This window comes from Eubalaena glacialis, chromosome 1 (assembly GCF_028564815.1).
Source record: "Eubalaena glacialis isolate mEubGla1 chromosome 1, mEubGla1.1.hap2.+ XY, whole genome shotgun sequence".
Taxonomy (NCBI): Eukaryota; Metazoa; Chordata; class Mammalia; order Artiodactyla; family Balaenidae; genus Eubalaena; species Eubalaena glacialis.
Window position 1 is genome coordinate 64,800,925 of NC_083716.1, and position 141,733 is coordinate 64,942,657.

Consider the following 141,733-nt stretch of genomic DNA (forward strand, 5'->3'; position numbering starts at 1 on the left):
TCATCAATGGGTCTGATTGCTCCAGTGAGACCCTGAAAGGGAATGAGGTGGTGGGTCTAGAAAAACCAGGTTACATTCTGATTCCTCAGGACCTCAGATGAGGGGGTGGAGGTGAGGAAGCAAAAGAAAACGGTGCGGAGGGAGGCATTGCAGGAGGCATAAGTCAGTGGAGCCAGGGCAAGAGCACATTTCCAGGAGCAGAGGCTGGGCAGAGCTGTGCTACGACTTTCAGGGGCTCTGGGCACTTTTGCCTGTGTGGACTCCTTCCTCCAGAAAAATAAAAAAAATTATATTTTATGACTGCCCTGGTAGAAAGATAAATATAACCCTGGCTGGATTCATGATTATATATTCATTTTTTTCTTTTGAGTTTAAAAGAAATTAAAGTTAAAATATTGTCTTATCCCCTGAAAGGGCCAGGCTTGCCCTCACTGTGCCTGGTGGAGCTTCTGGGGAGCAGGCTCGGGACGAGGAACATCCCTGGGCTCAGGGTTATCGGGGGAGTGCGGCATCCTGGAATGCTCCCTCAGTAGGAAGAGCAACGGGTACCAGCTGGTGGCTGGGGCCTGCGTCCCTCATGCTTCTGCCACCAGTGGAGGGGACAGATGACCAGAGACAGCATCTCTAATTCAACTGCTTCACTTTTCAAACAAGGACGCCAAGACTCGGGGGAGGAAGGTGTCTGATTTCCAAAATATCTGAGTGGATATTTGGTAAGCATGCTGGTAAGGTCCCTGGGGTCTGGGCAGCATGTGCTGGTCCCATGAAGACAAGAGTCTGTGAGTGCGACCTCACCCCACAATGTGGCAGGGGTCCCACGAATGTGAAGCTCATTAATTTAGAGTTTGTGTTACCATGCGTGGACAGGGTCTCCGTTTCAGTGTGACTTTGTACTGTCTATGATGAAAGGATATACATATAAAGACAAACTAAAGTGCAAACAAAATGGGGGGGTGTTTAAATTACCCAAGTACTTCATTATTTTCAAGCCCTCTAGAAGCACCAATTATGTTGTAACACCTAACAGCAAACCTGTGTGCTGCCCCATACTTACCTAGTCTTTAAAATAGGTTTATTTTATTTATAAGCAGCAAGACCTTTATAAGCACTATACTAAGAACAGTACAGAAAACCGTAAAACTCTACTTCTTAAAAAATAAAAACAGCTTCAGATTGCCAATATCTTGCCCAGATTCCTGTTTTCTGAGCGTTCTTTCTTGGAGCAGGATGGCTGTGAGGCAAACTTTTCAACTGCTAGTTGTGAGTAGACCTTGCAAATCTATAGCAAATGAATGGCCATCATCAGCAATAGCTGCTACTAGTGATTGCAGCTCAAAAGAAAGAAAAACAAACCAAAAAACCACCAAAAAACAAAAGCAGTAGCAAGTAGCCCTTTGTAACCCTGGGGGCTTCGAGGGTTTCAGCACAACTGAACTTTACACACTCGTGTGGCAGTGTAATGAACTTGGGGTACATTAGAATAGACGTTGCTTAATATAGTCCCGGCTCTCCCTCTGTTGGACTTAATGGTTCAAACCATTAAACTTCTGAGGACCCCCGCTTCTGGGACTTCCTGATTTCACAAGAAAAGAATGTATTTAATTTAGTGATGAATCAGGATCAAGAATTGCCATGTTTAATTTTTTTAATAATGAAAATCCATAAGAGTTTAAAATATGCTGAGACACACCTAGCTTAGCAAACACCATGGAACTCCACGTATCTCTGAAGTCACACATAAACGAGCCAGCACCTGAGTGCTGGTTGGCCCCCTTTGGCACTGGAACACAATAATTTATTAAGCTTCAATACTTAATAAGTGTGCACAAATATCATGCAAACGTACAGCCGTACTCACTAACGAAAAGTGTATTAGAGTCTTAGACGTATACAAAACATCTTGTAAACAAAAGGGAAGAGGTTGGTATTTTCTGTACAAAATATGCAGGCTTTCCTTTTTTTTAATAATCTGTAAGATGCATCATACTTCAGGCATTTTCAAAAAGTGAAAACTGTATAAAAATAAATATTCTATTTACAAACACACACACAGGCCAATCCCAGGTTAGAGGCATCACTGCAAAACAAAAACAAACACAAAACAACATGGAGTTAGTGTCAGTTGGTCTGTGAGTGTTTATTTCCCTTGTGGGAAACGAGGTGGGTCTTGTCCTGGGTTGGATGGGAGCTTTGGGTAGGGGAACCGGGGGAGCCAGGAACCCCCTTCGTTCCAAGACTCTGGTGCTGACTCTCAGCATCCTGAGGGTGGGAAACCACTTTCTCTTTCCAGTCATTCCCCGTCCTGGCCACTAGAGGGCACTTTTCCCCTATGCTGCCTTTGGAGGCCTGGCTGTTGAATTAACTGCATCTTCCCAAAATGAACTTATGGTGTGAACCAACAGACACCAGGCTCTCTAGTTGCTTCTCCCAGACATTGTAGCTCTCGAGAGTAGGCTGTTCTTCCCCTGCTAAGCCCAACCATTTCTATCTCCTAACCATCCACAGCAACCTTGAAGAAGAAAATCTTTTTTCTTAGGGGACACACCCCTTTCCTTCTTCTTGGAGCTAACTAGGTCTACAGGAACTCACCGAGAGGGCGAGGCACGGCGAGAGAGACAGATTCTTGGGGAGGCATCTCCCTTGAGGGCTGAGCTTTCCCTTTCTCTGGTTAGGGGTGCTTTAGGTACCTGGGTGGTTTCGTTGCTTTTACTGAGTCCCGTGAACTAATGAGATTGTGGGCCCTTAGCCGGAGGATTGTATTCATCTCACTGTAAGTGTGACTGCTGTCACTGGGCAGGACTGGATTAACTAAGCGCACACTCTCAGGCAGGTAGTGGTCTCCAGCCCTTTAAGGAGGATGAACCCACACCTTGAGACCTCAGTGATAAAGGGCTGGCAAGAAGTCTCTGAGCGGGAGGCAAGGTGGAGGGAGGCCGTGGGCGGGACTGCGTGGCAGCTGCTACCTTTGCCAGGACCAGGCTGGGCTTCTGGATTAGCAAACCAGTGGCCCTGGTCATGCCGGGGAGCCTTGCACTTTGGAGGCCCTGGAGGAGTGGGGTGATTGCATGCAAGGGCACAGCCCAGTGCTGTCAGATGGCTTTAATGATGGCAAATGCAGGGGCAAGTGTGAACAAATGAAACCTCGTTGTTTGTAGGAATTCTGGGAACCCAAGAGAGGTTGGGCTGCAGGTCTCATGTGCAGAAGCATGGAGCTCTGACAGCTTAAGTTCAAAGGGCAAGGTAAAGTGGTGAGCTGGCCAATCTCTAGGAGGAGGTATAGAATCTATGTGACTTTATAGTTTAAACAACTTAGATTTCCTATATCTGGATAAGGGCTTAAATGGCCTCCTATGAACACTATGAGACTAGCTAAAAATAACTAATTTTAAAACATGGTTTAGAACTCCTTGCAGGAGAAGTATTGTATAATTTAACCACACAAAGCATAAAGACGTCATCTGTCTGGCTACATGGAAATTCCATACACTCAGGTTTGCGGATGCCTTAAAAATCATTTTTAAATGTTCTCAATTTTGTGCAGTGAGTGGGATGTTTAATGGGCACCCTGCCTGTGGGATCGTTCCTTTTTTGACCCATGTCTTGCTACCTCATCTGCAGAAAGGCCCAGAATGGAAATTGTGCATGCTTTATCCCACCGTAGAGAAAGGAGCCCAAGGACACCTCTGCTCCAAGGCACGAGAACCCTGGGAAACCTTACCTTATTCCAGCAGCCCTGGACTGGCAGGCCGTCTTCACCCTGCAGTGAGGAAGGAAGGCAGACGGCTCAGCCTCTGTGGGACGGCCCACCAAACAGCGGACAGGGGGAGCAAGGGCCACAAACATCGCGGCAGCTGATCAGGGTGCGGCCCCCCTGATATAGTCTGTTTCTTTTCTCTACGCCAGGGCCGAGCCGAAAGGAGGCAGGAAGCAAGCCCGCCTGTCTGCCCACTGGCCAAGCTCACATGTAGTTACAGTGCAAGGCCAAGACGGGCTGTCCTAGCCCGTGGGCTCAGCAAGCAGAGGTGACCTGAATGCTGTGGAGAGGACAGACCAGAGGCCTGCTGGTGTCCCCTCGGGCTGTACTGAGTGCAGGGTGCCCGTGGGCGTCACTCAGCGCTTGGGGGCCTCAGTTTCCTCCTCCGTAAAACCTGGGGAAGGTGCGGCTCTATGAAACGACCGCCCCCCACTTCTCCCATTCTCTGATTTTTTCTCTCTTCCTTAGCAGCTGGGGGAGGACATCTAGGCAATTCCCATCTGGTGATCAGTAAGGAGGAGGAGGGGTGATGTCACAGGCATTGCAACGTGGGCCTGAGGTGCCTTCAGCAAGGAGGCAGGGCTCCTGGCACAGCCATTCCTGGGGACTTGGGGGGAAGAGGCAGTGGTGGCATGGGAATCCACCGGGTGCCGCTTGTCCCCTTTGCCGGTGCACCTCCGGAGCTCCTGCAGCCTCAGGACGTCCCGAGTCTCCTGGGCCCTGCTATCCTGGCTGCTCTGGCACTCCCTGCGGGAACCTAGAAACCACTGAGAGGCAGGTCGGGTGGGTGAGGTTGAACCAGGGCAAAGATCTGGTTCTCAGTCCGGGTCTGTTAGAATTGCAGCCCAGATTCTAGAACTCCAGGCTCCAGGGCAGAGAAAGAGATGCACACGGGGTTTCAGGGGACTGGAGCAAGTGGTCAGCCCCCACGAAGCCGGAATGGGAGCACCCTGTGCCCTGGGCCTACTCATCCACCCATGACAGGTGCCGAAGCCACTCACCTGGCATCCAGCAGACAGCCGGCCCTGCACGGGGGCCGCAGAAGTCTAGTTACCTTGTACTAAAATTCCTGATCAACAGCCCCCCTGCCCCGCCCCACGTCCACAGTAACACAGCGCAGGAGACGGCGAACAGCAACAATGAGAAACAAGAAAGGCAAGGCATGTACACTTCCACAGCGAAAGTTAACACACAAATGTTATTGGAGAAAATGCCAGTTTGCATTAAAGGTCAAATCAAGATAACTTTCATTGTCCCTTTTGGGTTGGGGAGGGTCTGCAGGGCGAGGTGGTGCATCCCAGGGTTCCATGAAGCCCTCTGTCCCTTTCCCCAGCCCGCCACAATGCGACACTTCACACCGTCTCTGGAAGGGAGAGGAGACTCCGTGGACCACAGGGGCATTCCCATTGGCACGTGGATGGTGGCCGGGGGGACAGAGGAGGGCTGGGCAGGCAGAGGGGAGTGACGGTGTGTGGGTGAGAAGCAGGGAGGCCAGGGCTGCAGCCGGCAGAACTCAAGTGTTCAGATCGTGGGAAGGGTCACGGCAGAGGGGACGCCTGGCTGCGCGGGAGATTCCACGGCTGAGAAAGGCGCCTGTGCGGTGCGCGCTGCATGCTGGGGGTTCGGGGTGGGGGGGAAGGTGGGGAGCGGGGGGTGGGGGGGCGTGGGAAGGTGGGGAGTGCGGCGGGAATGGGAAGCTTGCGACGCTGCGTGCTCTGCCGTCCTTTGTGTAGCCTGTGTGGTCCTAAAAAGTCCCTTCAAGGGGCTCTGTGGTCACCTGTCAGGGTCACACAGCATCTTTTTTTTAAATAACTTTTTCTCTTCTGTTCAAAGATAATTCCTGTGTGACCCTGGGGTGGGGATGGGAGGCTGGGAATGCTCATCTGACAATTACTGGTATGAAACTAGATCCATGAGCTCCAAACCTCCTCCAGAAATTTAAGAGAGCAGGAAGTTTTCGAGCCAGTTGCCTTGGAGTGAAGTGCCATCTCCTGCTTTCCCCTGCAGTATGCTGAAAGGATTGCTGTAGGAGCCTCGGGTGTCCCTGCTTGGAGAGGGAGTGGGCCCAGCGGGACCAGAACTGCCACCACTTAGGTGGGACATGCTTGGGAGCGGGTCCTAAATGTCTCCCCTCCCTCCCTGTCTCTCCCTTCCCTTCCTTAACTACATTCTCAACCTTTCCAGGTTCTTCCAGACCTTTCGGTTGTGAACCACCTAAAGATGAAAAAAAAAGGGAAACTAAGGGAGGGTCTTGTAGTGTCTTCTGGGATTTAAGCAAAAAGGATGAACCCTACAGGATCTAGAATCCTAATTTTGGACCATCCCCTGGTTCTGGGGGTGTCACCGGGGCAGTGATCCCAGATCTATGCTGGAAGAACAGTCAGGGTACCCCCTCCTCTACTTTGGTTCTAGAACTCCTCATTCTGCCCCGTGTTTATAAGGTGCCCATCTTTCCTCTGCTAAATCGTGCGATGCTGGAGTGGAGAGGGACATGGGGCCAACTCAGGCATCTCACTGAAATGTTTTGCCGACGCTTTTCCAACTAACTGCAGTGTGTGACGGAAGAGAAGTCACGATCCTAATAACTTGTCCTGAGAATCCACTTCCCTGCCTTTCTTTCTGGTGGCAGGTTTGTCTAGAAGCAGTTCTGAAAGGAGGGTCTGATGCAGCTAAGGTTGGCATTGGGTGGGGAGGGCCGCTCACATTAAGGTGATGGGCTTTTGAAGCAGCTGCAGGAGGAAGCCAAGAAAGCATCCTGGCAGACTCTGCATGCAAGAGGGGAACGTGGCGGGAGCCCCCTGAGGACCAGCTAAGGCAGGGTGACCCTTGGTGTCTACAGAGTGAAGAGTGACAAGCGGGAGTGTGCAGGGCAGCGGGAGAGGTATGCAGGCACAAACCGCACACATGGGGAAGCCCACACTGGCCATGCAGGCAAGGGAGGGTGATGCCATACCAGTGGGCACGGGGCATCCAGTCCGTCCAGCCCTGGTAACCCCGGCTCCCCTTTCTCTCCTTTAAAACCTCGGTGTCCCTGTTCACAAAACCAACCACGATGATTATTTAGGTCAAGGCTGGCCAGCTCCGACTGTGGCGTGGAGAGGCCCAGTCCTACCCTGGCCAGGATGCAGGACCCTCGAGGCATCTACAAGTAAACCCCAGATCCCAGCTGATTCCCGTCTCCCCAGTTCAGCTTTTGTGCTCTCTCTGGCTCCTGGGAGAGTTGAGCTTTGGAACGTGTACATCCAGCCCCCTCTCCATCTAGACTCACTTGGAGTAAATACAGGTGAACTTCAACTTTAGCGCATCATAATTTCAGGACCTTCAAATGGGTTGAGGGACACTTGAGAAGCCCGGCGTATGTGCCACGAATCATTCCTCGTTGGCTGGTTTGGGAAGGCTTCGTGGGGTTCTGTCTACAGATTTTGGTCTGCAGCTTTACAGGTTTTAGCCGGATGGCTGGTGAGCAATGGGAGGCTGTGTATAAAAGCCCCTTTCTGGCCTCATTCTGCCCAGTTTGGGGCATAGATGGCCCTCAGGAAATGCTAACCCCCCGTGTCCTGCATCCTGACCAAGTGGGGATTCAGACAGCTTGAACTGCTGGCCACAGAGGTGGCCGTGAAACGAAGAAGGCAAATGGGGGGTGGGTTTCACAATTGCTACACTGGCTTCCAAAGCCAGCCTGGAGCTAAGAGCCGAGGCCTGCTCCCAAATCCCTTTCCTCGTGGTGTCTCCGTTTCCACACATCAATTGTTCGGCATCTTCAAAGGAAAGGGCTTTAGCGGGAATTACTTGCAGCTGTGGTTTTAGGGCAACACCAACAGCAGGCAGAATTTCATCAGTCACATGAACAGGTTGGTTTTGGTAGCATCAGTGGAGTCATTTGGTTTTCATCTTTTTATTTGCCTTCTTTGTTTCCAGCTTGCAAACCTCAAGGAAAAACCCAGAACAACCAAGTGATAGATGGAAACATACCAATGGACAGGGGGCATCTAATCCAGGCGCTCCTTGGTCTCCCTTATCCCCCTTAGGCCCTCTAGAGCCTTTCTTCCCCCTCTCCCCCTGTAAATAATGGTTTAGTCCAAGAAAAAAAAATAACATCAAAACTTTAGGATCAATTCATGTGTTAACATTAGAGACAGAAAAAAAAAAAATGAAAGAGGGAAAAATAGATTCTCTCAATTAGGATATTCTCCCCAGTAGGATTAGGGGTCAGTCCCTTAGCCCACCCCTCGAAGAACCTGAGAATTTGGCTAAGGCAGGTGTGGAGGGGGTGGGGAGCAATAGGGCTGAGAGCCAGAGGTGGGAGGAAATGCAGATGGATGATACTGCTTGCCAGTTTTGCTAATTCTGAGCCCAGAGTGCATCTATAATGAACAGGGGGCCCCACTTCCTTCTCTTTGAGGGTTCATTTTTGAAAGGGTCTGGCCTGACAGCTTTTGTCCCAACTGGTTTTCGTCCCTTTGATATTCTATGAGGAGGCAAGGTGATTTTGTTTAGAGCCCTGGGGTGTGTGTCTGCATGCGGATGTGAATGCGGCGTGTAGGCGTGTGCACATACATGGTTGTGCATGTGTGTATATGAGCTTGCGCATGTGTACACAAGTGTGTGCGTGTACTAGTGTGTGCTCGCACGTGTGTGTACAAGTGCACGTGTGTATGTGTGTGTCCAGGGCTCATAGGTGGCACCTGGTTCTCAGCTGGGTCCTCCCGTTTTATGTGTGTCTCTGGTCTGAAGTCATAGGCAGCTATTTGTATATGGGTATGTTGGTTCAAGAAATTCATTTGTCTCCGAAAAGCTTCAGTAAACATCGTCTTTCTAAACTGAACCCTATTTTGTATGTGTCAGGGTCACTCTCCATTTAAAGCAGGGCTATGGGAAATTCTTTGTAATGAATTTGAGTTTGGATTTTTATATGTTGGGTTTCTCTATAAAGGGGCCAAGTGTGCCCTTGGAGAGTCTTCCTGGGAACTCTCCTCCTCTACAGAAGGCCAGTTGTCTAATGCTTGGGGGCTTCCACAGTGTCCCTTGGGGTGGGCGGCCAAGTGGTCAGAGCAAAGGCTTGGAGCCAGAATAGGGTTTGCCTCTTACCAGCCACGTGACTTTGGGAACTTACTTAACCTCTCTGAGCCTCAGTTTCTTCATCTGTAAAATGGGGATAATAACACCTCCCTCAAAACTTTGTTGTGATATGTATAGCTGATTCACTTTGTTATACAGCAGAAACTAACACACCATTGTAAAGCAGTTATACTCCAATAAAGATGTTAAAAAAAAAAAACTTTGTTGCGAGGTCTTTGTGCACATTCAGTGCTTAATACTAAATGTGCATTAATACAGTAGGTGCTCAGTAAATGACAGTGGCTTCATAAAGATAGCAGTAACGATCGCTACTTCTTGTCAGCCAGTATAGGAGCCAAGGCTGCTGCCAGTGGCACGGTCTCATGTCTACCGTGTTCCCGCAGTGGAAGGCTGCAGGGTTCCTTAGAGGGAGGCAATGGATAAGAATACTTTTGACATTTCTCCAGGTCTTTGGAAATTACCCACATTTCTTGATTCCAGAGGTTGCCTGCAATTGCCAACACATCTTTCTAAGTGAGTTTTCTAAAATGCAGATGCTTACTTAGAAAATGAGATGTGTTCAAGAGGAAACATGTATATGCATCTTAGGGGTCATCTCATTGGCTCTAAGATACGCCCACCAAGGAGGAAGTCATGGCACGATTAATCTGCAGACAGTGGACAAGCAAAACCACTAGCTGTTTGGAGGGGGAAGCCCCATGGGAAACTTTCTCAGGAATGTGGCCCCTTATTCTCTTTGGGTCAGGCCAGTGCAAAAGTGAGCAAAGTTCCCTAAATTCAGAGGGTGAGAGAAGCTCCCGGGGAGTGGGGGACGGTGATGATGTGCCTGTGGGTAACAGAGGGTCAGCGGTGGTCCCTTCAGGATGGGAAACTTGCACTGTGGGCCGTCATGTTCTAAGGGCACAGGAAATAGCCTTAATTGGGTGCCCCTTGAAGACAGCAGAGTAGTAACTTCACCTCCATCCTCCCTGCTCCCCTCTCCCGAAGAGGACACGAAAAGGGCCCTGGTGCAGAGGGGATTCTAGCTGGTACGGGAGAGGGGCAAAGAGAGTCAAGCAGCAGGGGTTTCTTAAAAAAATAAACAAATGTACAAAACTGCGTTTAGGGGAAATAAATTGAAGTTGGGGGAGTGGAAGGGAAAGGATGCAGGCTATGGGATTATTATAATGGGGTGGACATATCTAGAGGGAGAAATAGTGAAGGAGTAAAGGAAAGAAGAAGCAGGCCCAGGCCGATAGAGAGAGCAGAGGAGGGAGAGCTAGGAGGTAAGGGGGCCTGGGGAAGCAAGACACACACACACACACAAGTGTGCACACACATACGTGCACACACATGCACGCACAGTGTACACCCAGGCACACACGTGCACTCTCCCACACTCACACACATGTACACACACACACACACACACACACACACACCCCCAGATGGCACCTTTCGCAGAGTGGCAGGAGCCTCACCGCACGCTCTCGGACCTTTCAGTTGGCTGGCTTGCAGGCAGCTCCACGGTTACACCCAATTTTCCTGGTACCCAAATTGCCAAATTCACACCACCCTTTATCCTCTGATGGATTGTTTCATCCTAAAAGTGGCTCCTGGGCCAAATTCACAGAGCTGTTAAGGGACAGGAGAATGCCCCTAGTGACAAGGACAGAATCTTTCCCCTGGCACGTGTGTCCCCTTGGAAAACTGCCTATCTTGGGCTCTGGGCCTTGGCCACCACTACAAGGACCGTCCTCCTTCCATGAGCAGAAAGGAGACTCCAAGACCATCCTCTGGCAGGACTTGGAGAAGCATGGCTTTAAGGCTGTGAGATAGGATAACAGACGCTGGGGTGCCCGCCCGAGCCTCTCTGATGGAGACCCCCGGTGTGATGGGGGCAAAGTTTGGGAGCCCCCTTCCACACTCGGTGGGCACGGGGGTTTTGAACATCTCCAGCTTCACCTCCACAAGAAACAGTGAAGCTTCCAACCAGAATGTCACTGGTTGACACTCCTGGCCTTTTACTTTGACAAAAGTGTCAGCATTCTGAGCTTCCAGGCAGCAGAAAACACTGGTCAGGGCACAGCGCTGACTCTGCCTGGACCTTTCTTCATTCTGGAGGCTTTTATTACCAAGCCCTCATCTCTCCCCTCAGAAGTCCCGTTAGGGCCGGTGGTATAAAGAGGTCTGGAAGAGAAGGTGAGATGTAGGTGGGACTCTTCTAGGACGTTCTGGCATCCAGAGAGTCAGATGTCTTGGATGGAAGAATAAGCTGGTCCTTGATTTGGAAACCTGCCCTTCAGAAGAAGTTGACTGGTTCTTTATGGTGCACTCAGAGGAAGGTTCAGGTACCTTGCCTGTTTTCTGGACTTGACTTTTACTAAGTGACATATTGCTGATTTATATGTGGGGCTGGGGGGAAGTGTATAAAACCTTGGACACGGCAAGTGGAGAAGAAATATTTCCCCACTGGATCGTGGGGACTCAGCGGCTTATTCAATGACCTCGGTTCCTTGAGCATCAGAGCCACCAGCCTCCCGCCCCCTTTCCACCTGCCTGCCCTCTAGAGCACACAGTCACCACCACTGGGAGGACTAGCTTTGCAGCCTTCAAATGCCCAGTGCCTCAAGCCAACTGAAAAAGTCATAAGAGATAGGTTTAACAAGTGTTAATCAAATTAACAAAGAACACCAGAACACTTTAGACATAAATTAGAAAGGAGGTTAGTATGTCAACTGAGAGGTGCAATGATCAATTATTTTAGTGGCCTAAATTCTTGGATGCCACAGTAACGAAGGTGGGCTTCCCAGCCTGCCTGAATAGGCTGGCCCATTTCTGGAAGTAGGTCTGTTTATTCCAGGGGTTTCTAGACTTGGGCTCCCCATGGATGGTCTGGGAGGGGTCGCTCTGCCTCTTCCTTCTTGTTCATAGAATATATGGGACAAATTGATTGCTTTTGACCAGCTGCCAGAAAGGAAAATTTAGGAATATGGAAGCGTTCAATAAATCGATCTTAAATGGAAGAGACTTGCATTGATGCCAGATATAAACGTACAGATTCCGGCATGTTCTAGCCATAAACACGGCTATCGGTGTTCAAAGATCAGCGGAAGGCCTGGGTTCTGGAAGCCACCTGCTCTGTCTCTAACACTCCTGGGAACTCAGAACATGTTATAATAGTTCAGGGCCTCGTTTCTCCATCGGTTCGTCCCACTCCTCTTTTACCTCTAAGATCCTTGGGTATTATTCCCACTAGAAGATACTCTTGGGCTTCTAGGGGACGTGCATCCCACTGAGAACCCCTGTGATGAGGCAGCCAATGAGACATTCTAGAAGGGAACCCAAAAGTCATCCCTCGGTCAGATGTAGTGAGATGATCTCTCCTGGGCACAAATGTGCCACGTGTCATGTGCCATCAGGCGGCTGTGGGTGCTGTGGACACTCAGTAACTGCGTCCTGGTGAACACGGCAGAAACCAAAGGGACAGCTGGGGGCCTCGAAAGGCACGATTTGTTTCATAGTCCTGCCGATTCTTCCCAAGAGAAATAATGGCTGGGATAGTTTTTTAAAGGATTGGCTGTGTACAACAGCTGTCTGCTTGTTCTTGGAACTGGGATTTATTTTCTCTCTCACCAGTGGCCTGGGATGCCTGGTAAAACTAAGTGTCAGAAGACTAGGACTCAGCAACGATGGATATAAAAATATCATTTAGGGGCCCATTATCAGGGCAACCTAGAGAGAGCCGGGCACGTGACTCCTGTTACTGGATGGCAATGCTAATCTGATGGCTGCCCTGGGATTCAGCCTCCCTTTTCCATGCGGAAAAATACATGCTTCAATTTCAAGATTAGGTCCCGGGCTCCCTGTATGCTATGGATGAAGCCCCTCACTATAAAGCCTTTTAATTTAGGATGATTTATCAGGAAAAACTGTATTTCCATGTTGGGTCAGGAATCCCCAGTTGGTCATTCCACCTCACCACGATGACATTAGTAACCAGAGCCAAAGTACGAGGACTCAGACTCACCCGGTTTCCTTTGTCCCCGGGTGGTCCGTGTAAACCCTGCAATAAATCAGAGAAACGAAGACACGTTAATGAGGAAGCATAGGATGGCCGTACAGTCCTTCCTTCCAGGCTCATGAAGCTCTTTACCGGTGCCTAATTCATCGGAGACAGGCTTAATTATCCCCATTTTACAGAAGGGGGACAAAGGAGAAAACTGCTCAAGGAAATTGACCTAGAGACAGATAACGAGTTATGGGTCAAGTCAAACACAGTTCTGGTTTTCTCACTGTGCACCAATGCCCTGGCCTGCGGCCGAGTTCTCCTAGATGGTTCATGCTGAGGACACGGTCTGGGCGCAGAGACCTCTCCTGGAAGGGCAGGTATTCGCATGGCTCTCCCACCACCCTCTTGCTAGAAAAATGACTCCAAAGCTCCTGAGCCCCTCTTTTCAAGGTGCCAGCTGCTCCCCTTGTCTTTAGCTGGGGAGTGGGCACAAGGCAAAGACTGGCCGGAGGTGCCTACTTAGCCAAAGCACAGCCGAGCATGGAACCCACGAACAAGTGTATGACCTTCAAGCGGGTGGGAAACCAAAGTCCTGGCTCTCGTAGGCAGCCGACTTCTATAAGCCAGCAAGGAGACGTCGGCTGCAAATGGAAAGCCAGTCTCCCGTCTCAGGAGACGTCCCCTTGCCTGATGGTGATCTGGACCTGGTTCGGTCCCTCCTCGAGGGTAGGGGCTGTGGCACATTCACCTGTGAGACCCCCGCTGCCTTGAGCACAGAGCCCTGCCGCGGAAGGTGCTCATCTGTGTTTGCTACAGCCAGTCAGACGGCGCACACGGCTGAGGACATGGCTCCCTAACGGGGGCCGTGTGCGCCAGGGTTCGCCTCTAGCGGTGCCCGGCGGGGACGTTCTAGAGCGTGGGCTAGTGGCTGTTGGCTGCTTCCACTGCCACAGAACTGAGAACTGTCGCTTGGCCCTGGATTTTTTGCCCCAGGCTCTGGGTATTCTGTTTTGACAGTGCTTCTGTGCGGGACCAGGGCAGGTGGAGAGCAACCTCTGATCCCACGAGACTTACAGGAAGCCCAGCTGCTCCCGTTGGTCCTGTCATCCCAGGGTCGCCTTTGCTGCCCTGAAACCGGAGAAAGAACACATAAGCCTTCTCTGACATGGTAACAACCTCCCGTCAGCCATTTTCTGTTTTCATACAAAACTTGGGAAACCTTTCCAGTCTCTTCAAAGAGACCCCCCCCCCCCGCCCCACAAGGAAGCAAAGGCGGGGTGAAGGTGGGGTGACTGCTGAGAACTCTGCCCCGAGGAGGGGGCTGGGAAGCCTCTCTCACCCTCCCTCCACGGAGCCTGGCCCCCCAAGGCCCTTAGGAAGGACTGGACAGTGTCTAGCAGGGGTGCTAGTTGGCCAGAGGCAGAAGCAGGGGAGGAGAACACGGGGCAGGAAACGGACAAGGGAGACGGGGGGGAACGGGGAGAGGAAGAGAGCTCTGAGTTCTCTTTGAAGCTGTGTCACCCCTCGGAGCAGCCACCCTGGTTCCCCAAGTGGCTGGTGATCTCAGGGAAGCCCACGCGTCTCTCCAGAAGCTCCCCACCCTCTCCTCCCTCCCCTCCGCCAGCTGTGGGATCCGAGAGCACAGCGATAGAGCCCCCGGCGGCAGACAGTAAGAGGGAGAGCTGCTCCCGCAGGCGGAGAGCCCAGCAGACGGCCACTCAGAGGTCCAGCACCCGAGCTGGCCCCCCAGCGACCCCGGGCCCCGCGGTGCGGAAACCGGGCCTGGCTGGGAGGAGCTGATGCCCGGAACTCCTGCCTCCGCCCGCCGCCCGGGCTGCGGGAGACGTGACCCACGGAAGCCGGCCTGAGGCCCAGGTCTCCTGGCTTCTTGATGTCTCCCAGGTTTTCTAACACCACCTGGCCCTCTGTTTCATGCCGTATCCCTAAGTCACTGCAGAATTGAGGCGTGTCCGGTGACAGCAGGGCCTGGGGCCTTGTGTGGCGCCTGGGACCGATGCCAGGTGACCGGAAGCTGAGTGAAGGAAGCTCTCCAAGTCTCGGTCCACTTGTAGCTACAAAATGAGCACCTCAGGCCTGCCTGCCACCCCACGGGCTGGGAGGATCATCAAGAGAAGACATGGATGAGGTGCTTGCCGGGTCAAGGAGGAACGGATGGGGGCCGAGATGGCTGGGCTGACGCGGTGGCCCTGGGGGCTGCAGGCGCAGGGGTTGAGGACCCGAGGCTGAGAGGGGCAGCGGGGCCCCTTGTCCTGGTGGTCCAGGCTCCCGGCTCGCTGAGCACTCACCCTCTCTCCCTTTGGTCCCGCTGGGCCTGGAACTCCAATTGGTCCTGGAGTACCCTGGGGAGGTGAAAGAGCGCAGAGGTGAGGGTCCTGACGCCGAGGGGAGCCCCGGGAGCCCCGCGCGACACCTGGAGATGAGCAAGGTCCAGAGGCCCAGTTTTCAGGGTTGGCGAGGCCAGGCTTGTTCAGGGCGGTCATTGGACTGGGCCGCGTTCCTGTTTGGGTTTGGGGGCCTCGGGGAGAGAGCGCCTCCCCCCTGCCTCAGAGCCAGATTTGAGAAAGGTACCCCTTTGGTTTCACAACCAAGCTTGCCAAGGCTGAAAACGGCAGAACAGTTGCTTAGTTTGCTCCCAAGCGCTCGGGAGGGAGTCGACGCCATCCCAGGGGTGGGGAGGCCGGGGGCTGGCACCCCTTTGCTGACGCAGCTCCACATGCAGCGGGAGGGTCTTCATGCCACAGAGACCGATGCAGACGCACACACAGAGGCAGGCGTGGGAGGGTCATTCAGCCACCGCCCACTCCACCCGCCCCCACTGTGGGCCCTGGCCCTGGCCTTCAGCCTCCGGCCAGGCCTTCCATCCCCATCCCAGGCCCTAGGGAACAGGCTGGATTGGAGAGTGGATTAGTATGCTTCGGATGTCTGCTGACACTGGCCCGGCAGGGAGGTGTGTCCTAAGCACTCCTGACTCGGGGCTGCAGCCCAGGGCGGCAGCTGGAGCATCAGAGCTGTGTTGATTAGAGACACAGCAGGGCTTGCTAAGGCATAATTAAATATCTTCTCCAGGTTCCTAATTTACGGCCCGCCTAGACGAAGTCTATATTTCCAAGCTTCCTATTGCTCTGCCTCGGTGATTATATTTCTTGCTCAGGACATGAGGACTGGGCCTGGGCCTGTGGGCGGTTCCCGGTGGTGCTCCGAATGTAGCTGCGATAGGCAGGGCAGGAGCAAGGTGGGGAAAGGCTGATTTACTTTACATGAAAATAAAAAAGAGGATAAGATGTTCTCGGTGGCCCCTCTGAGGGAAGAAGGAAAGCTGTGGACATCTGTGACAGAGTGTCAGAATAGCACTCTGGAGTCACTGGCCAGCTTCAAGTCCTGCCTCAAAGGCCTATAACTGTGATATTGGAGAAGTTTCTTGGCTTCTCTAAGGATCAGTTTTCCCACCTGTAAAATGGGAATAATAGCATGAGTGTCTGCTTCCTAGGTTGCGGCCAGGTTAGAATGGATGAATACATGTCACACATTTGGTGCTGGGCCTGACACCTAGGAAGTGTCCAGTAAATGTCCTGGCAGGGTAGGATCACTCTTCCCATAAACATTTTCCTTTAAGGTTGTGTTATTGATTTTATAAGAACAAAACCCTTCAGGTCCAAAAGGGACAGAATATATGAATGTGCACTGCTCCCCTCTGTCCAATATGAATGAAATTAGTAGTTGAGAGGAAAGTCATGGTTTCTCTGATTCCAGCCACAGATAATGCCCCGAGCCCAGACTGGCCACCTGGGAAAGGTGTGCTAGGTGCAAGGAGGATGGAAAGAAAGGGACTGTGGTGGGGGGCAGCTGTGGTGCCACAGGAAGTGAAAGGTGTGGTTGTGACATGCCGTCAGAACACTGAGCTGGGACCCGCCTGCGTGCTCCTAAGTGCTACACCTGCCCTCACCCATCAGTGTGGTCCCCACCCACATACACACCAGACTGGTGGCTGCACAGGACTAGAAAGCCCTTGTGGGCAGACAGGAGATGGACAGAGCTCACAGCATGAAGACAACACAGCATGACGGGCACATACAGACACTTGTGTTTGGTGGGGATGAGTCACGGCCCAAACCCCTGGGGCTGGGGTCCCAGGCTGAAGTCAGCACTCCTTTAGGAACAGAGTCTTTGCTGCTGGAGCAGCCTCCCACCCCACATCCAGTGTTCTGGAAATTCAGATTTGAGGACCCTGGGTGCATTCTACAGACAGGGAAATTTAGATGAAGGCCAGCTGTCTTTGGTCAAGAGGCCTAAATAAGCACTTCTGAACTGAGCACAGATGGCACTTTCTGGTGTTGGTGGTGGGATAAAGCATGACTCACTGAAAAAATGAGGCCACAGCAGGACAGACGAAAGGGATTACAGGCCAGGGGTGGGGTGGGGGCGGGTGGGTTGAGGGGTAATGGAGAAGTGACACTCACCGGTGGCCCAGGCCTGCCGTCCAAACCTGAAGCTCCCTGGACAAAGGGAACAGTTTGACCAAAAGAAGGGGAAGGGAGGAATGGGAGGGAGAAAAAGGGACCAGGGAGGGAAGAGGTGAGTGAAGCAGTGACTCTGGACAGACATAAATGCTGGTAATTAAACAAAATGGGAGAAATAAGCTTGGGAGGACAGGTAATGTATTCACATGAAAACCAACAAAAACATGGAGACACTGAGTGCAGTGTGGCCAACTGCTGAGCAAGCTGGGTGGAGATCAGTGCAGGTGGCCGTTCCGATCCTCTGTGCCCCCTGCTCCCCTCTCTCCTTTCATCCTCTCTCAGAAACCTCTCTTCCAAGGGATTGCAGTGTTCCAGGGAAAGAGATATAGAAAGTAAATTCATGGAGAGGTGTCTGGAACCAGAGCTAGTGCATCCTTCCCGGGACCAGTCTTACTTGGGGAAGACACGCCTACATGGCAGGTGGGGCCCAGGTGAGGGTGGTCTTCCCAGCCTTTTTTGCATACCTGTTGAGGCGAGGCCACACTGGGGGACCCCAGGAGGCTCAGCATTGAATTACAGCATCCAGCTTTGAAATCTGGGTAGAAGCTGGCCTACTTCAACTTCAGCTAGGTGGGAGGAGTTGGGGCCTTGAATGATAATACTAACGATGCCTGACATTTCTCTGGCATTTTACAGTTTGCAAAGCTTAACACAAACTCAATCCATTCATATTATCCCAGACAAGGCCTCTTTTATAGAAAAAGCCTTTAGGGGCAGCTGACTGGGACAGAGGTCTAAGGCCATGTATCCCTTGGAATAAACTGTCTGGCAGGTGGGATGCTATTAAGACCCACTCACTATGCAGCATCCAGTGATATATACAGTGGGAATTAGAGTTCTTGTTCCAATGCTGGGCTATGATGCTGCCCCTACAACCCACCTAGGAGAACAGGGGTACAATTATCTGATGATGCCAATAAGACAAAGCAGGGAGAGAGCAACTGGGACACTCTAGGCCAATAAGGACTGAGTTCTTGAAATCTGCTTCCAACTGAGCCTCAGAAACGAGCCTAGGCCTCAGGATTTTAAAGGTGGGGGAATACCCCCAGGTAAGGGAGGGCAGGGAGCTGCTTCCTCCCCGGGGAAGGGTGTTAGGTAGCAGGATCCTACAGGGCCTCACTTCTCAGTCTTAGGACCACATAATTCTGGGACCAATCTTGCTTATGGCCTAGAGAGTTGTGGTTCTCAAACCCAGGTACAATGTCAGAATCTCCTGGGGTGATGTTAAATAATACAGATGCCTGGGCCCTACCCCAGCCCAATTCAAACAGAATACAGCTCCAGGGGATTCCAATGTGCAGCCAGCACTGAGAACCACTTCTGTAGGGCAAATAAGAGGAATGCAATAGAATGTGCCTGGAAACACAGGCTGCTGCTATATGAAGTAAAACACTGAGGGGAAGCCTAAAAACAGAACTTTAGCTAAACATCCATATACTTTGTCTATGCAGCGTTAATACTGAGTTATCTTGAGAGGTCTGGCGCAGAGGGCATGAACTGGAGTTTTTGGGGCCATACGTGGGCCACTAACATATTTTGTATGGGTTGCAGTATTGCAGATAATTTTGATTTAATATTAGAAAATGAGGAGATATTCCATCAAATGCCAGATGTGTAGCTTCCTTAGAAAAATTAGAATATGCAGAAATACCGGACCCTCATTCCCCCAAAGCAACAGTCAGCTGGACTGAGTAGGGCTGTTACACAGTCCCCACCACTCCTTATCGTCCCTCTGACGTCCACGTTAGTTGTCCTTTATGAACACTGCTTGCTCTGTTGTTTTCTTAAGCTAGCCAAAGCACTTCTCTGTACCCATGTCTCTATCAAAAGTTGAAAAATTAAAGATAGACTGGGTACTTTTTCTTTCGTCTGGCGCTTTCTTTGTTTATATTACCTGTATGGTCTTCATTTCAACCCCTGACTGAATTCCCCAATGTTCACTAGGGTTATTGGAGCCATGAAGGTGAACAAGGAGAGGTTTGTGGTTGAGTGGGGGTGGGCAGGAAGGCGCTTTAATAGTAAAAAGTACTTAGTCATTTTGGACACAGCTTAAGACATGGGAAAGTGTCTGCTAAAGTCATCAGTTTACTGTAGTCTGTCAAGCGAATCAGCTCCTTAAATATTCCCACATTTGATGCACTAATGAGGTGTAATCATACCTTTTGTTCTTGCTGTTTGGTTGCTGTGATTACATTAACCAGACCTTCAAACCCTGCCAAGCTGGGGCATCTGGGCTTCCCATCATTCCTCTGCTTTTTACAGCTTCCTGGGGGTGGGAACTGGCCTTGTGCCCAGCACAGAGGAAGCCTTAGTGGCTGGAAAGAGCCCTTTGCAAGGCTGTGGCCTCAACGAAGGAGCAGTCTCTGGTGTAGCCAGGCCATCGACTTCATATGTGACCTCAAGTGACTCACTTTTTTCTCCGGACCCACCAATAAAATGATTATAGGGAATCCTAAAGTCCCTTCCAGATCTTGAAAAACAAACAAGAAAAGAGTGCCAACCTCACTAGGGTGTGAGGGAGGATGGAGCCTAGGGCTCTGGGATGGGTGGTGGGATGAGCTCACCTGGAGACAGGTGAGGCAGTGATGAGACCATCAATCACTGGAGCTTGGGGCAGAGGAATTCGCCCAGTCCAGGGGAGATGCAGGTGCCTTCTAAGCAGGCCCCGCCCTGACCCACAGGGCCTTTAGCTGAGATCAGAGATCTCAGGGAACCAAGACGTGTGCGGCCTTAGCCTGCTGGCACCGGAGGATCTGACTTTTTGCAAGCTTTTCTGCTGTGGCCAGTGCTTAAGAGCAGAGAGCAGGGGCTCTCTTGGGGTCTGCCTGGGAAAGTAGGAGAGACGTGAATACTCTACTGTCCTAATGCTCCCAAGTCCTCTAAGCTTGGCCCCATTAAGGGCAGAGTTTTATTGCCTCAAACAAGCACAAGTAGGGCCTAAGGCTGTTCTCGGGCCCCTTCTGGCTCCCAGCTGGGTCCTCCTTGGGGTGGGGGGCTTTGTCGTATTCAGATTCATATTCCTCCAGAACCTAGGCCAGGGCCAGCCCAGAGGAGGCCCTCAGTAAGAGAGTTAGAGCCTACGGTCTCATCTGGGTGGGAAAGCAAAACCCCATGGAGCTCTGGCATGCTCAGAACTTTAGAACCTCGAGTTTTCCAGTGGCCTTCTCCCAAGGCCCTGCCCAGCACCTAGTCAGGACCACCCGGCCAGGCTCCTCACACCAGTTTGCTGGGTGCACGATACTTACGGGTAATCCCAGAGGACCTCGGTCTCCTTTTTCTCCCTGGACGCCCTTTTCTCCTTTTCCTCCATCTAGTCCTGCTTCCCCCTGAAGGAAAGGGAGATGGGCGAGATCACAGAAGGGCATGGCCCAGACAACTCATTCTTGCATGCTGGGGTCCTGCAGATGGGGATGGGTGGTGGGGAGGGATGGTAGATAGAGGAAGGAGGAGGTGGAGGTGCCTGACCCAGGGGTGGCAGGCTGGGGACTCCAAGAATTGCTGAATTCTTAGCCTGGCTCTGCCTCAGTTACAGTCAGTTACTACAGAGTATCTCTGTGGTAACTTTGAGGTCCCCAAAGGGAAAAGGGATGGCAGGAGTAGAGACAGACCCATAGGTCAGTTCCAGGTCAGGCTTTGGCATAGATGACCATTTGCATAGCAGAAAAACTGGGACCCTGCCGATACTGGATGGCGAATGCCTGAAATGCCACCACTGGAGCTCTGAGGCTCCCACACTAACCAGGAGAGGAAACTGCCTAATAGTCCCCTGGAGAACGCCAGTGTAGGAGACAAGGGCTGTTGTCATGCCAGCAGCCTCCAGCCCCTCTTATCCATTTGAAATGCTGGGGGTGGGAGCTGGGAGAGTCCCAGGCCAGAGTCCAGTGGGCTTGGTCCTGGGAAGGGGTCCCTTGCTATGCCACCCTCTGTCTGCCACCTATACTTCAGGGTGAGTGAAGGGTCTGGGGCAGGTTACATGGAAAAAGGATTTCATCACTGGCTAAGAATCTAACCTGTCAGTCTGTAGGGTTGATTGATGGATGGGAAAATTCTGAATCCAAAGCCTGCCCAGTGTCAATGATGGACGTTAACGGGACCATAGGACTTTATTCTGTCCTAATGGTACCCCACTGGCTGAAGTGTCACATGATTTCGTTTAGGGAAGGGGTCAGCTGGGTCCCCTGTCTCTGAAGCATTTTCTCTTTTCTGCCTTCACTGACACAGCGCCTTCCCCCACCCCCTTCACCCAGCACCTGTCACGTGATCTCTTCTTACCTTTGGTCCAGGAACGCCTTGGAGCCCCTGCATTTGGAATCAAAACAAAGCACCTCTGGTTAAGTTGACTTCCTTGTCCACAAGTTGGACCACAAAAAAGCAAGGGCTTAGGGTACAGAGCCTGGCCTGGGGCCCCTGCCCAGGAGAGGTAGAAGGGAATGCTAAGGGGGGTCCAGCTTAGAACTTCCTGGGGTGGGGTCTGAGCCAGGCTTCCCCAGCCAGGGACTGAGAATCTCTCTGTGGCCCTCACAGCTGACTCATGAGAGAAGATTCAGAGTCTCATGAAGGCAAAATTCAGAGGGAACACAGCAAAAATTAAATAATATGTGCAAAGTGCTTAGAGTAGCATCTGGCACATAGTAAGTTTCAATATACCTTGGCTACTGTCATTACTACTACTACTACTACTACTACTACTACTACTACTACTACTACTTGTACCAGTGACAATGGGTGGCCCATCACCACGGGGACTGTGAACCCGGCAGAGGCAAGGACCAGCATCTGTTGGTTTAGGATGCTTGGGGACCCTCGAGGCACAATGCATAGGGGTCCCTTTAAAGGTGCCTTATCATCTCTAACCACGGAAAGGCCAATCCAGTGGGCCTGGTTTTAAATGGGTCACTTTCTATTTTAATCCTGGTCTTCTTGCTGGCTGGTTAGCAGGAATAAAAGAGGGAGAGGAGCAGATGTCTGATGGCAAAGGGCAGAACCGAGTGACAGCATGTCTCCTACTCCTGCAAGGAGGGACCAGACCCTGGGACCAGACCTCGGGGCTGCCATGCCAGTCAACTGTTTCCAGGAAACCAGGCGATGCCCAGGCTCCTTGGTGTCGCAGAGATGATGCCTGTTTAAGGTGGGAGGGAAGAGGAGCAGGGAGGGGCTTGTGGATGTGAAAATCCCACCGTGGAAGCAGGAGGTGATAGTGATCTAAGGTTGAGGTTAAGCCCAGTGATTGCCATGGGGAGGGGATGTTAGGGACCTAATCACAGTGGACTGAAACACAGACAAGCCCTCCAAACTTACCGGAGGTCCGGGAGGTCCCTCTGGCCCTGGTGGCCCAGGAACCTAGAAGCCAAAGGGAGACAGTTAGCCCACTTCCTGTTATACTCTAAGGGGTCCTGCCTTCTGCCATAGCCTGGGGTCCGGCTAGGGACTGCAAGGCTGAAGGACAGAACTACCAGCACACAGTCTCCCAAATAAAGGCTTAGAACAGGTCAGAAACTCATAGCAACTCATCAGCCTGCACAGTGTTTTGAACAAACAAACAAACAAACAAACATTGCCATGAAATACCCTCAAAATGTCTATTCTTCTGGATATTTTTGAAAAACCAGAAAATCTGGCTGCCTCAGGCTCTTGTTCTTGCATGGCAACAGTTGCCTGGAGCTCAATGAGAGCTTTCCCTTCCGGGTGGGGCTTGAGTTCTTCGGTTTACCTCAGTCCTCACCACTCCCTATTCTTTTTAACCCAGACTTCTTGCATTCATTTGTTGCATGCCTGGTCCTGGTTGGCATTTGGGTTTGAGACCTTTAGCTTAAAGGAAGAGAGACTGGTTGTCTGGAATGGGGGGAGACTGAGATGCTTCTGAAGAATATTCCTCAAGCTCCCCAGGTTTGTAACAGACAGGATGGGGACTGTGGGTCTCCGTTGCTCTTGAGGGCAGGTTAAAGTCAAAGAGATTCGGACTGGACAGAGAACACGAAGGAACCCAGGGCGGTCTTCCTCTCTACGGAGGATGCTGTGCAGGGTAGATTCTGTCTCTGGTGAAGATGGACATCCATTTGTCCACAGTCAGCCATCCAAGAGGCAGGAAGGAGACCTGCCTGCTGGCCCCCCCACTTCGGCTTCTGGACTCTCCTTGGGCACCTCACCTTCCCAGGGACAGAATCCCCTGGAGGGTGGCCAGCATGGGGACCCTCTGCCAGGTGACTATAAAGGGAGCCTCTGCACTGGGCAGACAGGGGATCCCTGTTGTCGCTTGGGACATGTGGACTTTTTAACTCCATAATACTATAGTCTCCTTGCAGGGAACTCAATCTTTGGAAACTCTACCTTCTTAAAAAAAAAAGTTTACTGCTTTTTTTCTTATTATTAACAAGTAATTCATATATCTTGATTGGGGTAGAGGTTATATAAATCTATGCATGTATTAAAATTCATAGAACTGTCAAAAAGTCAATTTTACCGTATTATCATTTTACTATATGATAATTTAAAAAATAAAAAAATGTAAAGGAATACAAATTCATTAACATATTAGTAAATTAAAGAGAACTGAGAGAAGAAAAAAGAATAAATATCTCTGAGTAATGCTAATATTTTGCTTTATTTCCTTCTACTCTTTTTTGATGTATAAAATGTATTTGAATGTATGGCTATACTTATGATGATATCATATATATATAAAATTTGGTTCTCTTCTCTTTTTCACTTAACACAAAACCCATTTTTCCATTTTTTGTATGGTCCCCACAAGCCTGGTTTCAATGTTGATGTGTTACTCGTTGACTGGAACAAAAATGAGTTCCTACCTAGCCAGGGCTTGGAGCAGGGCTTGGCATAAGGAAAGCTCTCCAGCATGGGGACTATTATTACCATTAGTATTTTGTGGTAAGTTATTTAATCATTTCCTTCTTGTTAGAAATGCAGGCTGTTCCCAATTTTTAGTTTAAATACATCTGGAAGGAACATTTTTGCATATTATGCTTTTCCTGAATTTCAGAGCATTTCTTTAGGAGCCTATCCAAATAAATAACATATATGTTATACAATCAGTTCTGTGTTACTAAATGCAGATGGGGTTTGGAGATACTGAAGGGTGACCGAGGGTTTGGTGGTCTCTCTCTGAGGTGGTGTCTGGGTGGCCCAGGCCCTACCACCAAATAGCCTCTCCCTCACGTATCCTCGACCTCTGTTGCTTTCCTGGCTCTTACCCTGAGCCTGATTCCCTCCCATGTTATGAGAAGCTGGCTTCCATCCTGACTACCTCTCACTCCACTCTTCTCCCCTTTTCCCTTAACCACCACACTTCTCAAAAGAATAATGCCTCTCTCTGGAAACCCTACCTCTGGAGCTTCTAGGCAAACTCCTACAGAGTCTTCAAGACCCTGCTCCAATGACCCATCTTCTGGGGTGCTCACCCGACTCCCTGAGCTGCTGCCATTCTAGTGCCCAAGACTGGGCACTGTTTGCTGCACAGGGATGGTCTTATTTTCCTGTCTCCAGGCTCTAGCACTGGAATGGAACATGGCAGGTGCTGTGTGAATACTGCTGAGGGACTTGATTAATGGGAAGACCGTGGAGCAGACCTGTGGGTCCTTGCTGACCCCTGAGGTGCTCAAGAAATGTTCAGCTTCCTGCACTCTTCCTGTGCCAGGCAGTTGTGAGTTTCTTTCTAGAGCACGGAAGTGATGTGCACACTGGAGAGACTGTGGTGTGACAAGGTCCCTGTCAAATAATCCCTGTGACACAAGCCGCAGAGCAGGCACAACCTACCTCCACTCCTGGGTCACCTTTCTCCCCGGGTTCTCCTTTCTCTCCCTGTGGGCACAAAACAACATGGCGTGGATGCCAGCACTCGGGGGATCCTCGGACAGACACACTCAAATCTGTGACAAACCTGACCAGTACTAGACTAGGCCTAGATATCAGCAAGGACCACCTGGGAGGCTGCAGAGGTAGCTGGCCTGAAGGACGAAGGCCAGGGCAGGGGACTTGTGATCACTGACTTCCTGAATCTGAGGTTCTAGCACGTGGGAGGAGAGGCTGATATTCTGTATGGATCCTGCAGGGCAGAGGCCCTAGGATGGACCTGGGACTTGTTTCTAACCAGTAGAATATGGTCTATTGGCAAAGATGATGGGATGTCGCTCTTGTGATTATGTTACAAGCTTATGTTACAAATTATACATGTTATACAAATGATAGGTTAAGACTGTGTTACAAGTATGTTACACACACACACACTCACACACCTGTCTTGCTAGGATGCACTGAGAGACGCCTGCTGGCCTTGGTCTTGAAGAAGCAAGCTGCTATAATATGATCTGCCTACTAGGGGGAAGGCCGAGTGGCCGGGAACTGTAGTGGCCTCTAGGAGCTGAGGGACTCATTGCTACTATAGAAGGAACTGAAAATTATGCCAGTACCAGCGAGCTTGGAAGAGGACCCCAGCTCTAGATGGGGCTGCAGCTGGATGGCACCCTGACTGGGCAGAGGCCCCAGCTGTGACGGGCCTGGACTCCTGACCCATGGAAGCTGTGCCATAATACGTGTGTGTTGTTTTAAGCCACTGAATTTGTGGTGACTTGTTATGCAGCTACAGAAAGTGAATACGGCTCTAGAAGCGGAGCCAGGGCCGTGGGGGTGGAGGGAGGTTGATGAGGGTACCTCACACCACATCGGAAGCATTCCCTCCAGCTTGGAGGGGACATGTCAGGAGGCTACCAGCTGCCTGCCTGTCCCAGCTGAGTGGGGCAGCCACAGTCAGTGGCCTTCGAGGGATCCTGCACTGGGTCAGAGGTGGGACTGGTTGACCTCTGAGGTTCTTTCTACTTCTAAGAGGAGAATTCCGAGTCCAAGATTCTAGCACCTTGGAACTATGTTGGCCCCTGGAGATGAAGGCCACCATGCTGTGAGCGGAGGGGGCTACCCCTGTTGACACCCAACTGCCCCTCAGGGAGTAGCTGCTCATCCAGAGGACCCTCCCATCCCCAGGCTGGGCAGGCAGGCTGGTGGCCAGTGCAGCTTCATCACAGCACCAGGCACCTGCCAGGCAGGTGACCTCAGTGAGGGCGCCCCGCTTGCTTGCCCTCATCAGCAGAGGCCTGCTGACCACCCTGATGCTCGGCCCCCTCGCCTTACCGTGAATCCTGGGAGCCCGATTGGGCCTGGCAATCCGGTCACTCCAGGTCTCCCTTGGTCACCTGGTTCTCCTTTCTCCCCAGTTGGGCCGTCTAGACCCTAGAGATCGAACAAGATCGCTGTTAGTCAAGAGCAAGGTCATCACACTGAGGTCTGGGACCTGCCGTGGCATGCACGTGGGGCCGCCTTCCTCCAAGGGCAGGTGTCTAGGGTGCTGCCTGGAAACCATGAAGCCCAGAGAAGCCTCCCAAGTCAAGCCAGAGGCCTAGCTGGCCTGGGCTAAGGTCACTTGTTTGTACCTCTCCTGGGTCTAGGGCTGTCCCTATACTCTCCTGGGTATAGGTATGCTGTCCCAAGAGGCAGTTTTACACTCCCAACAACTCAGTGACGTATCCAGGGAAGGCATTATCATCCCCATTTTAATTTTATTCTTTTTTGTTAAGTCAAATTTATCAATTTTTTTCCTTAATGAATTATGCATTTGGTGTTGTAGCTAAGAAATCTCTCTTTTTTTTTTTCCCCTCCCTTGACCACACGGCTTGTGGGATCTCAGCTCCCTAACCAGGGATTGAACCTGGGCCACGGCAGTGAAAGTCTGGAATCCTAACCACTAGGCCACCAGCGAATTTCCAATCATCCCCATTTTAGAGATGAGAAAACCGAGGCTCTGCCAGGCTCAGTGACTTTCCCGCGGACACAGATAGGAGATGACAGAACAAGACCCAGGTCTCTTGAGGCGGGAAACTGGGCTTTATAAAGTAAAGCTTGAGGGGAAAACAGGTGAGCGCCCTGTCCCCAGCTCCCGGCTCTGGTTTCCAGCTGCAGCTGGCACAGAACACAGCCACATCATGCTGGGTGGGCCCCGGCACTCACCGGTGGGCCTGGCTGCCCCATCTCCCCTTTCTCCCCCTTCTCTCCTGGGTTCCCCGGAAGGCCATCTTCTCCCTTCAGTCCTGTAGGCCCAGCCTTTCCTGGGGGGCCTTGGGGACCAGGAGGGCCCACATCTCCTGGTTTGCCTCGAGGTCCCTGGAGAAAAGATCAACAACATGTATTAGATACACTGATGGAGAAACGAGGGGCAAGAACAAGAAAGAATGGCCGGGTGGGGGTTGCTGAGGGTACAAAGGACTCGGCTCTTTGGCGCTTGATTGGACCAGCCAGAGAGCCTGTCCAGCTCCCGGTGGGAATCTGAGGGGCCGCAGCCCATCCCAGCGTGGGTCGGCCTGGCTCCTCCTGGGGCCAGCAGTGGGGCTCGGCTGGGCTTCCAGAGGCGGGCCTCCCCTCCCCTCTCCCTTCCCCACAAGGCTCCCTTCCAGAGCCTTCTGTACCCTCACCCCCCAGGGCAAAGATTATCTTCAGAGGTTTGTCTGGGAGTGTCCTTACCTTTTCCCCATCGTGTCCGGGAGGGCCGGGCAGTCCAATCTCCCCCTGTAGCCAGAACAACTAAAGGTCACTCTCAGGCCAGAGAAGAACAATAACTGTTATTTATACAGCACTTCCTATGTCAGGTATCCTCAGCACTCACACAGAAGGTATGTACTTTCACCGACTCCGTTTTGGAGGTGAGGACCCCAGTGCAGAGTTGTGAGCCCAAGGCCTGGAGTTAGTGAAGACTGGATCCCAGTCCGGGCGTTCTGGCTCCACAGTCCACGTTTTAGCCACAACCTTGCACCTCTGACGGAGCAGGCGCTCCCCGGGAGGGGTGCTTGCCTCCCTGTTCTCCCTCCCCCCAAACTCAGCCTTCCAGTCCTGGCCCCCACACGGGGAGCTCCCTTCACTTCACATCAACCCGAGTCCCTTCTTTAAGTCAGGGAGGGAGATAAAGGAGGTGTGGCCTCTGCTTTGAGGCCAGGTAAACAACCAGCTGCGGCACCAAGGTAAGCTGAGAGGAAAGAGCAGTGAATTCCTCCTGATAGATCAGGGAAGGCTTCAGGGAGGAGGTGGCCTTCAAGTTGGGCTTGGAATACGAAGACTTTGAAAGGTAGGGAAAACGGGAAGGGACTTCAGGGCAGAGGACCTCATGAGCAGAGGACAGAGGGGCAAATGTGTTGGCCTTCTGGGAAAAATCACAGGGGTGGGGGGCAGAGGATAAAAGGGAGCAAAGGCAGGAATCGAGGAAGGGGTGAGATTGGGGAGGGGCTCAAGCGCCACGTGCCCTGATGGCGGGTTGGGTCCCTGCTGTGGCTCTGGCTGGGGCGGGGGCTCGTCTAGACCCGGCCCCACCACATCAGAGGGGTCTGTGAATTACAGGAGCCCGAGACAGACAGCCAGGGAAGAAAGGCAGAGCTGAGGATGGGGGTAGTGAAGCAGCAGTGATGTCAGTGGGCAGGCGGTGCCTTGGAGCTTTGGGGAGAATTGAAGGCTGGAGTGAGGTGGTGGCTCTGGGAACATGAGAAGGACACAGATGAGGGGCAGCCGTGGGGTCCCGTGCTCAGAGACACACGCAGGGCTTCTGCAGGGTCTGCACCCCCCTTGTCAAGATGGTGTTACCTTCTGGCCTGGGATCCCTGGAGCTCCGGGTGGGCCAATCTGCCCAGGAAGACCAGGGGGCCCCTAGGAAAGGAAAGAAAGACACGTGGGAGAACCTTCCAACTGAGGAGGGGTGGCCTGTCTCCAGAGAAGTGTATGTGGAGGCTGGTTTATAGAGACTGGTCATTTCCAAACATTTCATCAGGGGCAGGAACCCTTTTTTTGCAAAGGAAATATGGAGACCCCACGGTGTAAGGCAGATAAGTACTGAGTGTGTCTGGATTAAAGTGGGGGGCGGAGACCCTACGGCCATGCTTATCAGCCTCTCCCTCCCTGTCCGTCTACACCCTGGGGGCTCCTTGGGCTCCAAGAAGATAAATCTGACCTTCCCCGACAGTGACTTAAAAATGTCTCCAGGAAGCAACCCAAATGTCCATCAACAGCTGAACATCTGGCATATTCACACAATGGAATACTATGCAGCAGTGAAAAAAGAACCGAGCACTGCACAGGCCATGCCATAGAAGAAAGAAACCCTGACACATTATGCGGAGCAAAAGAAGCCAGATGCAGACACCTACATACTGTGTGATTCCATTCATAAGAAACTCTAGAACTAAAGACAAATCTAAGCTATGGTGAGAGAAAGCAGATCAGTGGTGGCTCGGGGTTGGGCATAAGTGTGGGACTGACTCCTGAGATGCATGAAGGAACTTTCTGAAGTGATTGGGGTGGTGGGTACATGGGTATATATATTTGTCAAAACTCAGCCAATTCTACACCTAAAATGGGTGCATTTTATTGTATGTAAATGGTTAATTCAAGGTTGATTTTTAAAATTAAAAAAAAATGTTTCGGAAAGTTTTGCTTCAAAGAGCTATTTCAAATAATCTATTTTAATGTTTCCAAATGAAGCTCACTGATTCCAGAATCATGTGGTTAATACCAGTTTCTGGGATTGGGGCACTGTACGACTGGTGCTTAATTCTGGCTTTGCATCATCCCTAAGTGTGTTCTGTGGCACATGGCCACTAAAAATATTAAATGACATAAAATGTGAGTTAGTTTGAGAACGTTGTGATCTCCCCTCTCTTCTCTGCCTTGGAAGTTAAACCTGGTGGCAATCATTTTAGCTACAAATATTTACTGAAAGCCTGTCACTGGTAGGTACACGTGCAAAATCCAGGCTTGGAATTCACTGGTTTTCCAGCTGCAGAGAATGAAATTGATTTCTAGGAAAGAGGGAAAGGTAGAGGGTCGCTACTGAGTTTTTTTAGGATTATGCACTTTATTAGCAAAAGATTGGGTAAAAGGAGAACATAAAAACACCCTCCTCTATACCACTATTTCCTTGACACAGCTGCAACGAGAACCAGTATTTGTCCTGTGACAGGAGTGCACCACCGGGTCGGTGAAGAGCTACTCCAGACGACAGCCATGACCCTGCTCAGGCTCAGGTCAGCCCCTGCCCCAGCACTGCAGGGTCAACCCTAACCTTCTGGAGGCGAGACCTCCAGTCCTGGCTTCCAGGCTGCCCTCCACCAGCCCTCAGCCCAGTGCCCGGGGAAATCAGGAAGGAGGACTCACCATCAAGGCCAGGGTCCGGATCTCCTAAAAACCAACACCATGCGATCAGTTGAAGGGCAAATAAGAGCCACATGGAGGGTCCCCTCGGCCCAGTCCTGGAAACGTGGGCGCTGGGCCCCTCGAAGGAGCACAGTAGAGGTAGACCCTCTCGGGGGGCCTGTGCCTTCCAGGCCCACCCCACCCTCACCTCTCCCCTCCCCGAGGCTTGTAGTCACTGGGCAGGGAGCACCCCGCGAGCACCAGATGCTATCCTACAACAGATTCCTACGTGCCCTAAAATGGACTGCAAATTGTCTCTTTACAAGAGCGGGAGGGAAGCAGCATCTCCTGTTCCTTCTGTTTGTTTTTTTTTTTTTTTTGGCCTCTCAGCATGGGGGATCTTAGGTCCCTGACCAGGGATCGAATGCATGCCCCCTGCAGTGGAAGGGCGGAGTCTGAACCATCGGACTGTCAGGGAAGTCCCTCCCATTCTTTCTAATCTTTCACTGGGACCCTTTCTTGATCTTCCCTCTTCTCCTAGAACCCAGATTTAAGGCTCTGATGTACCTCCCTTTAAACAGACAGACACAATGGAACAAAACACGGCACCACTGGAAAAATAAATTAGAGGGACAACTCTTGGCATTAAAAAAAATAACTGTACAGCTTGTAAATGGATTCACATAGGTACAAAGATTCCTTTAAAGGAGTGGTTCTCAATCTGGGGTGATTTTGTCCCCCTGGAGACATTTGGCAATGTGCAGAGGCATATTTTGGTTGCCATAGCTGGGAGTGGGGAGGCATCTATGGGCATCTAGTGGGTAGAGACCAGGCACGCTGTTGAACATCCTCCAGCACACGGGACAGGCTTCCCTACAACCAACGTTACCCAGCTCCAAATGTCAGTGGCGCCCAGTTTGAGAAGCCCCGCTTTTAAACGAGGGTACCTTATGAACCTGAAATATGATTACATTGACACAAAGGTAGATGTGTTCCAGAAAGACAGATTCTACCATGTGAAGGAGGAGGGTGTGTGCTGGAGAAATGGAGTCCTAGAACCCCAAGTGGGCCAGCACCCCGCAGGCGCCAGGATGCCCCAGTTATGGCTCTTGGTGACCCAGAGCCAGGGTACCTGGCCAGCTGGGCCCAGACCCAAAGCCAGGCCAACTGGCTTTCAAATGAGGGGGCCGTGTGCATGGGGGCTGTATGGGGGAGGCCGAAGGGGAGAAGGCAAGGGGATGAATCCCCGGAAGCTCTGTCCAGTGGCCTGGCCTCAGGGACATGAGTCAGGGTGTTGGGATGCTCAGCTCTCTCATCACACAGCCCGGAGGCCCATGAGCACCTCCAGGTCTCCCGTCTCTGGGTAGGCCCCGCTCACCTGGAGAGCCTCGTTGATGTTTCCGTTGTAGTCCACCATCTCTCCTTTCCCAGGTTCGCCCTTGGAGCCCTACGAGACAAAGGAGACCTGCACCCAGGGCCTGGGCCAGCGGGGACCTCAGGACAAGCGCCTCTGCTCTCTACCATCACTGGCTGCACAGGGGATGCAGAGCAGCTGGGGCGGCTACTGGGGGCTCCAAACACTCTCAGAGGATGCCCAGGGGCTCCAGAACCAAAGAGAAGACTCCGTGTGAGAACCCTGGACTAGACAGACCTGGGGGAGACTGAGCCCGATCGTGGCTGCAATGTCAGACCTCCTATCTGGGGCCAGAAAGCTCTTCCCTGCTCCCCCCCACCCCACCCCCCGCAAGGCCCCGGGGACAAGCCACTTCACCCTGTGACCCCAGGGAGGTGAGATGTGGTGCTATGACTCTGGGTGAGAGATGCACGTACCTTGGGGCCAGCAGGTCCCTGCTCTCCAGCTGCTCCAGGCTCTCCCTGTTGCACGACAAAATTGGAGTGAAATAGGCACAAAGTCGGGTACAGAGAGTCTGGTGTCCCCAGATGGGCCATGTGTTAGGGAGCTCAGAGGGGGCCAGGAGGCTCAGCTCAGCTCAGGCTGAGAGGCGCAGGGCTCCCTGTGCATCCCGTGCAGGCTCCACCCCTTGGGAAGCACCTCCACTGGCCAGCAAGCCCCTCTCCCTCCCAGCTCCCTCCAGCTTCTTGCTGGAAGATCTTCTTTCTGTCCCACGTTAGTTGTTGGTGATTCCACCCATGTCCGTCTGGCCACCTCCCCCCGGTCCCCTAAGTCAGCCACCTCCTCGGGAGCAGGGACCAGACCCTCTGCCCCTCTTTATTTCTATCCTGCTCAAGGAGCAAGGGCTCAGAAAGTTTTTGCCAATTGCCTGGGTGGTTGACAATTGCCGTGGACAGCCCAGGCGGTTCCTGTCTGCTGGTGAAAGACCCAAACTGTGGGAGGAAACATGGGGGCCAGGGCGAGGCATTAGAACACCCAGCCTCCTGGAGCAGGTCGGGATGGGGGGATTTGTTCCTGTTGGAAACAGGGCAGAACTGTGGGGAATAAATGAAACGTGGTGTAAATTGTGAAAAGCAAACCATAGTTCCAATTGTTCTGGGATAATGCGAACACTGAACACATTTTAGAAAATCAAGACAGAAAGTAAAAATAAAGGGAAAACAAACCCTTTAATATAACTCAACTGCTGCCGACCCTGTCGCTGGCCAGCTCATGGAGCCTCGCCTCCAGGTAACCTACCCTGCACCTCCCCAAGCCCACAGCCTTTCAGTCACGGGGCACCTGCGAAGGACACAGCAGCACCAGGCTGACCCATCCACAGGGAGTAGCTGGAGGGAAGTGGGGCCCCGTCGTTACCAGTGGTGTGGGAGCTAGCAGAAGCAGGGGCTCCGGGTCTCTCCCCAGCCCCAGCGTCCCACCCCTGGGCCTGCCTTTGCCTGGCCGCCGTGTCAGTGGAAGTTCTCCAAAGCCCGAGGCGACCAGGAGAGACGGTAGGCATGAGTCATGGCCGTCAGCCCTGTGCCTGGAGGCCCAGCGGCAGGACGGCCAAGACTCTCTCTCTGTCTCTCTCTCTGAACTCCCAAGCTGACCCTCATCCTGCAGCTCTTAGATCTGGGGGCTCCTGTACCTTGTCTCCTTGCCGTCCTGGGGCGCCTGCCTGGCCATCAGCTCCAGCTTCCCCCTGGGCAAGAGGAGAGAGATGGGTGAGGGCACACGGGTCTTGCTATTGGTCTTGCTATTGATGTTCTAGTTAAGTGTCTCTGGGTCTCTGTCTCTTTCCCTGCTGGCTTCTACTAACTCACTCCATTCCACCTGTCTGACTCCTTCCCACCCTTGGGCCCCACCCAGGTCTCACCACCTCCTAGCAGCCCTCCCTGACTACTCCCTTCCTCCTCTGGGCTCTGCGCTGCCAGGCCCTCCTCAGGTCTCGGTTAACACACGCGTGCCCAGTTCTGTCGAGGCCCCTAACTGTGGACTGCCATCAGCCTCCAGGGGCAGGAGGCAGGTCATTTTGGAGCCTGGAACTCTTACACACCTCATCAGGTCCTGCCTGGGGGACAGAGGAGAGCAGGAGGGGCCTGGGCACATGGGGACAGGGTGTCCAGGAGGCCTAGGACAGGAGGAGCAGGGAGAGGTAGGAGGCAGCCCACCCCAAATACTTCATTTATTCAAGATTTTGCCTGGTCCTGGAAAGAGGACATGAGTCTGGGGACAGTCTTCTAGCTTTCCCTTCCTTTTGTCCTAGGATACAGGAACAAGAGTGACCAGATTTCCCCAACCCCAAATCGAGACCCAAGACGTGCCTGGTATCCATGCCCTTCAGGGTCAGCGGGACAGACTCAGCATCGGGCATGCCCTGGAGCCTGGGTGCTCGTGCCAGGGAAGCTCTATTCTCACCACAGTCACGTGGGAACGTGGTGCTGAGCCCGAGACCCTTCCTGCCACTTCATCTTGCCTGTCTGTGGGGTTCCCTGTGGCTCCCTACACTATATTCCTGTGAATTGTGGGTTTGCTTTTCCTGCTAGATGGTGGGCAAGCCAAGGTCAGGTTCTCGGCAGCTTCACAGCCCATAGCAGGCCCTTGATAAACATCGGTGGAATGAATGAGGGTATTGCCTCAAATCATGCAGAGTAATTAATCCTTTCCTTATAAGCTAAGGAAGAGACCCCCTTATTTCCCTGGGCTGCTAAAATAAACCGAGCAATGCAGGAGGCATCTGCTTGGCAGAACTCAAGTCTTACCACTGCAGCTTCCACCCTCTGCAAGGAAAAGTGTGGGCAGCCCCATTTGCAGCTGTCCCACTGCTGCAACCTTACCTCCCCCCAGTGTGCCACACCAGGTGGGCCCAGCTGATCGCTGACCTGCAACTGATTTAGAGCCTAAGCTAGGGGTCTTTTTGCAGCCATTGGTCCTTGACTCAGTTACATCATAGCCATTTCAATCAATGGGACCATCCATCTGCCCTAGAGATGCTTGGAAGCAGAAGCTTGGTCCAAAGGTCGAACCAGGACCTTTCTAGAATCCACTGGAAAAACCACACAGAGCAGGAAAGAAGGCAAGGTGCCCGGGACACGGAGTCCCCAAAATGGACTAAGGATAAAGGCCACAGGCAAACATTTGCTTTGAGCACTGATCCCAGGGAAAGACTCACCTTTGGCCCTGGGGGCCCAGGGAGCCCTGGGGGACCAGGCTCCCCTCTGCCCCCTCCAATGGAGTTGCCGGCATCACCTTTTTCTCCCTGGGGGTGGAAGGTAGAATTACCATCACTAACTCTGGAGGAAGGTGGTTGATCCCTGTCTTTTCTCCCCTCACAGTTCGAAGGAGTGAAGGCAGCAGACTGCCTCTCAGTCTATGCTGAATGTTGGGGGACATTAAGGGACTGTGGGCTCCAGGATGGCTGGGGACCAGAGGCCTTCAGAAACCTGGCTGTGGGATTTGAGGAGAGAATGGAGTTACTGAAGGAGAACCGGTGTAGAGCTAGAACAAGACACCCATCAGGACCAGGATCTAGAGCAGTGTTTCTCAAAGTGTGTTCCCTGGAACACTCCTTCCGCAGGTTGGGAATATTCAAAAAAAGGGGTCTGGTGGCCAAACAATGTTGGAAAGGCAAAGTGAAATGAAGCTTTGCAGGCTCTTTCACTGCAGGGTGCTAGGAGCCTCTTAGGCCAAGATGCCCATGACTCTCTGAGGAGCCTGCTTTATTTATTTAAATTTTTACTGGAGTGTCGTTGATTTACAATGTTGTGTTAGTTTCAGGTACACAGCAAAGTGAATCAGTTATACGTGTACATATGTCTAATCTTTTTTAGATTCTTTTCCCATATAGGCCATTACAGAGTACTGAGTAGAGTTCTGAGGGACCTGTTTTATATAGCTTTCCCCAAACTTATTTGACCCAAGTCTTTTTTTTTTTTTTAAGTGGAATATCTTACGGAGCTCACATACGGTGGAACACACTTTCAGAGGTGGTGCAAAGAAATCAGACCAGGTCATAGCTACTAAATTCTTTGAATTTGGGCATTTTTTTTGGCCAATCAGGGCCTCCCATGTGGAACCCCATGCCTCTGTCCCCCGAAGCACAATCTGGCTGTGTTCCAGCTGCTTTCCCCCAATCTGGGAGGGACACCTCCAGTGCTGGGGCCCATATGAATGTGCAGGGCTAGGAATGTGGGTGGGGATGGACACTGGGGCCTTTACACAGAACCCACCATTCAGAGCTGGTTGCTACCCACCTTCTGCCCTAGGAGGCCGAGTAGCCCAGGGTGGCCCGCAGCCCCCTTCTCACCCTGTGGAGGAAATGCAGACAATTTGGGTTAGGAACTGTTTCTCCAGGATGTTGGCGAAGGCACCAGCCCTCCAGCGTCGGGCCTTGGCTTTCCTCTCTCATCTCCCTGCCCCTGCATGGGCTCTTCTCGGAAGGACTCCATTTCCTGCTGGACCCCATCAGGGACCTGACTCCTTCCTCGGGACACTTCACACTGGTATCGTTATCTTCCCAGTCCTGTGTGGGCGGGGCCCTCAGCACTTAAGCAGGGAGAGGGGCCAGGAGCATTTAGTCACTTTTGGGGGTCTCCTGGGGACAGGCGAGCAGTTCAGAATGCCAGTATTTGGGAAAGGCTTTTTAAAACCGCTTGGCTCTTTTTTATGTTTGTAATGTCTAGCAATTAGATACCCCTGGTCTCTAGGGAGAGCTTTCCGTCTACCTCCCCCCTACCTCTAGGGAGGACAAAAACCGTCGAACCAGAACTTCTCCTTTGGAGGAATATTTTGAGAAGTTTGCCTCCTATTATGGGTTGAATTGTGTCCCATGAAAATTCATATGTTGAAGTCCTAACTCCAAGTATCTCAGAATGTGACCTTATTTGGAAATTGGGCCATTGGAGATGTAATTAGCTAAATTATGAGGTGGGCCCCTAATCCAATATGATTGGTGTCCTTATAAAAAGGGGAAATTTGGACACAGACATGCATATCGGGAGAACACCATGTGAAGATGAAGGCAGAGATTGGGGTGATGCTTCTACAAGCCAAGGTACATCAAGAATGCCAGCAAACTACCAGAAACTGAAAGAGAAGCACGGAACAGATTTTTCTTCACACCCCGCAGAAGGAACTAACCCTGTCAACACCTTGATCTCAGACTTCTGTCCTCAGAACTGTGGGACAATAAATTTCTGTTGTAGAAGCCACACAGTTTGTGGTCCTGTGTTAGGGCAGCCCTAGTAAACGAGTACCCCTCCCTAACTAGCTTCTTCCTGAAGAACACTTTTTCTCCCTTATGACACAAGTCCCAGAGCCCTGCTCTCATTGCAGAAATGAAGGGGCTCCGAGACTGTGGATGACCCCTCACTGCAGCAGTGACAGAACCAGGTCCAGTACCCAGGTCCGCCTTCTATGCCACAAAGACTTCACTTTGATTCAGAGTGTCCAGTATCAAGAAGGCCCCTGCCTGGTCAGCATGAGAAGCCCCACTCTCCATAGCCTGAAGGCTAGTGGTTCTCATAGGTAATAATATAAATTGAGGACCCTGGGGTTGTAATGTGCTCACATGTCTCAATGAACTTTTCAGCTGGAGCCACAAAAGATGCCACACCAAGTCTTTAGCTGTCTTCCCCTTGCCACCTGCCCTTGGGTAGAAGCTGAATGACAAAATGGCCTGAAGCAGGCTAAGGGAGGAGAGGAGGGGCAGATAAGGGCCCAGGTGACGAGAGGGATGTGAATCCTGAGGCCCCAGCTGGCCCTGTTGTGCCTGGGCTGTGCCTTTGCCTTTAGCTGGGGCACCCCCTGAAACAGGCCAGGTCTAAGGGAAAGGGTGCGGTCCTGCCCTACAGAGGTCCTGGGGGATGGGGGTGGGGGGAGGGAAAGCTTCCCTTCCTTCTAGGCTTTCCTCCTGGGTACCCAATGGCTTTCAAGGAGAAAGGCTGTGATCTTGAGTGTGAATTTTCTGAAGCTTTGCCAGGCCATCGAGGCACTCCCTTTTTCCTGGAGACACATGCACCCACCGCACACTGCAAGCAGCACGCCAGCCATAGGGGTGGGGCAGGCAGTGGGGGACCAGCAGAGGCCAGGATGAAGGGAGCACACACTCAAGGACACAGGATCCTACCCTCTGCCCCATCTTTCCCGGCAAACCTGGGGGCCCCGGCTTCCCTGTTGCTCCTGGGTCTCCCTTTGGGGTAAGAAGAGAAAGTCACTGATAAGAGGATGGGGTATGGGTGGTGAGGGATACGAGGGGCAGTAATCATAGACCAGTGTTTCCAGAATACTTGCCTCGTAAGACGCTCCTCTTAAAAAAAGAATGTCCTGGTCAGAAAGTTTGAAAATGCTGCACAAGACCCTGCATTTTTTTTTTTTAGAGTTTCCCAATGTATATTTAGCATAGTAAAGGCTCTGAGAAGGCCTGCCGTAAAGACACCTGCGTAATACTTTTAACCCTGCATTTCTCAAACGTATTTGACCATGGAAACTTTTTCTCATGTTACATCTCTTATTGTCCTGGATGAGAGAGACAGAGCCCTGTGGGTGCAGGGGGCAACAGTCACCACTGGAGCTGGTGTGAATGCAAACCAGACTGCTGCCCAGGCCAGGATCCAGGGAAGGGGGAGGCATCCGCAGAGCATTCATGAGGAGCAAGCCCCTCCCGGCAGGCTCTCCTCTGCTCAGTCAGGTCCCCAGCCCCAGGCTAGCCTTCGGGGGGACCAGGAGCAAAACAACAGCAGCCCCTCCCACCTCCACCCTACGCCTGATGCTCGGTGCAGCCCAGAACGTTGCCTCTGTATCAGTACCTTGGCTCCTGGGATCCCAGGCTCACCCTGTGTGGGAAAAAAACAAGACTCAGGCAAAGAAATGAGAGAGCGAGAGTGAGTGAACGCAGGAGCAGAGGAGTGAAGGCATCTGAGGGTAGGGGAAGCGTCTGGCCAGCCCAGGGCTTTCCTCTGCCTAGGACTCGGGCCCCTCCTGGACTGTCCCTTATTGTTCCCCCAGGTGAGAGGGGTGGCAGGTGTGAGGCAGCCCAGGAGGAGGGAGAGGAAGGAAGGGGCATTTGCTTCGGACGCGGTGTCCCTGTAAGTGACCTGCTGGGAGATCCACATCGAGCATTTGTGCTTCCGGGGTGTCCCCGCCCATCTGCTGAAGTTTGGAGTGTGAAGGAAAGTGCTAGGTTCCTTTCACATTGGCAGGCTGGCAAGACCTTTAGTTGAGGCTGGTAAACCTTTGCCACTTACTTGCAAGGCTTAGTTAAACATGTGTTGTTCAATCTGTGCATCTGGCATAAATGTTGCTTTAAGAGAAGTTGTTCTGAATCCTGTCTGCTCCCTCCTTGGTCCAGTGGCCACCCAATGAGCCCCTGAAGCCCAACTCTCTCCTCTCTCCATCCCTCCCATCCTGCCCCTCAGGTGTTGAGTTACAAGGTCCACTGACCTTCATCCCGGCCACAGCGATTCCAGGAGCCCCCTGGCAGAGAGAAGGAAAGGCATGGGGACTTTCTCACCCAGTGGGAAGCACAGAGGAGGTGGCCAGCCTCCTCTCCCAGCCTCTTCTTGGAGAGATGTGAGATGTGGAGGCTTCTGCCTGCCCCCAGGCCCACAGGGAAGGGGGTTGCTGAGCTTGGCACAGAGGGAGTGGGCCTGAGGAAGAGGCTCTGCACAGCTCAGCTGGGCTCCCTGGGCTTCCCACCCACCTGCTCTGCCCGTAGACCCTCCTGGGGGACTCACAGGGCACTGTGTCAGGCAGCCCATGGCTGGGCTAGACAGGGACATCCCTGGGTGGAATGTGGGGAGGGCTTCTTGGCATAGGAAAGGAGGAGGAGGGGATGGAGGAGAAAGGGGAGAAAGGGAGAGCCACAGGGAAGGGGACAACAGTAGATGGCTGAGTTCACCAAGCTCATGGACCCTGAGGGTGCCCGTGGGACTCTCCTCAAGGGAGCTCTCTGGCCCTAAGCCCTGATGGACTGGGGAGCGTCTGGGAGTGAATCCCATTTCCTTATCAGCCCAAGACCACCAACTTTGAAGTAAATAGGCTGCCAAGCACACCACTTAGTAAATTCCAAGTGAAGGTGATTTTTAGGGGGTCCCGACTCCCACATGGGTCTCAGAACTGCAGCCAGAGCTGGGGGTACCTGAGAGGCCTTTTATGACCCACAGATGCCCACAAGGAGGCCTGGCCATGTCGGGAGGGCACTGCTGAGTGACGGCGCATGGGCCAAAAAGGAGCACCCCTGCCTGGAAGACAGGCCAGGCAGCAAAGGGGAGAGGACGGGAAGAAATGTGCACCCCGTCTCCTGTCTTTACAGCAAGACAGGATGTGGGAAGGAGGAGGAGCTGGGAGAGAGGGCTGGGGCTAGGGGAGCTGCCTGGGGGTGGCGTACCTTTGCTCCGTGTTTGCCCGGCATCCCTGGCATGCCCCGTTCTCCCTGAAGGAAGAAACAAGAGAAACAGTGAGAAGAGGACCAGACTCAGGGCCCAAGGTCTTGGCCCTGGAAGCATGGCCTGCAAGGATGTCAGTGAGAGTGGTTGCTGTGGAAGCTTGGGATGACTGTCCAGCCCATGAGGAGCTTTGAGGTCCCCACCATTGTCGGCAGCCACGGTGGGCCACTCTCCTCAGCAAGGTGGACCTGCACAAGGTCCCAAGTCACAGACCACAGAGCAGGAAAGAGCCCCAGAGAGAGGCCCACCAGGAGCCTGCGTCCAGGGAGGGGGAAAGCGGACTTGCACAAGGTTTCCTGCCTGACAGGGGCCTGGGCTAGGGCCGTGGGCCTGAGCCGCCCACTTAGCCCCTTGCCTACTGCATACCTTCCCTCCCTCCCTGGCCTGCTGCTGCCTCCTGCCCATTTTCACTCTGCACGTTTGCATGGGTGGTACTGCTGGCTGAGCCAGACGGGGCTCCGGCCTCTCCTCTTCCCTGGGGTCCTTTTCTTTCCAGGTTCCTTGGGTCTAACTCTTCCCGAGGACATGAGGGTTTTGGCCCCAGGTCGGGGAGGGCCCACCTGCGCTTTGGGCGGTGGGGGACTGTGGATGGAGGCAGGGCGCAGCCCGGAGCTCCCGAGCCCACCCACTTCTCTGCATTCCTGGCCCTGCCTGGCCAGAGGCACCAGTCACGGGGCTGCTTCTCCAGGATATCACGCTTGGGCTTTGCTCTACCATCTCGGCAGTGTCCTGTCTTTTTGTGTAACCTCTTTACTTCCTGGCGAAAATGCCAAATCTAAGGGGAGGAGTGAGCTCTGGAAGAACAGGGAGTGTCCTGCCCTCCTTGGAAGGACACACCAGGAGGAGATGAGGCTGGAGGTGACAGCCAGCGACAATTGGGGGCCGAGAGTAGGTGAGTCAAGACTTACCTGTTGTGTCAGAGAGGGAGGGGTGCAGGGGAGGAAGGAGGCCTTTGTCTCCACGAGTGGAACCCCAAAAGAAGTCCCAGTGTAAGCCCCAGCCAGGGCTCAGGATGCTGTGCAGCATGCGTGGTAGCAGCTCAGACCCTGTGGCCTGGAGGCCACGCTGCATATCCCACAGGCAGAGGGGGAACATGGCCCCACCTGGCCTCCATCTTTTCAGCTAACCTCATCCCTTCCCTGACATCTTACAGGAAGCCCTGGTCCACCCTTCTCCTTGCAGAGGCTGGAGCTACTTCCAACCTTTCCCCTCCATGATTGGGCCTCCACGCTGGTATCCAGAAAAGCGTCCAACACACAGACTGGGCAGTAACACTCCTGTACTTTGAAACTGCCACCGCCCGGCAATGACTGTGGAAAAGGGGCCAGGCTCCTGAGCATGGCATTCCACCCCTGCTCCTTCCTGGCCTCATCGCCTCACATCCTGACACCTACACTGTTTCTCTGAAAACATCACCCATTTTCAGAATTCTCCGCCTTTCTGCTATTTCCTCTGCTCAAAACCCTATTCATCCTTGGGGTGCTGGTCAAATGCCATCTCCCCTTGAAGCTTTTTGCTCTGCCTCATAGCCCAGTGCTGGTTCCTCAGTGCAGCGGGAACCACTGTGTGTTCCCGCATACACAAATCATGTCTGCTGGAGATGGCTTCACCTCCATCCTCTTTGGGCCAAGTCTCTGAATTCTGCAAAAGGCTTCACCTCCATCCTCTTTGGGCCAAGTCTCTGAATTCTGCAAAAGGCCCAGAAACTTTAGCTCCAAATGCAGGAGCCCTCCCTCACCTGACCCCACCAGGACCCCTGAGCCACAGGCAGGGGTGGTGGAGCTGGACTCAGAAGTGACCACAGCAGACAAGCTTGTGCCCCAGGTCTGCCCCAGGCACTAAATTCTGGTAAATCCCTCTTGTGGGAAAGAGTGGAGAAAGGCACAGTCATTTACTGTGTCTGTTATGTGTCTGGCACTGAGTTAAGCCTTTACATCCTTCTTCTATTCAATCTTTAAGAATCCCCTCTAATCAATGAGGGAGTGGATGTTATTCCTGTTTCACAGGTGAGCAAACTGTGCCTCTGGAAGGCCAGGTATGATTGCCAATGTCACACAGAGCAGGGATTTGGACACAGGTCTTTTGTCTGCCAAGTGCAGGTACCCATTTCTCTCGGCCAACCCCAAGCATCAGATGGACTGGTGTTCCGTCGCTTCCGTTAAACACCCTCTGCAGGCCAAAAGCAGGGCAAAGCCCTCTCTTTTGGATGGCCCTCAGGTCTGTGCCCCATAGGGGTGAAAAGTCAGTGCTCAGACCAGGGCTGTGTCTTTAACCACAGGCACCAGGGAAAAGAGCTGAGCCGGGGCAGGCCTGTGAGCACAGTTCTGCTCTACGGCCAGCAGAGGGCGCCACAGGACTTCATCAGAAGTCTGGCAACAGTGGCTGTAGAGCGCCAGCCAAGGGCCCCATCACTCTTTCCTTTGGAGGACCCCTGCTCACATTCCAAACAACCCAAACTGGGTTGACTCAGCCCCGAGGACACCAGGCAGAGTTCCCTGGGGTGGGGGCGTACAGGTGGGAGGTCAGCTTGGGCGTCCCTGACTATTCAAGGACCTCCTGTTTGCCCCATTCTTCCTCTTCCCATCTCTCCCTCAGCTTTCCCCCAATACATCTGCCCTCACCTTCCCACCTCCACCGAGGGAGCTGAGCGGGGAGTCAAGAACGGCTGTCTGTGTGGCCCTGCATAAGTCACTTTCTCTCTCTGGGTCTGCAAAGTGGGATTGGACTAGACACTTCCTACCCACCCCTGCTCCTGAGAGGCCAAAGCTGAGGAGCTGACACTGGGTGTGTTGGCAGTTCCAGAACAAGGCTCCGTGGGGGAGGGAACGTTAGCTCTGGGTAAAACTGCGGCTCTACGAGGGGCTCAGTGGGTCTCCTCCTGCTCCGGAGGACAGCCTGGGATGCCTCAGCAGGGGAGGAGGCTGGGGTCCGCCCACGCTCTCCAATCTCCCCGTGAGCTGTGCAGAGTAGAACCCTGGGAGTGAGGGTTTCCGGGCTAATCGGGGTTGTCTTCAGCCCATGTTGGTTTGTATATAAAGATACAACCGCACACTCCGGGGAAATCTGGGCCCCTTGGAGCCTGGAAGGAGGCAAGCCTCCTCGTTAGGGTGGCTGACCTTTGCCCCTTCCCTCCCCTCTGGGTCAAGTCTCTTAATTCTCTAGGTGACCCAGGCTCCCTTGATCCCCATCTTGGGGCCTCCCTCACTTCCCACCCCTCTGCTGGGCAGGAAGCAGGGGTGGCCCCGGCTGACCCCACCCTGCGGGCTCATTCCACTCTCATCAGTCTCCTTCTCCAGGGCTTGTCTCCAGGGGCTTGTCCCAGCCTGACCTCTGAACCGGCGGCTGGGCTCATTCTGCACCAGAAAACATTGATTCTGGACGGTGGGAGAGGTGAGAGCGGGCTGAGAGTCATGATCAAGGACTCCAGGGTGGCTGAGGGCAGGGCATTCGTTTGCAGGGGTGGTGGGATTGGCGATGGGGAGCATTTCCGGGGCCATTGCTAAAGGGAGGACATTGACACAGCATGTGCACAGAGCTTTTCCTCGTGGCATGGCTTCGCGAGAGCACATCTAGAGGCTCCTTCTTTCCCGTTTCACTTCGTAAAAGTTATTTTGTTTAAAAGGTTTAAGTTTGGAATTGTCCTAAATTTAGATCCACTCACTCACTAACATCTTAGTTGGGGAGGGAGCGCTCATAGTCTGCCAAAACGCGAGGGCCCCAATTTATCTCCTGTACCTCCTGTCCTCCCAGCAGGGAGCTCGGCCACCGGATCTGGGCCATCCAGCAGCTGGGAAAGTGGGTGCTCCAAGCATTACAAAGGGTCTTGCCCCAGATGCACGGAGCATGGGCAGTGGTCGCTGCTGTGGAACCCGGCCTGCGACCCCCAGGCCAGCCCTGCCCTGCCTACCACCTGGGAGACTGGCTCTTTAACCTTGGTGCCAAGAACCAAGGACACCGGCTGGCTGGCCTGGAAGGGGTGGACTCCAGTCTTTGTGGCCAAGAAAGTGCTGGGGTGAGCACAGGTGGCTGCCCTGAATGACCTTGAAGGCCATCCAAGCCCCCACTTTTACGATGCCACTGACTCCAGCTGCCCCTGCGCAGAGTTCGCACCAGCATCAATAGGTTCTCTATTCTGGTCCCGCTTCCCGGTGGGAGGACCCATCCTTTACCCAGATGACAGGATGGAAGCGAGCTCCTTGGAGCACAAACCGGTCGTGCTCTGCTCTCTTAATTGGTGATTTACTGTTTGTTGAACAAGCGGGGCAGGGACTTGGCAAGAAGACATTGTCTCGAAAGAGGTGGGGGGCTTCCAGGTCAGCTCCCCAGCTGAGCAAAGGTCAGGCCAGAGAAGCAGGGGGAGACGCGTAGACCTCCCTAACGTGAGGCTCCTGCTGCAACCCAGCTGCGGGTGAGGAGGGCCCTGGGCCCGAGCAGCTCCGCACGGACTCTTTGTTCTCTGCAGGGGAGAAGTGTGGGGAGTGGAGGGCTGGGGGGAGGCCAGCAGGTGACTCAGGCCTTAAGTCTGGACCAGGGCCCTTTCCTGGGTTGGAAAAGATGGGCGAGGAGGGCTAATGTCTTTCTCTCCCCTAAAGAGTTCCCAGGACTCCCTTCTGGGAGAAAGGCAGCTCGGCTCCCTCTTCTCTGCCCTAGCCAGCTCCAGACTGGAGAGGCCTGGGACCGCGGAAACGCCAGGTCTTCTGGTAATTAGGGCCGGCAGGAAGTGATCCGGGGAATTACCGGGGTCAGGCACCCCATCGAAGGCCAGGGCTTTGGAAGGGCGGCTGGCTTGTAATCTCGATTTGAGATCAGTTGATTTTGTAGTTAGTTCCAAAAAGAAAAGTCAGCTCTAATTAATCTGGGGACTTTGGAGTGCAGGAGAAACAGGGCCCAGAGAGCACAGGCTGGGGGCTGGAGACTGGCGGAGCAGGAGTCCCATCAGCCCCCACGAGGCCTCAGATCTGGGGCCCGTGTCTCAGCTCCCTGATCTGCTTTAATTGAAATGGTCTGGATGCCCCCGCTGGGAATTCATGGCTTTGAAAGCAAGCGCTGTCCCCACTCCAGAAGGCTCCTGCGTCTACAGTTTCCATCTGCATGGAGTGCTCTGATGCACTTGAGTGTGGCAGGGAGCCTGGGGTTGCCCAGGTCCTCTGGGAACCAGGGGGTGCAGGGAGGTTTCAGGAGGTTTCTCCACTGGGGTGCAGGGCTGAGACAGCTGCCTTCTCCTGGCTTTACTGGAGGTCCTGGGACCATGCCAGCTCCCTGGGGAAGCATTCGGGTGGAATCAGTGCCAATGGGCAAAGCACTCCCCTTCCTCGGTTCTTTGACTAAAACACACCAAGTACCCCAAGTTCTCTGCCTTAGATGTTCCACGTCCTGCTCATACAGAGCCTGGGAGGCTCGGAGGAGGGCCTGAATCCAGCCACAACCTTCTCACAAGAAGGAAAGCAGCCCAACTCCCTCTTTCTTTCCTTCTAGTAGAGGAAGTGGGGGTCTGGGAGGGGAGGTGTTTGGAAATCATGGGTCCCCCCAGGTTCATAAGACCCAGGTAGTAAAGTCATTTAGAACAAGGCTTTGGGGCCAGACAGATCTGGCCTCACTGCTTTGTAGTTGTGGCCCTTTGGGGATTCACCTCCATGAACCTTAGTTTGCTCATCTGTAAATTGGGGCTAAGAATAAAACCTACCTCACAGGGTGGTTATAAGGATCCAATGAGATGAGGTAAGCCAAGTGCCCCGTACAGCTTGGCACGAAGAGGCCCAGTAAGGTAGATATAATAATACTAGTTATCATTCGACAGAAGCGTGTCCACCCACGTGACACCTTGCTCTGACTAGCAGGTCAGAATGATCCTGCCCTTTCGCAGAAGGATTGAGGAGGGGTGAGGAGGTGGGCGGGGTGGGCGTGCTTCTGCTCCTCACACCCTTGCTCCAGTGCCCTAGCCAGCCGACCATAGGGCCCATCGGATCTCCTCCCCGGGACTCCCTGTTTCTGGGGAGCCCCGCAGCCTCCAGGGGGAGCACCCACAGTTACAGCCTGAGTGAGCACAAGGCTCTCGCAACCTGCCTCCTCTGGTCTGAAGACGCATCGCCTGCAGCCTGCAGGAGAGCTCTGGTCCTTCATGCAACCCCCAAGGCTTAACACCCAGACCACCACGTGCGTCAAACTCACCCCCCACTGCCAAGACGGGCGGACCAGCTCTGAAGTGCTTAGATATAAGCTCTCACCAGGTTTTGTGATCCACACACAGTCTGACAATACTCGTAGATCCTCTTGAAAGAGAGCCAAGGTTGTAATGTTTTAAACACACTTTGCGTCTTGCAACATATTTAAAGTAGATTGGCGTCATAAATTTGGATCAAATAGGTACCACATGGGCACACAACAATACTCACAGTGTCCAGGCCGCGGGGCTGGGGCAGCACAGGGCCCACGGGCGACCCCGGGCTGTGATCTCAAGGAGCTGGTGCAGATGCTGCCCTACTGGCCTGGCTGGCCTTTGAGAGGATGCCAGGCTGGGACCGGCTGCCAGGGTGGTGGTGGTGGTGGTGGATGGAACTAATCATCAGCAGACCTCACAGTATGAGAAACGTCTTTGCTGAGAGTTAAATTCCACCCCTTACTGAAAGAAGGGCCCCGCGTGTGTGTCAAGCTGCCGGGACAGAGCAATGGAAGCAGATGTGGAGGGTCCATCAGTTACCCTGCAGGTCCCCTCATGCCCTGAACGCAAGGGGCGTCTTGGGGCCTCTGTCCCAGCTTGGTGTCCCCACCCACCAGTATGGAGTGGTGGGTGGGAGCAAACTCATTTTCTCAGCATCCGTGACCAAGCTGCCCTTCGTGTTGGTACCTCCTCCCCAGGCCTCATTCCAGGCAGAGAGCAGAGGGCGAGGAGGAGAGAGAAAAAGAGATCTGATGGACGCCCCAGGAAAGAGCCTGGGGGCTAACTCTCCACATCCCAGAGAAACCACAGGGGAGGGTGGTCTGTGCACAGATGGCTTAGCCTGGGGTGAGACCCCCTGAGCAGACATTCACTTCTGCACGGGAGCGAGATGACTGGCTTCTGGGTTCGGACTCATGAGACCTAGCTTCCAATTCCAGCATGACTGTTCACCAGCTGTGCAACCTTGGGCAAAGTATTAACCTCTCTGAGCTTCTCATCTAGACAGTGGGGATAATGCGCTCAAACTACTGGGCCATGGTGAGGATGAGTCAGAGAGGGAGTGAATGGACTTTGGCTAAACCAGAGATGTGAAGTATTGCTGCCCTTGTCCTTGGGCACCAGACTCTTCATCTCAGAATTCTGACAGGAAGCAAACTGCTGCCTGGGCATGGTGATCACTGGGGCTGGGGCAGTGGGACGGGCACTCATAGCCTCCTGAGTATTGTGTGACCTTGAGGAATGACCCCCAAGTCCTCGGGGGCAGACTCTTTGCTGCTGGCCATCGGTCTCCAGTGCACGCCCTCTGGCCTCTGTTGGACTAGGAGGCTGTGGCTTTGGGGATGACAGGACAAGGGTCCCAGCAGAGTGAGGGCCAGCATAGAGACAAGGGCGCTGAGACCACCCAGTGGCTCCAGGAGCGCCTACTGAAAAGTCTCAAGGACAGGCTGGGAGAAGAGGAGGCAGCAGGAGCCTTCCAGAAACCCAGAGAGGCTAGCAGCCTCACAGCCCCTCCGGATTCCAGGAGAAGAGGCCGTTGTGGAAGGGCAGGGGGTGGGCTGGCAGAGAAAGAAAGAGTGGGGAGCATGAGTTGAGCATGAAGGAGAAGGGCCTTCTCAGTTCCTCGAGAGCCCTAAGAGCACTGATGCTTCTGACAAGCCCTGGATGCGGATGAAGAAAGGCCTGGACTGGAGGGGCCTGATCATCAAGCCAGGGTGGGGTGGCGGGCTGCCCCTCTCTAGGGGGTATGGAGCCAACTCTGTTCTTAGGAAGCTGTAGCTTCCCTGAGCTGGAAGGGATTTTAGTCCAGTCTCCCATTTGATACAGAAGCTTCTCTTAACACATCCCAGACCCATAGTTATCCAGCCTCTCCTTGAATACCTCGGGTGACAGGGAGCTCCCTCCTTCTCAAGGTAGCCATCTGTACTGCTCTACCCTTAGTCATGCACTCTTCCATGCTCGAGCCTTCTCTAGCAGCCCTGAGCCTTTTCTCCCCAGAGCAGGCTTCCCAGGGGTCAGAAGCTGCCCCTCCATCAGCAGGCCCACACTAGTTTTCTCTGCAAATTCAGTGCAGCCAGGGCTGAATGATTCCTCCCACAATCTGAGCCCAGAATTGCCAAAATCATGGAACCAGGCCCTCTATCACCATGACACCCCAGCCCCAAGCTGACGCCTCTCCATCCTCAGGGCAGCAGACCCCCAACCTCCTTTCTGGATGAACTAGACTTCCCGTTGGCAGGAGAGTGCAGACGCCTACCATAGTATGGATGCCAGCTGCGGGCATCCCCTTGATCCCATGGGAAACTGCCGCCCTGAAGTTTCTTCATAGTTTGAAAGAGCTAGTCTGGCTGCTAATGGGAAAGCCGACCCTGTGCTGCATCAGGAGAGGCAGTAAATGCTGTGAGTCTGCGTGAGTGGGTGGAGGCAACCTCGGGGGCTGTAATTTCCACTTCCTGACACAGAACAAACTTTGCAGTTTATGCAGAACTAATGAAAGATCTCTTGGGTCTTGCCATTTCACCCACCAAGCACCCGTAAAACAATGCGGTGACAGCAGCCGCCCGATCACAGAGCTACAGGGCGTGTGGAATGTGCTTCTCCAGAGTGATTCTTGCCTTTCCAGAATCCCTCCCCCTCCTTGTCCTGCCTTTCCTTCCTGTCTCTTTTCTTCTCCTGGAAGGCGCCAGAGCCTCCCAGCTGGGGCCTGGAGGGCGGGATGGGCTCCTTATGGCAGGTGGCACCCTGTGAAGGACCCGGACCTGGACTTGAATTCCTGCTCTGCCACTTATGACACTTTGGGCGTGCCTCATTTTCCTCATCCGTTAAATAGGAGAAGAATAGTATCAGCCTCCTAAGGTGGTCTTAGGATTAGATATGATGCAAGTCGCGTTGAAAGACAGCTTGGTACACAGTAGGCATTTAGTAAGTGGTGCCTAGTATTAAAATGATTTTTATGTTATATAGTTACTGTAATGACCACCTCTGGGCCTCTGCTCAAATTGTTTTCTTGTCTAAAATGCCGTTTCCCTTGAAATTTGCTGCTTGAAGGACCACAGTGGTGGTTTAAAAATGGCCACAAAGGCTTTGCCACCCTTGTACAAGAAGAAGCGGAGGCTGAGTCCCCCAGCCTCACTGACTTGCATGCTTTGGCTGTGTGACTTGCTTTGGCCAACAGGACTTCAGAAAATGTGATGCAAGGGATGTTTTTGAAAAGCACTTGAGCACTGGGACCCACATGTTTTGAAAGCTGATCTAGGCCTGCCATGCTATGAGGAAACCTCTCTGCCCTACCGGGGCTGAGAGGCCACGTGGAGGAGAACAGAGGTACCCAGCCCACAGCCAGCGCCAACCCCAGGCATGTGGATGAGGCCATCTTGCCCCCTCCCCACCCAGCCTTTCCACCCAACATCCCATGTGACTGCATCAGTGAGCCCAGAGGAGACGCAGAACTCCCACGTGGCCAAGCCACAGAATCCTGAGAAAGAATTAATTGTTTTAAGACAGTAAGTTTGAGTTGGTTTGTTATACAGCAATAGATAACCGATACAATTACCCATTCACCAGCATTGAGCTCAGAGGCTGTCCCTTCTCAGAAGACTTCCCAAACTCCTCCCAACCTAGAATTAATCTCCCTGCACGCACACCCCCCCCCACCCCATATTGACACAGCACTTTGCAATGGTAGCACTTAGCACAGTCTGCCTTCAGCAAGGTTATTTGTACAGGAATCCTGTCTCTCTGGCCTGTGAGCTGCCAGAGAGCAGGGTTGGGACCCTTTCATATCTCCCACCATGCTCAGAAGCTCTGCCTGGTTCCCATGTACTAGGTCCTCAGGGGGGCCAGTGAGAACCTGGCCTGCCTCTGTGCAGACACAGCCACCCAGGCTGGCGGGGGACACACTCCTGGGTCTGAGGTCCAGCGGGGCCACTGACTTGCCCAAGGCCCTTCCCCTTCTGAGCCTCTTCCTCCCCCAGGTGGAGACATGAACCCCTGTTCAGCCCACCTCAAGGGTTTCGAGGCTCCTGCTGGTATGTGTGCAAAAGTGTGTGTGCACGACCAAGTCCGGACCCTGTGTGCACTGTGGTGAAGCCCCACTTGGGTTGTCACTGGGGGGTGGGGTCTTCCGCTCCCCCAACTCCTTCTTACCTTCCGGCCGTGGTAGCCCTGGATCCCCGGGTCTCCCTGGGGGAACCAAGAGAAGACCATTAGAGGGGTTTTCTTGCCACCCCCTTCACATTACCATCCCCCCTCCTCCCAATGACTCCAAATCCTCTGACCTCCGCCTCCAGCCATCCCTGGAACAATAACAGGGACTGTTCTACCCTTCAGAATGAGTCCTTGCCTTGCAGAGGCAGAGGGAGGTGGGAAAGGTCAACTCGGCAGGGGCCCAGGACACCTGAGGGTCAGTTTTTGTTCTACCACGGACCCTCTGTGGCACCTGGACAAGTCACTTTTCCCCAGGGCTCTAGCTTCTGCATTTGTGAAATGGTTGGCTGGGATCAGTGCTTTGCTACTTCTCATCCCTAGAGCCGCAGGGACTCCAGCTTCAAAGGGAGGTTCTGTTTGACATCGTGGGCTTCCAGATAAGGTTTCCAAAGAAATCGGATGACCCTGAAGGTCCTTTCCAGTTCTGGCCGCTTATGAAATGCTGTTTTACTGGGATGTTGTGACAGCATCCTGGGCATCAACTTTGAGTTTCCAACTAGACCATAGCCTCCTTGGAGGGCAGGGCCGCATCTTCCATACCAGCCATAGCACTTGCTTGGCCTGAGCCCACAAAAATGCAATCCTGGCGGGACCCAATCAATTCCCGAGTGGCGTTTTGGAAATGAGCCACTCGTGATCCTTCTCTCAGCTGAGATCCCTCTCAGCTCCCTTCAATGCTGCCTCCCCCTCCCTCCTGCAGGGAACTCTCCCGCCCATTTGATGCATCACCCAGAGGGCCCTCACCTTTGGTCCAGGAGGCCCAGGTAAGCCCTGCGGAAGCAAGAAAAAAGGTGAGTGGAGATGGATTCCTCTGGCAAACGGTGGGGGCTCGTTACGTTTCCAGTGGAGGCTGTAATGGGTTCTGGACGTGTTGAAGAACAGATCCAGAGGGTCCTGGAAGGGTATCTGAAACCTGCTGAGGGCGCGTGGGGACAACAGGCTCATGTCCCTCTTTGGAGCCACATGGGCGCCGTGGGCATCTCCGCTGTGCTCGCCCACTGGAAAGTAGATCAGTGGCATCATGTGAAATTGGCAGTGCGGTTTGGTCCAGATTCCCACCCACCCACCTCCTAATTGGAACCGCTCCCTGGAAAGCCGACCTTGCCCAGCAGAGCCTGGGTTTTGCCTCTGGCCCTGCCAGCCTGCAGGGGAGCCCTCTGTCTCCTTCCCCCACCCCTGGGGCACAGTGAGCACAGCAGCCAGCGCGGGGGAGGTGGCATGGGCCCCGCGGGAGCCCGAGGGAGAAACAAGGGAAGGCGGGCTCCGGGTGGTCTCGGGTGTGGGTCTGGACGGCAAACACTGGCTGGAGAAAACCATGATGCTCGAGTCTGGCCTCTTTCAGTTGGTTTAAAAACATGCTTTCTGGTTTTTTCTTTATAAACAACCTAACAAAGAAAACCACCTGGCTTGGGTTCAGTGATCGGGAGCCCACTGTGTTTGGGCAAGGGCCGTCAGTAAAGAAGTGAATTTTGAGCCTTGTTTTTTGGTTTTCTTGGCTTGGTTTGTTTGGTTCAATTCCCTAAATTTCACTTCCTTTCAGGTTTTCTGTTTTTGCATCTAGAAACCCGTGGAAGTGAGACTAACTTCCCTCCCCAGGGTTCTGGGGAGAAATCATGGAAATATTTAAAATTTGTTACGGGTATTAAGCTGAGCAGGAGAGCTGGCTCCCAGCAAGTTAGGTTTTCACTCTGCTGTGCCGCCTTCTGGCCAAGATGGCTACCCTGGTCTGCCAGAGCTGCCGCCCAGCCTAGGGGGACCCTACGCTGAACCTCAGCTTTGGCAGCTGGGGTAGCTGAGGGCCCAGATGTGAAGTCAAGTGACATGGAATGTGGCTGTACTCATCGAGGGCTATTTGGCAGGGACACCCTGACCCAGCAATTCCACCTTTGGGTATCTATCACCATGAAAGCATCAGAGATGTGCACATTTATGTTCAAGAGTATACAGAAGGGAACTCATTAACTACCTTGTAGATAGACCCAGCAGTCCTAAAAGCCACATCACAGGAGACTCCTGACTTAGGAAGGGGCATGGTTTACGATATTAAGGGAAAAAAGTAACAGGATACAAACTGTTATATTATTCAGAACTTCATCAACCTGGAAAACGTTTATGTGCAGATCTAAGGAGAAAAATGGAAAGTACTCGCCACAATGTTAATGATGGGGAACTCTGGATATGAGAAAGCATGCAATTTAAGACTTTGTCTATGTTCCAAATTTTTCACAATGAATGTATGATGCCTTTGTCATAAGAGAGAAAAACACTTTTTTAAAAAAAGCCACGTGGAAAAAACATTATCAAACAGACTATGTCCTTAACCCCTGTCCCTCCAATAACTGCTGACGTTAGTCTTAGCTCTGGGTGGAGAACCCATTTTCTCCAAAGAAGTCCAAGGGCCTGCTAAGTTATTCTGCCCTGGTTCTTTCTTGCACTAAATTGGGCTGAGAAAGAGTCGGGGCTTGGCCAGGGCTTACAAACAGATGACTGGTGGACACTGGGACTGACCTATTGCCTGAGTGTGGTCTTGCCTGGAGGGGTGTCTGTTGGCCCGCCTGGGCCCTCCCGGCAGTGGTCCAATCCCCAGGCTCGATGCAGGGCCCTCCTGGCCAACCAGACGTGTAACTTGGCTGGAAGGTGGCCCAGGAGTGGAAGCCCACACACACCAGCAAAAGCATGTCTGTTAGGGGTGCCAGGCAGTCGGATGCCCCCTTGCTACCTCCTTAGAACACACTGTGCCCAACTCAGGTTTTCCTAAGCCCGGGGGTCAGGAGACAGCCATGAAAATGGCCCTGGGAACTTTCTTTGCAAGCTCCTGTCTGCTGAACCTGGGAGGGGGCGCCTGTTCATGGTGTCCTCCCTGGCAGGCAATGACTGGAGTGGAACACATGGTCCCAGGATGTGTGCTCAGAACCAGAGTGCAGCAGCTGAGTGTGACAGGGACAGGCAGCTCCTGCAGTGGCCAGCCACATCCAGCGGCCTCGCCAAGTGTTTCTGCCTGTTCAGTGGGCACCCAGGTTCCCATTGGTTATGAAAGGTTGGGAAGCTTCCAGGGAATTCTTGGGACAAATCTCGAAGGAGAGGAAGCAGTGGAGAGCGGGAGAGTTACTTACGGGTGGCCCCATGGGCCCTGGCAGTCCTGGGTGCCCCGGAGTTCCACTCGGTCCAGGAGGGCCTGGTGGCCCTGGCGGGCCTTGGATGCCAGCCTGGCCCTGTTCACCCTGAGGTTCGTGGAAACAAGTGTTAGAGAGAGAGCCCCAGGCTGCAGAGCGGTCCCGCCCCAGTGCCATGCACCCGGTGAGGCCCCGCCGTGGGTTCTGGGGGAGGCGGTGGTGGCGTGATGGTGATGGTGCTGTGGTGGTGACTACATGCATGGGCTGGTGGCAGTGAGGAGACGGCCAAGACATTAGCCCCCAGAGGAAGGGCTTCCAGAGAGGACTTGCTGCATGAGTTGCTGGTCCCCAGGGCAGAGCTCTGCTGCGGTGGCAGAGGAGCGGGTGAGATGCCCCCCGGCCGAACCGAATGCCTGTTCCCAGGCTGGTCAGATGGCCAGGGTACAGCCCAGGTGGCGGGCAGCCTGGGCATGTCTCGGCCCCTCCCTCTGTGTGGCGAGTCCACCATCGCTGCGCGCTGGCCTCCTAACTATCAAATGAGAGCAGCTGCTCCTTGTTTCCTGTCACTGCTTTTTGCTGTCTTTGATTATCTGGCCCAGAGGATCAACTGAGATCCTTAGGTCAGAGGCCACAGAATTTTGTTCGGCTCACCAAATAACTGGGCAAGAGATTTTATGTAAAAAATTTGGCTTGGTGGCTTCTGATGAAAAACTGGGAGCCCTGGCCAGCTAGGCCCACATTCCTGGGGGGCTGCCATCAACTGGGCTCTCCAGCTGCCTCAGACCCGCCCCCATCCTTTCTGCCTGCAGCCTGCTTCTGTTACTTATGTGATTTGTACCTGACCTCAGGGGACAGTTGAGTTTTGAAAGTGTAAAGTGCTTTGTGCCTCTCTGGAGTCGCTATTATTATTCCTTTGCCTTATCCCCCAGCCTTTGTCACCCACCGTGCATGTGCCCAGGGTGGACCCAGGGCCCAGGGAGGTAGGGGTGGGATCATGTTCCCTCAGGAGGAGGAGAGAGCCTGGTCCACGTGACCCAGATCTTGGGGCTGAGGGCCAGCCCGAGTCATCCTAGATATACGCAGACCAATGTCTTTATGTTATTTTCTACGTAACCTCTCCAGGGAGGTTCTGGGCTCAGCTCTTGATGGGGGGTCCAGCCCTGCAGACAGACTAAGGCAGAACAGCTTGGCAGGTGTGAGCACTCCAGGCTGGGATGCAGGGAGACCCAGGCGGCCAGACTCCAGGCCAGCCCACCCTTCTCAGTGTGATCTCAGTAATCCTCTATGACACTGCTGCTTCCCTATATGAAAAAGGGAGCTGACAATGCTTGCTGCAAACTCCATAGAGGAAAATGATGATTACAAATATGGAGTGTACAACCTCACAATGAGAACTAAGATTTTAGCAGCATCTGCTTGAATCATCTCTCAGATGGGACATCCTAGGGCAGATGCCACCAGCAGTGCCACTCTGGGGCCTGGGCTGCAACCTGCCACACCCTCTGAGAAGCCACTTAAGGGCTCAGAGTGTCCATGGTGGAGAAGGCAGGTGCAGAAATGGGTCACAAGTCCCATTTTACAGAAGAGAAAACTGAGGCTCAGAGAAGTTGAGCTCCCTAACCAAGGTCACAAGAAGAATCTGGGGGGAGCCAGGACCCAAACTCAGAACTCCAGACTATTCCTATTCATTCCAAATAAGCCCCCAGCAAAAACTGCTTGCAGTCCAACTTCCTGCACTTTGGCAATGATTTCCAACACCGTCTGCTAAGCACATCATATCTCATATAAAGTTTCCTTTTCAACTAATGTTAGACCCAATGTTTAAGCATCTTATAGAGCCTGTGAAATCAATATTGGTTTATTGATAGGAAACGGACAAGCCTTTTTATGTCCCACCATGGCTGACAGCATAAAAACCTTATTCTCTAGGCAGAATCTGCAGCAGGCAGGACGGGGGCCCCTATTCTTCTCTCTACTTCGCAAATCAGGTCAGGGCAACGCAAAAAGTTCTGGCTTATCCACCTCTTGCTCTTGAAAAGGGAGGCAGCAACATGCCTCGGCCCCTCCTAATTTCTTCGTCTGTGAGGTGGCGATGATGCCACCTCCACTGCCGGGTGGCCCATGTGGGATTACATGAGATAATCCATAGAGAATTCTTACAACAGTGCTTGGGACCCAGCAAGGGCTCAACACATAGCAGCGAATGCAGCTAAGGCCAGGAGGTGGCTGCTGGGGCTTGAGGCGAATGGCCACTCTGAGAGCAAGGACTCGGCTCTCCTGAAATGGGGTCTGACACGGGTAGGGGTGGCTGAGGGCGGGATGGGCCTGGTGCTTCTCTGAGCTGCCAGCGGGCCCCCTGAATAGCCAGGCTTGGGGTAAGCGCTCGGAGCACATGGAGGCTCTCAAAGATTTGGCTGGTGTAACGGGATATGTAGGCTTGGGTAGCACGTGTGTCACGTGTCCCTCTGTATTTTTAGCTGTAAATTGGAGTGATTTTTCAGCCTTGTTCAATCAGGTGCCTGAACATGCAGGCCCCTGGGCTCCTGGCTCCTGAGTCAGGCCAGATGGTGGCTCCAGGCCCTGCTGTCAGGTTTTCAGAGAGCATCTCGGAGCCCTGCCACTTCCAGCACCCCTGTGGCCTTGGGGGTAACCCCTGACCCCCAGTGTAAGGAAGGCTAGGGGCATGGGTGGCAGCCATGGAATTCCTGGCCTGGCATCAAGCTGCAATGCCTATGCATGGATCCCTGGGTCTGTGGTCTCTTGTTCTTTGTGATCTGGTCCTATCCCAGCCTCCTTGGCTTAGTTAGGCAGGAAGAAGGAAGCAGTTGCTCACAATGATTACACCTGTCAGTTGTGGGCTACATTTCCTCTGCAAATTCCCTCGCTTCTCAAACTCAGGTTACAAGTGATCAGATGCTAAGCAATCTCCATTTCTAAATATAAAGGGTGTAGGTCCAACTGAGAGAGCTCTGGATGTGGGGTCTGAAGACCTGGCTGCCAGTTCCCGTTCTGCCTCTTGTTGTTTGTGCGACCTTAGGTACAAATTCACCTCTCTGAGCCTCAATTTAATTATAGCACTATGCCAGGAATTATTCCCAGTGCTCTGCATACACAATAACCCTATGCAGTAGGAACCGTTATTATCCTCATTTTACAAATGAGAAAGCTGAGGTGCAGAGAGGTTAAGTAACTTGCCCCAAATCACACAGCTAATAAGAGAAGGAGAATCTGGGTGCTCTGCAATTTATTGGCTGTGTGACCTCAGGCAACTTACTTAATGTCTCTGAGCCTTACTTCCTCATCTGTGAAATAAGGATGATCATGCCTAATTCATACAACCACTGAGAGAATTAAATGAAATGAGGCCTGTAAAATGCATAGCCCAGTGGCCGGCAGCCAGTGATGGCTGTCGTGAGTAGTAATGGTGGGGTAGTAGTTGTGGCTTCTGGGCCTGGGAGTTGTGTATTTCCATGTCTACGGCATTCATGAGTCCATTTTTGTCTAAATTAATGTAATGGGAGTGCAGTGAGATTCTCGCTTCACCTATAGCCCCAGCTGGCCAGTCAGGGACCAGAGACTCGCCAGCCCCTGGGAAGCCCCACGTGGTCTGGGAAAGGGAGGTGTCTACCTGGAAGGTCCGCCTTTTAATGACTGGGGGTGGAGCCAGCCGCACTGAATTGAGGAGAGGCAGCAGCTGAGGAGAAAGATGAGTTGGAAGGCCAGAGGGCAAAGGCCAAAGATCGCAGGGGTTCAGGAGGGTTGAAAGTCCACCAGGATGGCAGGGCGGCCAAGAAGGAGGGAGGAGAGGAAAGAGAGAAGAGAGATTAGCGAGCGCGAGGCACAGGAGGGAGGGCGTGGACGGGGCGCTTGATGCTTGTGGGTGCAGCGCTGAGCTTGCCCTTGGATGGCACCCCATCCCTGGAAGGAGGCGGGCCCTCGGGGTATTGGCCAGAAGCACTCCCCGACTGGGAGAGTGGCCCCCCTGGCCAGACCTGCCTTCCATGGCCAAGCTGGGTCGCAGAGGCCTCCTAACATGTGGCCCAACATTGCACTGCCAGCCCCGCCGGTCCCTGGTCATGGACAGAGGCTGCTGGGCTGAGGGTAGCAGACTCCGAGGCTCTGGCTTGGGAGCCACAGGACCACCCTAAATTGGTACTTGAAGCCAGGCTGGTGTGTGGCGACCTCTGGGTTCTTTTTTTGGCTAAACGAGAAGGGCTGGTGTCAGCAGATCTGGGGAGGGTGGTCAAGAGCAGAGCCAAGCCCGGATCCCGAGGGCGTGGCCAGTGTGGGCACCAGCTAAGTGCTACTGAGGTCTCACCCTGGGGCTAGTGGGCTTGGAAAATAGACACTGGACAAAGACGTCTCTTGCATGTTCAACCACTTTTTTGGGGGGAGGCAACTTGCAATCATGTTATCTAATGTAATTTTCATTTCTGGAAATTCGTGCTGTTTCCAGTCTCTCAACCCATGGGTGCTGAGCACTCCGCTTTCGGAAGAGGTTAGAACCCATGTAAAATGAAAGATGGCATATAATCCACCTCTCGTTTTTGAAAGCATTGTGACTCACGTGAGGCCACTGGGATGAGCATTAGGAAGCAGGGGCCGCCTGGGCTGAGGATGCACCCAGCTAGGGACCTGGGAGCCCAATCGTGGCCTTTCCAGGTCATTGCTGCCTTCATGGGTGGCCCCATCCCTCCCACTGTGGGGCCTGGGGACGTGCAATGTTGGGGTCTGCATCTAGGGAGCCTCTAGGCAGAGGGGCCTGGAGACCTTCCAGAACCTACAAACCTTCAGGCTAATTATCTGGTTGGAGTGCAGAGCTGCTAGAGACCTGCTTAGGTGCTGCTGGTGTGGGGTAGGGGTGGAGGTGGAGACAGGGCAATGGGGAGAGTGAGTGCCAGGCCCAGACACCAGCTCCCCGTCCCAGGGCACCCCTCCTCCCCCTCCCTCCCTGGGGATGCTACAGCCTGGATCTTGTATCTTGCGGGCCAGGAGGTCTGCCACCCCCATCAGGTCTGCAGTCCCCTCAGAAAGCCAACAGACGCCTTGCCCTAGAAGGACCCTGATTTCCTACCCACTTCCAGATAAACAGAAGGTGCCAGCTGCCTTGCCCTGCCCATCGGCTGGATCCCCAAATCCACTCTCACCTGGCCTGACTCGTTACCCACACTGGCGCAGTCATACCCTGGGCTTCTCTGCACCCTGTGGCCCTGTGGAGCCTTCTCTCCCTGCCAGCTCCCTCTTCTTGGGTTGCGCTGAAGGGCAGAGAGCCCTCTCCTAATCAGCCCCCATGCGTTCTCTCGGGGCTGATGACACACTGTCAAAGCGTCTACAGTTGTGTTGTCTTTTGTGCTGGGGGATGCTGTCTTTCTTTTGGGTAACATAACAATCCTGTGAGCCCATCGTTTCAAATAAACACAGCTGACCTTCTATTATTGTATCAGGATCAGGCTGGCCGGAACACCAGGGCCCCTGCTTCCCTGCAGCACATGCCGCTGACAGGCTGGCTCTGTCTGTGCTGCTGCCGGGCTGTGCCCCCTGCCCAGTCTTGGCCTCGCCCCCACCCCAGCCACTGACGTTCAAGGCTGTCCCCGCCTTGGCCTCCCCCTGGCCTGGGAACCAGGGGTCAGAGTCTGAGTGGCCGGACCCTGCCACCAAGGCCCTCCCAGTGGTCTTCTGGAGCCAAGTTGGCTGACTCTGAGTCTGGCTTGTGCTTCTCTCCACTCCTTCAAGACCACTCCCTGGCAGGGGTGGGCGCCCAGGGCGGCCACACTGTGTGTGTGTTTGTGGGCACGATGCAGCCTATGACAGGGGGATGGACACCTAAAGATGCTCCACTGAGAGAGGCAAGGCCGATTCACAAAACGAGGGGCATTTCTCTGGTCCCAGCTCACTGGGGCTCCTGCACACCTTCACTCCCGCCCCATCCCCAAGAATGGCTCTCTGATGTTGGCACACACATCTGAGGGCTCCCGATAGCACGACAGCAGACTTTGGGCTCTGTATCCTGGGCTGAAGCAAGGGAAAGGAAGGAGCTGGGCGAAGGCCATGGGGGAGTGGGAGACCATCCCAGCCCTGAAATCCCCCACTCCACTTGGAGGGGCTTCCTTGATTCTTAAAGAAGCAAAACAGAGACTTTACCCTTGAATTGATTCAGTCAGCCTCCAATTATCTCCCACCATGGAGGTTTGGGTCCTCTGAAACAATGACTAACCCAAAAGTCCCTCTGATTCCGCCAGGGCAGGCAGATGGACACACACAGGCTGTCTCATGCACACACACACACACACACACACGCTGGGTAGGGAGCCAGACCGAGACTCGCACAAGCCGCACGGCCTTACGTTGAAGGCCATGTGCAGAGGAGCACACAGCCAGGCGTGCAGAGTTCCAGATACACACACGCTGGGGGCTCGCAGGCCCAGCCAGCACAGGGGCAGACATACAAAGACACGCAGCTCTGCACAAACACACACACACTGACTACCAGGCACACCCCCGGGGGCTGGCCAAACACACCACCACCGTCACGGCACCACTCTGGCTGCTGAGTGCAGAGGGGGCTGCGTGCTCCTGGTCCCCAAGCTCTGTAGGGAAGAAGATGAGGCTAAACTGGAGGCTGTGCCCCAGGGGTGGATCAGTATTTGGGGTTCACTTACCCGGTGTGGGTACTCTCCACACTGACCCTGGGGAAGAGAAGGAAGGAGAGGAGGAATTAGACCCTTGTTGGGGGGCTGTACCTTGGGGGCAACCTCAGGACTTGGGGACGCACCATGCATGTGCGTCACCCGCCTGCCCCGCTCTGTCTTGGGCTGAGCTCTCTCAGACAGCAGAACTGATTCCCTCCCTCGAGCCTGGCTGGCAGCAGGGAGGTAACCTCTAGGGCCTGCCTGGACGTGGCCCTACAGAGCCAAGGGCAGGACTCTGCCACCATACATCACATGCCATGACGGCAGAGTCAGGAGGTATGCTCCGTGCCTGGCTGGAAGTATCTTCCGGAAAGGCTGACATTCTGGGTGTGTCCACCCAATGGCTCTGAACAGGAGCCCCTGGATGGGAACAGTAGACACCAAGGCAGGCTATGGGCAATGGGGCCCTCGGAGAGGTCTTCTTGGAGCCGGGAGTGCCAGGTCCCTGCACCATCCGCCTGGGGGCAAGCCCAGAAGAGCCCCCAGCAGAAACTCAAGGAGGCAGAGAAGGTAGGAGGCTGGGAAGAGGGCCAGGCCAGTGGTTTACAAACTGACACCTCAAAATCCTAGAGGCTCATGGAGGTGTTCAGGAAATACCATGGGGGTGGCAGGCAGGATGGGCAGAGAAAGAGGCTGAGAAGGACCAGGCTCCAGGCCGTGCCTTCCCCCCAAAAGAAGAACCCCACGCAGGGCAGCTTCCCTTCTCTCTCTCATATACCATGTACCACAGGGTACAGGGGATTCCCCTGGTTCTGTCGATAAAAACTGAAGTTTGAAAATAATCCTTTCTACCTGTTGGAAGGCTGCTTCTTGAGATGAAAATTCTAGAAAACCTCCATCAGCTTACCTTTTCTCCTTTTTGTCCTGGAGGTCCCTAAGAAGAGAAATGAGACAGTTAGAAACTGAGGCTAAGGACTCAGGGCCCAAAGCCTCTCTGCTGGGAAACATTGGGGCGAGGTACCAACTGGCTATCCTGGGGGACCCGCCAAGCCCTGTGGGGGGGAGGAACACACACACAGGTGAGTGGCACACAGAAGGCGGGCAGAATCAGAGATGCAGGCCTGCGTGGGATTGTGCAAGAAACTTTTTGGAAAGCCTGGTGTCCCGAAGGCTGGGCTTGGCCACCCACGCCAGGTCTTCCTGTGCCCGAGGTGTTCCAGCTGGTGTGGCCCAGCTCCTTCATCCACCCGTGGACGTGACTAGGTGTGCCCTGCCCCCCGCACGCGGCCGCGATGAAGAACAGGTGCCATCCTTCATTCATTCCCGCAACCGCCAGCATCTTGTGGGCCAGCCACGGAGGAGGCTGCATGGCCACGTCAGGCAGGGCTCTACTACTGCGCACTCACGCCACATCCTCACGGAGCCAAAAGCACCTTCTAACTCCTACCCTCCGAGGCCTCAGCATCAACCCCAATGAACCAGAAGGGCTTCTGGGGACATGGGGGCTGGGCAGCGCTGCAGACTTTGGGGGTTTTGGAGAAACCTTTGGCCAAAGAGAGGAAGCAGGAAGTGGGCGACTTAAGCCATATTCTGGGCTCCTCGGAGGAACGTAAGGGACCACGGGGTTTCCTTCCAGGGTGTCTTGTCAAGCTCGCAGAGCTGAGGAAGGAGCCCGGGTGCAGGGTGGACCTCCTCAGTTCTCTGAGGAGGACATGCGTCCAGCTGGGTCTCTCAGGAGCCTGACCCGAGGCCAGTGCTGAGGAGGCTTCACGCTTGGCCAGTGTGGAGGGGAGGGGGGAGGATGGCGCACCTTGTTTTGAGGACCTCCTCGGAGGCAAGGCTTTCAGGATGTGCTGAGCTCACACCCGCGCTGGCCCGAGAGGAAGGCGCTGGCGTCACTCCATCTCCCGGACGAGGTGACGGAGACAAGGCCCTGCGGCTCAGTGAGTGGTGGCACTGGGACCGTGAAGGTCCAGCTGTGTCCACTCTGCCACGCGCTCTGAACTGGGCTGGACCTCAGGGGGCAGGGCTTCTAAACTTGGCTGGAGCCACAGGCAGGGTCCCAGCCTCTGGGGCCCTGAGCTCCCTTCCATCCTGCAGGCCTTCCTGAGGGCCTGTGAGGACCCACCTGCCAGGCCAGTCTCTTTGGGGTTTGAAGACCTCAGGATCCCCACGGACAGATCCATCTGGGTGGGAGGAAAGCTTTCTTTTGTCCCCGACTTGACAACTGGACCAACCACCAAACTGGGAAATTCCCAGGAGGTTCGTGGGAAGGGACAAGTGGTCTTTGGGACAATCCATGTGGCACCCCAGCCTATGCGGTTGACTAAGTGTCTAGCATCAAATTTAGCAGAATATGATGCATCTGGCAGGGAACCAGACTGCAGGGGACCAGACCACCCTCTCTTGGGACAGACAGAGGAGTATGATGAGAGAAGGAGGGCCAGGGGCCCAGAGAAAGAACCCAAAGGCTTGGGACTGCAGAGACTTGGAGGACTGAGTCCAGACGTCCCAAATGGTGGCCCATGGGACAGTCGTGGTCCCCAAGGTATTTTGTTGATCCCACACAGTTTTATTTCAATAAACTGAAATATTGAAGAGCAAGGAGAGTACAACAAAAATCTGAATTTCAAGTTTCTTTTAAGTATTTCAAGGTCCAACAACACATGGCACCAATTAGCTCTTGAGGCTGCCCCTTTAGGACAGGTCAGGGTGATGTGCCAGCTTGGCACCTGTCGTGCTTCCTCTGTGCCAGGCACTGTTCTAAGCACTTGGTGTGGATTAACTCCTCTCATCCTTAGGACAGCCCTGTGAGTTGTGGGACAAGCCGTGAATTCAGAGTCCTGGTTCTCCTTTACGCCACTTGGGGGACCCCGATCCTGTCTACGCCTTACATCAGATTCTCGGGGCTACTGTGAGGTGGGTGGGGCAGAGGTGACCCCCTTTTGACAGGTGAGGACACAGGATAAGCATGTGAGGGTGAGCCCCAGCCCCCCACGTTGTATGCCCAGCAGCAGGTAAACCATCCAGGAAGGGAGGGGAGTGGGAGACGGACAGATGATAAGCGGGCCAAGATAATTACACTAGACAGCGTGTTGAATTAATAGCTTGGGGTCCCCGTGCCAAGCCAAACAGAAGCCTAATGGCTCTGTGGCCTGTCGGATTTTGACGGATGACTATGAGGTGGACGGGGGACCTATGACACTGACGTGAGCTCATGGGAGAAGGGGTGGCCCTACCCTTCCCTGCTCAAGTTAGTTCTGACCCCGGAACAGATGGGGAAGACTCACGGGGGGTAAAGTGGGGTGGGGCAGAGGGATGGCAGAAAGAGGAGTCCCCTAGAAGGGTCCCTTTCTTTCTAAACAAAGGGCCCTGGCAGCAGAAGGAGACACGGTGGAGGGTAAGAGCCTACCACGTGGGTCTCACTCCCTGTTCTGTTATTTAGGAGTTGTGTAACCTCAGGCAATACACACGACCATTCTGAGCCTTGATCTGCCCTTTCATAGAGTGGGGATGATAAGCTGTTAGGAGGATTACAGAGCAGTGCCCTGCTGATGGCCATCACTATTCCTTCCGGGGTGGCACGGACTGTGTTAAGGCTCTCCAGAAGGTGGGAAGGGGCCAGGAGGAAGGTGGGGACAGAGGTCTGCTTCTCCAGGTCTGCCTTGTGCCCGGCTGGGGCAGGAGCGCCTGGAGCCCTGGGCAGCCCAGAGCAGTGAGCATGAGGAAATCAGGCTCAGGACGAAGTGCTGGGTGGGTACCCCTCGGCACCCCCGTGAGTGCTGGATGAGAGTGGCGGTTTGGGAACACTAGCTGCTAATTCCGTGCGACACTGGCCAAGCGCAGACGCTCTCTGGACCTCCCTTTCCTCATTCTTCAGGTGGAGAAGCCCCCTGCCGCCTCTCCTCCCTGCGCTGAGCGAGGACCTAGGGGGATGTGTCGCACCCAGCCGGGGAGTGACCGTGGGGCGGCCACTCCCGCTGCCGGGCAGTGCTTCTGTGGCCCGTGAGGGCCAGGCTGACCCCCCACCCCTCGAGGGAAGGCAGGAAAGCTGGGTCTTACCATCTCCCCTTTTGGTCCGGGGCGGCCCTGGAAGGAGAGGAGCATGAGTGCTGGGTGAGTCGTTTGCACCCCAGAAGTACCCCAGCCCCACCCCCCAGTCACACAGGGCTCCTCCCGTGAACGTGTGCGTCTGGGGCCCAGTGAAAAGGATTGAGATGAGCAGAGGGGAGCTCTGGACGGGAAGCAGCCTCCCTGTGGACTTGGGCACGTGTCGGGGCTCGACGGAGATGGAGACTCCGAGGAGCACACAGGAGGCGCCCTGCGGGACTGGGGGCGAGGGCGCGAACTAGAGCCCAGGCTCCTTTCAGCACGAGCAGGCTGAGCTCTCCAGCCCTCTCCTCTCCCGAGGCCTCCTTGCCTCACTACCTTCCAGCCCCTTCCAGGAGGCCCCAGAATCAGCAAATTCTAGGATGGCTCTTGTTCCAGATAGAGTGCAGCTTGGAGGCTGTGGACTTGTGCCCAGGGGAGGCTCATGGGGGACAGGGCAACTCATTCAAATGGCCTCTCCTCCCCTTCCCACTGGCAACGACTTTCCGCCCCAAGAACGTTCATTTTATCTGAAGCGTCTTCCAAGGAGTCAGGGTCTCGCAGAAGGACTAGGAGACCCCGGGTGAGTGACCTGGACTAAGTGAGTGGGGGGAGCCCACAGCCCGAGAGGGTCCACTCACCGGTTTGCCGTCAAGCCCAATGGGACCCTGAAAGAGAAAGAGGCCAGATGTAAAGACCGAGCATCACAGCTGTCCTGGCAGAGAGGCAGCCTGGGAGGTAGTTAAGGGCATAGGCTCTGCACCGTAACAAGTTAGGGGTCACATCTCTGCCTCACCACTTGCTGTTATGAGACCATGGGTAAGCTTAAACCTCGGTTTCCCATTCTAAAGTGGGGAGTAAAAGAATCTCCCATGAGGCGTCTTTGCGAGTGAACGAAATGCCACCTGCCCTGTGCTGGCATGAGGGAGAACCTGACGGGTGGCAGTCGCCATGGTATCAAAGTCCTTTTCACCTCGAGTGGAAAGTGGAGGGCGTGTTCCTGGAAAGCAGGGCTGGCCAGCACCCAGGCCTGCGGGAAAGGGGGAGCTGGCTGCTCCCTGCCCTCCTCTCATAATCTGTCTTAGGCCTCAGGCAGGGCTCCCAGGACATCCAGAAGGCCACATGACTGCCCCCAGCAGGCGGATCTGCTCTCAAAGCCAGGTCAGAGGTGGCCTCCGAGTGGTGCATCATCTGCCCCACAGCCCAGGGTCCTGCAGGGCTGGCCAGCCTGTGACTTCACAGCCTGTGCTGTCTGCCACCCCTCTAGTTCCGTGTTGACGTCCCTGTCCCCTCCTGCACTAAGAGCCGAGCGCTGGGCCACTCTCCTCAGTTACTCTCCACGAAAGGCTGCAGGACAGGGTCTTTACCCATGGGAATGTGGAATGGCAAAAGCAGTTTGAGGGCTGGCCCTGCCTGAAGTTTAACACAGCCAGGCCCAGGAGTCACCAGGGACACAGCTGACCAGTCCTCTCCACTTACCGGAAATCCAGGAAAACCTCGAGTGCCCGGCTGACCCTGAAAAGAGCAGGAGATGAGTGAGTGTGGGCGAGGAGGAGAGGAAGCCACACCTTAGTCCCCGGGTCACCTTGGCTCCCAGAGGATCAGTGGTTTCCCTCCCACTCCTCTGTGATCATCCGTGAGAGACACAGGCTGGGAGGCAGGATGGAGGAAGAAGGAGATGGACCATCCTAGGAAATCTCCTCCAGGGAGTGGGGTGGGGAAGGGAAAAGCAGGTGGCCAGCATCCTTTGGGTCTTTCTGGGAAGTAGCCTCCCAGAGCTCCTCACTGCCCGCCCGGATGCTCTGAACCTCGGCATGGGCATGGGATGGAGAGCAAGGACAGTGGGGACGCAGCCTACAGCACGCTGAACGCCTGGACTGGGCTCGTCTAAGTCCTCTTCATTTACACAGTCATTGTTCATGGCCACCTACCTAAGGATGGTTTGGATATTGGAAATTGGCCTTTGGAATGTGTTTTCAGACCAGAACAGGTCAGATTGCCCACTGTCCTCTCACCCTGGCTAATAGGGCTCTCCTGGTTGGGCAATCTCTGGGTCCCCCAATCTTTGTGGGATGCAGAGCAATCATGTCCATTTTTCTGGAGGTACAGAGTGCACAGATCGGTATTCAGGTTGGAGATTAGAAGCAGGTTCACTGGCCAGATTCAGGACAAAAGAGAAGTGCGGAGGTGAGAAGAAGCCTGAGGCTGTGCAGACCCAGGGCTGGAACGGGCTGACCAGGAGGTCCAGAGTGATGGAGAGCTAAGAAGCCTGGGTCCTGTCACTCCCCTTCTCAAGAACCAGCAAGGGTTCTCTTCTGCTCACATATCATTCAAGGTCAGCCTCAATCTCATCCTGATGCACCATTTTAGCTCCTTTCCTGCCTCATCTTCCTACCTACTCTCTGCTTGGGCACCCTGGCTCACCTGCCTTTCAGTGGACACACCACATCTCTCACACGATTAGCTTTCAGCTTGAAGTCTCCCCTTGACTGAGATGGCCTCAGTCTCTTCCCAAGCTTGGGGTTTTGACTCTGGCAGACTGAGTTCTAATCGTGTCTCCACTGCCACCAATGGCTATGTGACTCTGAGCCAATGGCTTAACCTCGCTGTGCATCAGTTTCCTCATCTATAGAATGGGGGTAACTGTATAAACTCATAGGGTCGTTCAGCTATATTTGTAAAGCCTATTGAAATGGTAGCTGCCATCATCAGATGTTTGTTAAACTGAACTGAACCTAGGAGCACCAGAATAAAGCAAGGTTGTCTTTGATCCATTGTCTTAGGATCAATGGAGGTTTGTCCTTGCCAAGCAGTAGTTTCAGAATTGGACCTTATCCAGAGGAAGATTCCTCTGGGTCCAACTGCTGTAAACCTGAAACACCTCCAGGCTGCTTGGGTCTTCCTTGAAGCTGTGGACATGCATGCCTAGAGGCCTCTGTTCGGGGGATATGCTCAGGGGACAAGGCTGGGTGGGATGGGGTCCCTGCTGTCAGGGTCCAGGCAGGGAGCCAGCTGGAGCATGCTGTGGGCCCGGGATGGGCTTGTGGGAAGCATCCCAAAGGGCAAGAGCGTGGAGATGCCACTCATGTACCAGAAGGGCCCCAGGCCTCTCCTCCCTCAAGGATAAGTGATGCTAAGAATAGCACTAAGGAGAAAACCCGGAAACCACCCAGTGTAAACTTTCAGCCAGGCTGAATGCTGAGAGGCCTGAAGAAAAGGTCAGGAGGAGAGGATTCCAAGAAACATCTTCAAGTTCCACTCTGGGTAATGTTTACATGACAGGGATAATCACATGATTTGCTAATTACAGAGCTGTCCCTGGTAGCAGGACGCATCTCTCCAACCCAGAGCCAAATCCAGGGCTAACCAAAGCTTTTTCAGGGATCTTGGGAAGAATGTTGTCATTGACCAAATGGAAACTGGGACTCTACTTCCTGGAGAGGTTGGGCCTTGGTGAGGCACTTGGAGAGGCTTGGAAATGGATTTTAGTTTCCATGTCTTCATATCTATACTGAAGATGGACATCTCTTCCAATGTTTATTGACCCATCCTATTTATTTGTGAACTGCCTGTTTGTATTCTTTACCAATAATTCCTACTACGTTTATCTTTTTCCTACTGATTTGAGTAAAGCTCTTTGTCAAGAATAGTAACTGAGAGTCATACGTTTTGCAAATATTCTTTCCAATTTGGCATTTGTCTTTTTTATAGTATATTTTCTGCCATATGGAAGTTCTACATTTATGCTGACAAATATATCAATCTTTTCCTATGGCTTCTGGGTTTTAGGTCATGGTTTTTTAAAAAATTAATTAATTAATTAATTAATTAATTTTTGGTTGTGTTGGGTCTTCATTGCTGCTTCATTCTCCAGTTGAGGCAAGCGGGGGCTACTCTTCGTTGTGGTGAGCGGGCTTCTCATTGCGGTGGCTTCTCTTGTTGCAGAGCACAGGCTCTAGGCGTGTGGGCTTTGGTAGTTGTGGCACACAGGCTCAGTAGTTGTGGCTCGCGGGTTCTAGAGCACAGGCTCAGTAGTTGTGGTGCATGGGCTTAGCTGCTCCGTGGCATGTGGGATCTTCCCGGACCAGGGCTCGAACCCGTGTCCCCTGCATTGGCAGGCGGATTCTTAACCACTGCACCACGAGGGAAGTCTTTAGGTCATTTTTTTTTTTTTTTTTTTTTTAGTTTTTTTTTTTTTAGGTCATGTTTTGAAGGGACTTCCTCAGTTCAGAATTATAAATGTTTGCTCGTGCTTTGTCCTTATATTTTATGGCTGCATGTTTTACATCTGAGTATTTTGTTCATTTGAAATTTACTCTGATTTCTAAACTGTTTGTCAGTTGTCTCAGCATCATTTCCTGAACAATCTATCTTCTCTTTCTATTGTGAAATGAAGCCTTTACCATGGACCAAATTCCCAGATGCGTTTGACTTTACTTCTGTTCTATTTGTTGTTTTAATTGCTCTGTTTCTATAATACGTTTTGATGGCTGGTAGAACAACTAAACCCCTCCTCCCCTACCCCCCTTACTCTATGTTTCAAAAAGTTTCTGAAATTCTCATAACTTTTTTTTTCCAAATGAAATTGAATGTTATTTTGTTGGACTCCTAACTCCACCCCCCAGATTCATGGGTATTAGGATCATGTTAAAATTATGGATAGATTTATTTGTAGATTAATTTACAGATTAATGTTATATCCTTCTATACAAGAACAAGGGAAATAAGCTTTACATTGTTCTCTAAAATCTCTTCCTTTAATTCAAGGCCAGGGAAGAGAGGGAGCCAAGTGCATCCCTGTTTTTTGGAAGTAGACCCCTACGTCTACTCCTCCCTCCCTCCCTTCCTCCTGCCTGCATTTGTGTGGGGTAAAGCAACACAGACAACTGAAGTTTCTGGTAGGAAAGACGCTACCAGGAGCTCTCCCTTCCCTCTTATCTAACCCCTGAAAGAGGGCCAGTCGTGGATCTGTCCAGAGCCTGCCTTATTCTACCTCCGCTACCCCAAGTCAGTGCTGGCTATCTTTTAAACAAGACTCTGCTGGTAAATGCTTAATCATGTTGGGGAGAGTTGGGGAGGAGAGCCCTGCTTTGTACAGCATTTGCCAATTTCTGTAAATCTGTGATTCTGTAAATACTCCCACCACAGCCCATTTTAAGCTTGAAAAGTGATGTCACTGAATGCAGAGTTGGGAGGGGGTGTGTATGACCCACCCTCGTGAGCTGCGTCCACTCACTCTGACCTCCGGCAGCAAACAGAGGGCCAAACATTACAAGGACATCCCAAATCTATCACCTTCAGATTGAACTCATCTCCCCCCGCAAAATCTGCTTCTCCCTTTGGGGAAGGGCACTGCCAAGCACTCCGTTACTCAAGTCCAAAAGGTGGGGTCACCTTGAACTCCTCTTTCTCTGTCAATCCCCATTTTTATCATCACTAAATTCCGTCAATTCCCCCTCCAACATATCTCGCCAGTCCAGCCCTCGCACCAGCCCCACTGACTATGCTCTAGTCCAGGCCTTGATGATTACAAGTCCCTTCCAGCCAGCCCCGTACCTGCAGCCTCTTCTAAGCATGCTCCGTGCTGGAGCAGGAAGGATCAGGGGAGCCTTTTAAACTGCAAATCTGATCGTGTCCCTCCTCAGCAGAACACAACCCAAGGGGTCTGCACAGCCCTCGGGGTAAAATCCTGACTCCTGAACATTGTGTCCTTCATGATCGGGCCCTTGCTCACCTCGCCAACCTCCCTCTCACCATCCTTGCTCTTGGTTTGCTCTGGAAAGAACTTTCCCCATTTCTCCGGTAGTTTACAGGAACCGCTCCTGCCTTGGAGTCTCAGCGCTCCTCCTCAGCCTTGTTACCTGGGACCTCTGTTCCTCCTTGATCACAGTTTAGTTACCTCTTCCTCCCGGAAGCCTTCCCTGCCTGCCCTCACCCCAAGTCAGGTGCCTCCTCCATATCCTCCACAGCTCCCTAACCGTCCCCAGCTCAGCGCTGACTGTCTGTACTATAATCACTATGGGATGGCTTCTCTCTGCAAAGGGGCAAGCGGGCTGCAGTCAGGTTTTCATCGTCTACCCAGCACCTAGGATGTCGTAGGTGCCTGACAAATATTAATGGAACGAATAAACGAAGAAACACTCAACGGGTGTATTGACCTGGTGTCTCCTTGTGAATGAGGGCTGGAAGTTCAGACAGCTCCTCCTGGCCCCTGAAGAGAACCTGGGGTCTCCGGGAAAGAATGAGCTCCCTTTGAGATGGGGGGCATTTCCTAGCCTGGCAGCTGACCTCCCCAGTGCCTGTGGGGCCAGCCAGCATCTCGGGGTCCCAGCCTCCCGCTCAGTTTAATGGGGCCCGCTGCTCCGGCATCTTGCCTCACTGGAATGTGAACCATCCTTCTCCAAAGTGCCCGGATGGTGCCCCCTTTGCACGGACCGTTTACGAAGCTGCAAGACAGGAGGCAGGAGGCCCCTGAGAGTGGCAAGGCTGGTTCTCATTAGCAGCATGTGTCCTAGGCCCTTCCTGGCTGAGTGGAAAGCCACATGTTCCCCATCATCCCAGGCTGCAGAGGGCTTGCCCACTTGACCTCTACCCCTTAATTGCAATCGGTCCCATGGTCTTCTGCGGTCCCCTGCTCTCACCAGCTCCGGGTGGCTTCCTAGAAGGAGCTAAGGGGGTTGCCCTGGTGTCTAGCGAGGACTCAGCAGGGGTGGCCCCAGCCATCTGGGTGAAGGTCACACACACAGGCCAAAATCCGAGGTCACTGGGCTTGATCAAGCCTCCTGGTGCCATAAAGCCTCTCCTAACATCAACACAACACTCACAGGGAGGATTGTTTTTTCAAGGTAAATATCCTTTTTAAACAGTAGAGCTTAAAACGTGGAAGGCGGTGTTGCGGAAAGAATGCTGGCTTTGGAATGAGGCCGACCGGGCCCAAACCAAGCTCCAGCACTGAGGAGCCGTGTGACCACAGGCCAGTTATGGACCTCTGTTTCCCGCTCTGTGAAATGGGCTGGCAGCTTTCCTGGGGGCCGGAGGGACTGAAGGAGGCTGGCACATACACAGGCTTTCAGCGTAGGACCTAGCATGTCTCCTAGGTGTCCAGGAGAGGGAAGCTATTGCTATTACTGGAACAGAAGGTACTTTTCACCCCTGGAACCATGTCCAGAGCAGTGGGTATATTTATACACGCTGGGCTGGAAGCAGGGGGAGCTGAGGCAGACCCTGCCCCCGGAGCATATTCTCCAGAAGTGGGGCCTTTCCAACCACTTCTAGGTATCCTGCTGACGTGACACTGCTGAAAGATGCTGCTAAGAGGGTGTGAGAGGACCAGCCTGATCCACACGAGGGAACATCTGTGGTCAGACCAGGAGGCAGACAGAGATGGTGGCCAAAGGGTAGGGCCTGTATTCTGTGTTACTGCCCTGTCCTCGTAACAGGTCCACCCCAGACTCAGTCCTTGCCGTTGGAACCTTGGGGACTGTCTTTCTCTGTGACCTTCCCATCTCCTAGTCGCCCCCTGGCTGGGTACCCCACCTGGGCTCAGGTCATCCACATTGTGGCTCCCCCAGTACATGAGGGGGCTTACAGCCCTTCGGGACGGTGGCCACGTGAGCCAGAAGCACAGGTGATGGGAACCCCGTGGCTGGGTAGCAGCAGGGGTCAGAGTGTAGACTCTGAGCACACGGCCCGGGCTGAGTGTCAAATCCCAGCACCATGGCCACACTCTCATGTATGACCTTCGGCAAGTCACTCAGCCTCTCTGTGCCCTGCTTTTCTCATCTATAAAATGGAGGTGCTAATAGTACCTACCTGTGGAGTTCTCGTGAGGATTAAGTGAGCTACTATGTGTAAAGGTCTTAGGATACTGCCTGCCACTGAGTAAGTGCAAAGTGTCAGCCCTCAGCACTGTCGCGTGGTCTGAGCTGGTAGAAACCTTGCAAGGAAGGCCTGTCCACGCAGCCCAGGACCCTTCAAGCCCTGCCTCCAGCCCAGGCCCCCGACCTGCCCACCAGCCCTGCTCCCCAGCTCCATCCTTCGGCTACCCTCCCTCTCTGACCTTCTCGGCTCTCCCTCTCTGCTCCCAGCTCTCACCATAGCCCCTTCCTGGCTGCATAGCAGTCAGGGCCTTGGACGTAGCTTAGCAATTTGCTCTCTGACCCCTCTCCTCTCCCTAGTCAGTGGGTAAGAGCCTCCTGCTTCCCATTGAAGGCAGGGGAATGGGTAGGGGGGCTTCATCACCCATTGGGCTAGGCTCTGGGAGCAAGAGGCTAGGCCTCTGTGTCCCTACCCCCCTCAACCATGCACGGCAGGTCAGGAAAAGAGTACAGCAGAGCATGGAGACTGCAGCCTGTTGCTGTGGGGGGAGCCCTGGGCGCCCGGGGTCCTGGGTTCTAATGCTGCTTCGGCCTCTATGTGTGGGACCCTGGCCAAGCCCCTTCCTCTCCCCAGGCCTCAGTTTCCCCTTCTGAGAAGGCTGTGTTAGACCATCCTTGAGGTCCTTTCCACCCCGACATTTGGCGATTTTATCGAAGTCCCTTGGGTCGGACGCTCTTTGAGAAAAACAGCCATTCCTCCTTCCCATAGTCACACTATCTTCCCGCAGCATCGCCCACGCCCCCCTTTTGGTCCCTAAGGAAGCATATCTGAGGGGAAGGCTCTCTGCTTTTCCCAAGCCCCCAGCCACTGGGTGGAGGGGATTGGGGCCCAGCAATGAGCACAGAAACAGGGCCTTTGAGGGCGAGAGGCAGGTTGGGCTCTGGCAAGAGCAGGGGTGGGTGCTTGGCTCCGGAGACCTGGGCTCTGGGGTAACTGCTTCCTGGGCTTCTGGAACGTGTCCCCGGGAGAGCTGGAGCACGGCCACCACCGCCCTCCCGGGAGAGGAGCCAGCACTTTCTCCCTCTGCCTGTGAACAGCAGGCCGCCTCACAGCTGCTGTCGTTTCACGGCTAGAGGCTAGGGCCTTGTGAACCCTCCCGAGAGGCTGTAACTGAGGTAGTTTTCGTCAGGCCGCTTTCTTTAACATCAACAGCAGCACTGAGGCCTGGCCCAGTGGACCGCGTCCCCCGTGGCGGCCGTCACACCCAGAGGCGTGGCCAGGACCCGCGCTGCCCCCCCACAGGCCTCCTCACTAACTCACCCATCCCTCCACCCCGAAGAAGGGCAAAAGCCACTTACAGGGGGGCCGCGGGGACCGATGATGGACATCCCGGCATCTCCTGGGGCGCCCTGTGGGGGAGAGAAAGAGGGAGGAGGGGGAGAGGGAGGGGGACAGGGGTGGGAGGGGAAGAGTAGAAGGGAGCAGCTGGCAGGTGGGGAAGGCGGAGCGGGTGAGGGTGGGCCCCAAGAGCCAGACGCCAGAGGACAAAGCGGGCCAGAGGATATGGAGGAAGACGAGGGACCCAGAGGAGAGGAGATGAAAAGGGGATGGACGGAACATTCGAGAAGGATTGAGAAGGGCAGTGGGGAAGCAGGAGGAACGAAGAGAGAAGAGACGTGAGCAAGAGCACGTGATGTGGGGACCAGGGAAAGAGGGCGGTGGGACCCCAGGCCGGGAAGCGGGAGAAGAGGATTCAGTGCAGTGATGGGCAGGAGGGGGCACAGGGAGGGGGGAGGGGGAGGGAGGGAGAGAGGCCTCAGCTCAGCCATGGCTGCTCAGGCCCCAGAGGCATCCCCACAGGGCCCCGCTCAGGATGTTCCCAACCTGCCCCAGCCCCAGCCAAGTTTCACACCCCCTGAGGTCTTCTTCCCCAGCCCCAAATGGCCACACGGCTTCACATCCTGTAACTGCTGAACAGCAGCCCGCCCCGGGCTGGAGCTGCTGTAAAGAGAGGGTGGGGAGAAGACACACATTTGCTGTGTGGGCCCAGCAGCCCTGAGCCTGAAGGTTGGAGCTGCCTTGGCTCCTAGTCCTGGGGTGAGAGTGACACAGAGAGGTTAAGTCTGGGGCAGAGTTTTCAACGTAGAGAGGATGGTGGATGCTGGGCTGGGGGCTCAAAGTACCATGTGGTCCAGCTGCCTAGATAAACCTCTGTGTGTGTGTGTGTGTGTGTGTGTGTGTGTTTCTGCTGGGGGCTGGGGAAGGGTGACAGGAGGAGGATGAAGGGTGTATGGAACACAGGTGGGGGTGAGAGGTGATGCTCTGGCAGAAGGATCCAGACTGTGCCCGGCTGGAGGAGGGCAGGATGCTGCTTCCCACCAGGAGTCCACCCCTCCTGGCAGAGGAGACACCCAGGCCTCACTTCCAGGTCTTGCTCTGCCATCATGGAACCTCTCTGAGCCCACATACCTCCTCTGTGAAGGGATGCTGAGAGCGGCTCTGCTGCACTTACAGGGCAAAGGACGGAAATGGATTTGTAAAATGTCATGCCTCACACACAGGTGAGGAGTGATTTCAAATTAGTAACTGTTTATGTCATTGTAATTACACGAGGATTTTTATACAAGGTGGTGTAGTGTGATGGTTAGGAGCCAGAACACTTGGGTTTGAAGCCCGGCTCTGCTCCCTGACAGCTGACCTTGGGCTACTTAACTTCTCTCTGCCTCAGTTTCCTTATCTGTACCGCAGGGATAATAGCACTTGTCTCATAGGGTGGATGTGACAATCTCATGAGATAATGGTGTAAAGTGCTTAAAAGAACACCTGGTCTGCGAAGGGGCTAGCAAGTGTCTGCTATTGTCCTTATACAGTGATTGTGTCCCCCATCTTTCTCCTGGGTGGTTTAGCCCCCCCTGTGAGGGTGAGACCCACAGTCTTCATTTCATTTGGAGGACAGCATAGCACAGTGGTTAGGGACCCCAGCCTTGGAGTCAGACACCATGGGGCTCCTCGCCAGCTCTCTCACTTTCTGCTGTGTGACTTTGGGTATGTGACCTTGCCTCTCTGTGCTTCAGTTCCCTCTCATGTAAATGAGACTACTAAAGCCTCCCTGGAAGGGCTATATCAGTGTTACTTGGGAGAACAGAGCAAAACACTTCAAACTGCACCTGACACAGTTTATGCTTAATACATGGTAGTTGCTATTGTTACTGTTGTCATTGTTATTTTGGAGACGGAGACTATTGCAGAAATACACGCTGCAATGTCTAGGCAAGGAAATACAGAGCTGGGTAACAGGAGGTCTGCTTCTGGCCCCCAATCATCACTATGGCTGTGGGATCTTGGGCAAGCCCCACCGGCTCTCTGGGCCTCATCTGTAGAGCGAGCTGGTTAGCAGCATTGCTCTGTAAACCCTCAGAACCCACCTGGGCTGATGCTCCAGGACTGACTCTTGGGTTTCTAGCTTCCTGGGAGACTCCACTCTATAACCTCGGGAGTCTGTCTGGGCATTTCCCTGGGGACTCTCTTAGACACTTAGAGTGTCTAAGTCTGAGGGGCCAGTGGAGGGCTAGGGAGGGGCTAGAACCAGCTACACAAAACAGCAGTTGCTGCTCTCCTTGCCTCTGGGAAGGGTGACTGCCTAAGGCTGAAATCAGTGCGAAGAGGCCTCGTGCAGCATCTGTGGGCAGGGGAGACCCCCTCAGCCAGGGAAGCTGGGACCTTAGTCCAGGAATCCCAAGACTCCTGCCCGATGGTGTGGAAGCTGTTAGGAAACTGGGCCGTGAGAGGCTGCGAGGGCAGAGTAGGCCGGGCTGGCATGCTCCGCTGGGGCCTGTGTGCCAGGAGGAGGGGATGGGGGCCTCTGGAAGCCCCCCCAAGAGTCCAGGAGGTGGAGGCAGAGGCTGGGGTGCCAGTGCGGAGGGGAAAGTGTGGACTCACCTTCTCGCCTGGTTGGCCCTTTCCTCCCTGTGGCGGCCACATGCAACATGGGGTGCAGGGAAGAGACAGGGAGGGAGAGAAAAAAGAAAGGATGAGAGAGAGGCACATACACAAGAATTCGTGTTAATGGCACAACGACCCAACACAGGAAGTCACCGTGAAATAAGAAACAAAACAAAACACAGATGCTGACACATGACAGGTCCCAAGTCCAACGAGCACAGCACGTGGACGGCTGGTGTCTCAGCCTGAGCGCCAGCCCCAGCCAGATAACTAAGAAGGAAACAGTGGCAGGGGCCTTACAAGGCCCCCTTGCCAGCTGTGTGTGTGTGTGCGTGGGTGTGTGTGTGTGGGGGGGTGTGTGTGGGTGTGTGTGTGACAGACAGAGAGAGACAAAGAGAAAGGAGAACACACCCAGGTCAGAAAATCGCCTCAGGAGCTGTGGCCCCAGCTGCCGGGGTCATTTGAGGAGGGGGTGGCCACGGGAGAGACTTTCCCAAGGACTGTGTGGTGAGGTGGAGTCTAGTTGTTCTGAAGGTCCAACCGAATACCAAGCACAAAACTGCCAATAGATGCGACAGGAGTCGTTAGGGGTGGCCAGGCAAGATGCGAGGAGGGACACGGGAAGACAGATAGAAGGACACACACATCTGGCGGATGGAGGATGTGGCTGGGATGCAAAGGAAAGTGGGTCATGGCCAAGGACCCCTGTACGCACAGTGACCAGTGGATAGATGGCCCCAACCCACCCTCATTCGTGGCAGCCCGTGGAGCCACCTCTGGTGGATCATGGGAACAACTCAGGCATTTCACACCCACTGGCCACCCCAGTTCTTATCAGGGGGTCCATGCCAGGACCCCTACTGGGCAGCCAAATGGGTCCATTGTCACATTTAAAATAGCACAAGCAGCATGAAAGCACCAAAGTGGTTTGAAAATAGCTTTGTGTAGAAGGAAATGGGGAGACCTCCTGTGGCTCTCCTTCCTGCTCCACCGGAGGCTCAGGTGGAACTTCCCCCGGGGGGACACATCCACAGGGCCCAAGAAGGAGGGCAGGAGGGGGCAGGCCTGGAGGGATTGCTTTGCACTTTGCAGGCTTCCCTGCAGGCTGGCAGCTGCAGGCCGGGTAGAGACTCCTGAAGCTTACCTGTCAGGAGCAAGGACTTTGGTGTCTTGGGTACAAGACCCAATTCTACCCCAATCCTGGGCAAACTGAGTCTCAACATGCTCATTGATAAACGGGATCTCGGAGGGCTACGGTGAAGAACGTGCCTGGCCCAGGCCCACCCACAGCTAGCCCCTGAGAAAGGCGGCTGAATGTGGTCTCCCTAATCTACACAGGGAAGGACCCAGTGACAGCCTGGGGGACTCAGGGTTTGGAGTTAGAGAACTGAAGCCTAGAGACAGGGTCAGGCAGGAATTGCACGGTGCTGTGATCTGGGACGTGGTTGGACAGTTGCACGCGGGGGTGGCCCAGGGCTCCCAGCCTCCATGTCTTGACAGACAGTTCTTGGGTAGCCCTGGGGAGCTCAAAGCTCTGTGACATGGAACACTTGTTCTGAACTTCTGAAATGTCCCAGGTCCTAGGTCTAGGACTGTGGCTTCTTCCTAAGGATCAGACCCTTCTTAGAGCTGTGATGCCAGTGGGGGGGCCTGGGCAGGGTGAGTTCCATTATCAGGGTCAAGAGCACAGGTCTGGAGTCAGATTGCCTGGATTAAAGTCCCTGATCAGCCACTTCCTAGACCTGTGACCTTGGGACAGACACTTAACATCTGAGCCTCAGTTTTCTCATCTGAACAATGGGGTAGAAACTGGGCCCGGGAGGTCAGGGAGTGGAGTGGGTGGGAGTCCTCAGTAGTGATTGGCGATGAGCTTTATTCATGCCATTTTTGAATTTTTCCTTTGCCATGGCAGTTCTCTGGAGAGTAAAGCCATATTGCAAGATCGGAAGGATTGGAATAAAACTTTTCCCTCCTCCTTGAAGCAGACTTGGGTGGGGGAAGGGAGAGGTCCGACCCCTCCTTGGGGTGGGGTAGGCAACGCCTTGCCATGGCCTGCAGGACAGGCCAGCACGGGGAAGCAAGCAATGGCCACCCAAGCAGGCACAGATGCTCCAACTCACCACACGTCCAGGCATCCCAATGGCACCTTTGTCCCCCTGATGGAGGCAGAAACATATAGATGTGACTGGAGCCAGGCCAGCACGTGAAGGACCCCATGGCTAGCTACACACCCAAGACCTGGTTTGCGTGGGCACTTGGGATGATTCCCAGGCGTCATGTGGGTGAACTCGCCCCTTTCAGTCCCACAGACTGTCTGGTCGCATCCTCGTCACGCGGAACTTGAAGGCACAGAGCAGGGTGAGTGGCAACTCCCGTTAGATGGGTGAATCACTTCCCTTGGTCTATCTCTGCCGGAGCTGGGGAGCAGAGCCCACGTCCCCCAGCTCCTCCCCAGGCCCTCTGTCTGCGAAGGCCACTAACAGAGCCCTGCCCCTCCTCACCGCCACACCCAGCCTCCACCCCGTCCTGTGCCAATAGTGCGCCCTGTGGATTCAGCCGCAACAGGAGTTGCAGCTGCTGAGAGGGAACTGCTTTGTTTTGCAGCCAGGGGTTACATCTTCTCACTCTGGAAATCTGCTTATTAAGTTTTGTTCCTCCCTCTTTTGGTAGAGAATATTTTTTTGCAATCATATATGTGCAGACTCATAAAACCTGGGGTGGGGCTTGGGGTTTGCCAGGGGCCTGGAAGGATGGAAAACAACAGGGGCTGAAAATCAGACGGTGTTTGTCCCGGCAGGAGTGAGCTGGATTTGTGGGTTCCCCTGAAGGGTGGGCATTTCTGGGGTGATTCTGTGTCTGCTGACCTCACTTAGGCAAAATGCCCCGAGGGATGGTTAGCATCCCAAGATGTATGTGGACGCACCAGGGAATAGCAACCAGCTCTGAATTAAGCTCCTGTTACATGTACACTGTCAAGACTGAAGGTGTCTTTAGTCAAGCGTTCAGACTTTGGGAAAGAGTGGCAGGGTTGCAGCGATGGTTATACACATGGATCTGTTTCTTGAACCTCCCTGAACATCTGGATCTCTCTCCCGGGACTGCTGGGAGGATGCCAAGAGACAGTGGTTCTGGAACGCTAACTCCAGGTGCCTGGCACCTGGTGAGTGCTGTGTAAACTGGATCTATAGGTAGTGAGCCCAGTACGGCCACAGGCAAGTGATTTTTATAAGCACGTGTGTACTTCACACTTTCGTATTTCACAAGAGACCAGCATCAGCAAATCTTTTTGTGGGTCACTCCCAGGTCCCTTTGCTCGGAAGCACGAGCAGGACTGTGACCCTTCCTGCTGAGGACGACAGGCCTGCTGGTCGTCGGCTCTGACATCCCAACAACCCACTCACTTTTGGGCTTCTGAATGATATTGCAGGATGTGTGTTTTGGTTTCTTTTCATTTCTTTTTTAAAACTAATGTTCTTTGCAGTCCTGGCCATAAAATGCTCGGGTTAGGGACTGGCATGGAATGGCCAGAGGCTGGAAACTCTGTGCGGCAGCCCCTGCTCTGAGAATTGCCCCCAAATGCTTTTTAAAGGTGGACGTTGTCAGAAAAAAACAAAGTCTGCCCACATTCTCCCAGTCATCTGATTTTTCCCCTCCTTGGATTTCATGGGACAGAGTCCCCCGTCCTCCTTTGCTCCAGGGCTCGTACTTGCTGGGAGAGTTTTCATTTTCAAGCACCAAACATTCGCCCACATGCATTTCATTAAAAAAGTCACTGCTGGACATGAATTCTAGAAGCTGCTGGTTTAGTCAAGAGGTTACAGTATAATTCATGTCTAAAAGAGGAGTAACTGGGATAAAGAGGGATGCACAGAAGGCTCTGGAATCCAATCGGTGTGGCCTTCAATGCAGGGAGAGAGGGCAGCCTGGTGCCAGCCCTCCACGCCCACCTTGGCCCTCTGGCTGGCTACAGCATCTCGCCTGAGCCACTACCCATCCAAGGGCCCACGGTATCCGGTACTCAATGCATCTATGCCCCAGGCTACACCCCACAGGGCAATGCCTTTGAAGACTTTAAAGATGGTCCTCAAATGTCGAGTACGGACCGCAGGAAACAGTAGTATGGGATGGTGTGTGGTAACACGGGACCTCAAACAGGTCTACAACTGAAGCTTGGACAATCGGACAAGCTATTTTACCTCTCTCTGTTTCCTCATCTATAAAATGGGCATAATAATACCCATTTCATTGAGTTGGTAAACAAATCAAATGTATAAAGAGGGATTAGGAGAGTGTCTGGCACCTATGAAGGTCTCAGTGAGACATGGCTATTAGTACTATTGATACTTTTGTCCCAGAGTCCCCATGGTTACTTGACCCAGCCTCTCTAGCACTCAGAAATGGTAACTGGGGGGAAAACAAAGTTTTTGAGTCTACTCTTACCAGAGGACATAGGACAAAGCAGGGACAGTGGCCTTCAACTAAGCTGGTGCATACCAGTAAGGAGGACACCCAGTAAGTCAGGGGACTGCCTCCCCATCCAGCCCCCCATTATAGGGCCACCAGTATGGAAGTCAGGTGCGGCCCTGGATAGGCCTGCATGCAGTTATTTGCCTGCCTGGGCCCCAGGAAAGGTGCCAAGGAGCTTCACCCTCAGCTGTAGGTTAGAGACGCTGGAGAGAGGCCTCCCACCCAGACACACCTGGAGGAAAGCAGCCACCCAACCTCTCCTGTCCTTGGATTGAGAAAGAGCCCATGAGAGAGATGCAAAGGAAAAAAGAAATGAAAGCTACTTACCGGAAGGCCGGGTCTTCCAGCAGGACCCTGAAATAAAGGGGGAAAGAGTGAAGTTTAGGAAGGTCAGGGTATTGTTCCACACAGCCCAACCAGCTGTGTGACCTTGGAGTCACTTGTACTCTATGAGTCTCTGTTATTTTATGAACAAAATGAAGAGAGGGCCATAATCACTAAGCTTCCTTTCAGTTCTAGCATGCATTCACTCACTCATTCATTCATTCAGAAAAGCAGTTAGCAGCGGTCTCCTCCATGCCAGGCTCAGGGCAGGCGCAGGGAACAGAAAGACAAGAATGTCCCTTCATATCTCTGTCCCTCAAGGATCATCAGGGCTCTAGGACTCACCGGCATGTCCCCTGTCTCTGAGCCTCTGTGCCTCAGTGCCCCCCACTCATGTCTGTTGGTCCTGGCCTGGGAAAGGGCCCAAGGGGCTGGAGCTTGGTCTTCCCTGTCCTACAACACAGGGGAAGCCAGATGCCAGCTCTGATGGAGCCGGTCTGCCTGGGACACTTCTGCTGGGCCTGCCCCATCTGAGCCAATGGACCATGACCAGGGAGCAGGAGGTGGGAAGGGTGTGGGCCTCTCTAGGGGGCCTCTTCCCCTCTATTGGGATGGTGAAGGGGGCAATGGGACTTCCCTCCTTTAATGCCTCTAACTAGCTTCAGGCCACCCTCTCTACAATGAGCTGGCGCTGGCAGTGAAGCGGGAGGCTGGACCCCACCCTGTGTGGCTCCAGGAGTCTGTCTTCACTGACCACAGCCATGTCTTTCTCAAACTCTTTTTTATAACCCTAGGACTGCTGCCTGGCACAGTTCTGGGTATAGACTAAAGACTCCATATGATGGATCTGAAATCCCACTGAAAAGAGGAAAACATTCAAAAACATGTTGATCATAATAGATATTCGCATAGTAATATGCACAGGAGGGGGCTCAGGAACAAAGCAACTTCTGAGAAAGTCATGTGTTTTTCACTCTGGCCCCCAACTTCCAAATGGATCTGATACAAGAGGGTGGCGGAGAAACTGCTCTAGGAGCTGCCTGGTGAGGTGTCATGGGGCGCCATGCAGAGCGGGAGGACCACCTGCAGACAGCTTCTGGAGCTGAGCGCCCCCCCAGCATGGCCGGGGCCTGGGGTCGGGAGAGATGCGGTCTTGGTAAGGGAGAAAGAAGTAGGCTTTAGTTAAGCGCAGGGCTCTGGAGTCAGCCTGCCTGGCTGTCACTCACTAGTCGGTGACTTCGGGCAAGTCGCTTGGCCTCCCTGTATCTCGGTTTCCTCATCTTGTAAATGGGAGAACAATTATATCTACCTCTTGGGACTGAATGAGATAATTTGTGTAGAGCCCTCAGCACAGGGGCCGGCATGGAGCAAGCGCTGAATGCTGCGATCATTAGAAAAGAAGAGGACTGGCCGGGAGGTGCGTGGAGCTGGCCCCCGGTCTCTCCCTCCAGAGGCTCTGCCATCAGGTGAGTTTCTCTCCTTCCAGACGTCCTGCTCTTCCCATACACCCACAGCGGCGCCAGGAGTGGGTCTCAGGGTGCCCACCCAGAGACAAGTCCATCTGCCTCAGGGCTGCTGAGGCAACGCAGGCAGCACCAGGAGTAATGCCCCTAGCACCACCCCACCCGCCCGGTCCCTTGCTCCTGAGGACATCCCAGAGGCGGGGGCGGGGGGTGGAGTGATGCTCCCACAGAGAACCAAGCTCGGGGGATGCTGGTTAGCGGCCCCGTGGGCACAGAGCCCATGCCCACCCTCTTACTCTGCTTTGCCCCCAGGCACTAAAACGTAAGCTCCCAAGGCAGGCAGGGCACTTTCTGTTTTGTTCACGGATGTGTCCCCAGTGCCTTAAGGAGTGCTGAGCTCTTAGTAGCTCCTTAATTCATGTTTGTGAATGAATGAAACTGAGGGCGGGTACCACGAACCTGGGGACTCAGCCCCTTCTTTCCCAGCTCCGCAAAGACAGCTGGGGCACCCAATGTCCTCCTCAAACCAGAGCTGTAGCACTGAGCCAATCCCCCTTCCTGTCATTTCTAAATGCTATCAGGGAGTGGGCCAACAAGGGGCCGCCACCTCCCTCCCGTCCCAGGAGGCAGATGGGCCTGTGGGGAATTCCCAACCTCACACACGGGGTCTAACCCCGATAGGGACAGAGGGGCAGTTTCCCCACTGCTCCTGTGTACTGAACACCGACATCACCTGTACATGGGAGGAACTTCTCTAGGGTCTCAGCACCAGGGAAAGCTATGCTTCACCCAACAGCCAGGGGTGTTCCCACCTTACTGCCCCCTGACTCTTGTAACAGCTCTGCTTCCCTCTTTGCTCTGACCAAGAAGCTCAAAGCTGCGTCTGTGGCTCATCTGCACAGGATGTTGTGGTGTCATCAGCTCTGGATTCTCCTTGTTTTCTTGCCTCTGCTCTCCACACTCCCCTCCACTGTTTCCTTATCTAGTTTGTAAACCACCCCGAAATGTTTCTTGGAATAAGGTGGGGTAGAAATAAAATGAAATAGTAAATTAATTTATAAAAATACAAAGAATAATAATTTCTTCCTGAAAATTAAAGACTTGTCAGACTCTTTGGGGATCATCTAGGGAAGTCTTCTGTTTTTAGAATTTAAATGAGTTAATACATTCTAAATGGAAAAAAATATACATACATACACACATATATATGTATGCATAATATATATACATATACACATATACATATATACATATACATATTTATAATTATATATATTCCTTACAACACCTGGATGAGGCAGGTACTATTACTATTCCCATTTTATAGATGAGGAAACTGAGGCACAGAGAGGTAAAGTAATTTGTCCAAGGTCACACAGCTAGAAGTGGCAGAGCCAGGATTCGGACCCTGGCGGCTTGCCTCCAGAGTCCATGCTTGTAATCACTCAGTTACACTGCTTCCATAAAAGCACAAGAGCTCCTAACACATAGTAAGTGTTAGCTAGTATTTCAGCAAGGATCATTTTCAACCAGGGCTGGCAGCTGGACATCATACATTTCCTTATATTCCTTCAGAGAAAGAGACATGCATACTTCCCCTGGTCATCTGCTTCAGTCTCACAATTCCCGTCATTAAGAAATTCTCTCTTAAATCTAGTGCAGGGATGGCCAGCAACTGTCAGCTTGAGTGCGGACTCCAGTGGATTGGTAGTGACTGAGTAAAGCATTCTGTTAAGAAGCCTCTTAATTGATTAGCAATGTCTGCCATGGACAGGAGCGGTGGGGTAGTGGTGGGCTCCACCGCTCAGATGATTCCTGCTGTTACTTAAATCTATCCTCCATGGTTGTGTTATCTAGGCACTGACCACAGTAACCAGTGTCACCCCAGAAGTGCCCCTGAAAAACACCCAGAGGGTGGCAGACAGGCATTGTGACCAGCTGCCATCTCCCTCTCCCTGTCTCTGGCTGGCGCCATTCTTCCTTTGCGGGAAGCAGAGAGAACGGGCTAGGGGGTGATTTCCACCCCGGCCAGCTTCCCATTTCTTGCTCATCCTGCCTTGCGGTTTCAGCCAGAGTTGGGTGAAGACTCAGGCCTCTTCTGCGTCAGGCTGAGAATTCAGGGAAGCTACCTGGGCTCGTCTCCCTCAGTCCATGGGAGTGGTGGCTGGGCGGGCAGGGATTGTGAGGAGAGGCTCATATCCCACCCCCCCCACCCCACCCCCAATCTGCTCTGCACTGCAGAGCCGCCAGCAGTGACAGCACCCTCCCTGGCTGGGGAAAGTTGTGGGGTGAGGCCAGCAGAAGCTCTCAGGATGCTGCATTCCTGGTGAGGGCAGCCCTCAAGTCAGGCAGGGACCCAGACTTGGGACTTGGGTTAGCCCCGCAGCCTGGCTGTGGGAACGAGGTATATGGGGGAGGTCCCTGGAATGGGGGGAGGTGAGGACTCTTTTTGGCTTTGTCACAAAGAAGGGGAAAAGCAGCCCATTTCCAGCAGGTGGTCTGTCGAAGTTTCCTATGGCAGAGTTTATTTTGGAAGACTGATGACAGGAATTGAGATCTGACATCCAAAACATGCATGATAAATCATCCCTCCTCTTTTCAGGGAATGACAGGATTTTCCTCTCTCTCTGTAACTGAGCAGTGAGTGAGCTGGGCGGGATCGTCAGCCCGGGTTCAATGTGCCTTTCAGGACACCGATGGAATGGAACATCATGGTCTTATTACAACTTAGGCGGCTGTTCTTGTTGGTTCAGATCAAGAGAACAGCTATGGAAATGACTTCTCCGAGGAAGGGATGATGATAGGGCTGCTTTCAGTATCCTTGAGAAAGATCTGATGTGGAGGGCTCGGCCCTTTCAACTCCAATACCCAGCTCCCCCGGCGACCTCTGGGCCTTTTGTTGGGATATCAAATGCTGTCCTCAGAAGACATGCCCCTGTTCTCTGGATCCATTACTTCAAGGAGACGGTCTCCTCGGGCTCTTCTCAGGTTCTCTGGAAATGGCTCAGCTCCCCCGCCCTGCCTCTGGCTTTAGGGTGATGCCAGGGGAAGGAGCCCGACAGGCTGCCTCTAATTTGTGTTGTTTCCCAATCTAACCCGCTGACATCATTCTCTTACATAAAACCCCTGCCACGACCACCAACCACCACCTGCCCGAAGTGACTTGGCCAGATGGAGCTGCCCACTCAGCGATGCGGACACCGCGTCCTCAGGAGCAGTCCACACTTAGAGCCGCTCACCGACCTGTTTACTGAAAGGGCAGGGGACTTTCAAGGACCAGACCTGACCAGAGATGATCTCTTTCTTCTTTCTAATACCCGGTGCTTCTTTGACTCCACTTGCCTCTTTGGGGGACAAAGGAGCAGGCTAATAATGGGGCAAACCAGCCTTTCAGATTGCAACTGGGATGTGTTCTGCCCGGGGCACAACTATGGTCTGGCCCTGGAGGCTGCAGAGATGGGTGGAAAGCAAAATAACAGCCGTGTCAACCTTCTGGAGGGACCCTGCAGACTTCAGTGGAGGGTGTAGGGGGCTCAATCCCCCCACCCAGGGCCCGGTTACCAGTAGGGAGCAAGGCCTTTCAGATGCGTGAGACCAGGCTTCGAGGGAGTACTTACAGGAGGTCCTGAAAGAGAGAGAGAAAATGCCAGGGTCAGTGTCACTGCCATAAGGGCTGCTTAGAAGCAGCGTCCAAGAATTCTTCAGCTGAGGGGTTTCCATCTGGTCTTCGAAGTTTGTATTTTCCTGGCCCACTGTCACCAATATAATCTCTTCCCCCTTTATTTCATCTCTGTATTTTTATCACTGGATGAGAAATCCAGAGATCTGGGCCCCAGGTGCAGCCAGGCTGGGGCCCTAACTTCCTGAACTGTCCTTTCCACACCTCAGCTTCCGACCCCACAAAACGGGCTCCCTGGGACCCGCCCCAGCTTGGGCACACGGTGGCTTTGCCAAACACAGGGCGCTGGGCACCAAGGCTTTTTGCCAAGGGTCAGAGTGTTACAGAACCTGGAGGCTGTGATTATCAGCATGCCCGTTGTCTCTCCACGCTCACACGAAATGCAACAGAAAACAGGCAGGAACAGCAGGGGCCAAAGGAGGTTTCTCGCTGGGTTCCCCACCTGATGTCTATCGGGCCTGTCCTGGTTTCTGTGAAGCTCTGAGTCAGGCTTTCTGCCCTCCTGGGTCCACTGCCCACTCCCTCTTTCTCACCGCCCGCCTCTGTGCCCTGGCCCTACCCTCCCTCCAGGCTCTCTCCTTTCTTTCCTCCTCCTTGTGGCCACTCTCCCTCCTCCCTCCCACAGGCCTCAGCAAGAGCCCTATCTCATTACGGACAGCCGAGAATTACAAATTCAAATGTTCAGCAAAAGGGGCAGGAGGATGGGTGGGGAGGTAAGGGAGAGAAAAAGCAGCAGCCGAAAGATAGCAAACTGAAAGGCATTTCTGCAAACATGAGTCACCAAAGCCCCAGGGCCCGTGGGATTCCCAGCTGGGCCCGGTGTGTCTGCCCAGCCCCTGGTGACCTGGCCACGTTAAGACAGCTGCTACTCCCGGCGCTTCTTTTATGCTAAGCCAATAAAGACTGCTTATGTTTCCCCTTGCTCCTCACGTTCCCAAAGCCAGCTTCCTTCTCCGCCTTCATCTGCCTGTTTCTCCATCCTGATCCCCTTCCAGGAGGAAACAGCCTCTTTCATGCTGGCCTCTGTCAAGCCGTCACGTTAAGGGGGAACAAAATGTTTTAAATTAAAAAAAAAAGAAAAGAGTCAAGGGGTGTAATGCCTGGGCGAGGAGGCCCCAGGCGGGCCGGCAGTGAGGTTTCAGAACAGCGAGAGGGAGGGAGGTCGAGGGAGGAGGGGACATCTGGGACCTATTAGGCTGAGGGGCAGGGGAATGTCACCCAGAATCTGAAAATATCTCCCAAGTGCACTTGCCAGAGGGGCCAGCCCAGCTGGAAGGTCCGTGCCTCTTGGTGGGGGAAAGTGTCCTCGTGAGAAACAGACTGGTGACAAAGTTCAGCCCACGGCAATTTGGGAACAGTTTAGCCACATGGAGAGCAGATGTCCTGCACCCGCTGGGCTCCCAGTGCACAGATTCTTGGTGGTGGTGGAGGTGGCGTGTCCCCGGTGACACAGCAGAGCCCTGGTGATGGCCCGGCCCGCTGTTAGCAGCCTCGGCCGCACAGGTATCACCAGGTGTTGCCGGGCAGCTACCGTGAGACTTGGCACTCAGCCTAGTCCCTGAAGGGCAGTTTGCCGGGTCCTCCCAAGTGATGTAAATTCTACTGGCGATTTCAAGGTTCTTTTTATATCCCCATGACCACCACTGCACACACTTCTGTGGTCCTTACTACATGCCGGGCACAATTCTAAGTGTTTTCCACTCCAGAGTAGATTCTGTTATGCCTACCTTGTAGATGAGGAAACTGAGGCACAGACAGGCTGAGCTTCTCCCCCAGGGACAAGCCGCTAGCAACCAGCAGAGCTCCTGACTCTTCATCCCACTGCCTCTCTCCATGCCTCTCACTCAGAAAGCAGCTCACCTCACCCCCAAATTGCCCACAGACCTGTTCCCTCTCCAATCCTCTCCCCTGGATGCCCGCTGTGTTCAGCCTCTGGCTCCTCTCTCTGGACTCAACCCTCTCATCTCTCTTTTACGGACCCCTTTTTCCGATGCAAAGGAATTTGGCTCTGTCAAGCTCTTCCAGGCTAGTGTTCCCCTACCTGTCACTTACACAGACTTCAGGATGTGAAAAGCCCCTGTTTGTTAGTTGATTCTGTACCTTAGGAAGGGGGAGAGGGATAGAGGAATTATCAAAACAGACTTTTTCTATCACTAACATTTTTTTCCCCCTGTTAATGATAATCCTCAAGGGTCCCCCTGGAAAATCTTTAGGCGCCTTGGAAAATCTAACTACTGCCCTGCCCCTGCCAGCTTTCATCAGACCTCTGGATTTCAGAGTGGATGCTTCACCTAGTGCTGTGTTCAAAGCCCAGCAGCTCTAAGGTGGCTGGGGAGACGACTGTGAAATCAGTAGTGCTTTGATGTCACCGGTTGGTCTCCAATGTGGGTCACTTGGCCACGCTCAGTAACATGGCTATTAACTGACTGGTCACCCTGGCCAAGCACCAAAAGATAGAGTCACCCCAAGGCATGACCAAGTGCCCATTGAATGGATGGGGAAACAGAAGCTTAAGGAAGGTAGTGACCATGCAGTGTCACTGCATAGATGGGTGGCAGGGATGGGACCAGAACCCAGGTCTCCTGACTCCCCATCCAGGGGTCTTCCTAACAAACTACACGGTCTCTCATGGCCTGTGCAGTTGATCCTCTCACCTACCACCTCAGTGAGGCCACTGCTGCCCTTCCCAGGGATTGGCTGACCTCCTCCAAGTAAGACAGTCATGTTCCTCCTAAAGGGACACATAGGCATGGACTCCAATAAAGAATCCCAGGTAGTGTTCTATGTCACACCTTTCTTTGAACCATTTTTAGTATGTTCATTTATTCATTCAGCAAACATTTAATGAATGCCTGCTGTGTGTCAGTCGCTGTGCTGGTCTATGGCTCTATAAAGATGAATAAGGCACAGTCATTGCCCTCTGAGGAAGGAAAACTTCATTTTTTAAGCACCTAATATCTACCAGGCCTGATGCTCTAGTGATACAAAGATGAGTAACTCATTTCCTCCCGTTGAGAAATCAACAGTTTCCTATGTCAGAGAACTGGAGAAATTCCAGAGAAGAGAACTAAAATGAACAAAAGGATTTAAGGGAGAAAGGTTTGCTGTGTGAGGATTCACCCATTCACTCAATTAACAACATTTACTGAGTGCCTATGACGTGCCAAACATAATGCTAAATATAGTCATTATAACAGCACATGCAATCCTTAAAACAATCACATGAGGTTGGCATTATCCGCATTTCACAAATGAAGAACGTGAGGCTTAGAGGTTAAGCAACCTGCCTAAGGTGGTCTCCCTGTCTTAAATGGCAGCATCTGTTATTTTTTGTAGGTTTAATTTCCATGCAACAGAGCACGGGTTTGAACCTGGTCTCTCTTAGCCGGAAGCCTGTGCTCTCCAGACTGGAGGTCATCAAGGTCATCAGGCTGGGTGGGGCCCCTCCTCTCCCTTCCCCTCTTACCACCCTCCCCAACCCCCATACAGAAGGCTCTGCCCCGTCCAGACCTTGGATCCAGTCCTGGTCCTGGACAGAGAAGCAGAGAACCACAGAGTGTGCCCAGGTTCTACGTCATATGAGGCGTGAACTGACCCTGCTTGACTGCTGGGCTCCCAGCAGCTGGGGTCTTAGCCCCAACCTACGCCGCCTGGTGCCTGCTGCCAGGCTGCCTGCAGCTGACCACCTGCCACTTGGCTCTGCCACGTGCCGACCCACCCATCCTGCCAGGACAGATGCTCTGTAACCCTGGCTCTCCTAGGACCTGGGTGACTAACAACAGTGCCTGTTGCACTCTGTCTGGGGGAACATGGGTTCTCAACCAGGGTCGATTTTGCCCCTCAGGGAACAGCTGGCAATATCTGGAGACATTTTTGATTGTTACAACTGGGAGGCTGCTTCTGGTCTCTAGTGGGTAGAGGCCAGGGGTACTGCTAGACATCCTGCAGTGCACAGGCAGCTTCCTACAACAAAGCATTATCTGGCCCCAAATGTCAATAGTGCCGAGAGTGAGGAATCCTGCGTGGACTGACAGGAGCAGGCCTGTCTCTGGACTCCCCCTGTGCCTGTAGTCCTGCCTGTACCCCTAGGATGAGGCCCTGGCCGCACTCCACCCATGGTTTGCCAACTTTGGGGATCTTCTTCTATAGGTTGGCCTGTTCTGCCTCCACTCAAGACCTTGTTAGGACAAATAATTAATTTATTGAGCAACTATTCCGTGCCTGACACTATGCAAACAACTTTATGTACCGCCCAACAAACCAGTGAAGTAGTGACTATTATTATTCTACAGATGGAAAAGCCGACGCCCAGGGAGCTTAAGTATGTGTTCGTGGTCATGGAGCTCATGTGTGCCTGAGTGGGTAGCTGAACCCAGGCCTGCCACTACCGTGGCATGCAAGCAGCCTGGCACAGCCTCCCAGGACCATGGGGCCCCCGTGCTTGAAGGAGGCACACACGTAGGTGAAATAAGGGGGCAAACTCTGCCTCGAGGAGTGGTGAAGGAGGGAAACGCGAGTAGCTCAAAAACCATCGAGAGAAATTTGTCAGGGACAAGCACGACGGCCTGTTAAGGGAAACTGAACGAGATCTGAGGCAGCCTCTGCCCTTTGAGGCTCACATCAAAGAGAACAGGAAGTCCTTCTCCCGTGCAGTCCCATGGTGGGGATACTGGCTTTACAGGGGGTCACGGCAGACCTCTGGGCAGAGCATCTGGATTCGGTGCCGCAGGAGCATGTCTCACAAATCATGCTCTGTGACCAATGCTTCCCCGTATTGAGGTTCACCACAATCCAGCTCCCATTCTACAGATAAGGAAACTGAGGCTCAGAAGGGATGTAACTCACCTATGGTTCACGGCTGGTAAGGGTTCCTGAATTCTAGTCCAGTGCCCTTCCTGGAACAGCCCACCACTGGCAGAGCTTTGAGGGGTGGCAGGCTTTATAGTTCTTAGAAAAAATATACAAGTACTCAGATGGTGTCTTGTGAGGGCTGATCGTGCTCATCTCCTCCCAACTCTGTGTTCACATTGGCAGCTAGAAATCAACCCCGGTGGGAGTATTCACACCACAGAAATTGGCAAAAGCTACAAAGCAGCCTAACCCTGACCCCAAAAGCCAACTGTTAACCATTTTCCAGCACACTGAGACTCTGATCTGTCCCATGATGATGTCAGCCACAAGACATCCCCAGACCTTTCCAGCTCAGGCTGATGGAGAATAACAGGTCCTGAGAGGAGTGGGCAGCAGCTAAAATCACACACATGACACTTTCTACTCTTGCACTCGTGGCAGACACTGCTAATCGATCACAGCTAGTCTTCCCACAATGTGCCTTGACAAGGCTTCACAATTTTTTCCAACATGGCCACTATCAATCAGCACAAGCTGGCACATGAGGTGAAATCTATTAGTCATCTTGGAACTAGAGCCGTCTGGGTGGTGAGACACAGGGAAACAAGTAGGCAAAGCACGAGGGTCATTTTCTGACTCATCAGGGAGGACTGGGTTAGGCTTGGGGGGCAACAGAGGTGGAGAGGTTGGGTATCCTGGACTCCCCAGCTGTAGCTTATGCCAGGGGTAGGAACTAGCATTAATTGCAGCCCTCTCCGCCTGTCCCCATCCAGTTGTCAAGACTGGCAGAGAGACTGGGGAGGTGTGAGCACAAAAGGGACAGGAGCCAGCAAGACCCCCTCCAGTTTAGTTCATGTCCTGGCCCCAGGAGGTCCCCGATGACCTACTGCTGCCACATCTGGAGCCACCAGAGGGCAACTCGAATGGTCACCTTCCTGCAGACACCATGGAAGTTGCCTTCCCACCTGCTGGGGTCTTGGGCCAGCTCCAGGTGCTCTTGGAGCCCCCTGCCCTTAGTGAACCCCTCCCTTCACCGCGGAGGCAGTGGGATGGGGGAGGCGCAGGTGCCTTGCCCTGCACTTCTGGATGTGGAGCGGGTGTCTGGGTAGCAGACTCTCGTCTTCCCACCACCCACTCTCCCTTCCTCCTTCCTACAGAACCTCGATTTTATTCTAGTCTCCACCCACTCTTCACACAGCCCCATGTCTCTGGGGAAGCCAGTCCCAGGCCTAGCTGGGAATGGGTGAGGGTTAAGTGTCTGGGGCCAGGAACCCTCATGAAGATGGCTCTTGGGGGGGGTCAGTCTGCGCAGGCAAAGAGGAAGGCCACAGCTGAGGATGCTGAGGGAGGGGACACCCCAATCCAACTACCGCAGTTCCCACCACCCGAGACTCCCGCATGCCCTGTGACTGGGGAAGCAGCCCTGAGGCTCCAGGAAGTGGCCGTGAGGGCTGCTGGCTGGCAGGAGGCCACAGACAGGGAGGAGACGGGGCGTGGGGACCTGGCCGAGGGGGCTCTGTCCAGGGACAGAGAGCAGCACCAGGCCCCGCAGAATGGACAACGGCTCCGACCAAAGACGGCCACCGGCCACACCTGTGACCCCTCGCCAGCGCCACGGCAGCTGTAGTCCTGGGAGGATGAGAGAGGAGGGGATGTTGTCCTGAACTGACTGAGTGGTGAGTCTGAAGGGCTGACTATTAAACAGGAAGTGGCTGAGTTTCTCTAGGTTATTTCTCTCACCCTCAGCAGAGGCAGGGGCTCGAGAGCAAAGCTGAACGCAGTATTGGGAGGGGGAAGACAACCGCATCTCTGCACACGTGAGCTGTGTCCCCTTCATGCTCGCTGCACGAGTGTTTATTATCATAAACATCTGCTCGGCCCCAGCTGCATGGGGCTGCTGTGCTGGATGCTGTGAAAGTCAGACACCGTCCCTGTTCCCAGGGTCTCCTCTAGCTCAGGAGATGCCTCCCCACTCCAAGTGACACCCAGATACCCTGTCCCTCAGCCTGAGCTTCTGGCCAGCTTCTTCCTCAAGACTGGGGCCAGGAACCCCCAGAGTCAGACTGCGGCTACCCCTCTGGGCTCAGGGGCTGGACCCTGACTTCCGTCCAGATTACAGCCGGCTTTGCTGTGGATCTTGGAGGGATGCTGTCCTCTCTCCCTCTTGGCTGCCACCCACCTGGCGAGCTCCTGCCTGGGGTGCCATGTGCCTGGACTGGGCTGTCTCATTGACATTCAGCCCTCCGCCCTCTCAAGGATCTTGTTTTATCTTTACTCGTTTGATCCTCAGAGCAACCCTGAAAGGTTGGAGCAGGTATCCGCAGCCCCATTTTATGGGCGGGGGGCTGAGGTACAGGCAGGGGAAGTGCTACCCAGTAAACTCTGGTCTCCCGCTCTGGCTCCAGCCCCGGGGAAGCTCGCTCGCCTGCAAACTTGGGCGCAGCGACCACTTACTGCACTGGAAGCGGCAAGTGGTCTTAAGACACTGGACTGCCGCCCTCCTCCCACCCCGCCCCCCTGCACTGGAGCCCTGAGCCGGGGCTTGCTTTCTCCCTTCGGTTGTCACATGGGTCCTGCAGGAGGACAAGCCTCCGAGGCACCACACCTCTGACCCCAGACCTTCTTCCTGACACCGGATCTGGCCACTGCATCCGAAGTTCCTGTGGCAGGCCCTGCTCGGGGCAGCTCAAACATCACAGCTCTGCTGGCCGGGCCCCACCAGGCAACTGCTGGAGGGAGAGAGGGGAGGGGTTGGCCAGGGGTCGAGACCCTGGTCAGACCCACACGGGACATTACCCCCCAGAGGCCTGGGAGAGGCCACAGGCTTCGTAGGTCTTGTCTTTACAACCAGGCCTGGACCTCCCAAGGATGAGCTTTTGTTTTTATATTAAAGTCACAGTTACTGACAACTCATTATGAGGCTGGCATCCTGAGTCTTTTGTCTCATCATTGTCATAAACACTAATATTTATTAAGTACTCACCAACCTCCATCAAGAGCCAAGTCTGTTATACATCGTCTCACCTGCTCTTCACAATAGCCCTGCAAGGTGACACTATTATTATCCACACCTAACAGATGGGGAAACTGAGACAGGGAGGTCACATCAGCAGCCCATGGTGATACAGCCGGAGCCCAGGCATGTCCTTAGCTGCAAAGCTATGCATTACCTCGCTGACTAGCCACCATGACCCAGGCAGGTTCAGCGCTATTATTGCTATTATTGCTCCATAGGGGGCTCCTGAGGCACAGAGAAGTTAAATAATTTGTCCAAAGTCAGACAGCTGTAAGAGGCAGAGCTGGCACTTGGAATCAGTTATACCCTAAAGCTTTCCTTTTTAACCCCTACATTTATTGCTTCCATGAAAGCAAATAAGAGTCAGCAAGACAGGTGGTAGGGCAAGAGGGCTAGACTGTTGAGAACGAAAATCTGCAATAAGTCCTTTCTAGTCCCTTTGAGGACTGTGCATGGCCTCATCCATGGGCTAAGTTCAGACCACTCTCATCTCTCTTAAAGCTGGCTCCCTGAGTTCCCCCACTGAGGACTGATTGTAAACCCCACCGAGACACTGCCTGTCTGAGCAGGAACTACAGCCAGCCACATGCACACTCGGTCTCATGGCTTCGTTGTTCCTTTCTTTATTTAGAAGTAGCAGGTTAGAAACTTGACAACTTGCACTTTTCACTTATCAAACTGCCCAGAATCATGGGAAGAGCATGAGCTTTGAAGCCAAACAGCCACAGGTTCAAATTCCAACTTTGCTACTTGCTAGCTGTGTGACCTTGGGCAAGTTGCTTAACCTCTCTGAGTTCCAGTGTCTTTTTCTGTAAAATGGGGGTAGTGATAGTATCTACCTTGTTGGAATTCAAGGAGTAAATGAGAGAATACAGGTAAAAGGTTAAACACTGCTCCTGGCTCAGAGTAAGCATACAGTAAATGATATCTATGATAATTACTATGGTTATGAACTTGGAAAAGACATCCTATCCCAGAAGGCTATGATACCTTCCTCCGTTCTAAGCACAGGTATGGTTAACACAGAGAGCTCTTTCCATGTGCCAGGCACCATTCTTAGTGTTTTATGGACATGACCATATTCAGCCCGTACAAGCCTTATAAGATGAACACCTTTCTGACCCTCATTTTACAGATGAGAAAACTGAGGCACAGAGAGGTGGTGTCTCCGGCGTGGGGTCACAGCTGGCAGGGGCAGGCTGACTCCAGGGCCCAGGCCGTTAGCCTCTGTGCTGCACTGCCTCCCAGATGAGCCCCCAAAACACTGGAAACCACGAAGAACAAACAGGCAGGGGTCAGGGTAAGCTGAGATAAGCAGAGCAGGATGGATGGGGCTGGGCAAGCATATGAATAAAACAGTACAAAGTCACCAGCTTTGAACTCCTGGGAGAAATTACGTATTTTCTTACTTCCTTGGGCCCCGACACTTCCAGGTTGGGGTCAGAATCAGAAGTCCTGAGTGAGGAAATCTCAGGACAGTTCTCGCTGATGGAGAGTGCAGGCCCAACTCTGCAGATTGAGGCCAAGGGCAGGCATTGTTCTCTGGCCGCCAGTTTCCTGGAGTGGCCTCTGGCACAGGGCAGGGGGCCGGGCTGCCCGAGCACAGATGGGGGCCCAGGGAATGGGGAGAGGTTTTCTATCAAGACACCCCCTGCGTTGTCAGGGTGGAAATCAATCAGGGCTGGGGCATCCATCAGACTCTGCTGGTTCTGACCCTTATTTTGATAAGGATCTGGAACCTCACTTGAACTTGTCATCCTTGACTGAATCTCCAGGAAGCCGCGAGATCCTCCCACAAGCTCTGGAGATACCTCCCAAGAAGAGTTACCTCCTGCCCCACCCCCACTCCTCGCCTTGGGTCCTCCCCAAGAAGTCAGCAGTGTGCAAGCGATGATCCCTTGCCACATCCAAAAGTCACACAGAGTTCTCCAGCAAAGGTCACCGCATGTACACCGCAGCTCCACACCATCTCCTTTAGGTAGCTGGCTTTGATTTACCATGACCCCTGAGTACTGTGCACGATTCTCTGCAAGCCCTCAAGATATTCAGTTAGTTATTGGTTTCATTTCTATGTGAGAAAGCCAATTCCATGTTTTTCTTCCTTGTCTTTTCTGTTAGACTATAAGATTTCTGATGGGCGCAATCATTTACTCTTTAGTCACTATTCTAAGAGAAGCTGAGGGAGATTAGATGCTGCCAACTCCAGTGCCTGTGTAATACAACCACTGGAGTTGTACTTGTCTGTACAGCCAGACAAGTAATAAGTAAATGAAGCAGGCCCGGTGTAGTGTGATAGGGAGTGGTAGAGACTGTGGCAAAGCATTAAAGGCTTGCTTGGGCACCTAAAACAGAGTTACCACCTATCCGTTCCAACCAAGTACTGCCAGGTGGGGATGCAGACACACTATTGTCAGATCTTGAAAATATTTAAGAAAAGCCAAAATTGGATATTTTATGCAAAATCTTCTGATTTCTAAACGTTGATACTAATTAAAAAAAATTTTTTAAACTATTCAGCAAGCCAAACAAAGCTGCATTTGGTCCTTGAGCTGCTAATTCACCATACATAATCTCTGGGGATCTTCCAGGCCTGATGTGTTCCAATTCCACAGCCAGAATATGTGCTCAGTAGATCCTTGCTGAGGACATGAATGGGGGGATGGCTGGATCCACTGGTTATCACGGAGCTAGAAGTCTGTGAAGAAAGTGTCCTAACAGTATTTGCAAACTGAATTTATGTTTGAGAGTTAGCTTTAACCAAGTGTGGAATTGCTTAGTTATGCCACCTTCAAGCGTGTTTACGTCCCTCCCCTCTTTGCCTTCCTCCTGCTGGGCATGGAAGCCCAGAACTGACGACTAGCACTGAACAAGGCCCGAGCCTTAGGGTGGCAGGTGAGTTAGAAAGTTGAGTTTTACTCAGGCTTGGAGGTAAAGCAGGGTTATGTTGAGCAGTGATTGAGATTAACAATTAATGAGGTGCTTAATTGCCCTGGGTATCTATTTTTCTTAAATCTTACTTTAAATTGTACACAATTAAAAATATATACTGTGATGAATAATTAATAAATGTTAATGTTTGGTCATAATACGAAGTGTTTTAACTCAGGGGTCGCCAACCCCCATCGCTTGCATTACCAGCCTGAACCATCCCCCCGACGCCAACCCCGTTCCATGGAAAAACTGTCTTCCACGAAACCGGTCCCTGGTGCCAAAAAGGTTGGGGACTGCTGTTTTAACTTATAATAGCATAATCAAGTGAAAAATTTGCTTGTCTCTGTCTCTCAATTATGTCTCAAGCAGCTGTGCTATCTGCCCACAAGGTCATGGTTAATGTGTGCATGTGTAATTGTGGGCCAGTTAGCCCTAACGACATACATAGCCTCAGGGGCAGCAGCCTGGCAACCCGGCATAGGCCTTCTTCCATGCCACCTGCCTGGATGGTACCACCAAACCCTCTGAACAGGATAACAGCTAGTGTGTGCCAGACAGTAGACTGGGCGTTTCCTATTCACTATTTCTAATCCTCATAACACATCTTATCTGTACGTATTCTAACTTACAGATGAAAACACCAAGGCTCAGTAAGGTTAAATAGATTTTCCAAGGTCAAATAGCTAAAAATGATGGAGGTGGCATTCTCTCTTGGGTCCATCAGACTGCGAAGTCCATCCTCTTTCCACACAGCACATTGCCTAAATAAGGGCACATCCTCTCTTCCTTATACAGGACAAAGCTGTTCAGTACCCAAGATTCTTCAAGGAAGCACCGGCAGGGTTGAGATGGAAGCCCAGATGTCAGAGCCCTACTTGTAGTACCAGACTACTCTGGAATAGCAAATACCTGGGATACGTACCACTCACTACTCATCTATCCAGGGCCCGTGGCAGACATAACCAATCTATTTCTATGCTGCTTCTTGTACTTGTGGCAGCCACAACCAATCAATCACAGCTGGCTCCCATGAGGAAACATATTTGCCATCCTTGGCCAGGATCTTAGCACAACTGCCAGTCAAAGAACTTTCATAAACTGAAGATGTAGAAATGCTAACTGGAGTCTGGTGGCAAGCAGAGATAGATGGAAACCACTATCTTCTGAACTGAGGGGGCCTTAAACATGTGATAGGAGAAGAGGCAGAAGGAAAAAGAAAGGATGAAGTTGGGCTCTGCGGTCTTATATCCCAACCCAGACAGGCTGGGGGTCAGACCCGGTTTGCACTGCGAGTTGGGTGACCTCGTGTGTCTGTGCTGGGGCTGCGGGGTACTGCGGTGAACAGGGGCCAAGGAACTGGATACGTCTGAGCTGAGAAGAGTGAAAACCCTTTGGATCTTGCATTTGGCTTTGCTTTCTAAAAAAAGTTTGGTTTGCTTTTCTGACATGTATTTATTGTTAAAACAGCTCTTTAGGAACATTAAAGGACATTCGTGAAAGAAAAGCATCATCCCCCAGCCCCCTGCTCTCACACAACTGTTTCCATTTTCCCTTCTCCCCTCTGATCCTCCTCCCCATGCATGCCTAGGCAGGGTTGAAATTAGCGAGCACGCAATAGGGGATGCTGCTTTCTTCACTCAACATGACAAGGTAATCGCATTCCCACCCTTGTGCCGCCTTCCAAGTGACGTTTTTTAAATGGCTGCACAGTATAGCATGATTGGCCTAGATTTGTTGGCTACTAGATCTGGAAGTCTCTATGTTTTTTGTATTTTATACTATGATGAATAACTTTGTGCATTTAGCACCTCTCTTGTGATAAATTATTTTCTTAGGCTAAGGAAGTGAGACTATTGGGTTGACATGAAACCTTGTATGAACATCGCTCTGACTTTTTGCCCTTGCTTTTGACCTCACATGTGTATAAACTCTTGAGAGTTTCTGGAGCACTGAACCTCAGCTGGGAGGTTAAGAAGGCTACTCCAGGCCACCCAGCAGAAGAGAGGCCTCGATGGAACCGATGCTTGCCTCTCAGGCTCCTCGTCCAAAGCTCCTGCACGCCCATAAGCCCTCCCTGCAGGGGTGGGGGGCTGCACATGGAGAGGGGGTGGGCTGCGGAGCCCACAGGAAATGGGGACACGGCATCAAGAGGAGGGTGAAGCCTCTCTGGTGGCCACCAGTGTCCTCTCCACATGGAAGGTCGCCTTCCGACAGGAGGCCCTGCCTGACTTTTCAATTAAGAGAAGATGCTGTTTAGAGGGGGCAGGGCACCCCGGGGGGCCCAGGTTGTCTTAGGTGCTGATCCGCATGAAGGAGCTCATAGCGGAGAAGCCTCTACCCACTGTGCGCAGCCCCTCCACCCCACCCCCTGCAGCTGGACAGCCTGAGGCCAGGGCTTCGGTGGGGAGGGCAAGCCGTGTGAGAGCTCTGTGCAGGGAAAGGCTGGGTGGTCTCCAAAGCTCTGGTCCCTTTCTGCCCGAGGCACCGGGAAAGCACAATAAACACAGGCTGAGCAGCTTCAGCCCCAGCTCAGCCCCAGTCCCTGGCCCAGCCCCTGCCTCAGTGGCTACGAGTCCACCTTGGCTGAGAGTATCACTTCACTGCCCAGGAGGAACGCTTGTAAGTTGAGCCCAGCCGGTCCCCACTCCTCTCCCCACTCAGCCCATTGGGGGCTCCCAGGACTGGGTGTGTATGACTGCAGGCCACGCTCAGCACCACCCAGGACCTCACCTCCAGCCCACTGTTCCAGCCTGGGGTTCCACAGAACTGCAGGGCCGGTGCCCACACCCAGGGCTGGAGGCCATCCTGAGCTCACATGAGCCCAGCCTCCCCACCCAGCAAAGTCCTAGCCAGCCCACAGTCAATGGTTGCTTATGGAGCTCTTGCTTTCTGTGTCTGGCACTGTCCTAAGTTGGTGCTGGGGTTACAGAGGTGAAAAAGACAGAGTCCTGGCGTGTGACCTTGGGCAAGTGAACCCCTGAGCTTCAGTATCCTCATCTGTAAAATGGGGATAAAGCAATACCTACCATGGGGGTGCTGTGACAGTTAAGTGAGATCATATATGTGAAGCACTTAAACCAGTACCTAACATACAGTAAGAGGTATGTAAATATTAGATTTTACATTGTCATTATTCTTTCTAGTTGCAAGCAATAGACAAAAAACAAACAAGCAAACAAACAAACAAAAAAACAGAAATAAATGAGAAAAATCCAGGCATTGATAACTGCCCTGAAGTTAAAATATGGTAATGTACTGGAGAGAGGCTGGAATTTGAGAAAATGAGAAAATGCTTTAGCTTAGATGGTGGAGGAAGGCCTTTCTGAGGAGGTGATACTAAGCTGGAACTTAAAAAACGAGAAGAAGCCAGTGTGAGAGGATCCAAGGGATGATTACTCTGTTCAAGCCACACAGCAAGTGCAAAGGCCCTGAGGTAGGAACAAGCTTGGGTGTCTGGGAAACAGAAAAAAGACCTTATAGCTGGAGCTGTGATATCTAATTCAGTGGCCATTAGCTACCTGTGGCCATTAAAATTAAAATTAAATAAAATTAAAATTAAATAAAATTAAAAATTCAGTTCCTCAGTCTCACTAACCACATTTCAAGTATTCAATAGCTACGTATAGCTAATGGCTACTGTATTGGACAGTACAGGTATAAAATATTTTCACCACTGTAGGAAGTTCTATTAGCAGCTCTGCCCTAGAGCTTTGGGAGGAAAAAAAGAGATTGACATGAAATGAGGCAGGAAAGGCAGGCGGGGGCCAGAGCTCAAAGGATCTGGAAGGCCAGAGCAAGGAGCTTGGCGTTTGTCCGAAGTGTACTGGGAAACCCTTGAGGTGTCCAGACTTTGGACTGAGCTCGGGAAGAGCTCCCTCTGATTCTCCCACTTTTCTGAGCCTGAGGAATCCTCCAAAGCCAGAGCTGAAGGGGAACAGACATATTCACTGAGTCTGACGAATCCACAAGTTCTGAAGCATATACAGGAGTGCCCCAGAAACTTCCCGGGACCTGGCATTTCCCTGGGGGATGCGTGGCTCCCTTAGGGAAGGCAGAGGTGCTGCTGGCACAGAGCCCTCACCGTCAGTTCTTTTCAAGGATTGCCTTGGCTGAAGAGAAGCCCTTTGTCCAAGGCCGCCACAGCAGGCCAGCCCCCGAGCCCAACCTGGGACGGCGCTGAAGGGCCATCCCGGCTCCAGAGCTCCCCGGGGTGGGCTGGGCCTTCCTTGAGACTACACCGCAGCTCAGCTTCTCCCTTTGCCCACTCCTGCATCCTTCCCTTCCCGTCACCCGTTTCAAAGCCAGCTTTCCAGGGCACCCAGTCTGCCTCAGCCCCTCAGCATCACAGGAGAGCAGCTGGTCCTTTTGCCCGCTGGTGGGAGACAGTGGAGGAGTCAGAGCATAAAGTAGTTCCCATGACGACAGCACTAAGTCAAGCACAGCCCTACCCAGAAGGCAGCCTCCTCTGAGCGAGGGTGGCCCCCGGAAGGTCCCCAAAGCGCCCTCACATTGAACATGCCCCAAGGGGTGAGAAATCATATTCACTGAGTGCCCTCCTGTGCCACGCGGTTTACACATGTGGTCCCAGGCCCCTCACCAGGCCTCTAGGGGCAGCACTGTAATCCTCATCCTTCTAGAAGCAAAGCCTGGGCTTTTGAGAGACACCATAATGAGCCCAACTTCCCACAGCTCCCAGATGCCAGAACTGGGATGCGAACCCAGATCCTGTTGATTCTAGAATCCACTCTTTTTGCCTGTACTGCCCTGTGCAGCCGAAACTCACCGAGTTCCGAACACAAGGATGTCACGCGTTGAAGCACAAGTTCATGCTAAGGAACGTGGACATTTGGGTCTCATCTCACCTTTGCTATAGTCAAGAACCAAAGTGACACTCTCTTCTCTCAACCACCACCTCACCTGGGGGGTGGGTTATGGTATAGCTACAGCTACCATCTAACGTCTGTCATAGTCACCACTTTTCCAGGCTCTACAAATACCACTTTGATGTGCTAACAGCCCCTAATGGAGACAGTGGCTAATAAATCATTCACTGGAGCCCAGGATGGTCAATCTAAGCTACTCTCCTGACCTCTGACCTCACTCGGGAGCTGGCTGTGGGACCACGGCACATCCCAGGCACTGGGGCAGGACAACTCAGGGAAGCTGAAATCCCCTGAAGGCAGTGCACAGTGGGCAAGGCCTGGAAAGAGGCCAGGAACATTGTGACTTCAGCAGATGGGAAAAAACGCCCATAAAAGAGTCACTTGGGGATGACAGTGGTGACCTGCCCCGGGGACAGGTTGAGGCAGCCTGGGAAGATGTCAGGAGACACCATCCTTGTCAGTAGCCCCTGAATGAGACGCAAGACTACACAGTTGGCTTCTGAAGAAACAGGACCCCCATGCTACTAGGGTCAGAAAGTCTGCAGAATAGGGGCTGGGGTTGGTGGCAGGGGTGCTGGTAGGGCTGGGGCCAGGATCAAGAAGAGATGTGAAAAAAGAGAAACAACATCCTCTCCTCTTGTTAAAAAAAAACAAGAAGAGAAACCTACCATCGTGAGGCAATAATTCCACAACCCTTCCCAAAGACGGGGCAGAAGGGCTGCCGAGCCTGGTCCCTGCCCGTGGGCTCCGTGCTGGGGCGGAAGGAAATGGTGAGTTACCGTTGCTGCCCGAGTCCCCCTCAAGCACCTGGTCAGGTGACCAGGGCATCTGTGCCAGCCCCCAGCCGCTGTCCTGGAGGAAGCAGGAAAGGAATTCAAGGGGAGGTAAATCCCATCTTGTCTCTGGTGGGACACTGGGTCTGAGGCCTGCACGTGACTTTCTGCGGGTTTAGGGTCAGGGACCTGTTCCTTGTAGGCACTGTGATTTAAGAACCTTTTAACATTCCAAGACATTTGAAAAATGGTCTTAATATTTCTCTTTGTTTTTTTGGGGTTTTTTTGGCCGTGCCGAGTGGCTTGCGGGACCTTAGTTCCCCAGCCAGGGACTGAACCGGGCCATGGCAGTGAAAGCGCTGAGTCCTCACCCTTGGACTGCCAGGGAATTCCCTCTCTTTGTTTTTGGTAAAATTGTTAAGGCAATTTCAGTCCATCTGAGCCGGAGGGGAATATGGAGATGAACTGCCTGTGTGACTCAGGCAGAGAAGGGGGGCACGGTACCCTGGGCGGCTGGGGGCCATGGCAACAGCAGGATACCCCGTGGGGACGGTGTTGCAGGGGCAAATGCCGGCTGGATGTGGCAGCCCTTAGCTGTGCAGATGTCCGCACTGCCCGTGATACGTAGGGATAAGGAGAGCTGTTGGATGGGGGATGTCGGGGGTGGTGGTGTAGCCTTTCTTGCCCTTAAGCTCCCCACTGGTGCTGGTTGTTTCTTCTGTGGCGGATGCTTCGTTCGGGTTTTATAAGAGGAGGGGGATCCCCTTCTTGTTCACTGAAACATCCTTGTCTATCTGTCCCCAGAAAGACACAACGGAAGTCTGGGGTGGGGAAGACAGGTGAATCAGATGCCAACCACGTGAGACAGAAAATCACTCCACACCTGTCGGGCTCTTCCCTCTTTCACTGAGGGGGATTTTGTTTACACTCTCAGCATTTCTTATAACACTGGGAGCCATGAGCTTTGGCGCCTTGGAGCCAAACAGACCTGGGTTCAAATCCCAGTGACTCTCAGTAGTTATGGAGCCCCCCACAAGTTTCTTTTAATTTCTCGGGGCCTCAGTCTCCTTATTTATAAATGGAACTAGTAGTAGCAGCTTGTAAGATTGTCACGAGGGCAGGACATATGGATGCAAGGGTCTTGCACTGAATAAGCATTCGGTAAATGGCAGCTTTATCTCTTGTTACTCGGCCACCATGTGGGTCAGGATGTTTGCTATGGGTTGATTTTAATTCAATTCAGGCCACAGTTCGCTCACACTTTGTCAGCAACCTTGGCTGTACGGCTTCGTGATACTCTTTGACCATCTATCCACCTTCTTGGCAACCTCTGCGTTTGTCCTGCCCCCTCCCCCAGGGCCCCTTGTCTCAGCTGCTCCCAGGGGCTCCCTCACCTCCCGACTTAGAGAACCTGAGCAAATGATCCTAGAATCCATCAGGCCTAGACAACCCCACTCTTAGAACCCAGACAGGCTAGGAAGGGGAAGGTGGGTGGAGCCAGGGGGCAAGAAGGGCTGTGTTTCCTGCCTGAGTTCCAAGCACACTGGCTCTCAGAAGGTGCTCTCATGCCTGTGGGTCAGAACGCAGCCCTCTGCAGGCAGAGGGCCTCCTCCCCGGCCCCCTCCCCGTGGGCCAGTCCCACCCCACTGAGGACTTTGAGGGGAAGAACCTGTTGAACTTTCTTTAAGTTCTTGGCTGGTTTTGTGGGGCCTGCCTGGTTGCTTTTATGGGCCACAGATGTGGAGGGTAAAGGGAGAGTGATTCAGGGCCCCTCCCCCACCTAGGCAGGAGCCCGTGTCCCTCCCTCCCAGGGCTCCTAATCCCTGCAAACGCCTGTCCTCCTGAGCTGAGATGCTGCAGAGCCAGAGACTTATACACAGTCCCATTATTTATTGGGAGGCTTAGGGCCAGGATGAGGTCAGGGCCACATTCTCTTCTGTCCTGGCTCTTCTCACCTGGGTTGTAAGCAGGGAGAGAAGGAGAAAGGGGAGAGAGAGAGGTGCGGGGACAGGATGGAGGAAGGGGCACTCATGTGTTGAGGACCTACTATGTGCCTGGTCCTGTACGAGGTATTTACAGGGGCAACTTCACTGAACAGATCACAGCAGGTCACTTTTACCTGAGGCACGTGCACGTGTGAGCAGTGTGGATGTGTGTGTTTGGAGACAGGATGGTACAGTGGTCAACAGTACAGCTCTTGAGTCAGGCCTGGGTCCAATCTCCAGCCCTGACTCTTAAGGGATGACTTCATATACACACATTCCTTCACCTCTCTGAGCCTTAGTTTTCTCATCTGTAAAATGGGGATAAGAATGTCTACTTCCTGGAGTTCTAGAGGAGCTGGAGCCGAGCCTCAAGCATGGGTCCTGGCACGCTGTACAGCTGCAGTAGATAGATGGTGGCTGTCATGAGGAGGAGGAGGAAGAGGCTAGGAGAGAGGGGCGTGAGAGAAGAGGAGAAAATAGGAGAGAGGTAAGGAGGACTGTCTGGGCAAGAGAAATCACCCGCTTGCCTGGGATTTGCCTGGCTTCAGTTTTCCGGCAGCACCCTGCGAGTGAGCCCCTAAGGAGAACCGCAGCTCCCACTGGGAAGCCCCAGCTAAGAATGATGGAGGGGGAACCAGAGGGTTCCAAGCAGCAGAGCTGCAGCCACTTCCCCCACCCCAAATGCCTGCACACCAGCTTTCACCAGGAGCCATTGCACAGAGAAGGGACATCTCGGGGTGGGGGTGGGGGATTTGGTCCCTCCTGGGGCTCCCTGCTGAGATTCGAAAAAGCACCCTGCGTCTTTAAGGAGGCACCTGTTGGGAGCGCAGGAGGGAGGAAGGTTAAGATGATTAGCTGGTGCTAACAAATTTAGGATGTGGAAGAAGTCTTTTCTTGGCTGTCCATCAAAGGGAGGATTGAATGTCCCTGATGTTGGAGACAGCAGAAGGAGGGGAGGAAAGGGCTGGGGGAGGGGAGCAGGAGGGTGTTATGTGCGTACCAGCTGAGCCTTCTCCCTGGACTGGCCTTTCCCTGGGAACTGGGGGTGTGCGGGAGTTGGGCAGGCTTGCAGGGCCACGTGCTGCCTGTCCAGCTGTTGGCCTCCCTATCAGCCTGTCTGTCATTACCCCTCCCCCACGGTCCCAACCCCAGCTCAGGTTATGTCCAAGCAGCTGGGCTGAAAAGTGATCCTGGAGGAAGAAGGCCCTTCCTGTTGATTAGGAACCAGGACACTCTCCCCTAACCCCCCTCTAGCATGATAGACCCCTGCCTCATCCAGGCTCCCTGTTCTGGGGGGACCCCCGGCCCCTCGTCACCAAGGGCTGTACCACCCTTCATCTAGGTTCCCCTGTAACCAAGGGAAACCTGCATGGTCTCCCAGAGAGATCACAAACCACTCACAAAAGCCTTCATAAAAGGTTATTTCCGGCACAGGCTGGAAGGAGGGGGGCACAGGATCCGCGCCACGTCCAGGAATGGTTCATTCAGAACTGCCTGGGCACGGGCTCTGGGCCAGGCCCTGTGCCGGGCACTGGGGAAACAGATAGCAAGGCACTGTTCCTGTCCCTGCCCTAACTCCTGTCCCCAGGAATGCGCCGTCCAGCGGGGAAAAGAGAGATGAGAACAAAACAATGCACTAAAATGAACCGTAGAGACAGCAGCGGTGTTCAGAACTCAGTGGGCAGAAAGATGACCTGGAAATGCCTATCTAAACGCAGCGTTCTAGACCACACCCTCGGAGATTCTGATGCTGAAGGTCTGGTGTGGGCCCTGGGCATCTATCTGCATGTTTAAACAGAGTGGGTGATTCTCATGCCGGTGGACGTCAGAATCGATGGGGAGGAAGGCTGAAATGGAGGGAGCAGGGGTAGTGCTGAGAAAGGGTGTAGGGACGGTCGCAGGAAGCAGAGAAAGCTTTCCAGACTTGGTGGCCCGAAGCTGATTTCTGCTGGGGAGGGTGGGCAGGCTGAGAGAGAGGAAGGGTTGAAGGAGGCTTGCGGGTTAGGGAATGCCTAGGTTGGTGTGGCTGGAACGTAGAAAAAGACCAGGCTGAGCAAGAAGCGATATCTCGGGAGCATCCCGGGGGCGTTTAATGTCTTCAGCAAGGGAGGTCTTGATTGGGTTGGCAGTTTTGAGAAACTGTTCTACCTGCAAAGTGGAGGGTAGGGGGAAGGGACCAGAATGGAGGAGGGGCAATTGATAGCACGCTGTGGCAAGGATCTGGAGGAGGGCTGAGGGTGGGAGTAAGACGGTGGCAGGAGCTGGGGGGCGGGGAGGGGGTGGTGGGCAGACAATGGGGAATATCAAGGAGGCTGAGTCCATAGGTCATGGTGCCTGGTGGACTGGGGAGTGAGGGAGAGGGCGGAAGCAGCGTCAAGTTTCTAGTCTTGGTAGTGGGTGGTGCGGCCTACTTTTCCCTGAGTCTGAGGATACAAGAGAAATAAGCTGGTTCAAGAGGAAAATGGGGAATTTCATTTCGGACCCAGTAAAATCCAGGTAGAGAAGGAGGTGTAATTGGAGCAGATGTGAGGCCCAGGGGGGCAGGACACCGTTACGAGCTTCTCTCGGATCACTGAGTCCATAAATCCTGAGTGTCTGGCATTTGAGTACCGGGCCTGTGCCCCATGCCCTCCGCACCAGCCATGCTGAGTTGTCCATCATTTCCATTGCACAGACAGCTTTTCTGCCCCATGTGTTAGCACTTGCTGCTCCCTGGTCTGGGCTGCCCTCCTGCCCTCTAAAAATCAAGCCCCACTCCTCCTTCAAGACCTAGAGCCAATGATGCCTCCTCTGGGAAGCCCTCAGGGCTTGCTATTCCTTTCTTTTTGCTTCTGACTCTCCTTGGGTGCTTTTTACATTCTATACTTTATTTGTGGGCATCTCTCTTGGAAGATGAGGACCATTTCTTGCTCCAGTTTGTGACTTATCGAAAACCTATCACAGAGCCTGGCCCAGAGCAAAGGATCAGCACCTTTTTATTGATAGATAAACCCAGGTGTATTGATGCCTAGCTCCAGCACCTTTTTATTGGATGGCAACACCTCTCTGGTGGATGCAGCCGGCCGCTGAGAATGTACGTGGAAATGAACAGACTGTCACCAACCCTGTCGCCACCTTCACCATCACAGTAAACATCAGTGGATAATTACTCTACTCGGGGTACTGTGTCAGGTTGCTTCACATTCATTATCTCATTTAATCCTTATCAAAATCCATAGGATAAGTCTCCTCATCACCCTCGTTTTATAGATCAAAGCTGTCCAGCAGGATGTTTTGCCACGATGGAAGTGTTCTATGTCTCTGCTGTGCAACACAGCTGCCACGAGCCACATGAGCTCTTGAAATAAGGCTGGTGTGACCCAGGAGCCGAATTTTAAACTTTAATTTTAATTAGTTTAAACATAGTCACATGTGGCTAGGGGCAGTCATAATGGACATTTCAGGGTAAATGAAAACAGACTGAAGGGGTTGTGTAACTTGCCCAAGACCCCACAGCTGACAAGTGATAAAGGCAGGACTTGCACCCAGGGTTGTCTGGCCCCAAACCCATGCTTTGAGCCACGAGGCTTTAACTCCATCTCCTTTTCTCAGCCCCAGATTGTGGGTGCGGTTGGGAGGAGCTTCGCATCATCACACCAGCTCCAGTGCAGGCTGGTGGCCTCTGTGACCACCAGTCGAATCCTCTGACGGTTTGTGCAGTGTGACTGCCCTGTGTGAGACGCTGGGCCTCCCCAGGGCCCTCCACTCCTGCTGTGACAGTGAGTGCTGGAGGAGATGATCCCACATTCCCTGGCACTCACATCCCACGAACCATGATTTCTTTGCAGGAGGCCTTTGGTCACAGGCTCCGCAGCTGGAGAATATAAACAGTTTACTCTCACTGCGTTTCTGCAGCCCAGGCAATGGGGAAGATTTAACCTTGCTCAGTCCTGGCACCGACTTCCAGTGTTTGCAGACCTGAGGCCTGTGAGAGCCACTGCTCTGGTGCAAATGGCGCTGGCCAATCACTGTGGCCCCTGTCTGAAACCCCCGAACAGTAGAGCCTGGAAGAAGCAAACCATGAGTGATGCAGTCCTTGTCCCCTGGCTGCTGCTGGGGACACTGGTCCCCTGACAGCACACTGGGGTTAGCATCTGGGCACCCACAGCCTGCTGTGACTGCTGGAGACAAGAGGGTAGAGACCGTGGTGCAGTGGAAAGCCAGCATTCGGGGTGGGGACACTATTAGTGCCCAAAGAAGCTCGGGCAGATGAATGCTCGGGAGGTGGGAGGGGAGAGGGGAAGAGAATCCTTAGAGACGCGTTGACCTCAGTGGGGCGGGGGTACAGAATACGGATGTCACATAGGGACTGGGTGTGAGGACACCCAGGTTCTGGTCCCTGCTCTGTACAGAAGTCAGTCTGAGCTTTTCAATGCACCAATATGATTAGGTCATGGCTCTGCTCAGTACCCTTCGGTGGCTCCCCATTGCTCTCAAGATAAAGGCAAAAACCTTAACACGGTCCACAAGCCATGTTCCAGCTCCTGCCGACCTTCCAAATCTCGTCTTATGCCACTCTCCCCTCAAGCTCCCTGCTCTGGCCATGCAGCTCCTCCTGTTCCGCATTCTTGCCACCCTCTTTCCCACCTCAGTGTCCTTGCACATGCCGGTCCCTTTGCCTGGAACGAACCCTCTCTCTCCCCTCTTTGCCTGGTCAATTTCTGCTCCTCAAGTGTCACTTCCTCAGGGGAACCTTCCTGGACCTCGCTGACCCTGAGGACTCTTTCTAGCTTGTCATGAAAGCTTGTACTCCCTTTGGTAGGACTGGTCACCACTGCAATTGTACATTTGCTAGTGCGATCAATGGAGGTGCCTCCCTCACTAGACGGTAAGTTCTGGGACTTACTTTGCACACCCTCAGGTCCCCTGCACCTAGGAAGGTCCTGGCATGGAGCAGGTGCTAGGTAACACGAGTTGAATGCATGAACGGATGAATGTCCGAAAGGATGCTATTGTGATTGTGTGCAAGGCAATTCTGTTCTCTGGGCCTGATTCCTTAAATGATGGTTTGTAGAGTATTTACTCCAGGCCAGGTGCTGGGGAGGGCACAGAGCTGGCTGTGCAGAGGGAGACAGACATATAAACAGGCCATGATGATGCAGTGGGATAAGGGTCTGCTTGGAGGACCAGCAGGCTGTGAGGAAGCTTTTAGCAGAAGCATTCGGTGGGAAAGGGGCTGGAAGTCGGGGAGGACTCCCCGGATGGCGATTACAACTAAGGCCCAATCCGAAGGGTAAGAGAGAGTTAACAGGCAAAGATGGAGCAAGAGTGTTCCTGGCAGAGGGCAGAGCAAGGGGGAGAGAGCCCTAGCGAGGCTGCAAGAGGGGCGGGGGGCAGTGGGGAGAGATGGGGCCAGATGGGGACTGAGCTGGACTTTGTCGTGAAGGCGCTGGCGCCACTGGGGGCTTTCTGGCAGATGGACGACAGAGGAGTGTCCTCCTGGGTAAAAGGAGAGGACTAAGTGGGGCAGAGTCTGGGGCCCCTCCAGCTCTGGCGCCCGGGCGGGTACGAAGCTAGACTAGGAAGGTTCCTGACTCCATTGCCAGCACAAGCCTCAAGGGACTGGTTTCCTCCCTGACGTCAGCTTAAAGGTCACACAGATCCCAGGTTTCCTCTCCAGAGCCATTTAGGGGTCTGCATTTTGTCCTTTTCCCCCGATCCCTTTGGGATCCCGTGACATTCCCAGCCTGGACCACCTCGAGGGGTAAGCAGTCCCCTGAGCTCCTGAGTCACTGTGAGCAGTAGGACTTCCTTAATTTGTCCTAAACTTACCTCGCTCAAGTTTCAAAGGGGGCCTATCATCCTAGCCTGTCCGGAGTCACTGCTGAAGGAAATACACCATGAGCTGTGCGGTGGGAAGGGGAACTCAGGACATCTTTACCCTCGGGGCCCTTTGCATCACATTAGCCAACAAGCTGTATGCCCACAGCCATGCAGACAGGCCCGTCTCTCCCTCTCCCCAAACCCAGGCCCCTCTCTGCACCTAACAAACCGGGCATGAACTTATGAACTGGAAGTGAAACTAGGCCGTTCAACCGACTTCTTACTCTAGCCAACAGATGCCACAGCTGGGGGGCGTGTAAATGATAGGGCCCCTAAGTAACCGGTGCCTTCAGTGCCGCTCACTGTCCCTTCAGCCTCTTCTTCCAGGCCTGATGCCATGCCTCCAGGAACCTGGCACCTTGGGCTGCAGCCATGCTCCAGCCCCATGCCCTGCACAGCCCAGCCAGGCAATGGCTCCAGCCAAAAAGCTCTCAGTCTTGCCTGGCTTCTCTCTTTCTCTCCCCGCCGCAGGCAGCCCAGCAGCAATGCCTGCCAATGTCACCTCCAAAACATAGCCCAAGCCCCTCCACTTTTCCCATCTCCTCTGTCACCACTGCCTGGACACCCACAGCAGGATCTTCTCTCCCTACCTCAGCACCCTGCCTCTGTAGTCCATTCTCTATCAACGCCAAGAAGAAGGTAAATTGTACTCTGAGTGTGTGGCTCCCCTTTTAAAACCCTCCAGTGGCTTCCTGGTTCACTAATGATGAAATTTACAAACCGCACAGGCCAGAGTCATGCAAGGCACCTCAGGGCTGCTGGCATGACCTCTCTCCCTTTCACTCACTCCATCAGGCCACTCTGACTTTCTTTCTCTTCTTCAGTCACACCAAGCTCATTTCTACCTCAGGGCCTTTGCACATGCTGTTCCTGCTGACTGGAATGCTCACACCCCATCTTCTGAATTAATCAGTCAATTAATTAATTAGTTAATTTAACAGACACTTTTATAGTGCTTTGTTCTATGCCAGGCTTAGTTTAAGCACTTTTCAAGTTCTGAATCATTTGTTAACTCTTCACAAGGCAGGGTCCCTCTTGTCAGTTCAAATGTCACCTTCTCATGGAGGCCTTCCCTGACCACCTTCAAACAGATACCATAGCCCCCCGCCCCCAACCAGGCTCCATGGAAAATAGGCCTTTGATTCATTTTCATCATAATAATCAATGGATATTTTCTTATTTATTTCTTTATATGCTTATTAGCTCTCTCTTTTAGACTGGAAGCCCCAGGAGGGCAAAGCCTGTCAGTCAACTTGACCCTTATATCCCTAGAGCCTAGCATAGTGCCTGCCCCTGAGAATGAATGAATGAAGGGGTCACCTGCCCCGGAGAGGCTTCTAAGACCACCACACTCTCTAAACGCCACAGCTGGCATGTACACATTGCAGGATATAAGTGGTGAAATGATTCTTGTGGACACTGCTTAGGGCCCAATCAGGAGATGAGCTTCTAGAAGGCGGAGACAAGATCTTGCTTGTCTTTGTGTAAATTATGACAATAGCAACTGGTATGTTTGCAGCAAATGGCAATTCACTTTCGAGCTTTCAAAGGAGCTGCATACACATGAACTCACTGAGAGACTCACTCAGTGAGACTGTCATAGCTCCATTTTATAGATGCGGGAGCCGAGGCCCAGAGAGTCAGGGCTACACCCTGTTCACAAGAGCCAGGACTCAGTGCAGATCTGAAGCCTTTACAAATGTTGTATCCACCTGAGTGCCCGGTGCTCTGTATACAGCAGGGGCTCAGTGGAGATTTCTGCATTTGCTGCAGCCAACAGGCAGCTGTTCAAACAGATTCCTCTGGAAGGGCCGGTCCCAGGGCAATGGTGTTTCAGAGGCTCAGGAGGAGAGGCAATGTGGGCAGTCAAGAGTACTGGGTGGGTGTTCAGGAGAGGTGAGTAACAGCAGCTCAGTACCATTTCGTAGGCACCTCCCCTGTGCCCGGCACTGTGCCGAGGGCTTTACCTACATCTCAGTGCCCACAGTAGTGCAATGAGATAGATGGTGTCATTATCCCCATTTTACAGATGAGAAAGCTGAGGCTCAGAGAGGTTAAGTCACTTGTCCAGTAACTGTAACACAGTCAAATCCTGGAACTCAGCCAGCAGACAATCCCACCACTCATTAGTCCAGATGCTTCCACACATGGCTGAAGGAACCTCCTGCCTTCTCTGGGTCTTAGACTCTGTCTATAAAGCCCGACTTCAAACTAGATCCTGTCTAGGCCTGTCCAGCTCTGACACGAGTCTGGGAGGGATGAGAGCAGGATGTGTGGCCCCTTGCAACATGAGGAAGGGGCTGCCTGGATGCCCTGGAGCAGGGGCAGACCTTGCCCTGCCCAGGACTTGGTGGATGGAGTGCCCAGGGGCAAGCAGTCCACAGGGCCCTGGTCTCCTTTGCTGGCTGGATGACAAGGACTGGGTCATATGGGAATGGAGAAGGGCTGGGGGATCTTGGAGCTTCCCAAGACCAAGAGAGTGACTCATCATATCCACAGGGGTTGTCAAGGTGGGCAAATGCTGTGAGTACATCCAGCCCTACCACACAGCTGCTAAAATGAACATCAGAAATGGGTCCCCAGTCTGAGCTTCCTTTGGATAACAACATCTCATTGCTCCTTCTCTGTATGTCTCTTTCTTTCTTTCTTCCCTTTTTTTTTAGCAGAATCTTTGAGTCTGTTGTTCTATAGAAACACGATCCTACTGCCATAGGTGTCCACCCTACAAGGAGATGGGCAGAGAGGATAGAGAAGAAGTGAGAGTCAAGGCTGATTTCTGATTCTCAAGGAACCTACTGCCCTCCACAGAAGCAAGAAGGGTGAGTGACACATGCCCCAGGGGAGGAGTGGAGAAGATTGGATCTGACTTCATCCCTGGAAATAGTCATGTGGTGGGTGGTGGCTTCAGGGGCCAATCAGCTTTAGGGACATGACAGCATCTTTTGTTCTGGCAGGAAGGACAGGCTGTCTAATGGACAGATGAATCCGGAACCAGATACCCAGCTTGGCGGGAGCTCCTGGCCTCAGGACACATTACGGTGTTGGCCGACACTGGCCACTGGGCTATTTTACAGTCCTTCGCCTTGCCTCAGTTTCCATAAAAGTTCTCTCTCCCTGTGGCCCCAGGTGTGCCTCTGGGGACCCGTTTGGAGGACAAGACATGGCGGAGAGAGCACGGCCACTCCCCATCTGGCTGCGTAGATTGGGGCAAGTTCCTTTCTTCCTCCTAGAGCCTCATTTTCCCCAACTACAAAGTGAACAGGTTGGACGACACCGGTGGATTCTGAGTCCTGCTCCTAGAGCATCGAGCTACCTGGAGGGGTCACCAGTGGGACACCCTGATCCCACCTGTGGGGCTCTGCCCCTGTGTTTACATGACAGGTAAACTTTGGATTGCAGGGAAGTTTCCTTCAAAGAAAGGGTTTGCCGCTGCCTCCCTGCCCAAGGTGGCCTCTGACGATGTCCCTTTGGTGTCGAGGTCTGGATTTGGCGGCTGTAAGGAGGAGATGTGCCCCCTTCCGTCCCTGCAGGAACTCCCTCTTCCGTACCTGGTCAGGATCCAGAATTAGGCCGATCTCACCCCATACCTTAAAGGCTCCTCGCTCTCCTCTCTCAGTGCACAGCTTGCCCCTCCTGCTCCTTCCTCAGCTAAGTTGGGGAGCACTTGGTAGATGCCAGGATTATAATTGTAAGAGTTGGGAGCCGGATTCTTCTAGAGTTGAACAGACTTTCCAGAGTCAAGGGCACAGGATTTCAAAAGAATAACATGATAGAGATTAAAAAAAAAAACAAAAAAAACTCCGTGAACTTCCAGCGTTGTTTCTCAGACTCAGCGTACATTCAGTCCAGTGAGTCATCTGCCCCTTCCTCATCCCCACTCCCTGAGGTAAAAACAGAACATCACGTTCTGGTCAACACCTCTGAGCACCAATCAGCAAAGAGCGAAGCAACCGGGGTGATGCTGTCAAGTACTGGGAACTATAGCGACACGGAGACCCGCCAATCGGAGCCAGTGCCGGCGCCGCGACTGGGTGAGGTCATGGCAATGGCCCTGCGGCCACAGTGTCCAGACTCATGAGCGCCTGAGGGAGAGGAAAGGCTCATTCAAGGAGGACAGGCACCAGCTTCTAAGCCTGAAGGGCCATGAAGAGGACATTCCGGCCGCCAAAGCCCTCAGGCCCTAGGTGTCTGGGAGGGAGCCTGGAGGCACGGCTGGGACAGCCCCCCACACCAACATGCTGGGAGCCCACGGCCCCCTGCTCTGTCCACGCTGCCCCCCGAGGTCTGGGACCTGCCCTGGCCTCCTCACCGTGTGCCAGGCAGCCCCGTGACTGTGCGCAGAGCTATGTGGAGAGCTGGCGTCCACTCAGCCACCCACGCCTGCTGGGTCCGCTCCCGCGGCTCCACGCCAGGTGGTCATGCATTTCCTCCCCACTTGGGCTGGCTGAAGCGGCAGGCCGCACTGCTGGAGCCCTCTGCCCGCTCGACCCTCATTCCAGCTCCCACGAGCCTCCCCAGGGTCTCCACCAGGCGGAGGCGTTCGCCTGCCAAGGGATGCGGTGCCAGGGGCGCCAGACCAGCCGCCCCCGGCTCCTCTCACTGCACCCGCCGCCCACTGGAGACATTCCCACTTGCCTTGCCTGGCATACCTGCCACACACTCGCCAACGGCAAAGGCCAGAGGGGCCGGGAAGGAGAGCCGGGCTGCAGAGGAGTTCGCGAAGCAAGCTGGAAAGAACGAGCAGGCAGGCCCAGGGCCAGCCCTGCTGCCGCTCAGCCACTGCAGGGCCAGACGCTTTTGGAATCCTCTCCTCTCTCCCTCCCCTGCTCCCACCAACCTCTGCCACACCCCCTCGTGCAGAGCTGGGGGGCTCTCCTGCTTCTCACCGAGGAGCCCGGTGCAGCTGAGCTACTGGGTCTCTTCTGACGCCCCTGGGCTAGGGCCTTAGGTACAAATGCCAGCTGTGCAGGCTGCCGTCAACAGCATCGGTCCCCGCCCTGCTTGTGGCCCACCTCACAGAGGTGACCCCAAGACTGCAGCTGGACTGCCTCACGCAGAGCACCCACCTGCCCCCCCCTGCAGGGCTGCCCCGGAGCCCTTGGTCTCTGCAGCAGCTGCTGCTTTACCTGTGCATCCCTTCACCTGGACTGCGGGCTCCTCTGAGTCTCCTGAGGACAGGGCACGGCACAGAGCCAGTGTTTGCTGAGTGAGTGAGTGAGTGAAAGTGACAGAGACAGAGGGAGGGAGAGCGAGTCTGCATGCTGACACTGCTCTGGTTTGCTCCGAGTCAGACTTCTTGGGTTAAAATAATTCTGGCTCCAGCACACGCTAGTTCTGTGACCTTGGCCACATTACATAACCTCTCTGGGCCTCGGTCTTCTCATTTGTAAAAAGGAGATAATAGTAACTGCCACACAAAGTAATTATGAGGATTAAATGAGATAATGTGATGAAGCGCTTATAACAGAGCCTGGCACAGAGTAAGCCCTCGATACATGTTGTTATCATTATTAATTAATGTCCTCCAGCCTTATCTGACACCACCTCCCTGGACAAGCATTACGGCCATTGCCAAGTCCTCAGTTTGCTCCCAGGGAGCACTCTGGTGGCTGGAGGATGTACACTAGAAGCAAGTAACTTCTGACGTTTCAGGGCTTGTGTCAGGTTCCAACCCTGCCACTCCCTAACCCTGTATCCTTGAGCGGAGTGCTCTGAGCTTCTGAGTCCTCATCTAGAAAACACGGTCGTGTGAGTCTTAAACTCAGAGAGAGGTCGGGAGGAAGAAGTGAGGTGTACGAGGTACGAAGTGGGCAGTCAGACTAGCTGCTGTCAGAGGCCATCCAAGCCGCCTTGATGGTGGACAGGAATCTGCCGCGGCGTAGCTGAGAGGCTGGCTGGGCTGTGACAACGAGTGGGGCTCCAGCAAGGGTGTGCGCGGCAGGGTGGCTCCAGGAAGAACTGAGGGACGTGTCTACATGTCCAGCGTGCCCTACCTTCTAGCCTCTCGTAAGGGCCATGGCCCTTCCGGTTTACTGCCCCTTTCCTGCAAAGCAGCACCTGGCATTCCTTTAGCATCACTGTGGTAGAAACTTCTCTTGGGACGGTTAAGTGGCCTTTCTAATGCTCAAAAGCGAGGCATAGAGAGCTGGGGTTCCCCCTGAGGGCTCCCACCCCACCGCAAATGCTGCCATCACCTCTTTGAGGGCAGGCATGCAGCTCACCCGCTTCGCATCCTGCAGTGCAGAGCCCCGTGTCCTGTATAAAGGTATCCAGAATTTAAGTCAGTGTTGGAATGACTTAGCCACCAGCAGGGCAGAGAGGGAAGCCGGAGGGAGCGAGCACCTTCTGCGGCCTCAACCACATTCCCGTGTTGCCTTCAGTGCCTGATGTGCATTCTCTTCCAGGACCTCACATGGCCGGATGCAACTGGGCAAAGGCCTTTTCCACTCAACGTCATCATCATCATCATCATCACCATGGCAACTGACAATCATTAAGAGCCAAGTATGTGTCAGGCCCCATGTTGAGCCCAATAAGGTGGGTACTATCATTGCTCCCATTTTATCTGAGGTCAAGAGAGTAATTCATCCACAGTCCCACGACTAATAGGGGTAGAATGGGATTTCTGGGACTTGACCCCGGGGATGCTGGAACTCAGAGCCCACACCTGTAGGCGCTGGGTTAGCCTGATTCTCGAGGGCGGGTCAACTGGGAACCATGGCTACTAAAGCCAGGCAATTGCTTCTCCTTACAGACAACACAGCCCTGCCCAGGGTCATCCTCCTGTAACGCGGAAGACAGAGATATGAAAACAGATCCTGGGACTTCCCTGTTGGCACAGTGGTTAAGAATCCACCTGCCAATGCAGGGGACATGGGTTCGAGCCCTGGTCTGGGAAGATCCCACATGTTGCGGAGCAACAGAGCCCATGCGCCACAACTACTGAGCCTGCGCTCTAGAGCCCGCAAGCCACAACAATTGAGCCCGTGTGCCACAACTACTGAAACCTGCGTGCCTAAGAGCCCGTGCTCTGCAACAAGAGAAGCCACCGCAATGAGAAGCCCGCGCACCGCAACGAAGAGTAGCTCCTGCTCGCCGCAACTAGAGAAAGCCCACGCACAGCAACGAAGACCCAATGCAGCCAAAAATAAATAAAATAAATACATAAATTTTAAAACATGCCTCTTATTAAAAAAAAAAAAAGAAAATCCTGACAAAGACTCTGGATAATAGATACATAACATTTCATTGAATATTCATCTCTATCAGGTAGGCCCTAGTACCTTCAATTTATAGTGGTGGAGACCGATGCTCAGAAAAGATAAGGACCTTGCAGGGCTGTCAGCCCTCAATGCCTGGATGCTCCCAGGGCCACCAGCTGTGCCAGGGAGAGTCACGGGAGACGTCTCAGTGGTGGTGACACTGAGGAAGGGAAAGGGGGCAGCACAGCAACCGGGGGGGATTGGGTGCTAGAGTCCAGCTGAATAAGGCTTGGCCCCCTAGACATGGGTCCTGGTAGGGCTGGCACTGTTGCTGCCAGAGGTGGCAAAGGCCCCACACATGGGACTTAAGCTCCAAGCGGTGGCACATCCTCGTTGGTGGAGAATGCCAATTAGGTGTTACAGAGTCAGGCCCAAAGCTTCCTTCAACATCTTCTAATCCAACAGTATCTTCTAATCAACCTTATGATTAAAAATGTTTTATCTTGAAATGCTGTAGATATTCAAAAAGGTTTAGCATGATGTGTTATTGAGTAATAAAAAGGAATGACATACTGGCACATGCTACAACATGGATGAACCTTGAAAACATTACACTAGATCCAAAGAAAAGAAAATAGACTAGTGGCTCCCTGGGGCTGGGAAGGCTGGGGACATGAAGGATGACTGCTAAAGGGTACGGGGTTTCTTTTTGAGGTGATAAAAATGTTCTAAAATTGACTATGGTGAGGGTTGCACATCTCTGTGAATATACTAGAAACCATTGAATTGTATACTTCAAATAGATGAATTGTATATGTGAATTATATCTTTAAAAAGGTTTACAAAAAAATATAATGAACCTGGCATACCCACCATCCAGCTTAATAGTTACCAATACAGCCAACCCCCTGGGACCCCAATCTCTACCTCCTCCTCCCCCCGCACTGAGTTTGATGTTCATCACTCCTCTCCATGCATTTCTTTACATACTTATTATTTATGCATATACTCCCTGAGCAATGTATGGTGTTGTTTTATATGTCTCCAATTTTACATAAATGAATTATATTGTAAATATTCTCTTCTCATTTGCTTTTTCCCTCAATAGGATGAGATTCATCTATGGCATTGCTTGGTCTGGAGGTCAAGTTCATCCGTGCTCACTGTGTAAGGTATTTCACTGATGAAAGTACTGCAATTTGTGTCTCCACTCTGCTACTGACAAACATTTAGGTTTTCTTTTCCTTTTGTCAGTAGCACACACAGTGCCGAGGTGGACACCCTTCCCTCTCTTAAGCACGTGGGAGTGTTTCTCTAGGATGTGGCTGGGAGGGGGGCAGCTTTCCACACTTGACCAGATTCTGCCAAATTGTTCTTCAAAGGCGTTGAGCTCTCTTTACCAGTGAGGAAACTGAGGCCCAGAGAGAGGGCAGTGACCTGCTCAGAGTCCGCAGGGTCTGGGACCGTTTCCCAGTCCAGGGCCCTTCCGGGAGCAGCACACTGCCTGTCCGGAACCCTCCATTTCCTTATTTTTATTTCTCTACAAATCTCTGCGACCACCCGGGTGGGTGTTATCAGAGCTGATCTAGGAGAAACACATTATCAGCATCTTCCAGGAGGGCTGGGGATCTGGAAGTGCTTTCGAGAGGAAATGGGGAAGAAATTAACTTTAGAGAATTCCCCAGGCGGCTCTAAAACTCCAAGCTGCCGGCCTTGAGAGGAGAGGCGTTTCCAGGGGCAGATGTGGGCAGTGTTTTCTTTGGGGGCGGCACCTAGCTCCCAGCACTATGGCCCTTCCCATGCCTGTTCCCTGACCCTCTCCTTTCCATGAGGGCCGGGGGCTTCCTTAGAGTCAGGTGCCCTCTCCAAAGGCAACAGCCAGCTCTCTTCTGGGGCAAGCTGAGGCTGAAATGGGCCATAAAGGCTCCAGGACGTGCCTTCGTTTGGAGCCCAGGGTGCAAACTTTATTGACTAGTTGTCTGATTTCTAAAGCACAAGGTCCCCGCTCTGGTTTGACTGTGGCTCCCTTCACCTACAGCCTCTCCATCCAAATGCCATCAGATGACCGCGGTGTGGGTGTCACCAGGGAGCCTGCTGGGCATGCAGAAGGGAGAATGGCAGGAGGGAGACCTGGGCAGATCACATTAGGGATTTGGGCCTTTATACTAAGGGTGATAGAAAGCACTGAAGTGCTTTAACTAGGGTTATGCATTAAGTTTAAAAAGACCATTCTGGCTTCTGGGTGAAGGGGTATTAGAGGAGGCCAGTTAGGGGCTATTGCAGCGAGTAAGGTGACAGATGGTGGCAGCCTGACAAGGGTGATGGTCGTGGAGATGGAGGGAATCGGTGGAGTGGGTTCCTGAGACTCAGTGGTGAAGGGGATGGGAGGGAAAAGGTGGTGTCCAGGCTGATGCCCGGGTTCCAGCCCAGGTGGGCTGATGGCACCATTCCCCAGGACTGGGAATATTGGGAAAGGGCCAGGTGTGGGGGAAAGACACTGACTTCAGCCACGTGCCTTTTGAGGGTGGGTGGCCTGTAACCCACCCAGAGGGAAGACATCAAGAAGGCTGCCTGGTGGGGTTTGCAGGCGGGGAAGGTTCTCCCTGGCTGGAAACCCACAAAGGCTCCTCTCACTATGTAAGTGCCTCACAGTGAGGTTTGCTGTCAAGCACCTGTAGAACCTACATCAAATCATTAATGATGATGGCCAAGGAGAAACCTTCGCAGGTATATACATCTAGGTCTGTTTTCACTTCTCATTGAAGACAAATGACTTGTCCCAGTCCGTGGTTTTGCCTGGATTATACATTGAGCACACACCAAGCATTATGTTAACACAGTAACCAAACAGCAGAACTAGGTTGGGAGAGAAGGACAGAAGGAACTGCGGGGGGATGCTGTAGCAGGCCTGGAGGGGTGAAGAGTTCATCAGGTAGAAACAGAGAACAAAGATACCAGAACAGCATGAGTGGATGCGAACAGGTAAGACACTAGTGTACAGGCAGGGCGGGTGAGCAGCCCAACTTTACTGAAGGAAAAGGAGCACAGCATGGTGGAATATTGGTCAGAGACTAAGCTAGAGAGATAAGGTGGGCTTATCATTGGGGTAGGGGGTGTATATACGCACTAGGGAGCCATGGATGCTTTTTGAGCAGCGAGTGGAACTGATGGAGCATAGGAGGTGCGGGAGAAGGGGACACATGCTGCCACAATGGGTTGGAGCCTGAGCGTCTGGGAGGTCAGATGGGTCTGCAAAGGACTGCAAAGTCAGGAGGAGGAGGTGGGACGGGGGAGGGGGGAACAAAGCTGACACAGCATGTGAAAGCAGAACAAGGGAGAGTCTGAATTGAATAGGAGGGTCTCTTCCCAGACTGGTCCTCAGGGATGTGTTTTAAGGAATAGCCAAGAATGACTCAGAATTAACCCATCAATTATTCACACGTAAAGCAGGGTTTCTAAGGTACCTGAAAACAGTATTTCTTTAGTTTAAACGTCCTCCCTAAAATAACCACCAGCCCTGCAATCCTTTTCTTCACCAATGGCACCAAAGGATACTTTGGTCTGAATTCTCCCTTTTCTGTGTTAGCCAAGTCTGAAATAAGGAGAACCACAACGAAAGCGGGGCTATGGATCTGCTCTACTGCAGCCCAGTTTGGGATGGAAGCTCTGGCCATAGGCTCTGCCCTTGTAAACACCATGGGACTGTTGGGGGTGAAATCTGGTGCCAGGACAAACAGGGCCAGGCTAGACAAAGGAAGGACTTCAGGACATGTGGACACCAGCTCTCACCACCTACGGAAAGTAACCAAGCCCGAGAGGCAGTTCCAACCTCAACACAAATAGCAGCACATGAGAAAATAAAGCTCTGTTCACAGAATCACAGACTTTGTAGCTGGAAGGGGTTTCTCTGCCCTCTAAGCCATCCTTCACATCATTGCTAGTTATTGCTCTAGAATATGAATTGGATCAGGTCACACTGCTGCTTCCCCAAACCTCTCTGACACCACGTCATCTCCTGTGGGGTAACAAAGCCAGGGCACAGGCATAGCAGTGCATAACTCCTGTCATATCAGACATCGCTCCTATCATATCAGACATCATTAAGCAATTGCCACATTTTCTGATGAGCCTGGCTGCAGCCGCAGAATCTAACTCAGCAAAGCCTTGCAGGCAGCCATTGCCAAAAAACTACCACTCTCAGGATGACAACCGCTTGCCCCCCACTGAACAGAGACAGCCAGATCTCCTCAGCCTGTCCCTTTGCTGTCTTTTTCCACCCATATTTTCCATCACTACTTCCATGCTCCAGCTTCCTTCAACTGCTTGCCATTCCTAAACAGACCTGCCTTTTTCTCACTCTCTGAGCCTCTGTCCGTGTCGTGATTCAGCCTGGAATGCCCTCTATGCAGAGTTCCTCGGTATCTGTTCTCCCACCACCCATAACAATAAAGTTGTATCCGGGCATACAGCCGCCCAGCAAAAAACACTGCCTGGCCTCCCTTGGACCTGGGGGTAACCGTGTGCTAAGTGCTGGTCAATGGGCTATGAGCAGAAGTGATGCATGTTTTATTTTTTTTTCCAAGTTTTGCTCTTAAGGGTTTGGGCATATACTCCCCTGGGCCCCTTCCCTTTTACGCTGGCCATTTGATGGTGAGAACAAAGCAGCTGCCAGGGGCCCAGAGATGGAAGCCACATGATGAAGATGGCAGGGCCGGCCTCCCAGCCTGGACCACTGTCCTCTGGCCTGCTAAGGAAGAGACCTCCCCCTCTACCTTGTTGGAATCCCTGTGTTTGGCGGGGGTGGAGGGTGGGGTGGAGTGTCTCTGGTTATGGGGGCAGCTGAGTCTATACTCTAACTATACGCCTTCCCACCTGCTTCCTGTTCCTTACAGCCACCCTCCAGTGCCACCTCCTCAGTGAAGTCTTCCCAGAGTCCCAGGCTCCTCTGGGATCCCCCGCACTTCGTGCACACCTCACGTTGGCAGTCCTAAACCACAGGATGGCTATTGCCCTTCCCATTAGCCTGGCTGAAGGCAACTTCTCTCCCCTCCGTCCATCCTGTGGACCAGTGCTGGCGATGGTGCTCATGCCCAAACCTGACCATATCACCCCCTTGCCTTCGCTCTTGCAGTACAGACCTCTTGGCTTGGTGGTCAACACATGACTCTGGCCTATGCTTCGCCTTAGAGATGAGGCCCAGCTTGTGAAGGGATCTGCTCCAGCGGCTCAGCTGGTCACGGCTCCCTCTGTGTGTGCAACCGCGGACCGTCCTGCCTGCTGCCCACCCCGCCCAGCCCCAGCGTGGCGGGCCTGAAGTAGCTGCTTCCTTGCCGACTGGAGCCTATATTGTCCCGCTCCTCGTTTGTTACTGAGAACAGGGACAGAGGATGGGGAGTTTCCCTGATCTGTGTATTCTTCTCAAGTGGCCTAGAAAGTCCCACAGCCTGTATATGTCTTCCCAAGGCCCTTCTCCTGTTCCACCAGGCCATACGCTTTGCAAATGGTCCACATCTATTCCTCTGAACTTCTGGCCACTGTGACCCTTCTAACAAGGCCCGACCTTTGGCATCCCATCCCAGGGCTGCAGGCCCATCGCTCCCTTGGCAAACAGTGCATGCAGCCCAGAAGCAGGATGCAGCCAGATCTCAGCTAGTAGATGGCTATTTTGGGACAGGGAGGATCCTGGGAGGATGCTGGTGAGGTCAGAGTAGGAAGGGAAAGAGGTGGGTTTTCTGCCCACGATTATGTGTCCCAAGGCTTCTGGATGCTGCCCAGGGGCCCGAGGCTGCCACAAGGAAGAACACACCCACCACAGGGCTCCAGCCTTGGCCCGGCTGGCTGCAGAGGAAAACTGGGGGCAGGCACAGGTCTGGGGCTCTAGGTTCCAAATCCAGTGGCCACAGTGGGACGGAAGAGTGTGTGTTTATTTGTTGTGTCCTAACAGCAAGTGATTTCAGCATCAGGCAAGAGTCAGAGCCGTCTCGGAGGGGGAGAGGCGTCAGAAGCCAACCGGAGGTCAGATGGAGAACACCGGAAAGCATCCAATCACCCGGGAATGATTATTGATGATAATTTATTGAACATTCATTGAGCATCTACTATGTGTGGAGCACAATATTAGGCGCTGGCCAGAAAAAAAAGTGAATAATGCTTTGCGGCACTTTACAATTGTGTAAGTCCTTCTGCAAGCATCAGGAGCCTTAAAATCGTTCATAAAGTGGTTTATAAACTCTGACCCTAAGGAAATAATCAGAGATGCATGATTCACGTACAAGGATGAGAATGGTGTTTTACTGACTTTGGGGACCGCAGACATTTCAGAATGCCAGAACTCCACTGTGCCTGTTTCCAGCGTTCCAGGGAAGGTAATCCATCAATGTCAAGTGCTCAGTACTGTGCCTGGCACAGAGTGGGTGCCCAGCGAGGGGCAGGGGCAGTAACCGCTGTTACTCAGCACAGGTTGGCAGCCACGTGGCCCAGGCCTTAGTGTGGAGGAGGTACCTTTACCACGGGGTGAGAAGCCTCAGGTTGGGCAGAGGGGGCAGGTTCAGGGACCCAGCAGGACTCAGCCCATCCTAGGAGATGCGTTTCACTCTGCAGTTCTGCTGTCGGAGACGCCTCTCTGCAGCCCTCCAGTCCTTCCCTGCTGGCTCTGCAAAAAGCTGCGAGAGCATCTCACTCTCCTTCTGATTTTGCCTCAGTTTGGGGCCTTTACATTCTCCTGGTGTTGCTCGCCTGGCTCTGAGCTATATGCTTCGGGCCAAACTGCCCTCTGGGGAATTCTCCAACACTCGGGACACCCCTCGCAGGTTCCCCTGCTCACTCTCCTCCCACCTCCCGGCCAGCTCTGTCCCTGCTGGTGGCCCTGCCCACAGAGGACCAGTGTCAAGCCCTTCTTCCCCCCCAGCACCTCCAAGCATCCTTCCTCTCCACCACCTCTGAGCTGCTCATGCTGCTTCACAGCTTCCTCCTCACCATCCAACAGCTGGAGCACTCTTCCAGATCCTTCCTCCCTCCTGCCACGTCCCTTCCTAGCCCTCAGCCTCCCAGGACCATCCGAGCCAGACTCTCCCAAGCACAAAATGGATACCTGTTGGTAGGCCCTCACTTTAATGGAGGCAGGACATGAGAAACCCAATCAGGCGGGGAAGGGAGAAGGACGAGCCTGTCTGCCCGTAAATGTGCCCCCGACACCAGGACAGAGTGTTTGATAAGGATTTCAGTGCATCTTTAAAGTGCAAGAGGAATCGAGGAGGAAAAAAAAAAAATAACAGTAGTGCTTACTAGGAATCAGGGAAGTACTAAGTACTCTCTATGAGGATCTCACTGAACCTCTGCCATATACCTGCAAGGCGGGTATTATCCCCATTTCTCAGACCAGGCCACCGAGGCAGAGAGAGGTTAAATAACTCTCTGAAGGTCACACAGCTGGTAAATGTCAGAGCTGGAATTCAAACCTATATCTTCCATGGTTCCAAGTCTCCTGCCCTTCACCAGCATTCTATACTTCAAGCAAGAACAACTGCAACTGACCAAGAGTTAGGAGGACGACAGACACGGTGGTTTGAAACGCGGGCTGCCCCACAAACCCCGATGCACACGGTTGCTCTGCCCAGGCCCCGTCAACACACCCTCACCTTCATCTCATCTCATTAATCCTGGCATTCTTTCCCCAAAAGCTATCCCAGATCCCAGGGCTCAATCTCTGGGGCCCCAAGGGAGGGAGGGAGCTTCCCAGGGCTCCTGGACACCCTTTTAATTAACCCAGATGACCCTCTTCTGCCTGAGGCCAGCTGAATCCCGTCACGGTCTCACCAGCTCCCGTGGCACCTGAACTGTGACCCCCAACTGTGACTCAGCCCACTCACTCTCCAGTGAATGTGGCCCCTCCATTTCCCACGTGTTCAGCATCTGTCGGCCTCTCGTCCCTGGCTTGGGGACCCTGAGTGGGGGCTCCTAAGGCTCCTCGGCCCCTGTGTCCAGTGGAGTGTCCTGCCACAGGGGGCATCCAGGGCCACACTCTGAGCTGGCAGCGGCCTGGAGCAGGGCAAACCCTCGGCGGTTCCTTGGGAGTGGTACCTTGCCCCACACCCTGTTTCAGCTTCCTCCCTCAGCCCCAAAGGGGTGCAACCCATTCCCATTACTCATGGCAATGGTGAAACTTCCCCATCTGTCATTCTCGTAGCTTAATAATGATGGTGGGTACCTTAGAAAACCATGACTTGTCAATATTACTAACTGCAGACAATGCAGTTAAACCTCTGTGCTTGGGACTCAGGCCACAGCTGGGACTGAATAAGCAGATGTGGTAAGGAGCAGGCCACACAGCACAGGGGAAGAGCACTGGAACACGTCCTCGGTAGGGAGCTGCCCATACAGGGTAGGAAACGGCCAAGGCAGACTCGGAATCCACATTGGACTGGTTAGCTTGATCACACCACATCACCCAGCAACCTTAAGCTTGTTGTGTGTGTGTGTGTGTGTGTGTGTGTGTGTGGGGGGGGGGGGCCTAGATACCAGACAGTGAACACACAGACCCCTAAGCCACCTAGCTGGGGCAGGCCAGGGTTTGCAATTACATGGTAATTCATTCATTTGGGTAACAAGTGCTTCTGAACAATGTGTCAGGAGCAAGAGGCACAGTGGGGGGCTTCTCTTCTCTTCAACTCTACATAACACCTCACAAGTTGCCACACCCATTATCTTGCCTGATTTCACAGCCTGGTGTGCACAGTACCTGGCCCACAGAAGAGTTGATGAATAAATGAAAGCTTGAATAAGCAAATGAATGATGGATGGGGGATGGGGCCAATCAATTGGTACATGGAGGGTGAGCATCAAGGCACCGTCATTTCCAGCTTCCAAATGAAAAGTGACACTCTGAACAGGGTGTGGCATGGCCACTGAGAGGGCCTCTGGTGTGTGTCCCCATCCTTGTCACCCCTTCGCAGGGCTCCTTACCTGGCGGGCAGTGACACCCTGGAGACGTCTTCGGGGTCTCCCGGCGCCTCCGTGAGTGGAGTTTCCATTTCTGCACAAGGAGACAGAGAGGAGCAGTCACTGGGAGTTGTAAACGCCAAGTTCTGGAAAGCGGTTGGGGGCTGGGGGGTGGGAGGGAGAGGGGACGGGGGAGAGGGGCCGCCTGGGGGCTGGCAGGGGGACTGGTCCTGGATCAAAGACTGGCCACCGGGCATCTGGATAATAAGAAGCAGACGGAGAGGTCCCATCTTGGTAACCTCGGGGTCTGATGTCTTCGGAGAGCTCTGAAGGAAATTAACTCGAGCACAGGACCCTATAAAGCAGTGTGGCCTTCCTGCAGCTCACGGGCACAACGACCTGCTCTTCTTGGCTCTCTGCTAATTGTTTCCTGTCTAGCTCTGGGCACCTATGGATCCCGGGGTCAGGGACAGTGACCTCTTTTCTTCTGGTGTCGCTCACAGAGCCAGGTACAGGCAGGCCCTCTGTCCCTCCATCAGAACCCTTTCTCACCCGCTTGCCTATCCTTGGGCCAATCTGGAAGGCCCCAAAGATGCGGCAACAAGAAGACAGAGACACCTGCCCTCAAGGAGCTGCCACTTCCGTGGAGATGAACCGATGACAGGTACACACCTGCCAGCCCTGACAGCTGGAAAGGGCAGGGCGCTGAGCGCCTCGGTCCTCACCACCACCGAGGGAGGGGATTGCCGGGTTGGGGGGTGGGGAGACAGAGGTTAACAGATGTGCCTCTGGGGCCAGACCGCCTGGGCTCCTAGCAGGTCTTGGCCCCTGAGCTGATAACAGTCCTGACCTTATTACTGAGACGATCAAAGAAGTTGGTGCATAGAAAGAAAGGTGCCCAGGAGGCATCAATAAATGTTAGCTATTATTACACTCATTTTATAGGTGAGGGACCTGGGCACAGAGAAGAGACTAACCTGGCCGAGGTCACAGGGGAGGAAGGCTGAGATTTGGACCCCCTCTCTCTGAAGCTAGTGCTGCAGTTAGAAGCTGGTAGTCCCAGAGCCAAATTGGCCTTTAGATGTATTTTTATTTGGTTCCCCCAGTGATTTTTTTTTCATTGAATTTGTCCCCAATGTTTTGAAGAGGCTGATTTCACATGAAAGTCTGTGTTTCTAACTTCTCTTGAAAAACTGGAAGATCTGGGCCCATGGGGCCTGTACTGTGTGGCTGGCTGTGACTGACTGTCCTATGAACTGTGGTCCCCACCCCGACCTGTTGACCGGTTAGGAGGCCGGCTGGCTCCCTGCAAGCATTTCCCCAGCACATGCCTTCTCACTACTGTGTAGTTCCGCCACTCAGGGTGAGAGGTAAAGGAAGTCACGTGGAAGGTGTCATAGGACTTGGTGTCACCTCTGGTTTGGCGGTGGAGAGGGAAGGTCAGGAAAGCTTCCTGAGGATTCACGTCAAACTAATGTCTGCTGAGCCACCACTGTGTACTGGCGCTAAGCTGGGTGCCCTTACAGGGAATCACAGCTATTTTTCATAATCAAACTCTAAGGTAGGTTAAATAGTGACCTCATTTCTTGCTGAAGGAAAGTGAGGCTCAGAGAGGCTGAGTGACTTGCCCAAGGTCACACAACCAGTATGTGGTGGATGTGGGATGAGAACTCAGGCCTTTTGATATAAAGTCTACTCCATCCTGCTGGAGAAGGGTGTGTACAAACTCCCCTGGAAGAGGGAGCTCAGCCATTGTGTGTGTGTGCCTGTGTGTGTGTGTGTGTGTGTGTGTGTGTGTGTGTGTTGGGGGAGGGGCAGATCGCTCGACAGTGTTGAGGGGAGGGCAGAAGGGGGCTGGAGGTCAAAACACACAGGAGGAGGAGAAAGGGAGAAATGTCCCAAAGGGGAGACGCTCACTCAGAAAGGGAGGCTGGCACACAAATACTAGGTGGATGACTATTGAGGTGGGCACAGAGTGGCCACCGGGCAAAACAAGGACATCCCAGGACAAGGTCTGGTGGAAGGCCCTGTGATGCCCAGCTCTGAGCCTAGCTCACTAGTACCACTTTCCAAGGAAGGAACTGTACATACGTGCTTCCACATCCCTTCCCACCAACAACCTGTGGGCTCTTCAAGGGGCTTATTTGCCAGTGGAGGAGACATACAATGAATAGAGAAACAAATGAATATATAACCCAGGCAGCAATAAGCACTATAGAGAAAAATAAAGCAGGGTAAGGGAAAGGAGAGTGACGGAAGGTGGTATTTTAAACTCGGGGGTCGGGGAAGTTCTCTCTGTGCAGGGGACGTTTGAGCAGAGAGCTGGCAGAAGTAAGGAAATGAGTCGTAGAGAGATGTGGAGGAAGCGTGTTCCAGGCAGAAGGAACAGCAGAAGTGAAGGTTCAGAGACGGGACTGTGTGCCGAGTGTCTGAGGAGGAGGATAGGGGACAGTGTGGCAGGAGGGGCTTGGGTGAGGAAGGAAGGATGGGAACGTGGTGGGAGGGCAGATCATTTGGGCGCTGGCAGAGACTTTGAATTTAGCAGCACACAGATTCCTGACATGTCCATGGCTTATTGACAGCCATAAAAATCTAGAGCTAGTACGGATGCTGTGGTGAGCCATCCGGGTCTCCCAGTCAGGAGAGGGTCAGGACTCACCCTTAGCGCCAGGTATGTTGGCTGCTGATGGCTGAGCTCCTCTCTAGGAACCACTCTCACCTTAAGGAGTTGCCTTGACCAGGGTCATGTCCACTCCCCCGGCAACCCGCATCCAGTTACTCATAGATACCACCTGGTCCCTAGGCCTCAATTCAGGACGAGCTGCAGAGCCCCACAGGACCAGCTGAGGCCTCTGTCGTGACCGCATCACGGCTCAACCCTCTACCCACCCTGTCTCCCTCACCCTCTCCAGTGTTGATCCCGATAAGCCTCTTGCTCACAAACCTCCGCCTCAGGCAAACCTGGAGTGACTTTCACATTCCCCGAGCCTTCACGTGACCCTCACCGTCGCCCTGTGCAATAGGCAGGCCACAAATCAGCCCCATTTTATAATAAAGGAAACTGAGACTCAGAGAGGGAAGGGGAATTGCCTTGAACAGGTAAGCCACAGAGAGCTTAAATTCCAGGTCTTCCACCTTCAAGTTCAGTATTTTTGTTCAATTCATCCCATATACATGGAGCCCCTACTAATTGAGAGACTGCAAAATGGAGAACAAGACACCATCCCCATCGGCAAAAGGGCTTGCGCCTCACGTGGGAGAAGCACGTTGAGAAGTGTCCAGCTGACTGCAGACTTTGAATGCTGAGTGGGTGATGGGGGCCTATGTGCCCAGGTAAGGGTCCAGACCGAAGGAGCCAACCAAGGGTTTGAAGCAGAGGAGGCACGTGGTCAAATTTGGCTGGTATAAGGGCCCTCCAGCAGCATGCTGAGAATAGACAAGGACAGTGAGAAGGTTGGAGGCTGAGGCTCCTCTCTGAAGGCTGTCAGTCACCCATCCAACCAAGAGACGCTGGTGGTCCAGGCTACGGCCTGGCAGCATGACGGAGAGCGGCGGGCGACGGGAAGGGGTACGCAGGAGGAAGAATGGACAGAGCATGGGATGGACTTGGTGAGGGGGTAGGGTCCGGGCTCTGCCGTGGGTGGCCGAGATGCCCCCGTGGACACAGGACAGGGGCGAGGGTAGGCTTGTGGAAGGTGATGGCTTTGGTTGAGGACAAGCTGAGTTAGTGGAAGGGTCCAGGTGGGAGGGGCACATGTGGCTCCAGCACTCAGGAGAGAGGCCTGGGTGAGAAAGGCAGATCCAGGAATCAGAAGCATCCATCAGGAGGGGCAGGAGACATCTGAGAGGGCAAAGCCACCAGGGACACAGAGGTGTGAAACTGGCTACCTTCAGGGTGTGGGTGTGTTCTCTTGGCCCGCCCAGTGGTTATCTTTGAAAAGCATTACATCGGAACATCATCGCAGCCCTTTGAGAGTCTGGGCCTCAGCCCCACCCACTGACCCTTGTCTGCAGCTCATTCCTTCTAATACTCAACCCCAGGGATCCTTCCAGCCCCCGGTCCTTCAATCCATGGGTCCTTTCACCTTTCCACTGTTCCTCGCCTGCCATGTTTCACTTCCCTCCTTCTCAGCTCAAATTCTGTGGTCAGTGACTATAATCACTCCCCAGTCTCCACCCTCGGCTGCCTTGATGCCCTTCCCCTTCAGCACATGCTCTCGGCCAAGCCACAAACCTGGTAGATGCAACGTTTCCACCTACCCCACTCCGGCACCCAAGCAGCAGATGAAGCGGGGGAAAGCGCCCAGCCTTGCTGACTGGCCTCACTTCATTCATGATCATTATCTCCGAGGAAAGCCCAGCAAGCATACCCCAGTCCCTCCATCTCACTGTCCTAGTAGTTCTCACACCTTCTCTCTCCCCAACCCCAATGTCACTGTCACCTGATGACCTTGCGAAAACAGAAGCAACAGAAGAGCCCTTCCAGAGGCTCCCGCCCCGAGGCACACCCGCCCATCTGCATCTGTGCTCCCAGGTTAGGCCAACCCGCCACCAGCACGCAGGCAAGTCCCCCCTCCCGCCCTTATCCTGGGTCACTTACACCAGGGGTGAGCAAAGGTTTTCTGTGAAGGGCCAGCTAGTAAATATTTTAGGCTGTGTGAGCCACATGATCTCTGTCACAACCATTCAGCTCTACTGTCGTAGGCGAAAAGCAGAATAAGCACGGCTGTGTTCCCATAAAAACCTACTTACAAAAACAGCCTTCCAGTGGGATTTAGTGGTCGCTTGCCCACCCCCGATGCAATCTTTATGCAAACATGCTGTTCTTCCTCCCACCATAAAAAAGAAATGAAAAATCCTCATAGACCCTGTTTAGCTCTTTTCCTAGAAAAACTCCCTGAAGGAGGGTGTCTTGCCTGCTCTCCCCTGGACCACTCCCACCAGGCTCTTACCCTCCCTCCACCTGGCTCGCTCTCCATGAGGCCCCCCCCCGCCCCATCCCCAGCGCCCTTCTGCAATATACTTGCTAGCCTTCCTCCTTGTTTTATTTTCTCCTTCAGATTTTGTTGTTGTTGTTGGCTTATTTATCTTGCTTATTGTCTCCATCCCTAGAAAGCAAGTTCCACAAGGACATGACTATTTTGATCTGTTTCATTCATTGCTATATCCTCAGTGCCTACAACATGGCCTGGCACATGGTAGGTGCTCAATAAATATTTGTTGCTTAGGAGATTTCATGTAGGTCTAGATTTCTGATCTCTCTTGTAAATGGGAAGATTCGGCAACACTGGCCTGTGGTAACAATCGGGTGGTGCTGAGTGACGGCTGCCCCTTTTAGGTGGGCATGTGCTGTCCAGCTAACCAGAGTACCACCCCACCCCCGGCCAGTCTCACCGACTGAGGTCACCAGCCTGGCCCCCTTAGGCACCAGAGTTTGAGACCCTTGGTTTGAAATCCCCAGGCTGAGGCTCAGGGGCAGGTGTAAAACTTTCTGAGGCCCTGGGGTGGACCCCCAGCGGCCCTGGACAGAAAAGCCTTCCTGCTTCACCCCTGCTGCAAGCCAGGGCCTCCTGGAATGCCCCACACGGCCAGAGCTGAAATACCACCAGCCTGATCGTTGCAGCTATTAAAATGCCTGTATCAGTATCAAAGGGAAAATGCCAAGTGGCCACTCACTCTCCCCAGAGAATGCAGCTCCGGCCTGGCCTGGGGTTTAGGGCCCACTCCCTCCCCACGCTCAGACACAGGCCTCTTAAAGGGCTCAGGCTCAACCTGGGCCCCTATAATATGTGGGTGGGTCCAAGTTGTGGTGTGAGGAGGGAGCCCATAGCAGAGGCCAGGTGAGCTCCTCACTCCACAGCCATGACCTTGAGCCTGGCACCTGCCCTCTTGGAGAATCTGCAAAATGGGGATATTACCCACCTGCCAACCTCTTAAGTGTTGCCGTGGAAAATGCCTTGGAAACCATGAAGCACTTACCAGGTGGAATTATTAAATAGGAGTTAATATTAATAATAATATTCAGTAGCTACACATATAGAGCAGTATATACCAGGCACTGGGCTAAGTGCTTTAGCATTTAATAGTTAATTTTTGGTATTAGTGTATGACTCCTATTAGAACCCACCTGCCCTTGGAGGCTGTGGTGGGACTCTATTTTGCGTTAGCACAGCTGGCCCCCAAATCCCGATGAAGCATCACTCCATGGGGAGCTCGGCAGTATGGATACACGCTTGAGCTACCTTTGGGAGTGCCAGGACCTTGGGGTCTAGTCCCAGCATTCCCACTAACTGTGTATTAAGAGAGAGATGTAACCCCTCTGGGCCTTGGTTTCCTCATCCATAAAATAGGAATACTATTAGTTATCCACTGGACCATACTGGACAGCTGGAGGGATAAAATGAGATCAGAAAACAAAAAGAGGGGTCCAGATGTGAAGAAGGGCGAGCACCTGCTGTGCCAGCCTGTTTTTCTGAGCGGCCAGATGAAGGCCACTTCTCTCTTGAGCTGGTGCCAGGCTTGCCTCCTTCCACCTGCCACAGTGAGGCTGGCCTGGCCTCATGCACTGCTGCCGACATGTGGTTACGGCCCTCCCCCTCCTGGGAAACTCAGACCCCCTCTTCCCACAAAGGAGAGGGTGATGGAGGGTCCTGTCTACAGCCCTGCCTTTTGACCACAAGAACTAGAAGTTGAAGGAAGGAGTTGCCCATTGAAATGACCATGCTGGGCAAAGCTCTGGCCCCTGTGCCAGCATCTGATTACAATGCTGGCACAGAGTGGGTGCTCCATCCCAGCTGCTGGAGCTTTCTCATTACCCTGTACCATAGCTGCTACTGGGCTGGTGCCCCATTGGAGACTGAGCTGGCCCTTTGAGGGCAGGGCCTGGTCTGGTGTCTCTGAGCCACACTTGAACCAAATTACTTACTTTTAGGCCTGTCCCCCGCTAGGATCTATCCCTGTGGTCCCAGGTGGGCTTTGGCCTGGGCTTGGGCAGAATTCAGATCGATGGAGATGAGGGTGGGGGAGGGCAATCCAGGGAGAAAAGCAAAGGCATGGAGGCAGGGCCAGGGCTGCACAGTGCTGGCTCTGTGGGCCGAATCCCAGGGACTGCAGGAGAGGGACAGACAGGTTTTGTTAAGGGGACACGCCTGCATGTGGCTGCGTGCCCCAGAGTGCAGGCAGTCGAGCCGAGTGAAATTGAAGCGGAGGAAATGGAGACACTCAACCCACCCCCACCAAAACTGGACTTGCCCCGTCTGCTCTGGGAGCCTGTGTGCTGGGGGCCAGACGGGGTGCCGTGGGGGGCCTGAGGAACTGTCTTCTCCCTCCCTCCCCCGTTCTCTTTGTGCAACGGACTTGGTGTCTGATCATAGACTCCCAGGGCCATGAAGCAGGGGCTGGAGGATCCTCCAGATGCCATGAGCTGCCTCTGCCACCCTGCTTCACCAGAACCATGGAGAGATATTGCCCCAGGCTCTGCAGATCAGAAAATCAGGGAAGGAGGCGCCTGCCCCTGTGTGAACTTTCCAGCCTTCATATGAGAAAGTTCTTCCAGCTAAACTAAGTCTCTGCTGCTGCCAGGGAGAAAGGAGCTGGGCCCTGGACTGTGCAGACGTGGGTGGGAGCCGGGTTAGCATGGGGCCTAGGACCTCCGGTTTCAGGGGCTCGGAGGTCATCCATGGACCCAGGGCAGGATGAAGCAGGGCCCCCCGCAGTGGAGTGGGGAGGGGCTGGGGGCAAGAGTGCTGAGATGGAAATCAGAGCCTCTCCCCCACTTCCTTCCCTTCCACAAATGGGTATCGAGCACCTACGTCAGCAGAGCCATGCAAAGTGCTGGGGACCCACATGTGAGCGGAGCAGACGTGGAGGCTGTCCTCATGGAGCTTACTCTCTAGGGAGGGGCACATAGAGTCTCCAAACCACACACATCAACGTGAAGCAGCCACTGTCATCAGAGCTCTGGCCAGCAGGGGCGAGGTGCTGAGAGCCAGTCCTGGGGCACCGACTAGGTTGGTTCATCATGGGGAAGTGACAGCTGATCTGACATCTGAGGATGAGCAGCAACTGACCAGGGGAGGGGCCCAGGTACAGGGGAAACGGGCTAAGACCTGATATAATACTGTGCTTCTTGTGAACCAGGCAGGAGTCTTGCACATATTAACTCACTCAGCACTCACAGCACCCCATTCATGAACGTGGATACTGAGACAGAGACAGGTGAATTAACTTGCACACAGCCAAGAAGGGCAGAGGCAGGATTTGAGCCTGGCTCTGAGCCCATGACCCTCTCTGTATGCCTGTGCCTGTGCGGGTGGGGGTGAGGGGAGATGGGCTTTTTTCGGGAGATTGCAACATCTATTACTGGAGAGACAGGCACTGCTCAAAGCACTTGTTTTAACTTTTTTTAATCCTAAAAACAACACTCATAATAAGATGGAGATACTCTTATCATCATCACCCCATTTTATAGAGATACAGCCCAAAGCACAAAGGGGTTAAACAACTTGCCCAGTGTCACACAGCCAGTAATTAGCAGAGCTGGACTTGAACCCGGCAATCTGGCTCCAGAGTCTGTGCTCTTAGCCATGACCGTGTATAGTCATTTGGCTGGACTTCAAAAGTGAGCAGAGGAGAGCCATGAGGCTAGAGAGGGTGGCAAGGGCCCCATCCTGCAGGCCTCATGGACCATATTAAGAGGCAATAGGGGCTTCCCCAGTGGCGCAGTGGTTGAGAATCCGCCTGCCAATGCAGGGGACACGGGTTCGATCCCTGGTCCGGGAAGATCCCACATGCCGCGGAGCAACTAAGCTCGTGTGCCACAACTACTGAGCCTGTGCTCTAGAGCCCGTGAGCCACAACTACTGAGCCCACGTGCCGCAACTACTGAATCCCACGCGCCTAGAGCCCGTGCTCCACAGTGAGAGAAGCCACTGCAATGAGAAGCCCGCGCACCGCAACGAAGAGTAGGCCCCGCTCGCCGCAACTAGAGGAAGCCCGCGTGCAGCAACGAAGACCCAACACAGCCAAATAAATAAATAAATAAATAAAATAAATTAAAAAAAAAAAAGAAGCAATAGGAAGTCTCTGTAATCACGGAAATGTGGTGATCATATTTAGAGTTTTTGAAAGATTACCCTGGCTGCCATGTGGATGATGAAGAGGGCAGGGCAGGGTGAATGGGGGCAAATGAGTTAGGAGGCTCCTGCCGTGGCCTGGGGGAGCCAAGGGTAGCTCAGGTAGGGGGGTGCAGGCAGTGAGACAAAGAAGAAGACAGGTTTGTGGGAGGCCGAGAAGGTGCAGTCGGTAGGGCATGGAATCAGTGCAGTTGGACGCCAGTGCTGGGCATGCAGAGGTTCTGGGGAGGGCCAGACTTCCTGCTCAGCTTAGAGACATTGAACGTGAGGTGCTGTCAAGACATGCTGGAGGAGTGGGATGACAGGTGTAGAATGGGTCTGGAGCTCTGACGAGATGAAGAACACACACAACATTACAGCCAGAGCTGTCTAATCATGGAACAGCCAGCTGCATAAGGTAGTGATCTCCCCGTCACTGAGGGAGTGTAAGCCTGAGAATCAGGGATGTTGTCGGGGATTCCTTTTAGCACATAACTCCTTTCTTTCTAACATTCTGAGTTCGTGGAGTGGGGAGACGCTAGAGGTGGCAGGACTACCCTCCCCTCCCATGTCACCGAGTCTCCCCTTACCCCTGGGAAACCTCAGTGCCAGCTCACAGGGAAGTCACTAAGGCTGTTCCTGGAAAAGCCCCAGCTCATGCCCCTTTCTGCATCCCTGTCCCCAGAGGTCACCCTTCCTGTCCTGCCTTACAGGCCACCTTGTCAGAGTATGACCTGATGCAGAAAACCTCCAAGTGATGGCTTAAGAGGCACCTTCATGGAGCATCTGCAGCATAAGAGGTGACTGCAGGTGTAAAGTCCCTTGGATGGCAGAATCCCAGGCCCTGTGACAGCCTTTGGGGGGAAGAGGTGTCCTCTGGGGGCAGCAGGGCCTCCCCTGCTGAACTTAAAGAACAGGTAGGGGACTCCTCTGGCGGCCCAGTGGTTACGACTCTGTGCTCCCCTTGCAGGGGGCACGGGTTCCACCCCTGGTTGGGGAACTGGGATCCTGCATGCCACGTGAAAAGAACAGGTAGGAATGAGCCTCCTGGCGGGGGGCAGGCGTGGGGGCAGGTAGACCGGGCAAGCTGCCCACAGCAGGAAATGCCTGAGCCAAGGAAAGACGGAGACTTTGCTTTGGACGGCGGGCATGGAGAAGGCCTGGGAGGCTGGGGACGGGTGAGAGGAGAGGAAAGGGGGCTGAGGAGGCCCAGATCGTGTGGACTCCAGCCATGCAGGATTTCGGGAAAACCCACAATAGCCTCCAGGAGGGAAGACAGGGGCCCAGTGTCCCCTGGAAAGGCTGTGCCCAGCCTCTCAGGCAGGCAGTTCCGCCCCTTTGTGCTCGGCTTGCCCTCCCTCTTTGAAGGCTCAGAGGAGTCCCCACTGCCAGCACACCCATTCCCGCCCTTTGGGCCACAGAGAGTTTTCTGCAGGGAGGCCCACACCCAGGGCAGGAGGCCTGCAGAGGAGCGGGGAGTGTCCGCGTGCCACTGCTGCTGGGGCCTGCCCGCCACGCAGCTGGGCCCCCAGCCTGCCCCAGCCCTCCCAGCCCTTCCCCACACCCGGGCCTCAGTTTCCCTTGGAGGAAACTGCTGACTTCCTTTCTTTACGGAGGACTCAACAAGACTGCTTCTGAATATAAATGTTTCAGACGTTACATGAAATTCCTAAAAATCTTATACGTTCTGGTATAATGTTATAAGTCATAATTCTAGTTATTACTTTAAAATGTATATCTCAGAAATAACTAAATTTCCTTGTCAATTGCATTATTATGAACTTTCATCATATCTTTAACCGTGGTCATTTTTAAGCCTTTTGTCATTTACAGACAGTTCTGGGTGTACTCTGATGCTTTTGCAAAAATGTTCCTATAAAAGGGTTTCATCGTAAGGAATTCATGGAAAAGGCTCTGACAAGTACAGGTTTCTGGTAACTGACTATACTGCTGAACTGAATGAATAAGCATTTTCAGAACTCTAATGGAAAACTGACGAATTCATAAAAGTGCTAACAAAAGATCAAGATGAAAAAAAAATTAATTACATGGGACTGAGTGAACTGATGAGGATGATTATAATTTTTGAGACTTTCTGTTTGAATAAAAAAAAAAAAAAAAGACTGCTTGTGGGAGGGACACAATCCAACCAAAAGAGGTGGGAGAAGGATTCCTAAGGCTTCTGCTGAAACCTCCTTTCTTCTGGAGGGCAAAGTTGATTTTATTTTTTGAAAAACCAAGACCAAAACCCAAACCCAACAACCCCGCTCCAAAAAAATAAATCCCACTGCTTCCGCTTCTTTAACCGTCCCATACTTTCAAACTGTGCAGTGTACGGTAGGACTTTTATTGACATCTCATCGTGACCCTCATTACTGCCACCATCAGCCGCTGAAGCGCTGCTCAGGACTCAGGCGAGGGGTCTGGGGTAAATTGCACAGGATGCTCCTGGCTCAGGGGAACAGATACAGTCTCTGTCTCTGTCTCAAGTACCGTCAGCTGTGGAGTTTGTTAAACAACCTACTGCCAGACCCTACCCACGGGGATTCACATCAGGGTTTGGGGAAGGGGGTCAGCTTTGGTGTGTTTTAAAGTTCCGCCGGTGCCACTATGCAGCCAGCCCATCACCAGTCCAGGGACAGGCCTTTGAGGGTGTGCAGACATGAGAGAAGGAGGGGAGAGTCACTTAAAAAAGTTTAGTTACTATAGAACTTTTATCCCTATTTTGCTCCAAAAGGGGACACTCGGGCAGCTACAGAGGCAGACAGATAGACACACATTATATAGCAAAGCAGCAGGACAGAAGAGGGAGAAAGAAAAGCAAGGGCAGGGTGATAAAACAGAGCTGAGATTGGAGCTTATGCAAAACCTTCTGCCCAAAGGACTCTGCTCTGCCGTGGGGTGAACGCCAGATTTGGGGCTAAGCTTCCTAGAGGACAGTTCAATGTCCAAGAGACAAGACCCAACTCATCCCTCCTGGAAGCCTAAACATTCTGGAAGCCAAGGCTGGACAGGGACTTTCTAAGGGTCCTCATCACCAAGGCCTGCTGTATCAAAAGGCATTCTCAGCTCCATTCTTACAACAAAGATGGTAATGTGAGCTGATGCCAAGTCAGTTCGGTAAATGCCACCTCTGTGGGAGCTGAATCAGACTGAACTGAACAGGTCCCTAGCCCTGGCCTATGTGACCTGCCTCAGCTGACAGTGAAATATGGTACTTTATACAGATCGTATACACATGTGGCTCTGAATGCCAGCTTTGGGGCCAGACTGCCTGGGTTCAAGACCTGGCTCTGCTACTTACTAGCTGTGTGACCTTGGGAAAGTTATGCACCTTCTCTGGGCCTCCGCGTTCTCTTCCATAAGAAGGGAAGAGTAAAAATATAACAACTTCATAGGATTATTGTGAGAATTAACCGAATTAATAGATGTAAAGCTCTTTGGATAGTGCTTAATAAATATTAGCTATTAATAAAAGTTGTAGACATGATACAGCCTCATTTTATCTCCACCAGTGATGAGGGACGTGGTAATGGTTACAGTTGCTATTAACTGAATCTTGCACCAACTCTGTGAGGAGGATGTTATCCCCATTTTTCAGATCAGGACACCAAGACTCAGGTCACACAACTATTTAGCAGCAGAGGTGCTGTGGGCTTGCCCACTTTACTGTTTTGCCCCAACCAAAACCATGCCAGGCAGCCTGGGCAGGTGAAGACAAAGCTCCTGACCCTTGGGAGTAGGGGATGGGAGGGGATGGATGCTCCTAGCTGCTCTGTACAGCTGGGGACACATCACACTGAGCTATCCCCACTCTCAGCCAGGACCAGGGGTTGCAGCTCTGACTGAAGAGGAGTTAATCATTTCACCCTCTACTGACTGCTGCAAAACACCCAGCTCCAGGGCACACCCCCTGAGCAAATGCTGAGCAGACAGCTGGGTCTGGGTTGTGGGCAGTGGGCGGAGGACAGCTGACTGAGACGGCTTCACTGGCCTCCAGCAGTAGGACCTTAAATCAGCAACTTATTGCTGAGGGCTGACTACTTTGTGCAAAGCCCCAGGCAAGACTCAGTCAAGGGCTCAGAGACCAGTGACCTCCTATCCCTGCCACTGGGTTGTATGGGGTCAAATGGAGAGACAAGACCGTTAAAGGCAATGGAGAGGAGGGCACACTGCACAATGTGTTTGAAACTGAGCCATGGTTGGCAGATAGATTTTATCTTGTGCATTGACTCTAATAGACTGGGAGTGGCAGCCTGGAGAGCTGTGTCGAGAAAGATTCTGAGGCCTAGGTAGACTCACGGGGCATGTGCTGAGTGATTAGTAATGCCTGCCGTGGTTCTCGGGTAAGAAAAGCCAGCACGTGCCCTGTCTATTTTCCTTCTCTGAGCTAGATGCTTGGCATGGCCAGGCAGTTCTGCAGGAAGTCGGAGCAGGGAGAGGGCCCATTTTGGGTCAGTGTGGTTTGGGAAGACTTTCCAGAGGGCACTGGGGCAAGTCTGGAATGATTAGGAATAAGGGAAAAAGGCATCTTTCTGAGGGTGTCAAATTGTGAAACTGTGCATAAGGCAGATGGCATACTGTTTCAGATGCTTTGACTTTCTCCCACCATCTTCTTACAAGGGCTGGCTACTTAATGAGGTCCTCAGTCTGGTTTGGAGCTACTTGCTAGTTTTAAGGCCTTTGGAGAAGCAATAAAACTTTAACAGCTCTCCCTAGTTTTATCTATAGTAAATATTGCTCTGTATTTTAAAAAATTAATTAGAGTCAGGAAATAGCTCTTTATCTTGAACCTCAACTCTTGCTAGTTGGGTAGCAGTTTCCCGGAACAGTGTTGAAAAGGATTCTGAAGCTCAATGTGAAAGTGTGCGGCAATCGATTAATAATGTCTGCTGAGGGCCAAGAAGTGGAGAGTGGAGTGTACACTTGCCTTGTCTTGGCCACCACTTGGTCAGACAATTACTACTGTCCAGAAAGGAGAAGGTGTGGTTGGAGGAGAGGTGACTGATGGAGACGAGGGTCCTACCTCCAGCTCCTCTGATACCTGGTGTGCAGCTTTGGACCTGTTTTCCCATCAGTAGAGTGAGGGGACTGGACTCAAGGGTCTCTGAGGATCTTCCCTCTATTAATTCCCCATAAGACTAGTCATTTACTCACAGCGTGGAAAGAGGAGTAGTATTAGGATTGACTCAGTGGAGCGCTGGCTGCATCTGAGGGCACCTGGAACTAAGGTCTGTCCATTAACTGAGGTCCAGGCAGCTGTGATGTACACAGGACACTCTACACAGGCCCACACCCCAGCATTCACACACTGTCCCTTTAAGAGCCTGCTCCTGTCCTCAATCCTAGAGGACCCCATCCAGAGCCCCAATCTCTCAGCCACTGCTCTGATCTCTCCTCCAAATGCTCCTGGAAAGAGCGCAATAAGGGGCTCCTGTACACACTCTATAAATGTAAAACATTCCCGTTACAATGGTTGCTATTATTATTTTTAGGGATGTGGGAGTCTGCCTGGGGTTCCCTCAACATTTTAGCTTGGAAGTTTCAACCACTTCCTCGCCCAGGGGTTTCCTGGGGTGGAAAATGCCCTCAACACCCAAAGGACTGGATCACAGATAGTGAGATGGAGGTACAGTGACATCAGTTTTCTCAGCTATAAAATGGGGTAATGAGAGTATCAATCCTTAGGGAAGTCGTGAGGAGTGAAAGAGATAATACACGCAGCACTGGGCCATTGTACACACCCTAGAAATGCGGGACACTCCTATTAGAGCTGCTGTTACTCTTGCTGTTGGGGATGGGGAGTCGGCCTGGCATCCCTCAGCATTCACCCTGAAGGAGGCTGCTGACACCCCTTGCTCCCCCTTGGCCTGCAAAATGGATTTGGCAAGTTTAAATTCCACCCTCTTCTCTATCACCGCACA

At 53.2% G+C, this 141,733-nt stretch overlaps 1 protein-coding gene across 1 annotated transcript; it reads right to left on the bottom strand.

The window, feature by feature from the left end:
• Positions 1–1,885: 1,885 nt before the first annotated feature.
• On the bottom strand, positions 1,886–81,465 carry COL13A1 (collagen type XIII alpha 1 chain). Its single transcript, XM_061190297.1, has 35 exons — positions 81,460–81,465; positions 81,118–81,144; positions 78,444–78,479; positions 76,321–76,347; positions 73,740–73,790; positions 66,043–66,078; positions 65,205–65,231; positions 64,537–64,563; positions 61,382–61,408; positions 60,505–60,531; positions 51,477–51,503; positions 50,673–50,708; positions 40,315–40,359; positions 39,369–39,401; positions 38,735–38,761; positions 36,182–36,235; positions 35,101–35,187; positions 33,577–33,630; positions 32,366–32,410; positions 31,914–31,982; positions 30,557–30,580; positions 28,991–29,053; positions 27,884–27,928; positions 27,374–27,526; positions 26,501–26,599; positions 25,133–25,177; positions 22,661–22,702; positions 21,635–21,661; positions 20,608–20,688; positions 15,131–15,184; positions 13,899–13,952; positions 12,843–12,878; positions 7,727–7,813; positions 3,719–3,757; positions 1,886–2,077 (listed from the first exon to the last, which is right to left on the bottom strand). The coding sequence occupies exons 1-35, from the start codon at positions 81,463–81,465 to the stop codon at positions 2,075–2,077; spliced, it is 1,620 nt and encodes a 539-aa protein (XP_061046280.1). The 3' UTR covers positions 1,886–2,074.
• Between the last annotated feature and the right edge of the window lie 60,268 nt (positions 81,466–141,733).

Excerpts from the sequence above, each read along its gene's own strand:
- COL13A1 (XM_061190297.1), bottom strand. Across the intron at positions 50,709-51,476 it reads CTGGGCCTCCTGGACCAAAG|GGAGACCCGGGGATCCAGGG; the intron begins GTGAGGGCCCTC and ends TGGTTCCCCCAG. Across the intron at positions 36,236-38,734 it reads CTGGGATCCCAGGAGCCAAG|GGTGAGAAGGGGGCTGCGGG; the intron begins GTACTGATACAG and ends TTTCCTCCACAG.